Source organism: Eulemur rufifrons, chromosome 30, assembly GCF_041146395.1.
Source record: "Eulemur rufifrons isolate Redbay chromosome 30, OSU_ERuf_1, whole genome shotgun sequence".
Lineage (NCBI taxonomy): Eukaryota > Metazoa > Chordata > Mammalia > Primates > Lemuridae > Eulemur > Eulemur rufifrons.
In genome coordinates, this window is record NC_091012.1 from 87,892,279 (window position 1) to 88,036,457 (window position 144,179).

Below are 144,179 nucleotides of genomic sequence, written 5' to 3' on the forward strand. Positions count from 1 at the left end.
ATAAATAAATGGGACTTGATTAAATTAAAAGTCTTCTGCACAGCATAGGAAATAATCAAAAGAGCAAATAGACAACCTACAGAATGGGAGAAAATATTTACAAGCTATACATCCAATAAAGGGCTAATATCCAGAATCTACAAAGATCTCAAACATTCTGAAAACTGGAGAGAAACGAGCCTGAGGAGACTACACGGAGTCCAGGAGAGTAGAAAAATGAGGGTAAATTTATCCTCAATGACACCACTGAATTTCTGCCTTTAATCAACCCTAGAACCACCAGATGCCTAGACTTATAGGAGTCAATAAATCCTTCTAGTGTTAAAAAAAAAAATCAGCAAGCAAAAAACAACCCCATTAAAAAGTGGGCAAAAGACATGAACAGAAGCTTTTGAAAAGAAGATAGACAAATGGCCAAGAAACATATGAAAAAATGCTCAACATCACTAATCATTAGGGAAATGCAAATTAAAATCACAGTGAGATATCAACTTACCCCTGTCAGAATGGCTATTACTAAAAAGTCCAAAAACAATAGATGCTGGCATGGATGCAGAGAGAAAGGAATGCTTATACACTGTTGGTGGGACTGCAAATTAGTACAACCTCTGTGGAAAACAGTATGGAAATTCCTCTAAGAACTAAAAGTAGACCTACCATTCAATCCAGCAATCCCAGTACTGGGTATTTACCCAAAGGAAAAAAAGACTTTTCATCAAAAAGACACCTGCACTCGAATGATTATTGAAGCACAATTCACAATCACAAAGATGTGGAATCAACCTAAGTGTCCATCAATTCACGAGTGGATGAAGAAAATGTGGGATATAACATGGAGTACTACTCAGCCACAACAAGAAACAAATTAATGCCTTTTGCAGCAATTTGGTTGGACCTGGAGACCATTCTCCTAAGTGAAAGTATCTCAAGAATGGAAAAACAAATACCACATGTACTCTCTAATAATTTGGAACTAATTGATGGGCACACATGGGCACCGAGAGAAGCAAAAGTCATTGGAAATCAAGCAGGGGGGAGGGGGAGGAGGAGAGGGGTAAAAACCTACCTAACAGGTAAAATGAACACTACTTAGGTGATGAGCACACTAATAGCAAGACCCTGTCTCTAAATTAATTGATTAATTAACTAATAAGCAAGCCCAAACATGTTTATAATTCACATATAAATGTAAATTAATCATAAGTGTCTATTAAAAGAGACTCAGATTGGGTAGAAAAACAGAATCTAGGAGTATGTTGTTTACAAAAGACACACCTAAAACATAATCACACAAAAAAGCTTAATAGAGGGGTAGAAAAAGATAACTGAGGCAAAGACATGGCAATATCAGTATCAGACAAAAGAGAATTTATGGTGAAAATTATTAATATATATAATAGGGAAATGACTTAATGATAATCTTTTATCAACCAAGAAAATATAATCATGAACCTGTATGTACCTCATATCAGCTTAACATATAAGATAATAGTTGACCAAATTACAAGGAGAAATTGACAAATCCTCATTAATAGTGGGGCATTTTAACGCTGATAAAACAAGCACATTAATAAGTAGTAAACATTTAGAAAATTTGAATAATTATGGAAATTTTTATATCCTCTATAGAGTACTGATTATTTTGGGTTGATCTTCTTCTATTAAGCAACCTTGTTTAACTCTCTTATTGTTTTTTATTAGTTCATTTATAGATTATCTTTTTTTTATCTGGAAAATTATATAATCTACAAAAAACTACTATTTTCTCTCTTTCAATCCTCATTCTTTTTGTTTCTATTTCTTATTACAATGACTATTACTTCCATGCAATACAATGTCAAAGAGTAGTGGGCTAAGTGAGCATCCTTGGATGTATTTCCACCTTTAAGAACACTAACAAAGTATTATCATTAGGTATAATAACTTGAAATAGATTATTTGTGGCAGGAGAGAGATCCTTCATCAGATTAGAGAAGATCCTTTCTATTCCTAGTTAACTAAGAGTTTTAAAATCTTAAATGGGTGTTGAATTTTATTAAATATCTTTTCTGAATTATGTTTTTTATATATATATGTTCTTTAAAATTTGTCCAGCATAGGGACAGTTAACAACTTTGATGTATGGGACATACAGGTAAACCTCTCCTAACAGCTATAGAACATTGAGTCAACTTTGCATTTCTGGGATAAAAGCTTACATGGCCATGCTATAATTTTTTTTTACACAATGTTAATTGAGTTTACTATTTTTAAATAGTTCTTCATTTATGTTCATAAGATTGACCTATAATTTTCTTGTACAGTCCTTGTTCATGTTTGGTATTAAGTTTGTACTAGCCTCATAAAATATGTAAGACATCCAGATAATAATGGTGGATTAATAAAACCTATTTATCTTCTCTTCTTTACAGACTCAACAAAAATACTGTAAAGGAATCAAACAGAAATAAATCTACAAGGACAAAGAGAATAGGATTAGAGAGGGGTAACATAGGGGTCTTCAACTAAATCATTATTTTTAAGATCTAAAGCATGGCTCACGCCTGTAATCCTAGCACTCTGGGAGGCCGAGGCGGGTGGATCGTTTGAGCTTGGGAGTTCGAGACCAGCCTGAGCAAGAGCAAGACCCGGTCTCTATTAAAAAAACAGAAAGAAATTAGCTGGACAACTAAAAATATATACAGAAAAAATTAGCCAGGCATGGTGTCGCATGCCTGTAGTCCTAGCTACTCGGGAGGCTGAGACAGGAGGATTGCTTGAGCCCACGAGTTTGAGGTTGCTGTTGAGCTAGGCTGACGCCATGGCACTCCAGCCTGGGCAACAGAGTGAGACTCTGTCTCAAAAAAAAAAAAATTCTAAAGCAAACATAGTAAAATGTTTAGATATGACTAAGCTGGGTTGTGGGTATGTGGTGTTAATTACATTTTACTTGGTAATTTCCAGTTATGACTTAATATTTCCTAATGTTAAAAGTACATGAAAAATAAAGAGGTTAGTTTGAGAAAGTGGTAGGTGTTCTAAAAGTGTCGTTCCAACTTTAATCTGGGTATGAATAACCTGGGCATTATTATTAAAATCAGATTTTGAAACTTTAGGTCTGGTGTGGGACCTGAGATTCTTCATTTCTGTTTTTACTGATATATAATAGTTGTATATATTTTTGGGATACATATGTACAATGTATAATGATCAAATCAGGGTAAGTGGGATATCCGTCACCTCACACATTTATCTTTTCTTTGTGTTGGGAACATTCCAATTTTTCTAAATGTGATACATACACACAATGGATTATTCTGCCATAAAAAGAATGAAATCCTGTCATTTGCTGCAACATGGATGGAACTGGAGGTCATTATGTCAAATGAAATAAGCCAGGACTAGCAAGACAAATATTGCACATTCTCAGTCATATGTGGGAGCTAAAAAAGTTGATTTCATGGAGGTAGAGAGTAGAATGATGGTTACCAGAGGCTGGGAAGGGAAGGAGGGGGGGAATGAAAAGAGGCTGGGTAATGAGTACAAAAATACAGTTAGATAGAGGGAATAAGATCTAGTGTTTGATAGTACACTAGGGCAACTGCAGTTAACAATAATTTATTGTATAGTTCAAAATAGCTACAAGAGATTCTGTATTTCTAAGAACCTCCCAGGTGATCCCAATGCCATTGGTTCGTGTATCACACTTTGAATAGCAAGGTTTTAAGGGAAATAACACAAGAAAATGTGATAAAGAGTGGCAGGGACAGAAGATGGCTCTTTAGATAAGGTGCCCTTGGAAAGCTTCTCTAAGCAGGTGACATTGGAATTGAGACCTGAATGACAAGAAAAAGTCATTAAAAAATCTACATGGAAGATGTTCCAGGTAGAGGGGAAAGCAAGCACAAAAGTCTTAAGGTGAGAATAAGTTCTGGAATTTTTTTAGAAACAGAAAGAAGACCATTGTGGCCTTCTTAAATTGCTCAAGTGTTTCTTCCACATCTCCATCGCATTAGTTCTGTGGTCTCTGTCTAATCAAAACCTATCTCAGTCTCAGTTTCCTCATTAACTTGGGATTATTAATAAATAATACCTATTCTCTAGGGTTGATATGAGTATTAAATAAGCTAAAGTATGAAAAAGCATATTGTAAATTACAAAATACTATATCCATTTAGGCATAATTATTGCTTATATAAAGTGCTATCATGTGATCTGTGGCTATAGCATCTACTTATAGCAGCTTTTATTGTGTGTACCTCTCTCTCTTTAATGTATGTCAGAAATTTATGTGTCAAGTTGCTGCAGGCCAAGTTGGCCTGTCTGTTGATGCTGTTCCCCAGCAGTGTGCAACTCTTACTATGCTTCATGTTCTATTTCTGGGAGCCCTGGAAATTTTCCTTTGGCTTATTTGACAAATGTTTGTTTCACTTCAGCTCATCATAGAGTAGCTATTTGGGTATTTCAATGTTACTCACATTTTTTCTTTTCTTCTTTTTTTCTTTTTTTAGAGATGGGGTCTCACTCTTTTGCCTAGGCTGCAGTGCAGTAACATGATCATTGCTCACTGCAGCCTGGAACTCCTGGGCTCAAGTGATCCTTCTGCCTCAGCCTCCTGAATAGCTGGGACTACAGGCAAGTGCCACCATACCTGGCTAATTTTTAAAAATTCTTTGTAGACATGGGGTCTTGCTATGTTGCTCAGTCTGATCTGGAACTCCTGGCCTCATCTGATCCTCCAATGTTGGCTTCCCAAAGCACTAGGATTACAGGCATGAGCCACCATGCCCGGTCATAATTCACATTTTTAAATCAGAGGAGTTGGCTTACAATAAGTACTACTTTGATAAAAAAATATATCGACTCCATTTAAAGACTTCACAGCTACTATTCCATATCAATAATGCCTGTTGGTGATTCTAATAAAACTTCTCAAGAATTCTGAGAAATCATCTGTTGGGTCAGATGTAGGTGTTTCAGAATTCTGAGGTCTTTTCTGATTTAAAATTTTATGATTCTATATGGCCTCTAGAGACTTTCATTAAATTTTATGTTTAAGTGTAGACAACATCTCCTAGTGGATGGAGCAGTAGAATAGGAGCCAGAATACCACAGCTCTATTTCTGGTTCTGGTCCTCTTTATCTGCTATGAACAGCTAAAACCTATAGAAAACTGTTACTAAGATTCAGAAAGCTATTATTAAGATTCAGCAAGACAATGTGTTTCTGGAAGTATAAACATTTAAGATATTCCATCACCTTGTATCTATCTGACAATTGCTCACAAAATATGTTATCATATGGGTTCTTACATTTTTTAAAATTAGAGCATCATTAGACAATGCCTTACCTGGGTAGTAAGATTCAGTGGCAATATTCAGACCTAACAGAAATCATTGGTAGGGTCTAGGGTTTCTCTAATGTAGACTGATGCTGTCTAACACAAAATAGATGGTGAATAAATATTTATTGATGATGACATAGTCATTAATAAAAGACGCCATTACTAATCTACTGTCAACAAGACAATAATAAGCTAGAAACATCCAATTAGTCACCAAGTCCCATCAATTCTATCTCCTTAATATCCTTGCAATTGATTTACTGTCACTGCTACTGTCAGGTTCAGGCCTTTATTTTATGACTGAACTATTTTATTAACTTCATGACTTCAATCTGAACTCCCTCCAATCCAACCTTCTCACTTAAGCCAGAGTGCCTTAATGGACATATAAATTTGATCATGTTACTCTCCTGATTAAAACCCTTCACTGGCTACGGGATAAAGCATTAACTTCATAGAATGAAATAGAATGAAACCCAGAGCCCTTCACCATCAGGGTTCTGCTCACCCAGACTCATCTAGTACTACTTTGCCATACACTCCATTGTGAACTAAAATAAAATCTTAACCCCCTCAGCTGACTGAATGGACTCCCTCTGGGTCAAGGGGACTCCAAAAATACCCTAAAGCTGAGTTGCTTGCCATGAGAAGGGAGGCCAGACATACTTCATCTTGCCCCCTCCATTCTTGGAGATATCTTTTATAACTCATTAACAGGCCTAAGGCTATATAAGACAAAGCTTAAATCATACCCACAGGTCATCAATTTACTTAACAGATCATGAGTCTGGGTATATGTCCGGTGACTTGTCTCTGATTAACAGACTTCCTTATCTTAACTTAAAACATTCCAAGCCTTTAGACAGTTTCCTTTCTTTAATCAATCACAAATTAAAGAATCTTTAAACCCACCTATAACTTGTAATCCTCTGCTTCGAGATGTCCTGTCTTTTTGTTCCAAACCAATGTATGCCTTTCCATGTATTAATTTACCACTTTATATGTAATTCCTATCTCCCTGAAATGTATAAAACCAGACTGTTTCTGTTGACACCATAGACTCCCGAGCCTGAAAATGTTTTCTTATGCCTTCTTGCTTTTAACATGTCATCTTCTTTACATGAAATTTTCATCAACCTTTTCAATAAATTCTATTTTTCTTTAAATAACTAGCTCAAGCATCCCCTTCCCTGGAAACCTGTGGTGTAATATGAATCTCAGAACAAAATAAAGCTAACTGCGTGGGTTATGCATATCCTTTGTCTTTCTTCAATCAGACTTACCAGTTCACAGTGCCTCTTCATTAGATGTTCATAATTATTCACCTGTCTTGTGTGAAAGGTTTGAGAATGCAGCAACGAATATAAAATTGCAACTGCATTATTGTCTCTGGGGTTTCAGGTAACATTTACACTTGCAAATGCAGTTTCCCAGATAACTATAAACATTTCGAAATTATTTTATTTTATGATAGTGTGACAAAAGAATATAAACCTGTCTTAAACATGGACTTCTCTATATACATTTCACTTTACCACCCCTCAGTCAATCTAGCGGGTTTTTAAATAAGTAAGAATGCTGCAGAAACCAAAGTGAAGAGCTAGAAAGAGAGAGGCAAATTAGCAGAGTAAAGTCTGTGGTGTATGTATGAGCAACTGTCCCAGGAGCAACAGACCAAAGCAAAACTGCCCCTGGGTTTGCGCAAGAGAAAACAATCGGCCAAGTAAAAGAGCTTACAAGACAGAGAGGCAGTGAATCTCACAGATGAAGCCTCCTCCCAGGGGAAATTAATGTCTGTAGTTTAATCTACCCTAAGTGTTAGTGCACAGGAGAGTGAAGATAAGAATATGCATAGGGAAAATGGAAAGAGTGGAGAGTAGCACTGAGTAGGAGGTGGTAAGGGAGTGGAATGATGGACAAGATAGGGCTGCCAAATTTAGCAGATACAGTATTTGGTACATACTTATACTAAAAAATGATTCGTTGTTTATCTGAAATTCAAACTTAACTGGGCATCTTGTATTTTATCTGGCAACCCTAGGAAAAGAGAGAAAGACAATGTTACTCCAATATTCCTGGCTCTGTAAGAAAGAAAATCAAAGCCTGGCCCTAGAAGAAAACAGGTATCTACGCCGAAACCTTCGAATCTTCAAATACAAGCTATTTCCGGTCTCGGGCCCTGGAAAAACGAGGGGGAGGGGAGAGAAGATTAAGGCCGCCGAGTTCGGTCCGCCAGCGTCCCACAATCCTCTTCTCTTGGTTCCGCTTTCCTCGCTCAAGATGGCGCTGCTCGCGATGCATTCTTGGCGTTGGGCAGCCGCGGCGGCTGCTTTCGAAAAGCGCCGGCCCTCCGCGATTCTGGTCAGGCCGCTAGTCTCTGTCAGCCGCTCAGGTCAGCAATGGAAGTTATATCAGCTCGGCGCCTCGGGAACCGCTCGAATCTATCAGGTGAAATGTTTACATGGAAAAGTAGGGTGAAGGACAAGGGGGCCTATAGGGAAAAGATTGCCCTCGTGACCTCGGGTCAGCGAGAGCACCAAGAAGAAAGATTGTCAGGGCTAACTCCGAGCAGCAGTAAATGAAGGAAATTAGGGTTAGTGAGTTGAGGAAGGGGCGAATAAAAACATTTGGGGACAGCCAAGGGGAACGGGGCGGGAGGTTCCGGGCAGAGGGCACCTGGAGCCCTGGAGTCTCTCGTAGGATTTACAGTTTTTCTCTGTCGTTAACGTATGGGGCATTCCCAGCCTGCTTACCTTCCTAAATGCAGGGAAGACTGGGCTACTTTTCTGAGTTAGTAGTGGAATTTGGGACAGTTTGCCTATGGTTCAGATTTTACTCAGTCGGAATTAGCAATTTGGAGGGCACTGTAAGATGACAGCAAGCTATCTATAAACAAGTGGTATGAATTAACTCCCTTGCTGACCGGCGTGCTCTTTGATAGGCCAAAACCATAATTATCTTTCCAAAACATAGACTGCCCTACATTCATATATAAACATGATTGTCCTTTCATTTGAAAATACAGTGGTGTTCTGTGTGCACAGGTCACATTGGAAGCCATAGGGCTGCTTATCTTGTGGTTATAGTACTTGATATTTGAGTCCATTATTACCTCACTCAAGAACAGTTTTTAAAATAATTATCTGTACTTGCTATACTTCAGTATATATTTCTATTTCCTATATGTTGACAAAAAAGTTTCATTGCAACAACTTTTTCATCAGTATTGCTCTAAAGTATTGTCAGCCTTGTGATGAGAAATAACCTCTTAAATTTTGATTCTTTGTCAACAAATATTTAACATCTACTTTGTACATAGCACTGTGCTAGATAATGGGGTACCAAAAGAAACAGTTATGCCTTCAAGGATTGCATAGTTTAAGGAGAGTGGATCTGTGCATTATGAGAATAACTGAATAACAGAATAGTAGGTTAAATATCAAATGAATGGTATGAATAAAGGCTATAGGTATCCAGAGAAAATAGTGTTAATTAAAGACCAGACTATAAAAAGGGTCTCATGCTGGTGATAGAACTGGGGAGAACATTCCCAACAGGGAGAATAGGGAATGGCACTAAGTATGTGGAAGGCTGATGGAATTAGATTCATCATTCATTCAGTAATTATTGAACATCTTTACAGAAGTGAATAAAACAAAATATAATCCCCTTAAAGAACTTAAAATCTAGTAGGGGAAAATAGATAATAGGCAGTTAAAATACAGTAGAACTGTGCAATGATGGGGAAGGTACAAGGTACTGAGAGTATATACATGAGGGACATTAAATCTAATCTTAAGGTGGGGAAGATTGCCTTGAATAACTGATATCTAAGCCAAGACCTGGAAAATTAGAAGTTAGTTAAAGAGGGAAACATGTGCAAAGGCCCACAGGTAAGAGAGAGCATAGACCTTTTGTACATCTGCATATAGTTTAGTCTGTAGTAAGAAGTTAAAGATAGGAAGTAGCAGAAGATTAGCCTTAGAGAAGCAAATATAGATTGTTTTATTAAGGTTTTTAAACAGTTTTATAGTTGAAAGTTTGTTAACACATGATCTCTTTGTTCTACAGTCTCCAATAATGCAAATGAAGTTAAGATAAAATTTTTAGGACTTTCTCAGGCTGAAAGAATGATGGAGAAGGGGGGAAGAAGTCATTAGGAATTTCAGAGGAAGCAATGGCTTTCTCTCTTTTCATGAACATTGTGCCCCACAACTATCCCCCAAACTCCATTTCTGAAGTGTTAAAAACAAGGGAAAGATGTTACCTTTGTTTACTACTTCTTAAAGGCTTGGAACTCTTGTCATCTTTTTGTAAAATATGGATTTGACAGGGAGATGAAGTGATGATTATGAAGGTTTCAAAGTAGAAACTGCTGTAACCTGAGGTACCTGCAAATGAATTAGTGACTTGTGATTGAGATTACAAAATAAATATTGAATGCATACTTTTAAGGCAATCATTAGTTTAGAGCATTATGTTTTAGAACTGAAAGGAACCTTACAGAAGTGTTATGAAATCATGTTAGTGGGTTAGATTAACCCTTTTTTAGATGAAATTCAGTGCATTTTACACATTAAGGGATGTATTGTATGAACTTTTGTTTTATGTATATATACACACTCCAACATGTATGTGATTACTGGGATTCATTGTAAAATGTATTTTGCACCGAGGATCATGCCCTGCAGCTGTGCTGTACAATGTAGTAGCCACTAGCTTCATGTGGTTAAATTAAATTAAAATTTTAATTCCTCAGTTGCATTAGCCACATTTTCAGGGCTCAGTAACCACATGTGGCTAGTGGCTATTATACTGTACAGCATAGATATGGAACATTTCTTCCATCATTGTAGAAAGTTTTACTGGATAGTGTTGCTTTAGAGAATATCATATCCAGCACTTCTAATTATGTAGATGAGAAAAGTAAGTCCCAATATGGATAAATGATATCCTTCAAGGCCATTCATTCATTTATTGCCTTCTGTATGTCAGGTACTTATATAAGAGTAAATAAGACCCTGATAGACACTAGGCACACAATAAATGTTCATCAAATTCTAAAGATACTTATCTAATATTTAATAAAGGGAAACAAAAATTATTCTTAAAATTGGAAGATTTCATATGATAAGATTTAAATTGTATGTTTTTTTTTTTTTTTGAGACAGAGTCTCACTCTGTTGCCCAGGCTAGAGTGCCGTGGCATCAGCCTAGCTCACAGCAACCTCAAACTCCCAGGCTCAAGCGATCCTTCTGCCTCAGCCTCCCAAGTAGCTGGGACTACAGGCGTGTGCCACCGTGCCCGGCTAATTTTTTTCTATATATATTTTTAGTTGTCCAGATAATTTCTTTCTATTTTTAGTAGAGACAGGGTCTCGCTCTTTCTCAGGTGGGTCTCGCTCTTGCTCAGGCTGGTCTCAAACTCCTGACCTTGAGCGATCCTCCTGCCTCGGCCTCCCAGAGTGCTAGGATTACAGGCGTGAGCCACCATGCCTGGCCTAAATTGTATGATTTATTATACCATTGCCTCTCTACTACATTAGTTAATATTAAAAGGATTTATGATTATTGAATGATAGAATTTTGGGTTTATTTCATTAATACTTAAATGGTAGAAACTGAGGCATTACATAGTTTCTCCTAGACACCTTTTATCCAAGTTTAACCAGCCCTTGACTTTTGATTCTGACACTGATCATACACTTTCTTCATTTGGCTTTTTTAACATCTTTATTGAGATATAATTCATATACCATATGAATATACCATATTCAGCCATTTAAAGTGTACAATGGATTTTAGTATATTCAATGATATATACCACCATGCCACAATCAATTTCACATTTTCATCACCTCAAAAAGAAAGCCTCTTCCCTTTGACTGTCACCCTCCTGTACCCCTTCTCCGTCCCCTAATCAACTACCAATCTATGTCAATCTCTATATATTTGTCTATTCTGGACATTTAATCTGAATGGAATTATATAATATGTGGTCTTTTGTGACTGGCTTCTTTCATTTAGCATTGTGTTTTCAAGGCAAATTTGTGTTATGGCATGTACAAGTAATTTATTCCTTTTTATGGTCAAATAAGGGTCTATGGTATGGATATACAAGATTTTCTTTATGCATTCAAAAACTGATGGACATTTGTGTTGTTTCTATCTTTTGCTATTATGAATAATGCTGCTATAGGCCGGGCGCGGTGGCTCACGCCTGTAATCCTAGCACTCTGGGAGGCCGAGGCGGGTGGATTGCTCAAGGTCAGGAGTTCGAGACCAGCCTGAGCGAGACCCCGTCTCTACTAAAAATAGAAAGACATTATATGGACAACTAAAAATCTATATAGAAAAAATTAGCCGGGCATGGTGGCGCATGCCTGTAGTCCCAGCTACTCGGGAGGCTGAGGCAGTAGGATCGCTTAAGCCGAGGAGTCTGAGGTTGCTGTGAGCTAAGCTGACGCCACGGCACTCACTCTAGCCTTGGCAACAAAGTGAGACGCTGTCTCAACAAAAAAAAAAAAAAAAAAAAAAAATGAATAATGCTGCTATAAATATTCATGTGCAAGTTTTCATTTTTCTTGGGTGTATACCTAGGAATAGAATTGCTGGATCATACGGTAACTCTGTGTTTAATTGTTAAGGAACGGCCAGACTGGTTTTCAAAGTGGCTACACATTTTACATTACCACCAGAAGTAAATGAGGGTTCCAGTTTCTCCATATCCTTACTAACACTTGTTATCTGACTTTGATTCTAGCCATGCTAGTGGGTATGAAGTGGCATCTGGTTGTGATTTTGATTTGTATTTCCTTGATTACTAAAGATATTGAACATCTTACCATGTGCCTTTTGGCCATTGGTATATCTTCTTTGCGGAAAGATTCTTTGCCCATTTTTTAATGGGGTTGTTTTCTTTTTTAATTATTGAGTTGTAACAGTTCTTTATATATTCTGAGTACAAGTCCCTTATCACATGATTTGCAAATATTATTTAAATCTCTCATGTGGGTTATCCTTTTAGTTTCTTGATAGTATCCTTTGAAACACAAAAGGTTTTCATTTTGATGAAGTCAAATTTATCTATTTTTTCTTTTGTTGCTCATACTTTTGGTATTATATCTAAGAATTTACTGCAAAATCTGAGATCATGAAGATTTACTCATATGCTTTCTTTTAATAATTTTATAACTTCATTGTAGTGCGATACAGAAACATTACTCATGTATAGTTCTAGTTCCTTTTCCCCCTTTGTTGTTTTACTTTTTTATATATAGTGCATCTGTGTTACAATTCCAACAATACTTGTTCATAGTTATTACTTTATATAATTTTATGCATTATAAAGAAACTGAGAGAATAAAGGAAGGCAAGTATATATTTATAGTTTTTATTATGTTAACCTTATCATTTCTGGTCTGTTCACTTGTTCTAATGGATTTGAGTTACTTTGTGGAGTCGTTTCCTTATCCCAATATGGCTATGCTCCTACCCATCTCCTTTGTGATGTCATTGACAAATATATTATACCCATATGTCATAGGTGCAATAATACATTACATACATATATAATATAGGTATAATTGTTTTATGCAATTACCTTTTAAGTCAGTTCAAAGAAAAAAGGAAAAGATTATGCATTTATACTGTCTTTTGTAATTACCTATTATAATTACATTTTCTGATGCTCTGCATTTTTTTTGTGTGGATTTGAATTATAGACTGGGATCACCTGCTTTCAGTCTAAAGTATTGCTTATGAAGTGGTTCTGCCAGCATTAAATTCTTCCAGTTTTTGTTTGGGAATGTCTTTATTTCGCTTTCATTTTTGAACAATATCTTTTCTGGATATTGGATTCTTGCTTGATGGTTTTTTTCTTTGAGCATTTTGAATATGTTACCTCACTGCCTTCTGGCCCCTGTTGTTTCTGCTAAGAAATCAGCTGTTAATCTTGGGGTTCTCTAGTTAGTAAAGAGTTGTTTTTCTCTTGCTGCTTTCAAAATTTTCCCCTTACCTTTGGCTTTCAGTATTTTTACTCTAATGTGTCTGTCTCTTCACATTTTTCCTACTTGGAGTTTGTTGATCTTTCTGAATGTGTAGGTTATTGTTTTTTAAAACACACTTTGGAAGTTTTTGGCCATTATTTCATTGAATTGTTTTTCTTCCCCTTTATCTTCTCCTTCGGGTACACTGTTATGCATAAGTTGGTAAGCTTAATAATGTCCTACCTTTTTTTTTTTTTTTGAGACGCTGTTCATTTTTCTTTACTCATTTTTCCTCTCTGTTCCACAGATTAATCTCTGTTGATCTATCTTCAAGTTCACTAATTCTTCCTTCTGTCAGTTTAAATCTACTGTTGAGCCCCTCTAATGAATTCTTCATTTCAGTTATTATACTTTTCAACTCTCATAATTGGATTTCTTTTTTCCCATAGTTTCTGTTTATTGGCATTTTCCATTTATTGTGACGTTGTTACCACACCTTCCTTTACTCCTTTAACATGGTTTCCTTTAGTCTTTGAACATATTTATAATGACTACTGTGAAGGGTTTTTCTCTTCAATCCAACATTTGGTCCAAACCACAGGCAGTTCCTCACGTCTGATTTTTTTCCCCAGCATATAAGTCATGTTTTCCTGTTTCTTAGTATGTCTGACATTTTTTTGAAACTGTATATTTTATTTTATTTATTTATTTTTTGAAACCGTATATTTTAGATAATATATTGTAACAACTCTGAGTACTAGTCCCCTCCCTCCAGGGACTTACGATTTGCTTATTTTTTTAGAGACTGGGTGGATTATTTTGGTGATGTCACTGCCCTGTTCCCCACCCCCAGACCCCCATAGTGTTAAGCATCTGACATTGCTTCTCAGGGGGGCATAACCTTGGATATGCCTGCAGTCGCCTTGGGATGATAATGGTTTTGCCAGAGTTCTCTTTGTTTCTTTCCCAGTTATGTTCCTGCTAATTCCTGCTACTGTTGTTTCCAGCATGCCCTGGGACATAAATTATCCGCACAGACTAAAACAATTAAATTCGGGTTCCTTTGAAGGAGTGGTTGCTAAGGTCAGTGTTTGAGTTTTTTTCTGATCCTAGGCAAGCTCTTCCCAGCTGTCCCCCCTCCTTGTTTTCTGGTTCTCTGGGTCAAACCAGCTAACTGACAGTTTAGCCTCTATGTCCAATGATTCCACCAATTTCTTCCCCATTGCCTTTCACCACAACCTCCACTGTTTTTGAGTGCAACCTTAGGCTTGAACTTTTTCACACCCAGTTGCAAATGAAGTCATTTCTTTTGGGAAGAGTTTAGGGGCTGTGTGCCACCTTCTCCCCTCAGGCAAAATCTTCGAGCCACGGCTCTGGAGTTGGAGGTGGGGACAATGGTGCATTTTTGAGTGATATTCTCACTTTGGGAGCTGAGTGCTAGGTGGAGTTGGGGGAAGTATCAGTCGCCTCAGGTCTTTTTGGCTTCCCTCTCCTGGTTTGGAACCAAGGTCTTACGAGCCAGGGCCAGGGTGACTGGGGCCTCAGTAGTCTCAAGCAGCATCACACCCAAGGTAGATCCTTTATCCTATTAAGGGAAAAAAAGCCAAACTCTGTAAAATAATTTTAAAGAGATTTACTCTGAGCCAAATTTGAGGATCGTGACCCGGATAACGCTCAGGAAGTCTTTTGAGCAAGTGGACTCAACTGTGGTTGGGTTACAATTTGTCTTTTTTTTGAGACAGAGTCTCACTCTGTTGTCTGGGCTAGAGTGCTGTGGCATCAGCCCAGCTCACAGCAACCTCAAACTCCTGGGCTCAAGCGATCCTTCTGTCTCAGCCACCCGAGTAGCTGAGACTACAGGCATGTGCCACCATGCCCAGCTAATTTCTTTTTATTTTTTTTTAGTAGAGACGGGATCTCGCTCTTGCTCAGGCTGGTTTCGAACTCCTGACCTCAAACGATCCACCTGCCACAGCCTCCCAGAATGCTAGGATTACAGGCATGAGCCACCATGCCCGGCCTTACAGTTTGGTTTTATACATTTCAGGGAGACAGGGGTTACAGGTAAAGTCATAAATCAATATGTGGGAGGCATACATTGGTTTGGCCCGAAAAGGTGGGCCATCTTGAAGGGGCGGGGCTTATAGGTTATAGGTGCGTTTAAAGATTCTTTGACTTGTAATTGGTTAAAAACATAAAGCTTTGTCTAAAGGTTTGGAATGTTTTAACATAAGGAGCTGTTTAGCAGAGATAAGCCACCGGACATATATTTGTTGTGTAAATTGAGGACCTGTAGGTTTGTCTTGCTTGGCCCTTAGGCCTGTTAATGGGTTACAAAGGATGTCCCCAAGAAGGGAGAGGGGCATGATGAGGCATGATGATGCATATCAGACCTCCCTCCTCCTGTCAGGCAATTTAGTTTTAGGATATTCCTTTGGCCAAGTGGAGGTCCATTCAGTCAGCCGGTGGGGGGTGAGCCTTAAGATTTTATTTTAGTTCACAGTCCCTCCCATGCAGGTGTGTGGAAGAAGAGAGCCTCTACCTCTTGGCCACACTCACCTATAACTTACCTTCAGCAATAGGTCACTGGGGACAGAATGAGAATAAATGTTATTTTATTTGCTATATGTCCCCAGGACCATTTCTAGGGACTTTAAATGGTTGTCCTGTTATAATTTTTACCAGTTTTGCTGGATAGTAGGTTCAAGGAGCCAGATGTAGAACTCTCTTCATTTGTTTTTGACTGGCTCATGCCCTTTGGTTTATTACATGCAGCAAAGCAGTCTGTTCGTTTTCTTGGTTTATAGGAGATATGCCCAGTATGGTTTGGCACACATTTTATTTTAGCATGATTACCTTGTATTTTCCATTTAGTAGTTCTTTTGGATAGCCTGTTTTGTTTTAGTTTGTTGGCTCTGACCTCAAAGACAAAGGATGGGAGCTTTAATTTCTTCTAGTATTAAGTTCCCCCTTCCTACTCTCCCACCGTTGACAGGCTGCTAGTAGTTAACAAAGTAGATAAAAGTTAAAAAGCTTTACTTCTGGCCTTCGTATTAACCAAAGTGGGAAACAATAACACCACCAGGGAACTAATCCTTTTACTTTACTTTTTAGAGAACTCTAGTTCACATTTAAGTTTCACAATGAGATGCATATGGAGAAACTATAGTAATTACTGAGCAGACCCTAAATGTACTAAAAGAATGAAAAACAGAACTTGTTTTCAGGATAAAATAAGGATGCCTTTAAGTGAATTATTTAGCATGGAACTAAAAAGGGTGAAGAGTGATTCGGTGACATTTAAAGTACCTGAAGGATAAGTATTTAAATAAAATTAAAAGTTATTTTTCTAACAGTTCAGTGATACCTGGACTTACCTGGAATATTAGGATATACTGCAAAGACATGGACTTCATTTGCAGGAAGAGGGATTTAATGTGCATATGTGAAAGAATGTCTTAGACTAATAGTCTATTTTAGTACATTTGGGCTGCTATAACAAAATACGATAAACTGGGTAACTTAGAAACAACAGAAATTTACTTCTCACTGATCAAGATGCTGGCAGATTTAGTGTCTGGTGAGGGCTCGCTCTCTGGTTCATAGATAATGCCTTTTACCTGTGTCCTCACATGGTGGAAGAGTTAAGACAGCCCTCTGGAACCTCTTTAATAAGGGCACTAATCCTATTTCACCTCTTAATACCATTACATTGGTGATTGGGCTTCTTTTGTTTTTTAGACAGGATCTTGCACTCTTGCCCAGGCTAGAGTGCAGTGGCACAGTCAGAGATCACTGTAACCTCAAACTACTGTGCTCAAGTGATCCTCTTGCCTCAGCCTTGCAGAGTGCTGAAATTAACAGGCCTGAGCCACTGTGCCTGGCCAGTGATTAGGTTTTGACGTAGGAATTTTGAGGGGACACAAACGTTCAGACCATAGCATAGTCCTTTTATTAGGAAACCAAGAAAGACTTTTTAATGAACTTCTAAGAGGCAGAATAAATAACCAGTAATCATAATTTAAATAGGTATCTTCTTAAAGATAGAACTGACTTAAATTTATATCATTCAGGGTCACAACTCGCTTTAAATATGGGTTAATGTAGCAGAAAGAACATTGATAAACCAGTAGTCATAAGTGCTGGATTCTTGTCATGGCTCTGGTGTTAGGATACATTAGGACAAATCACTAAACAATGATTTACAGTCGTTAGGAAAATATAAGCTATTAGAAGGTAGCCAGCTTGGTTTTGAGAAGAGCAAGACATACCAAACCAATCCAGTTCTTCATATGAGAGAGTGATAGTCTATCTTGATTTCGGTAAGGTTTTTTTTTTTTTTGAGACAGAGTTTCACTCTGTTGCCCAGGCTAGAGTGAGTGCTGTGGCATCAGCCTAGCTCACAGCAACCTCAGACTCCTGAGCTCAAGCGATCCTCCTGTCTCAGCCTCCCGAGTAGCTGGAACTACAGGCATGCACCACCATGCCCGGCTAATTTTTTCTATATATATTTTTAGCTGTCCATATAATTTCTTTCTATTTTTAGTAGAGATGGGGTCTCGCTCTTGCTCAGGCTGGTCTCGAACTCCTGAGCTCAAACGATCCGCCCACCTCGGCCTCCCAGAGTGCTAGGATTATAGGCGTGAGCCACCATGCCCGGCCTCGGTAAGGCTTTTAATTGTTGTCTCGTGTATCGTTCTTACCCAATAAGCTAGGAAGGAATGATATGGAATACTATTAAGGGGTCTTGAAGTAGTAGTAAGTCTTACTGTAAAGAAAATATAGGTAATTTAGAGGATTTTGATTTGTAAATGTTAAAGAGGCTGAAACAACTAGTGTACAAATGGCATAACATGATATGGTGAATACTGGACCAGGACTCCTGACCACCTACCTGAGCTCTATTTCTGCTCTTTATTATCTTGGACAGATCACTTGTTTCTTTGGACCTCAGATTCTGTAAACTAAAAACATTTGACAACCTTTTGTTTCCTCACTGTAATCTGTTGGAATGGGCCCTTTGTATGTGGTGCCTCTACTTTGTGAGCTTAGTTTATTGCTAGGAGTAATATTCAAGAGCAACATAGCTAAGTTTAAGTTCACATGAATTTTTGATGGGACAAATTTGTATTGTTCTTGTAGTACGTGTAGATCTAAGAGTAGGAGTAGAAAAGTTGAGATTGATGATGAGTTTAGCATTTGCTAGTGTTGAGATGGAAGTAGAGTGGAGGAAAAAGTAAGCTAGGTTCTGAAATCATCTAGGAAGGTAAAAACTAGATCCTAAGGGGTGGTGAGGAATAGCAGCAATGATATAAAAGTTGTAAATAGAGACGAAGCTTACGTGGGCTATAAATGTAAGGAATGGAAATATAAAGGTCTTAGTTGAAAGTGGCACTAGGGATTGAAAAGAGGAATTCAGAGGATTCCTCATTCAGAGATAGTTGAATAAATAACATTCTCTAAGCCATTGACACACTGGTTCTAATTGGCTGTTGAGATTAGTAGGAGGAGGAAGAAAAGTTCGTAATAGTGCTTCTAAACTTCTTTTAGAATGCTAGGCCTTTTGAGAATTTGATAAAAGCCATGGACCATCTCCCTAGGAAAAATACACATACACACATGCTTCATTTTGCATGCAATGTCAGGAGGATCAGAAACATAATCACCCCAGTTAAAAATCCTTGATAAATATAATATTTGCTGGCTGATGGGTCTGTAATGGAGTTCCTGAGTAGGCAGTGGCAAGATAAAGGGCACTTGTCGTTGGGCAGTGGGGGTAGAAATAGAATGGAAATTTACATTAGAATTTTGATTGAATGATAAATACAGAATTATATTGTTACTCATTATTATCTTAAAGTTTTTGCTTTTTTGAAGAGAAGTATGTTCTTTCCCATATTGTAAAATAAGATATATAATAGAGGTGTAATTGCCTGTTCTATATATGATTCTTATACTCTACATTTCCCCCTTTTTAATTGTATAAAACCAAATCTTATAAAAACATTAGAAAAATATCTACAATCCTACCTCTTAAATAATTTTTTCTTTTTCCTTTCAAACTCTGTTCTTATATGTACATAATTTTTACACTGTTGAGATAATTTAAAATTGTTTCTTTTTACTTGTAAGCATTTTTTCTTGGTGTTGAGTCTTTACCAAAATTAGGTCTTGTAATTACTTAAGATTTTAGTAAATTTAATAGTATATATTTAGTTGCCTGCAAAAGGTGATATTTTTGTTGTTTTGGTTTTCTCCTTCCTTTCCTAAAACCTGTCACCCCTAAAGTCCTCATCTATGCTCTCTTGACCCCCTTTTAGGATTTGTCAGTAGTAAGTAAATATACTTTTCAAGTTTTTATTATGTTATTTGGTCTTCACAGTAACACTTTGAGGTAGGTGAACATTTCATATTAATGGCAATGGCCTATTTTGTCCCTTTCAGTCCCTCAACTTCTGCCCTAGTTTTAGGTTACTTTATGCATGACTTTTCTCCGTGCCTTCACGGAGAAAGTTCCAGTCCATCCCACACAACACATCTAGATTATTCTTCCTAAAGTATAACTTTTGTCATTTCATTTCCCTGATTATGAACTTCAATGTGTTCTACACCATAGCCTGATGTTCAAGGCCCTAAAAATTTCCACCTAACTAGCTTGCTAGCCGTATTGTTAACTATTTTTCTACAAATACCCTGCCCCTCCAATCATCCTGAATTGCCCCCCGTTCTTGGACCTTGTGCCTCTTTGTTTCTGTTCCATTATTTATACTATATATCTGAAATGCCATCTTTCTAACTCCTGTTTTTCAAATTTTAGCTCAAGGGTCAGTCTATTCCATGGAACTGTTACCGGCTGCCCCCCAAATCCCTCGGTTCTTTTCATGATTGAAGAATGGAAGTGAGCAACAAAGAACCTGTTGCAGACAGAGAAAGAGAGAGTTTCTTGAAGTGAAAGTGCACTTTCCAGGGATAAGAACGGGCACACATCTGTGTGGATCATGCCCCCCGTGTTTCTGTGTCCTCCCTTTTTCTTCCATCTGACCTCTCCTCCTTTGTGACATTGTCTCTTCCCCTTTTTCTTGACCAGTGGGGATGTCATCTCCTCCCTGCCATAGGGCTGTGGAGGTTTTCACCTTATATGGTTAGGCCCACATGTGTCATGGCACCCAAAGACCACTGGGCAGGAGGCAAACCACAGTGTCATATAATGTGTCCTGTGTTGTTTCTGTTACATTTCTTGTGACACTTGCAAGTTATTTTTATTTTGTTATTGTTACAGTATGCTCTCTTAACTCAGCGTCCTGTTTGTTCACACTGCTTGCTCCATACTTCTCTGCTCATGTCTTACTTTCCTACCTATGCTAACATCCCCCCTCAAGGATTTGGAACCCTGAATTCTTTCAGGGCGTTGACTCATTGTCTATAACTATTTCCTGCTGGATGGAGGTGAAGTTGGGTCTGGATCCCATAATCCTTGCTGCCTGTGAGAGGAATTAAGGTCAGAGTGTCTGTTGGTAGAAGTGTTGTCTGGCTAAATCTAAAGCATTTAGGGACTCATCACTTGTGGGAATTGGCTGAAAACCCTGCATAACCAGAAGTTTTGTCTGGAATTACTGTAGTCTGGAAGAGACAAACTTAACAAGAAGATTAAAAACACAGGGGCCTAAGATTAGGACCATCAGTACTATAGTTGCAGCTGATATAATTGGTGTTAACCAAGATCCCAGCCATCCCCTGAGGGTCCCAAAGATTAATCAATACTTTAAGAGAGTCTTGTTTTAACCAAATTTTTTCAATTGTGGCCAACTTGATCAAATACAAATTTTTTTCATAAATTCTCTTTCAAAAACCTTATCACAAATTACACAGACCATCTACGACATGCGTGAACTTTCTGTTTTGTCCTAAATTTTCCTTTCTTAAATAACCAGTCAGTTTGTTTTAGGGCCAAAATTTACTATATAAGATTCTTTGTCACTCAGAATTATTCCCTTTGGTTTTACTTTCCTTATCAAAAATACATCTTTATTTATATCTTTGATTTTCTTCACATCTCTCTCTCCTACTTACTGGTTCCTTCTAAGTTTTCATAAAGATTAGGTTCCTTGGCTGATAAAGGGGAGTGCCTTGTTCAGGTTGGAATTCTTGCTTCATAGCAAATTCTTTTATGGCCTTTTGGAATTGGGCTACTTCTTTTACATACTGTGTAAGCTTGTTTGTTTCAGAGTCCAAAAGTGAATCAGGATGAAGGAAAGGCCTTCCATACAGCATTTCATAGGGGCATAGTTGGAGGACCTCCTTAGGGGAGACCCTCAACCTGAGAAGGGTGATAGGGAGAATTTTGGGCTACGGTAGGGAAGTTTTCCTGGCACAGTTTCCCCAGGGTACATTTTAGAGCTTGATTAGCCCTTTCCACTTTATTGGAAGACTTGGGCTGTTAGGCTGTGTGAAGCTGATAGTAGATTTCCATGGCTCTACTTACCTCCTTAGTGGACCTGTGAGGTAAAGGGTGGCCCATTGTCACTTTGTAAGGAGTGAGGCAGTACAAACCTGGGGATGATGTCCTCGAGTAAGTGTTTTGCCACCTCAGAGGCCTTTTTGATTTTAGTAGGGAAGGTCTCTAGCCATCCAGTAAAGGTGTCTCTGATAACTAACAAGTATTTGTAGCCTTTATGAGGACTCAATTTGGGTAAAGTCTGTCTGCCAATCTTCCCTGGGATAGATCCCCCTTCTCTGAACTGGCTTAACAAGCTTGGGGGGTGGAGAGCCTTGGGGATTATTTTGAAGGTACAGTGGGCAGGCAGAACAAACCTGCTTAATGGTTTTGGACAGCTTCTTCCCTGAAAAGAGTCTCTTACAAAATAGGGAAAGTCTATATCTGCCCATATGGCAGGTATCATAAAGTCCCATAATGACTTTCTATTGCTTGGCATATTTGAAGGGTAGCAGCTGGGTTTTCTAGTAATAACACTTGGTATTTGAGAATTCTAGAATCAGTCCACCAACGGGGGCCCCCTGAAGTTTAATAGTTCCTTTAACTGATGATTAGTATAAGTCATCAGGGGGTTTCCCCAGGTGAACCTGGAGCTTTCTTCCAGTAGGAGAGCTTAAGTGGCCAGGGCCCTGAGGCAGCTGGGCCAGCCCTGAGCCACTGCATCTAACTTCTTGGACAAATATGCCACTAGGTGTTTGGTAGGACCTAGGGCCTGGGTGAGTATTCTGAGGGCTATTCCTTTTTTTTTTGTTTGTTTTGTTTTTGTTTTTGTTTTTTAGAGGGTAAAATCTTATGGGCTTTTGGTTTTTTTTTTCCCATTTGATTCTTTTTTTTTTTTTTATTTCATCTTATTGTTATGGGGGATACAGAATTGCAGGTTACATACGTTGCCCATGTACCGCCTTTCCCCCCAAGTCAGAGCTCCAGGCGTGTCCGTTCCCCAGGTAGTGTGTGTTGCACCCATCATGTAGGTATATGTCCCTCCCCCCCACCCCCCCCTTCCCGAGTCAGCACCTTCAAGTGTTACCATTCCCCAAACGGTGTGCAATGCACTCATTGTGTAGGCATACCCCCATCCCCTCCCCCACCCCCCACCTCAGTCTGATATCCGATTGGTGTCGTTCCTAGATGTGTATTTAGGTGATGTTCAGGGAAACCAATTTTCTGGTGAGTACATGTGATGCTTGTTTTTCCATTCTTGGGATACCTGAGGGCTATTTCTGATCTTTCTGTTATAGCCAGTTGGAATGGCTCAGCCTACAGTATCCCATGATTCCCAGGAAAATCTGGAGTTGTTTCTTGGTGCGTGGCAAGGGGATTTTCTCAATGGCAAGCACTCAATCCTGGGAAAGCCCCTCTTCCCAGGGGTTAGTACCAGCCCTAGATATTGGACTTTTTGGCTGGCTAACTGAACTTTGACTCAGGAGATCCCATATCTGCAATTTAGAGGAAATGGGAGAGAGGGGTCCTGCATAGGAGGTCAACACAGAGTAGGTGGTTGAGTAGTTTTCTACTCAACACAGAGTAGTTTTCTATAAGAAAACTAACAGTCCTACCTGTCACGTACAGAGTTGCTCTAGGCTCCAACCCCCTGATGTCAGTTGTCCTTGGGGAGGCTGATCGGAGGGGAGGGGCCCTTCAGTCCAAGAACATCAGAGGGGAGGGCTCTGATCCTGGTCCCCTTCAGGGCTCGGGGGAGTCCCTTTTCCAATGTGTGAGCTCTCCAGAGGCTGGATAAGGTGTCCTTGGGTGGCATTTCTTTTTTTTTTCCTTTCTATTTCTCAGTAGGTAGGATTTCTTTCTTTGAGCCATGAAGTCTCCTTCCAGTTGAGTTGGGGCATTTGGCCTTTCAATGCTCTGTCTCTCCCAACGGGGACATGCTCTGATGGGATTTCCCTTTGGATAATCTGGAGAGGGGCTGGAAAGCCTGGACCAAAGCCAAAATCTTTTGGGCCTGTTTCCTGTCTCTGTGTTTCTCCCTGTCCTGCTCTTCTCCCAATCTCTCATATTCCTGATTGTTAAACACCTCATATGCCTTCTCTATGAGCTGGTTGGTTGGGGTTTGGGGTCCCATAGCTAATTTTTGAAGCTTCCTTCAAATGTCAGGGGCTGACTGGTTAATAAAATGCCTTCCCAGGAATACCTGCCTCTCTGGAGATTGAGGGTCTGTATTAGTAAACTTCCTGACTCCTTCCACCATTCATGGAAGAGGACAGGGTTTTCTGTGGCCTCCTGGGTTATTCCCCTTACTTTGTCATAGTTCACTGGCTGAACTATACACTTCTTTATCCCTTCCTTTATATACTGAAGTATGTAGTTCCATTTCCTTAAGTCTGTATGTCCTGTCTTGATAGTGCCACTGGGGGTCCTCAGAGGGAACTGTCATTGTCCCAGCAGCATATTGGCCAGACTGGGAAGCTGCCAATCCATTAGTATATGCCTGGGCAGCATTCCAAATGTGGTGTTTTTCCTCTGCTGTACAGCAGGTTGATAAGATTATATGAATGTCTGCCTAGGTAAGGTCAGGTTTTGGAACTCATCTAGAAAATGGGAAGAGTCCTTCAAGAAGTTCCCCAGTTTCTGCTTGTAAGTGGTTAGGTTTGTCATAGAGAAGGGGATATGTACCCTATGGTTCCCATATCCACACTGGCCACCTCCCTCAAAGGGTACAATCCCAAGGGAGGGTGGAAAGAGGCCCCTTCTCCGAGTATATCCACCTAGGCTTGGCAAATCGGGTGGGGAGTATCAGGGTGCTTGCTGCGCACCATCCAGGGAGAGCCTGCACGAGGGGGAAGAGATCCTTCCTGTACTCTACCCGCTGCTGATGTTATGTGCTGTGGTGGAGCAGCCGCCAGCAGCGAGTCATCTAGGATGTTGGGCTCCTGTGAAGGGGCTGGAGAGGGCCTGGTGATCACCGCCAGAAGGGATGGGTCTAATGAACAATTCTTACATAGACCCACGTTATCTCTTAGTGCCATAAAGGCCTGTACATAAGGCACCTCAGGTCACTTTCCTAATCTGCGGCAAAACAGGTCAAGTTGTAGGATAGTGTTAAAGTTAAGGGAGCTGTTTGCAGGCCACTCCTCCCCACCTTCCAGCTTACACTGTGGTCAGGCCGTATTACACAGAAAGATTAACCATTTCTTCTTTAGGGACTAAGGGTCAAATTGATCCCAATGTTGAAGAATACACCCAAGAGGTATTGTCCTGGGAATACTGTGCCGACTTCCCATCTGAAACATAGAAGAGTGCACAGAATTATTGGGGCATCCCCTTACCTGTCCTATTGCCCTGGGAGGAAGTATCCCTCCTAGCACAGGCACCATCCTGGCCTGTCGTGGGCCTTCAGAGACATAGACTAGGCATGCTTAGTGTATAGATTAAGGTCCTCCTTAATCTCCATGGGTGATCCCCTTTGATTATTCCCCCTTTCCCTGGATGCCTTGGCAAGACCCATTATTTGGTTGTGTATTTAGCCTTTCCTCCTGCAGCGCCACTTCCAAAATAGCCAAGGAACTTAAAAGTTGTAAGGAGGAAGAATGGCCTTTATCAAAAAGTCCCAAAACAACAAATGCTGGCGTGGATGTGAAGAGATAGGAACACTCTTACACTGCTGGTGGAACTGCAAATTATTACAACCCCTGTGGAAAGTAATTTGGAGATACCTCGAAGCGCTAAAACTAGGAATACCATTTGATCCAGCCATCACACTACTAGGCATCTACCCAAAGGAAAAAAAGACATTCTATAATAAAGACATCTGCACTCAAATGTTTATGGCAGCACAATTAACAATTGCAAAGATATGGAAATGACCCAAGTGCCCATCAATACATGAATGGATTAATAAAATGTGGTATATATATATACCATGGAATACTACTCAACTACAAAAAACAATGTTGATTTAGCACCTCTTATATTATCCTGGATAGAGCTTGGGCCCATCCTTTGAAGTGAGGTATCACAAGAATGGAAAAACAAGCACCACACGTACTCGCTATCAAATTGGTACTAACTTGTCAACACTAAGGTGCTCCCATGGTAGTAATATTCACTGGGTGCTGGTCAGTTGTTGGGCGTGGGTGGGGAGGTGGGTAAACTGACAACTAATGGAGACAGAGCACGCTCTATGGGGGAAGGGCATGCTTATAGCCCTGGCTTGGGCGAGGCAAAGGCATTACATGTAACCAAAATGTTTGTGCCCCGTAATATTGTGAAATAAAATAAATAAATAAATAAAACATAGGAGGTAACATGATTGTTAAAAATAAAATAAAAATAAGGGTTTCTTAAAAAAAAAACAGGTTGCAAGGAGGGTGGTCTCGCTAAACTCTCCCACACCTTTCCTCTGCAACGTCTCAACTTTTACTACCCAGTAGAACCAAGGAAATTTCCAGACATCCTCTCTCCAGGGAGGATGTATAATGCCCTCACACATTCCCAAGTGCTTAACCAAGCAAGACACAAAGCACACATCAGATATCTCAGGGTCCTGCGTAGAGTCCAGCAAATCTGAAGGCTGGATCTCTTCCATGAAAAAACAGGAAAGACTCTCAGGAAAAGGGCGAAAGCACGATACTCCACCAGCTACAAAAGCTCCAGAAATCTGAATCAATGTGAGAGTGGAAAGTCAGAGGCAATGTCTTACCTTAAGTCTGGAAATCCAAGTCACAGCACCAAATATGTTACCAGCTGCACCTCGAATCCTTCGGTTCTTCTTGTGATTGAAGAATGAAAGCAAGCAAGCCACAAAGAATGTATTGCCAACAGAGTTTACTGAAGTGAAAGTGCACTCTCAAGGGTTAAGAATGGGCACACATCTGAACGGATCACATCTGAACGGATCACATCTGAACGGATCACATCTGAACGGATCACGGCCCCCAGATTTCTCTGTCATCCCTTTTTCTTAAGCCTGACCTCTCCTCCCTCCTTACGTTTGTCTCTTCCCCTTTTTCTTGACCAGTGGGGATGTTGTGTCCTCCCTGCCATTGGGCGGGGTAGTTTTTCCACTTTATATGATTAGGCCCGGATGTGTCATGGTGCCCAAAGCCCACTGGGTGGGGAGGTGGAGGTGGAGGGCGAACTGCAATGTCATATAATGTGCCCTTTGTTTGTTTCTGTTATGTTTCTTGTGACACTTTTGGTTACCTTTATCTTGTTATTGTTATAGTATGTTCTCTTACTAAGTGTCCTGTTTGTTCACATTGCCTGTTCCATATCATGTCTTTCTTTCCTACCTATGCTAACAAAACCATTCCTCATAAGCTCACAAGATACTGACCTCTTCCTCCTCTGAATTCCTACAGCACCTTTTCCTACAAGTAGTTATCAAGTGTGTCTTGTGGCGGAGATAAGATTTTATGCATCTAAAAGGCAAATACGTTCTATTCATTTTTTTTAATCTTCCATGGAACTGGGCACATATCTTACATTGTAGTAGGCACTCAGAAAATATTTGTGGAATGGATAATTAAACCCTATAACCAAACCAAAACAAAGTCTAACGTAAGAATAAATAATAATATTTGTTTGCTTCAGTGCTATGCATTTGAAATCGAAGCCTCACTTTCTTGAGGGCAACGTCATAAATTTGTCCATTGCATTTTGTCATTAGGTATATGGTACTATGGTGCGGTAGCATCAAAGAATGTCAGTTTTTAGTTCAATAACCAAAGCACACATGCATTTTTATCCTAAAATTTTTGAGTTACTTTATTTATGGGCATCTTTTATTAAGGAAAAATGATTTACAGGATAGAGTTCTTTGAGAAATAAGATATAAAAATTTACCTTCTGTAGAAATTTTAATAGCATGCTGTACTTTGGCATGTTCCTTAGTCCTCTGATTACATTTTCTTTATGTTATCCAGAGGGGAAAGAGATTAGTTAAAGTACATGAATATTTCCCAAGTATGAACTCTTTCTTCAACTACTCTATAGTGACTGAACAACTCTGTGTGTGCGTGTGTGTGTGTGTGTGTGTGTGTGTGTATTTGCTATGTTTGTCATAACAAAGTACCACAGATTGGGTGGCTTCAACAACAGAGATTTATTTTTTCATAGTTCTGGGGCCTAAGAAGTCCAAATTCAAGGTGTTGGCAGGGTTTAATGTCTTCTCAGGCATCTTTCCTTGGCTTGTAGATGATCGTCTTCTTCTGTCTTCACATGGTCTTTTCCTCTGTGTTTGTGACTGTGTCCTAATCTCTTCTTATAAGTACATCAGTCACATTGGATTAGGGCCCTCCCTAGTGACCTCATTTAACCTTAATTATCTTAAAGGTCCTGTCTCCAAATACAGTCACATTCTGAAGTACTGGAGGTTAGGACTTCAACATATGAATTTGGGGAGGTACACAATTTAGCCAACAGAGAGAGAGAGAGAGAGAGAGAGAGAGAGAATATATGCAAATGCATAGAAAATTGGAAGTATATACTCCAAACTGATAACTGTGGTTACCTCTGGAAATAGGATGGGTTGAGAGGCTAAAGGACAATAAAAAGGAACTTTTACTTGCCATTATAGATACTTAGGCACAGTTGGATATACTGTACTTGTTTTTACAATGAGAAAAATTTCGTATTTGAGCTTTTCAATTGGCGAACTGACCTTTTTGAATAGGTTGTATTAACATGTTCATTTATTTGAAGTCTAATTTGTTTCATCTACTAGTAATGCATTTTAACATCCCCACATATCATTCAATGATTATTTCGTGTAATGTAAAAAAAAGTCTTTAACATATTTAAGAAGCCTTCTTGAAAGTATTTGCTGCTTTTAGATTTAACCAATTTCGGGTTGTTACTTATTGGGGAATTGAGGAGATTCTTTGGAGATTGAGTCCCAGTGTTTCCCGTTCACTGTAGTGGTTTCTTCTACTATGTAACATAGGCTTTCTGCACATTTGATTTTGCCTAATAAAGAGCTATGTATAGTTATGTTTCTTTTTCAGAATCAAGTTCTTATATTTTAAAAAATTCCCCAACCAGTACAAACCCATTCCTAAAAGATTAGAAAAGCAAAGAAAAAAAAGGGAAGCTATCCTAACACTTTGGTATAACTTACAATAATACTAGCTAATGTTTTTATAGTGTTTTTAGTTTGCAAAATGCTTTAGAATTTTAATTCTTCCCTCTACTTATTATTCAGTGGTTTTCACCAGGATCAGAAAAAAAGGTTCCTAATTGACTCAGAGCTTCACTGTCCAATACAGTAGACATTAACCACATGTGGCTATTTAAATTTCAATTTAAATAATTTAAACAAAATTAAAGATTTAGTGGTTTAGCCACACTACACATAAGGTTCAATAGCCACGTGTGGCTAAGTGGCTATTATATTTGACCACACAGATATAGAATATTTCCATCATCACAGAAAGTTCTATGGGACATGGCCAGCCTAGAAAGTAATTTTAAGTAGGGGAAGATGTTATCAAATTTGTTTTAAAAATATGATTCTGGGTACAGTTTGAAGGATAGATTAGAAATAGGTAGGGATTGGCCTGGCGCAGTGGCTCACGCCTGTAATCCTAGCACTCTGGGAGGCCGAGGCAGAAGGATCGCTCAAGGTCAGGAGTTTGAGACCAGCCTGAGCAAGAGTGAGACCCCATCTCTACTAAAAATAGAAAGAAATGATCTGGACAGCTAAGATATATATAGAAAAAAATTAGCCGGGCATGGTGGCACATGCCTGTAGTCCCAGCTACTTGGGAGGCTGAGGCAGAAGGATCGCTTGAACCCAGGGGTTTGAGGTTGCTGTGAGCTAGGCTGACGCCAGGGCAACAGAGTGAGACTCTGTCTCAAAAAAAAAAAAAAAAAAAGAAAGAAAGAAAGAAAGAATTTATTAAAAATTAAAAAAAGAAAAAAGAAATAGGCAGGGATTGGAAATTGAAACATCAGTTAGGAGGATATTGACATAATATAAGAGAAGTGATAAGGTCCTGTACTACCTGTCACGAGGTAGGATTTTTATCATGAAAAGAGGACAAGGTTTTGAAGCAGGAGAATATCATCTTGTCTTAGTTACTTTATCTCAGTCTCAATGTTTTTAGACAGTAAAATGGGCATTTGAGTAAGATTTACTTTACCCATCTCCCACAGTTCTGGGGAGGATAAAGTAAAATGATATATGTATAAGTACTTTATGAATTTTACAGTGCTTTAAATTTTGCTGTTGCTATTTTGGCTTATCATGGTTCTGTAATAAAATGCAGCCTTTGGTATTGGATTTTGTGGAGACTGGCTATACAGCACATATGGTCAGGCTACCATTAGGCTACATCATTGTTTCTGTTTTGAATGCTTCTTAAGCTGTATAATTATACCACAGGTAATTAGTGATGGAATTGAAACTACAACCCTGGTCTTTTCACTCATCTTTTACTCCTTCATCTTGGTAGCTTTCCTTTTCACAACTCACACTGATTAATTTTACTTTCTATTTAATTGACCTTTTGTGCATCTGTGATATTGTGGTGTACATATTTGGTCTTCGACCCCAAAATTTTTAGAATCTCTAAAGTGATGTCTCTGTATGCTAATGAGTTGACAAATGGCTACCTCCCTGCCCCCTGTAGCTTCAGGATGAGGGCTGGTCACCAGAAAGACCTAGACAGGATTAGAGGGTTGGGACTTACAGCCCCACCCTCCAACTTCTGGGGAGAGGAGTGGGGCTGAAGGTTAAGTTGATCACCATCAATCATGCCTATGTAATGAGGCCTCCATAAAACCCCCCAAAGACAGGGTTTGGAGATGTGGAGTCTTACGGGAAGGTGAACAAGAAATCATCCATGTGTGGGGGAGGGTGGCACACCCCAGCTCCTCAGACACAGAAGCTCTTGTACTTGGGACCTTTCCAGACCTTGCCCTATATGTGTCTCTTCATCTGGCTGTTTATTTTTATCCTTTAAAATATCCTTTGTAATAAACTGGTAAGCTTAAATGTTTCCCTGAGTTCTGTGAGCCACTATAGCAAATTAATCAAACCCAAAGAGGGGGTTGTGGGAACCCCAACATGAAGCTGGTCAGTCAGAAGTTCTGCAGGCCCAGACTTGCAACTGGTGTCTGAAGGTCAGTGGGAATGGCTGAAGGGGTGGCAGTCTTGTAGACTGAGCCCTCAACCTGTGGGATCTCACACTACTTCCAGATAGTGTTGGAATTGAATTTGAGGATACCCAGCTGGTGTCAGCTGCAGAATTGATTGCTTGCTTGCTGGTGAGGAGAAATCCCCACATATTTTAGGGTCACAGAAATCTTCTGTGTTGATTGTTGTTGGGAGTGAGAGAATAGGAAAAAGCACTCTGAGTTTGTATGATTTTCTACTCACAGCATCTGTAATCTATTGCTTTGATAAATAGCTAGAATAAATCTATTTAAATAAACCTATTGTAAAGCTATTTTTGAAACAAATTCTTATATATTATTAGCTTGGAATATTGTCATACATATAAAGTTAGTAAAATCATACTATACTCTGTTTCTAGAGTTTAATTACCACCTAATACAGCTCTACATTTACAAAAAGACTATGCCACCAGTCTTTTAACAAACATTTATTGGGCACCTGCCATTTAGCAGACATTGTACTAGGCACTGGGGCTACAGCCATGAAGGAGACATAGCCTTGCCCTTCAGAAAGTCACAAATTAGAGGACAAGACAGATCAGTAAATGAACAATTTAAATCAGGTGTGATAAGTGCTTTCATAGAGCTATGTGCCAGATTTTATGTGATCCCAGAGGTGGGGAACTATCTTCAGTCTGGAGAGGTCAGGGAAGATTTTCCAGATGAAGAAGTGATAAATGAGTATTGAAGACTTGTAGGTAGCTGTTGGCCTGGTGGATGAATGGGGAAAGGGTATTTTAGAGCAAGAAATACTAAATAATTTATCTTCTTTGGGAAAGTTGTAGTTTGCAGGGTGGATTGGAAGTGGACAAAAATGGAGGTTGGGAAACATATGAGTTGGATGGAATATAAAGGGTTTATAGTAATATTGGAGAGAAGGGATGGTGGCTTCAACTAAGGCTATGATAGTGATTATTATAGAGATATTTAGGAGGTAAAGTTGATATTTAGGAGGTTAACTATTTTTAAATGTGCGCTTCTGTGACATTAAGTACATTCACATTGTGCAAACATCTTCACAGTCTGTGTCCAGAACTTTTCATCATCTTGGACTGATACTTTGTATCCATTAACCACTAACTCCCTATTCCCCCCTTTCCCCAACCACTAGCAACAACAATTATGTTTTCTGTCTTGATGAAGTTGACAATTATGGTACCTCATATAAATGGAATTGCACAGTACTTGTCTTTTTGTGAGTAGTGTATTCCACTTAGTTAATGTCTTCAAGATTCATCCATGTTGTAACATGTGTCAGAATTTCCTTCCTTTTTTAAGGCTGAAGAATAGTCCATTGTATGCATATATACATTTTGTTATTCATTTGTCAATGGACATTTGGATTGCTTCCACATTTTAGCTATTGTGAATAATGCTACTATGAACATGGTATACAAATATCTGTCTGAGTCCCTGCTTTCATTTCTTTTGAGTATATACCCAAAAGTAGAATGACTAGATCATATTGTAATCCTACTTTTAATTTTTTGAGGAACTACCATAGTGTTTTCCACAGCCACTGCCCTCTTTTATATTCTTACCAGCAATATACAAGGGTTCAACTTTTCCATGTCTTTGCCAATTCTTTTTATTTTCTGAGAATAGCCTTCCTAACCAGTACGAAGTGGTGTTTCATTGTGTATTTTTTTTTTATGCTCAAGGCATTTGATTTTTCTTTTTTTTTCTCATTATGGTTTTGATATGCATTTCTCTAATGATGTTGAGCATCTGTTCATATGCTTATTGACCATTTGTATGTCTTTGGAGAAATACATATTCAAATCTTTTGCCTATTTTTGAGGGTTTTTTTTGGTTGTAGGAGTTCTTTATATATTCTGGATATTAATTCCTTACAGATATATGATTTGCATATATTTTCTCCCATTCCTTGGGTTGTCATTTCACTTTGTGGATTGCTTCCTTTGATGTGCAGAATATTGTAAGTTTGAGGTAGTCTTGTTGGTTTATTTTTGCTTTTGCTGCTTGTGCTTTTGTATCATATCCAAGAAATCAGTGCCAAATCCAGTGTCATGAAGCTTTTCCCTATGTTTTCTTCTAGAATTTTTATAGTTTTAGGTCTTAGATTTAGTCTTTAATCCATTTTGAGTTTATTGTTGTACATGGTGTAAGGTAAGAGTCCAAATTCATTCTTTTACATATGGATGTCCATTTTTCCTAGCACAATTTGTTGAAGAGACTGTTCTTTCCCCATTGAATGGTCTTGACACTCTTGTCAAAGATTATTTTCACCATATGCACAAGGTTTATTTCTGGGACATCTGTTTCATTGTTTATATGTTTTTATGCCACTACCACATTGTTTTGATTATTGTAGCTTTGTAAGATGTTTTGAAATTAAGAAGTGTGAGGCTTTCACCTTTGTTCCTTTTCAAGATTGTCTTGGCTATTTGAGGTCCTTTTAGATTCTATATAAAATTTATGATTTTTTTCCTATTTCTGCAAAAAAAAATGCCATTGGCATTTTGGTAGGGATTGGATAGATCTCTATGGGTTATATGGACAGTTTAACAATATAAAATCTTCCAACCCATGAGAATAGTATGTTTTTCCATTTATTTGTATCTTCAGTTATTTTCAGCAATGTTGTATAATTTTCAGCATACAAGTCTTTCTCCTTGGTTAAGTTTATTCCTCAGTATTTTATTCTTTCTGATGCTATTGTACATGGATTATTTTCTTTACATAATCATTGTTGGTGTATAGAAATACAATTGACTTTTGCATATTGATTTTGTATCCTGCAACATTACTGAATTCATTTGTTTTCACGTTTTTTTTTTTTTTGAGAAATCTTTAGGGTTTTCTGCATATAAGATCATGCCATCTGTAGACAGAGATAATTTTACTTTTTCCTGTCCAGTTTGGATGCCTTTTTTCCTTGCCTAATTGTTCTCATTAGGACATCCAATACTATATTGAATAGAAGTGGCAAGAGTGGGCATCCTTACCTTATTTCTGATCTATAAGGAAAAGCTTTCAGTCTTTCACTGCTGTGTATGATATTAGCTATGGGCTTTTGATATATCACCTTTATTATGTTGAAGTAGTTTTTTTCTATTCTTAGTCTTTTGAACATTTTTATCATGAAAGGGTGTTGGATTTTGTCAAATGCTTTTTCTGCATTAATTGAAATGGGCATGTGGTTTTTGTCCTTCATTCCATGAATGTGATGTGTTTTACTGATTGATTTTCATCTGTTGAACCATCCTTGCTTCTAGGAATAAATCCAAGATTATTGGATTTATAACTAAACTTGATTATTTACTCTTCTCTGAATCTACTTAGTTTATTTGTAATATTTAAATTCACCTGTATCTGAGCCATCACCATATTAGTGTTTTTTAAAAATCCTTCACTTTAACTTTATAGTAATACTTTAATAATTTAGGTTGGCACATAAAAAACTCTGTGAATAGAAAGTAATAATTTTTTTAGAGCTAATATGGTTTCCAGGTTATTAGTCATAGGACCTCCTGTCGTAATGTATTTAAATTCATTACAAGGGCTGAAAACGTGTGTATAATTATGTAACGGAGTTGTCTTTTAATAAGTTTACTTTTATTTTCGATTTTCTAAAACTTGAAATTGCATGAGGACTTCATGTGAGAATTTTACGTAAAAAATAGAATTTTAGTGAATAAAACTGAGATTTCAGTGATAGTCATATGGGAAGGCCAAATATTGTATTCAATCCAAATTTCATTTAAGTAAACTGTGTTTACTTTTGGATGGCATTTCAAATGGCTTGTTAACTAATGTTTTAATTGCCAGCAAAGGCAGTTGCTTTTTTTAAGTACGTGAAGTGATTACACATGAGTCATAGATGTATCAGATTTGGCATTAGAAAAGACTTTAGGAGTAAGCTATTCCATTTTACTAATTTTACAAGTGAAAAACTGAAAAATCACATGGCTGATAGCATAACAAGATAATGAATGAAACAGGATTAGAATCAAGCTTCTAACTTTTAGTAGAATGTCGCACTGTGTCATTTTAGAATTTTTATATTCAGTTCACTTTAGACTTTTATTATGTATGTTAACCCTTGCTCAGTTTTTCCTGGGATTCTTACCTAAGAACTGAGAAATGAAAATCCAGAGAGAAATTCAGGAATAGATGGAGCTGTCATTCTCTTCTTTCCTGGGGTTTTCTGTCCTCAGGACATTTAAAACCAACTGAAAAGTTGAGCCAGTTTTGAAAGAGAATTGCTAGTAACAGAAATAACAAGTTACCTCAGATTTACTATTTGTTCTTTTAGCTGTTTATTTGACAAATACAGGCTGGGTGCAGTGTCTCATGCCTGTAATCCCAGCACTTTGAGAGGCCAGGAGTTCAAGACCAGCCTGGGCAACATAGCAAGACCCTGTCTTTAGAAAAAATAATAAAATATTAGCCGGGTGTGGTGGTGCGGCACCTGTAGTCCCAGCTTCTTGGGAGGCTGAGGCAGGAGGATTGCTTGAGCCTAGCAGTTCAAGGCTGCATTGAGCTATGATTGCAGCGCTGCACTCCAGCCTGGGTGACAGAGTGAGACCCTGTCTCTTAAAAAAGAAATTTTGACAAATATTCATAGAAAGACTATACTGTGAGCCAGAAAGTATAGGCTGTGGGATCACAGAGAGAAAAAGACTTGGTCTTTCCCCTCATGGATAAAATGGATGGGGAGATAGGGATTCAGATATTAAATGATGACAAAAAAATCACAATGCAAAATTGAAAAGGTGACATGTACTATACTGAGAGGTGCATACTGTCATGACACTCACTAGTAAGGAGATTTGACTTTATTAAGAAAGTTAGGGATAGTGATGCCTGAGCTAACATCTGGAGGATGAATAAGAGTTAACTAGGCAAAGAAGAAAACGAAGAGAATTTTAGGCAGAGGGAAACATATGTACAAAAACTCTGATGATTGGGAGTATAGGAACGCACAGTAAGGTGCTATAAGATAAGGCTGGAGAGGTAGGAGGAGGCTTAATTATGCAGGGCTTTCTGGGTCATGTTAGGAAGCCCATAATCTTAGTAATCATAGCAACCTATTCTTAGATACTTATGAAGTATTCAAGTGTTTCAGGAAGGAATATTGCCTAGGGCTGGGAGTGGGGGGAGAATGTATTCTTAAAAGGCTCCTCAAGTGATTCTTATAGATGGTATCTGGGCAGATTTATACATACAAGCTTTTAACACATTGACTGCCACACTAGAAAAAAAATTTTTCCTTGGGACTATGGTGTTTTATTACAAAAATAGAATAAAAACTTTGAAAACAAAACAATCCTTTCTAATTTAATGAAAAATGATATTTATTGACTCCTATTAATTTAATCCACGTTTTTAGCATTTGTCAATATTAATTATAACAATAAGAACATCAAGCAAGATTTTCACAAACCAACTGCAGGGTTTTGCTCAGGTTTTGCTTCATGAGGCTCCAGGCTCAAAACTAGCATGAGTTAAATACAACTCACATGACAGTTAATGTGTTAATCTATAAGTTTATAATCTATAGGCTAGTACAAAAGTTCTACATACTTTAATGCATTGTGAAGATGCCTCTTAGTTTGTAGAAAATATAATATGGGGGGGAATCTCACCGTGTACATATACATATTAGCAATAAATTTATATAGAATTTTTAAGATCCATATGACCAAATCTACAAAAGTTTACCAAAGTACATAAAAGAAATTTTTAATAAATGGAGAAAATACTATATTATTTAATATTATATTAATATTGGTGCTCCCCAGATTAATTAATAGATTTAATGGAATCCAATCAATCTCTACAGGATTTTTTGAGGAGACCTTGACAAAATTATTTTAATAGTGTCTCTAGAAGAATAAACTGGTGAGAGAAGCCAAGAAAATTTTGTAGAAGAGTACTGCAGGTGTGTTTGGAAGGAGAAACTTATTCTATCCAGGTATTAGACTATATTACAAAGTAAACAATGTGAAGCTGGGTGTGGTGGTACACACCTGTAGTCCCTGCTACTTGGAAGACTGAGGTGGGAGGATTCCCTTGAACCCAGAAGTTCGAGTCTAGCCTGGGCAACATAGTGAGACCTTGTCTCTAATAAAGTAAAAATAAAATAAACAGTGTGGTACTGGCATATGAATAGATAGATTACTGAGACCAAATATCAAATGTTGAAACAGACCCAAATATAAATTTAATGTTTGACAGATTCTTCAAATTTCAAATCAGTAGGGGAATAAAGAAGAGTTAGATCTTTACTTAATACCATATATCAAAATAAACTGTGAATGGATTAATGATTAAATATGATAAAATTAAATCTTAATGAAAAGAAATGATATGACCATTTATCTGCTCCCAGAGTAAGAAAGGATTTTCTAAGCATAAGAATAAAGGGACATGATGTAAAAGTACATGTCTTTGTCAAAGATGACATAAAAAGATAAACGTTCATCACATATAAGGCCAATAAAGAGTTGATTACCTTGTACCCCATAATATCCTGAATTAAAAAAAAAGAAAAAAAAAGAAATTATAAATTGAAATTTAAAAAAAGGTTAAAACCGTGAGATATGGAAAATGTTATAGGGAGACAAATTTTGGCTTGTTATAAAGAAATATATATTAGTAAGTTATAAATTTTTAAAATTATAAAAAAAAAGAATTTGTACAAAGGAATTTTTTTTAGAATGACCAAAAACCCAGTTGAAAGATAGATGAAGAGGTGAACAGGCCATTCATAGAAAAAGAAATACTGGATGAATAGTCAATAATTATATGAAAAAATACCCAACTTCATTTTAAAAATCAAAGAAATGTGAGTTAAAAACAGCAGCAAAATGTTTTTCAATCTGTTTGTCAATAGTAAACACATTATACACACTCTTACCCCAGTGTTGCTGTAGTGAAATGACACTTATTCACTGCTACTGGTATTGCAAGTAGGCACAGCGTTTCTGGAGGGCAATTTGTCAGAATGGATCAAAAACCTTAAAAAAAATACATTCCCTTTGACCCACCAATTCTTCTTCTAAGAATTTCTCCTAAGGACACAATCAGGAGAGTGTATAAAAGTTTATAAATTAATGCAAGGATATTCTTTATTATGTTATTTGTAATGGTAAAAGTTGAAAACAACTTTTATATCTAACAAACACTAGGAGTGGTTAAAGTAATTATGGTTTTGCCATCAGTTCACTGATGCCAGAATGGATGTTTTATAAAAATATTTAATGATGGGGAAAATGCATATGATGTAATATTCAGTGTGAAAAGCAAGATACAAAGTTCAATAGGCCAAATAATTGTAATTTTTTGAAAAAAAAAGACAAGAAAAAAGATTAAAAGAACGTACACCCAAATGTGAAAACATCGTTTATCTCTGGGTGGCAGGATAATGGGTGACTATTGTTTTCTACATTCGTCTCTGTATTATCCAAATTTTCTACAATGAACCCCACGTTCATTTTTGTGGTGCTCTAATATATTACAGTAAATACATAGTTTAAGAACCCAATTTTTGTTTCTCCTTTGTTATAGCCTTTAAGTTTCTCAAGGAAGCAGCTGTCAGAACCTGAGCTGCTTTCTGGCTGGGAGGCTTGGCTTAGAATTAAAAGATGCTAACATGCTGGCAAGGGGTGACTTTAGCTTATTTCTCCTGTGCTCTGCTCTACATCCTGAAGACATGAGGGTTAAAGTGGTTTTTTTAACCTTGTGAGATTATGGTCTGGTGATATAGCTTCTACTTCATTCCCCAACTCTGATAGCTCATGGGTAAAGTTAAGAAGAATATGGAGATTTGGTGGTAAAGGAGAGAAGGATGAGAGAAGCACTTTGGTCTTGGTTTCTGTTCTCTTCTAATTTTATTTTTGACTCTCGCTGCCTTTTCTTATCTTTTCCACATTCTGCTTTTAAAGAAGGTATCAGAACAAGGCCAGAAATGTGATCTCATGGAAGCAAGAAGTTTCTCCCACCTTCATTGCCAGTCTTATCTTAACCTTTTATCCTAGTTATCTATAGAAGTGAGAGAGACTTTCCAGGCAGAAAGGAATTAAATTAAATCAATGTTTATATGTGCATTTCCTCTGTGAGACATTACGAAATTTGGTATGGTAGATATAAAGAAATAAGACATGCTACCTGCCTTCATTGAGTATATAGCCTAATTAGATACAATTTAGTACAAATTTAAACCTAAATTAAAATACAAAAGATTGAAAGAACAGTTCAGAACCATAGTAGAAGAGATTACACAATTAATTGATCAGTGACTTACATAAACAGGTACTCTCAGGAGGCAGAGTTACTTTAGGCTTGGAGAAGAGAGTGATGTGGAAAATATTTGGGAAAGAGGTATAATTTTTTAAATTTTTAATTATGGGTACATAATAGTTGTATATCTTTATAGGGTACATATTATGTTTTGCTACAGGCACACAATGTGAATTAATCAAATCGGGGTAATTGGAGTATTCATCACTTTAGGTATTTAACATTTCTTAGTGTTGGGAACATTCCAATTCCACTCTTTTAGTTATTTTAAAGTATACCCTAACTTATTGTTGATTATAGTCACTTTGTTGTGCTATCAAATATTGTTCATTCTATCGAAAACTATATTTTTGCACCCATTAACCATCCCCACTTTATCCCTTCTTCCCCTCTACCCTTCCCAGCCTCTGGTAACTGTCATTCTATTCTGTGTCTCCATATCAATTGTTTTTAATATTTAACAAGGAGGTAGAATTTTGAGTGAGGTGTGGAGGGATGAATTGCATTTAGATAAAGAGGAAGAGAGAAGACATTCTGGGCAAGAGGACTGATGTCAGAAAAAATACAATGTTTGAAGGATAGTGAATATATCAGTTTGAGAGTTTGACATAGAGCTGGTTGAGTCAGATCAGCAAAGAACTTGAATACAATTCCAAGGGTGTTGCAGTTAGTGGGGAGCTATTAGAGGATTTTGAGCAGGAGGACCAAGGGTTTTAAGGGTTATTTTAGGAAGAATTAATCTTGAGCGGTGGATAGACAAGTGGTTCGCAAATGTGAACCTGGGCTTAGGTGCTGGTCTAGTTGCATCACAAACACTTTCGGGTCTTTAAAAATAGTTTCAGATCCCTGTACCACATCCCTAAAGATTCTTATTCAGCAAGTCTGGGATAGTGTCCAGGAGTCTGTATTTTTTTAAAAGCTCCCGGAGGATTTCAATGTGTACCCAGGCTTGGGAACTACTATTGTAGAGGAAGGAATTTGGTGACCAGTTAAAAAGCTGTACTATATGTCAAATTACTTGCTAATAGCTGCAAAGTGATATAAAAGGTATTCCTTATTTCCCTCCAGTATTAATATCTGGTTTGGAAAATCCTATAAAGAGCTTTTATTAAGGTTTAATTAAAAATAAAAAATTTAAAGCAGCCAAAACCCACAAATACAGATTTGAACAACATATTAATAATTATCAAGTTTGATTTTGTGTGTGTATATCTATTTATTTGTGTGTGTACATGTATATATGTATACACATTGTGTATATGTACCTAACAACTGCAGAATACATACTTTATTTTCTTCTGTTGGACTGTGTGTGTGTGTGTGTGTGTGTATGGGTTCCAACTTCACATCCTTGTCAATACCTTGTTAATGTCTGTCTTTTTTTCTTTTAGCCATACTAGTAGATGTGAAGTGATGTTTTGTTGTGGTTTTGATTTGCATTTTACTAATGACTAATAATGTTGAACATCTTTTCATGGGCTTTTCTGGAGAAGTGTTTATTGGATCTTTTCTAATTTTTAATTGGGTTGTCTTTTTATTGTTGTGTTATAAGTGTTCTTTATATATTTTAGATTCAAGTTCCTTACCAGAGATATCAATATCATTTGCAAGTGTTTTCTCTTGTTCTGTGTGTTGACTTTTCACTTTTTTTTTTTTTTTTGGCTTTTTTAGAATTTCAGCTTATTATGGGGGTACAAAAGTTCAGGTTATGTATATTGCCCATGCCCCCCCCCCAGTCAGAGCTTCAAGCATGTCCATTCCCCAGACAGTGCACATCGCACTCATTATGTAGGTATGCACCCATCCCCTCCCCCACCCCTCATATCTGTCCGACACCCAATTGGTGTTATTCCCAAATGTGCACTTAGGTGATGATCAGGGAAACCAATTTAATGGTGAGTACATATGGTGCTTATTTCTCCATTCTTGGGATACTTCACTTAATAGAATGGGTTCCAACTCTCTCCAGGAAAACAAAAAAGATTCTATATGACTGTTATTTCTTATAGCTGAGTAGTACTCCATGGTATACATATACCACATTTTACTAATCCACTCATGTATTGATGGGCATTTGGGTTGTTTCCACATCTTTGCAATTGTGAATTGTGCTGCTATAAACATTCAGGTGCAGGTGTCTTTTTTATAGAATGACAGTATTTTTTGAAGCACAATATATTATTTTAAATCCTGATTAAGTCCAATGTATCTTTTTTTTTTTTACTTTTATTGCTAATGCTTTTGGTATCTTCTCTAAGAAGATTTTGCTTAACCAAAGGTCATGAAAAAATTCTCCTGAGAGAAATAACTCTTCAAGAGTTTTGTATTTCATATTCTTACAATTTGGCATGCAATCCATTTTGAAGGGGGTTTGCACATGGGTATCCAGTTGTTGCAGGATAATTTGTTGAAAAGATTATTCTTTCTCCCATTTCATTTTCTTAGCACCCTTGTCAAAAATAAGTTGACCAAAAATGCAATTGTTTCTCTGTGGACTCTCAGTTCTATTCTATTGATCTATATTGCTATCTTTGTGCAAGTACCACCCTGTCTTAATTACTACAGTTTTGTAGTAAGTTTTGAAATCAAGAAGTGTACTTTACTTTTCTTTTTCAGTGACATGTATTAGCTATATGTTGGATCATCTTTGCCTATCTTTAATTATATCACTTTCTCGCGAATCCTTTTTTGTCTTTCTTTTTGATTTTTAATGTTTTCTTCCTTTTCACCTTTTTTTCTTAAGACATCATTTGTTGAATTTATTTGCTCTTATTTCTTCTAATTTGAGCTTCATTCCTCAAAAGTTTGTCTCTTTTCCAATTGAGTTCTTTCAGCTTATTTCTGAGTTTATCTAATTTTGATTTGTTTGTTTCATATTTTATATAATTTTCTTAATTGATTTTTAGTTTATTTTGAAATAGTTTATATACTTTTGATTTACTTTAAAAGCATGCTTTTCTGTTTTGCTTTTCTTGTCTATAGGGCTGTCATTCTCATTGTTTTGTATTTTGTATACTAACTTTATGTGGGATTTGACCTCGATACTTTTCTGTTGCTCATTTTTATGTAAAATGTCTTTTCTTGAACTTTTAGACAGAGACTTGGTTCAAATACCTTTTCTAACTTCCCAGAGCTCCCCTTTGTGTTGTTTTCAGTTTGTTTTCCTTGATATCCTATCTCTCTTTCCTTCCTTTACTTTTTTTTAGACCTTTTTTTCTGTTATCCTTGTCATGCCTTATTTTAATTCCATTTCTAGCAGTTTCTCATTAGTGTCCTGAAATGGAGCCTTCACTAGTCAATTTTGAGAGTTCATGGAGCTAGACTGTTCCAAGTCCTTCAGACCTTATTATCTCGGACCCCTTGCTTTCATCCACTGTTGGGATGGACAGAAGCTCTTCCAGTTTCATCTACTGTTCCTAATTTGACCACTGTGTTTTCCACTGAGTACTTACTGGCTATTTGGGTACTCTCCTTGTCTCAGGTCCGCATATGCCTTCTGCTTATTACCACAGAATTAGATACTATGTAGATCATGTGGGTGTTTGTGGTTTCTCTCCATGTGCTTGCATTTTGAGATTCAAGAGGATTTCTTATATCCTAATTTTGTTGTAAATGTTGTTCATAGATTCTGTTGTCAGTTTTATCTAGTTGTGCTGTCTGTTGTTAATGTGAGAATTTGGAAAAATGAAAAAATTATACTTCTACTGCCGTGCCATGTCCCCCATCATATGCTTTTTAAATGCCTTTATTGATATATGTGTGCAGAAGAATGTAAATATGATAAGTATATGACTTGACAATATTTTACAAACTGAACAGACTTATGTAAAATTGTAACCAGAGTGTCATCATATTTTAAAGTCAATTTAGTTGGATATAAAACTGTAGGTTCAACATTCTTTTCTTTCAGTGCTTTGAAAATCCTGCTCCATTTTCTTTTTGCATCCAATGTATCTGTTGAAAAGTCCAATGTCTATCTGATTCTTTTTACTTCACATTAATTTGTTCTTTTTAGATTCTTTTAGAATATATTATTTTACTCTGATGTTTTTAAATTTCTGTGTGAATATGTCCAGGTGATAGTTTTTTCTTATTCCTTTGGCACTCTATGGGCTATTCCAATATGAAATCTTTCTTCTTTAATTTTCGCACACTTAATCTCTTATTTTTGTTAATATTTCTTTTTCTCTTTTAATTTTTTCTCTTCCTCAGCCTCATATTAGCTAGATGCTATGCTTTTGTGTTCCTTTATTTAAATATTATTCATTTTCATACCTAATATTTCCATTTTCAAAGCCCTTATTCTCCCATGTATCTCCTTCCCCAGCCTCTTCCTAGGCGTTTTACTCTGTCTGCTGCTTGCCTGTCTTGCCTATTATCCCTTGCCCCAGGCATATGCCTTTATATGCTTTCAACAAAGGACCCAGTGGAAGGCCATTCCAGTCCCAAGAGAGTTCTGATGGGCACAAAACAAGGTAAGCCCCTGAGCCAATCCTTCAGAGAGCTACCAGACAAGTCAAAATGTACAACTACAGTTCTTTGAGAATAAGGTCCACATTTCCCCCTGTGGTACCAGCAAGCCATACCAAGAATGCAGGACTGCCATATCCATGGAGGAATGAAGGGATGGCATGTTAGTGAGCACAAATGTCCTAATGCTCTCTTCTGAAATTTAGCAACTTCTTTTTTCATTATGCATTCCCTTGATTGTTGTTAGTTTTTCATTAGATTCCAGAGTTCTGAAAAAATTGATTCAGATCTGACCATTTTTGCCAGCTTAATTGCTTTAGTGGAGGGCTGAATTTTTGGAGTTCCATACTCTGTCATTTTTGGTGACATATTTTTTTTTTTTTTTTTTGAGACAGAGTCTCACTTTGTTGCCCAGGCTAGAGTGAGTGCCATGGCGTCAGCCTAGCTCACAGCAACCTCAAACTCCTGGGCTCAAGCGATCCTCCTGCCTCAGCCTCCCGAGTAGCTGGGACTACAGGCATGCGCCACCATGCCCGGCTAATTTTTTCTATATATATATATATTTTTAGTTGTCCATATAATTTCTTTCTATTTTTGGTAGAGACGGGGTCTCGCTCTTGCTCAGGCTGGTCTCGAACTCCTGACCTTGAGCGATCCACCTGCCTCGGCCTCCCAGAGTGCTAGGATTACAGGCGTGAGCCACCGCGCCCGGCCTGGTGACATATTTTTAACATCACTATTTTATTGATGCTTCTACCAAAAACCAAACAAAATCATGTGTGCCTTGTTAACAATAAAAATCAACTTAGACATTTCAAGGTTATCAATCAGCAAGATGACAGTTAATAAATTCACTAGGTTCAGTGACATTGTTAATATTGTTAGTATTGATAGTGTTAGGAATGGATAGTTCCATTCCACCACTTACTGGCTGTGTGAACTTGAGCAAGTCAGTCTCTCTGAGTCTCATTTTCTAATCTGTAAAATGGGAATAATAATAATAATAATAATAGTAACAGTACCTACTGTGTAGGGTTGCAGTGAGAATGAAGTGAGATAATGTACTATTGGACATTAGGCCAGCCAAATAGTAAGTGTTCAGTGAATGGTAGCTGCTGTTCTTACTAACATAATTATAGAATAGCTGTTACTAATCCACATTGCTGTATAATGTAAAAATACCTTAGCAAAACAAGATCAAAATGAAAACATGAAAAGTCGTAAAATACTAACTACCCTGGCCTTCAGTGAATCTGGTATACTGTTATAGACTAAGCATCTACAGTAATGAACTATAATTGAAGGGTTTTTTGGGGTGGATGATAGTAGGAAGGCAGTCAAGATATTATTTTACCATAGCATTTGTCTTGATGTAACTTTTATGCCTGCATCTGTCAGTTTTGGATTATTAACGTCTAAAGCATAAGGATCAAGTATTTAAAATTTTTGTTGTGTACAGTGTGTGAGGTAAAACCCTTTTTGTATTGCAGCAGTTCAGTGCAGTTTAAAAAGTTTGGTAAGAATTTAGAGCAGAGTTTGTTTACTGTTGAAACATTCTGGAGTGACTTGAAGGCTCTGGGTGCAGCTTTTTAAAAAAAGATGACTCTTAAAATACTTCCAGGAGAGCTGTCAGTTTTCTTCCTGGCATTATGTGAAAACAAGTATTCTAGCTATTGTATGAATTTTTGAAGTATAGTTGAAAAGAAGAGTAGATATTTTTGGAAAAAAAACTGATAGGTTTTTAGGGCTGAAATAGACCCGAGGAAAAATGAGAGGGAGCAAAATTCAGACTTTTTTTAATGTGTAAGTTTTGATAGGGGAGGATGGGTTTGCAGTGTCTTTTGAAAAAGTCCCCTTTTTCCATTTGAGGAGCTAATTCAGTTGTTTTGGGCAATAATAGTGTTATCAGAAATAAACAGTTGCATTCTATATCATGTCTGTTCAATTAGACCATGAGGAGATAATGGGATAATGGTTAGAAACCTTTCAGGCTTGAGTACCATTAGCAGTACTAAACTAACAATTAAAAAATAGGCAGAAGAAAAAGAAATCAATGAACATATAAAAAGAGAAAAACAAAAAAAGGGGAAGCAAGGAGATAAAGAGAAAACACCCACGTTGAGGAGAGTGGCAGGTTGCTATCAGAAATTGCCCAAAATGCCTGTGTTTACCTACCTCTATAGCAGAAATTAACTTTCAGCCTGCTAGAAGGATACTAGATACAGATAAGCTGAAAGGAATTTAAAATTTACAAAAACAAATATCTTCTTTAAAATACCTTTTCCATCTAGTGTTAAGCAGGAACTCATTAAGTATCATTTGTAAGTCCCAGAGTTGAGTTTGTGTTTACATCAATATTCTCTTTGTCTACAGCTCTGTTATAAGCAGATTATGTCTAGTATGTCCTACCAAAGGACCACCTGTTATCAGACTTTACTGGAATGCTTATAAAAGCAACCAATGTGTTTGGGATATGACCTGCATAGTGAGCCTTCTAGAATAATCCAAGTAAATGAAAATGCTATTTTGTATGAGTAGGGTAATTTTCCAGGTAATTTAGTCATCAGTGGCAATTTGACACATACATAAAAAGCAACAAACATAAACTAGCATTATAGAAAAATATAATGAAACAAAGTGGCAGGTCTATTACTAATTCATGTTGTCCAAGTATGGAACTGAGAGTTAAGAAATGTGCTTGAGGGTTCTCTTCCGAGCCCACATTAGTGAACATAAAGAGTAAGACTATTAAATTACCAAAAGTTGAAACTGTAGAGTAGTAGAAAATAAGTCCAATTCTACTTTCTTGACTTCTTTTACATTATCTCAGCATTCCAGCTGCAGTGTGAAATGTGTGATAGCGTCTCCATTCTATGCACAAACACAATAGGACTAGGAATCTTAGAAGTACTGAGAGATTCATACCAATTTTCTAAAGTTTTTAGGTTCTAATAAACCAGGCCAATGAAATAATTCACTATTAAATATGTCTAAAATGTTTCCTTGGTAAATTCACTCTTAATATGATAAAGCTCTCTTTATGCATTTGTCTCCTAATTTTATGATTTAAAAGGAGTTGGTTCTGAAGTTTTTTCTTAACTTTTAATATTCAGTCATTGGTTTTTATTGCCCTGAATTTGGCAAATGCTTTGTAATTCTTTGTTACTCTATTAATAAGCAGCGTGAAATCTCACACTACTTAATTAAAACTTATGAAGCAATGCCTAAGTTTCATGATGACAACAATGTTATGACAAATGAGCTTCTTATGTGAATGGGAACAAGGAAACTTATTTCACAGAAGTTGCCTGAACAGACATAAAAAGCTCTATGAAGAGTTTTTATGCTGTCTGCTAAATAGGCCTTGCTGCTGGTATTATGTCCCCAGAGATGTGAAATTTTGGTAGATAAAAGGAAAACTGTTTGAGGAAGAAGGAAGTTCTGTGCATGTTTTTTGTGATGGTGGTTGTGGAGATTTTTTGGTGGGGATGCTTTCTTTTGCCATGTCATTCTCAAAATCCTTGGAGGTTGAAGGGATTTTAGAAATTATCTAGAGGCAGGGGTCAGCAGTCTATGGCCCTTGGGCCAAATGCAGCATGCCACCTGTTTTTGCAAGGCTTCTGTGCTGAGGACTTATTAAAATCCTTTTTAATGTCTGAGAAAATAAAAGGAATAATATTTTGTGATAGATGACAATTATATGAAATTAAAATTTCATTGTCCATAAATAAAGTGTTATTGGAACACTGCCAGTCTCATTATTTACATGTAATCTATGGCTGTTTTCATGCAACAATGACAGAGTTGAGTAGTTGTGACAGAAACTATGTGCCTGCAAACTCAAAAATATTTACTTTCTGAAAAAAGGAACTGAACGAAACGATGCCATTTACCATAGTATCAAAAAGAATAAAATACTTAGGAATGAATTTAACTGAGGAGGTGAAAGATATGTATACTTAAAACTGTAAAACATTGATGAAAGAAATTGAAGAAGACAAATAAATGGAAAGATATCCCATCTTCATGGGTTGGAAGAATTAATATTATCAAAATTTCCGAACTTCCCAAAACAATAGCAGATTCGACACAATCTCTATCAAAATTCCAGTGGCATTTTTCACAGCAATAGAAAATATGACAATAAAATTTATTCAAATCACAAAAGACCCCAAATAGCCAAAGCAATCTGGACAAAGAGGAATAAGCTCAGAGGCATCACACTTCCTAATTTCAAATTATATTACAAAACTGTAGTAATTAAAACAGTATGGTGATAACATAAAACCAATGGAACAGATGATAACATAGACCAATGGAACAGAATGTAGAGCCCAGAAACAAACCCACACATATACTGTCAACTAATCGTCCACATGGGCACCAAGAATACAAAATGTGGAAAGGATAGTCTGTCTCTTCAATAAATCATGTTGGGAAAACTGGATATCCACATGCAAAAGAATGAAACTAGACCCTTATACCATACATAAAAATCAACTTGAAATGGATAAAAGACTTAAACATAAGACCTGAAGCCATAAAAGTAGAAGAAAACATAGGGGAACGGCTCCTTGACATTAGCCTTGGCAATGATTTTTTGGATGTGACACCAAAAGTTCAGGCAACAAAAGCAAAAATAAGGAAGTGGAACTATATCAAACTAAAAAGCAGAAGGCACAGCTGAGGAAACAGTTGACAAAATGATAAGGCAACCTATTGATTGGGAGTAAATATTTGCAAGCCATATATCTTTTATGGGGCCCTAAGGCAATCACAGCAACAACAAAAATAAATAAATGGGACCTGATTAAATTAAAAAGCTTCTGCACAGCCAAAGAAACAGTCATGAGAGTAAACAGACAACCTACAGAGTGGGAAAAAATTTTCGCATACTACACATCAGATAAAGGACTGATAACAAGAATCTATTTAGAACTCAGGAAAATCAGTAAGAAAAAATCGAACAACCCTATCAAGAAGTGGGCAAAGGACATGAATAGAAATTTTTCAAAAGAAGATATAAAAATGGCTAACAAACATATGAAAAGATGTTCAACATCTCTAATCATCAGGGAAATGCAAATCAAAACCACAGTGAGATATCACTTAACTCCAATGTGAATGGCCTTTATCAAAAAGTCCCAAAACAATACATGTTGGTGTGGATGCGGAGAGACAGGGACACTCATACACTGCTGGTGGGACTGTAAACTAGTGCAACCCCTGTGGAAAGCAATATGGAGATACCTTAAACAGATTCAAGTAGACCTACCATTCGATCCAGCAATCCCATTATTGGGCATCTTCCCAGAAGAACAAAAGTCATTCTATAAAAAAAGACACCTGTACCCGAATGTTTATAGCAGCACAATTCACAATTGCAAAGATGTGGAAACAACCCAAAATGCCCATCAACTCATGAATGGATTAGCAAAGTGTGGTATATGTATACCATGGAATATTACTCAGCTATAAGAAATAACGGTGATATGGCATCTTTTTGGTTCTCCTGGAGAGAGTTGGAACCCATTGTATTAAGTGAAGTATCCCAAGAATGGAAAAATAAGCACCACATGTACTCACCATGAAATTGGTTTCACTGATCAATGCCTAAGTGCACATTTGGGAATAACACCGATCGGGTATCAGACAGAGGTGGGGGCTGGGGGGGAAGGGATGGGTGTATACCTACATGATGAGTGCGATGCGCACTGTCTAGGGAATGGACATGCTTGAAGTTCTGACTCGGGGGGATGGGTGCATACCTACGTGATGAGTGCGATGTGCACTGTCTAGGGAATGGACACATTTGAAGCTCAGACTCAGGGGTTGGGGGGGCACGGGCAATATATATAACCTGAACTTTTGTACCCCCATAATAAGCTGAAATAAAAAAAAAACTCTACAAAAAAAATATATCCAAAATATATAAGGAACTAACACAGCTCAATAGCAAAAAACCCAAATAACCTGATTTTAAAATAAGCAAAGGACTAGAATACACATTTTTTCAAAGAAGACATAGAAATGGCTGACAGGTATCCGAAAAGGTGCTTAACATCACTAATTATCAGGGAAATGCAAATGAAAACCATAATGAAATACCACCTCATACCTGTTATGATGGCTTTTATGAAAAATATGAGAGATAACAGGTGTTGGTGAGGGTGTGGTGAAAAGGGAACCCTTGTACACTGTTGGTGGGAATCTAGATTGGTGTAGCCATTATGGAAAACAGTATGGAGGTTCCTCAAAAAATTAAAAATAAAACTATCATATGATCCAGTAATCCTTCTACTGATTATATACCCAAAGGAAATGAAATCAGCATGTCAAAGAGATATCTGCATCCCCATGTTCATTGCAGCATTATTCACAATAGCTAAGATGGGAAATAACTAAAGTATCTGTAGATGGATGAATGAATAAAGAAATGGTGGTGTATATATAAACAGTAGAATATTATTCATCCTTAAAAAAAGAAGGAAATCCTGCCATTTATGACACCATGAATGAACCTTGAGGACATTATACTAAGTGAAATAAGCCAGGCATAGACCAATGTAGCATAATCTCACTCATGTGTAAGTCATCTAGGTTGAATACATAGAAGCAGAGTGGAATATCAGTTACCAGGGATGGGAAAGTGGGGCAAATGGGAAGACATTGGTCAAAAGGTACAAAGTTGCAGTTATGTAGAATAAATAAGTCTAGAGATCTAATGTACGGTGTGATGACTATAGTTAATAATAATATATTGTATGCTGGAAAATTGCTAAGGAGATTTCAGGTGCTCTCACCATACACAAAAATAACTGTGAGGAAATGGATATGTTAATTTATTTGACTGAAGTAATCATTTCACTATGTGTATATATATACTAAAACATGTCCACCTTAATATATACAATAAAAAACAAGTACAGTCATGTGTTGCTTAACAATTGGGATACTTTCTGAGAAGTATGTCTTAACAATGGGGATACATTCTGAGAAAAACATCATTAGGCAGATTCCCCATTGTGCAACATCATAGAGTGTACTTACACAAGCCTATATATGGTATAGCCTACACACCTAGGCTATGTAGTATATATAGCCTATTGCTCCTAGGCAGCAAACCTGTACAGCATGTTACTGTACTGAGTATTGTAGGCAATTGTAACACAATGGTAAGTATTTGTGTATTTAAACATTTCTAAACATAGAAAAGGTACAGTAAAAATACAGTATTATAATCTTATGGAACCACCATCATGTATGTATGTAGTCCTTTGTTGAGAGAAATGTTATGCAGAGCATGACTGTAAATATAAAATATAATATATATTGTGATAAGTACTATTAGCAAAAATAATGTAGCATACTTGGGATAGAGAATGTAGGGTAATTGCTATTCTTATATATTATACTTTTATGTAATCTTCTTAAAGTTACCTTTACCTTTGTTAATAAGTATTCTTCTAAAAGAGAAAAAAAAATATTTACTATCTGATCTTTTACAGAAAAAAAAGTTTGCCAACCCCTGTTCTAGAGTCATCAAATTTTATAATGACAGAATTCAACCTGATGATTTTGTGGTCTAATAAATGACGACTCAGGTGAATTGAGCTATCTAAAATCCTTATGCTATGCTGCCATTTATCCATTCATTCAACAAGCATTTATTGAATACTTAACACAGCAAAGAAAATCCTTTATTCCCCCAACTTTCAGCTGAGAACTGTAATTACAAAATCTAGGAAGACAGCCTACCATTTCTTTCCTGCTTTTCCTCCCTTTTCCTCTCACTTTCCCTATACCCCCACCCCTGGTTTCTAGGCAGGTGGGAAGAAAACCAAGTTTTATGTCAGACTTACACTTTTAAAGAAGGTTAAATGTAGTTTAAAATCACAGCAGTTTCTCTTTAAGAATGTATTGAGAGCTTAATTTTATTAATAAATATTTTAAGTTTTGATCACAGATGATTAATGATCAGATGATAACAATATTCACACATGACTGATACTGTTAAGCATTACATGCATCAGGGATAGATAGTTGTAAACTTAGTTTTGTTTCTGAAGCTTCAGGAATGCAGAATATATAATTGACTCCAAAATTCCTGATGGGTTGACAATTTATAAATTGGTTTTTAATCTCTTTTTATTATTAGGTAATTCTTCAAGTGTCATAAACACTGAGCATAAATTGAATTATGAACGTTAACTATTATAAAAAAGGATGCAATCATTAGTAACCACTAAAAAAAATTTATTAATAGATTATTTTTGGTAAAGGTTGAATTTTTACCTTAAATGAAGAATGCAATTGTAACATGAATAGGTTTCCAAGTTTATTAACTTCTTCACGTGAGTCTTGGTTTCATTTACATGGAAGTAGCTCTGTCTGCTAGATCGATGGTTTTAGTGTTGATATTCATTTTATAAATACTTATCAAATGTCTACACAGAACAAAGCATTATGCCCATGCAACTGTTTTTTGAGGATTAATATGTTTAATGATTAGTGGATGAATAGTGTTGATCTAAATGAGAGCATACATTATTATGTTTGGAGGTCATGGACTTTTTAATTTTCAGGTTCTTTCAGAGCTTCTTGTTTTTTTAGGTGAAATAAACACAACCCTCTAGTGTAAACATTTTAACTTACCTGCCTCCTAAAATGGACTGGCAGACTGTCATTTTCAGTATACTGGATTTACTTGGTATCTGTGCATATAAGTTATGTATATTATCTTCAGTAGTACATGGTTTATTGTTATGTATGTCTTTGGAGGGATGGTGTTATAAATAAATTCAGATGCTAGATTTATTGAAGAAATAAATTATAATCAATTAAGTTTTTAAAAATTTAGTTAATAACAGCAGCCTTTTCATTTCATTGTATAAAAATCATAGAATTTCAGAGTTGGAATAGATCTTAGAGGGCATCTAATCTAACCCTCTAATTTTCAAATCAAGTTTCACAGAATTAATCATTTTTCTCCTATAGCCCTCCTCAATTTGTAAGTGGTAGATGTTTTGCTATAAACCCTTCCCTCAGGGTTCTCAAAGTAGGGTAGTATCTAATTTATAAATGAATTATGTTTCAGAAATATTTTTAAGTCTGTTGTTTGAAACTCAGAGCATTTTTCCATAGGGACAATATTATATTTAATAAATAGTGCTAGGGTTTCAAGGCGAGTCCTCAAAAGGTGTTAATCCATTATGTAACTGAAATTTTTATCTTTGCAATGAGAGGTGTTTTAAATAATCAGTGCTGGTTATCTCTGGGCAACAGGGAGGTGGTGACATTGTAGAAGAGTATGTCAAGGGCTCTCTTTTTTATCTGTAATGTCTTAGGTTTGGTAGTGCTTATACATGTGTTCATTATATTGTTTTCTGAAATTTATATGCCTGAAATATTTGATAATTTTAACAATGCTGTTTTATTGCTAGAAGTTCAGTTTGAATATGAACATTTAAAATTTTTTACCTTAAATACTGATGCTTAAGGATAAAATGGTTTGATTAGAGAGGGATAAAGAGGTAGCTGGAAATTCTGAAGGGGACTTATGTGTACTTTCAAGGGCTTGGATTTGATGGTAGTTGTCATTATTTTGCACAATATCACTTCAGAATGTATGTTTTTGCTGTTAAGTGTATCACCAATATCAATCTTTTATCTAGTGGCCATGTAATAGGCATGGTTTTGAGAGAGAAGAAAGAAAAGAAAGTGGATAGTCCTTTACTCGAGATAACTGGGCAAGATGTGAAAGGCAAAGAAGATTACATTGCATGTGCATGTGCAAACGTGAGCAAGATCTTGTTTGATTTGCAGTTACTTGAATTAGGAGTTTCTGAAAAACATGAAAATGGAGTAAAGCTCGTAGAAGGTCTGAATATATGGAGAAAGGCAGGAGGGAAAACAGCGGAGTTAAGTACCAGAAGGGTATCATTTACAGTACATGGCTTGGTTACTATGGCGAAAAGATTGGAGGGTACATGGTACAGTATAGGAGCTTGGGTTCAGCAAGAAAGTGTGCAAACAGCTGTTGGTATTTTTGAAATTGTCATAGTTCAAGGAATGCCTTATATGTTTATAAATATACATAAGCAGAAATCAACTATTGTTTATTACATTCTAGAAAACAAATGAACTAATTTTCTCAGTAGTTTGGTTACGTTTTTGTGTATAGAGGTTGGCTTTTGGTTGATTTGGTTTTTGGCAATTTTACAGTGTACAACATTGATTTTTATATTTAGACATTAGTCCAACTGTACATTTACAACTTACTTACAGCTTAGGGAAGGCCTAAGTATTTCTTTCTTGTCTATTGGGAGAGACTTGACCTAAGAAGCAAATTTTTCCTCACTAAATGATGGTGCATTTCAGAAAGATGTGTGTCCATTTTACAGATGTGTGTGTGGTATTACCATGAAGAGGTTCTTATTCTGCCTTCTTTCAGCTCCATTTTTGGAGCATTATGAGAAAAAATACTGCCCCAGGGAAACTTTGTTTAGAGTCTATTAGCTAGTTACATAGAAATGTTTGTCAAAACTGATCTTGTGACCAGTATAAATTTGGCATTCACATTAAGACGAAAGAGAGAACAGACACAAGGCAGGGCATAATAAAATGCAGTGAAGGGAGTTAGAAAAAAAGAGGAGTATTTGGAAAGAGCATAAAAACCATTTAAGAAAGAAATGGGGTTGAAGACTTTGGGGGCTTTAAGAAACAAAGACTATTAAAAAATGGAAAAAAGAAAAGAAACAGAAACCTAGAGAGAAAGGGGCTGAAAAGAAAATATAATTTGACATTGTGGGGGGTGGCAAACCACTTTATTGAGGGAATTGGGGGCAGGGAGCACAAAAGTGCATAGGACAATGAGATCCAGTGTCTTCAGCCAGATCGGGACCTCACCTCCGAGGCTGTGCAGTCACAGAAACCAAATTTGACATTTTAAATGAGTAATATAATTTGCTTTATACCTGAACCCCAAATTTTATGTTTTGAAATCTTTTGGGGCATGTGTTAAAAGCATAACCATCTCTCTAACACTAGCTATGGTTTTAATTTTATATATGTTTATGAACAAAGGAAATAACCTTTGAATATTAACTGTCTACTCTGAAACTCCTCCCCTCCTTTCCTTCTCTTCAGCAGATCCCAGAGTCATTAAGAAATACTGCATGGCAGAGAGTGAGAAAATGCAATTCAAGACAATTATTAGATGCTGCCAAGGTAAGATTAAGCAAACACTTTTATATAGAGCTAGGAAAAACGTACAAGCCCTTGGAGCATTTCCCAATTTATACTACATATTTTACATTTCCCAAATAATTTCTCTTTTCATGTTTTTCTGAATACTGGCAAGATGAATAAGAAGGTATGTTTCTGCTAGAAATGCAGAGAGAAGTCTTGATATTTTTCTACCCCTGGAGAAATCTATCTGAATCTCTTGAGATCAGTGCCAACTAGAGTAACATTTTCAGAAAGCTTTTATAAATGTAATGGCAGCATGTTGACACTTAAATTTATCCTGCTAATTTATATCTGATATATGAAATGCTATAAGTTTTTCAAGTGAGTGAAGTTTCTTTACCTTAGAAGATATTCAGATAGCAGAATACCAAGGGGGATTCTAAGCTTATTAGAGCCCATGAGGTAAGCGATGCTGAGTTTATATGTTGATGAGGGTTATTTTTTGTTGCTAATATAAATGAAAGACATCTTTAAAAATTCCTAGTGCTTTAAAATGAGACATGTAAATCTCCGTGATAGAAAAAGACTAGAAAATTAGAAGACGGTCTAAATCCTGGATACTTCCTTTATTTATTTTCTTTCTGATTAATAATTATTTGCCATTAAGGCACAAGGCATTGTTCTAATTTATGCAGAGACTGTAGAAATGAATTTTATTTTCCTTCTTAAATTAAAGTTTTAAGGGGAAACTGTACTTAATATTCTCATTGTCCATGCATGACACCACTAAATTTATTATATTTTAGTCTTTTGCTTTGTTGAAGACCTCATTACCTCATGATGTATTCACTAGACCCCTTAATAAAATTTGTTGCTTAGTCTTTTAGAGGAAAAAATGTCACAAAGAGACATTGTCAGACAAACAATTACCTTTTGATGTTTTCCTTTTACAAAATGCTTTAACATTGTTGATCCAAAAATCAATAACCCATTTATGGCAGTTACTTTTTGTGTCTCAAATAGTGAGAGCAAGAAGGCACTTTTGCTTTTTGTAATTCCATTTTCACAGCTTGACCCAGAGTTGATACTGTTATGCTATGTATGATGTTGATACACGTTTGTGTTTGTAAAGAACTGTGTCCTTGTTCGTTAATTATTGATTATTATGGCTACCGACTGAAAAAATGTCTTTAAATCCATGTACTTCATTAAGTATTTTTAATTGTGAAAACACTTTCAATATTAGCAAGCCTAAATTTTGAGCCTAATCTTTACTATCTTGTTGAATATTATATTTTCTCAAGTGATTTTATATTTTTCTAAGCAGTAATCTTAAAGCTTTTTAAAAATTTTATAATAGGTAAGATGTTTGCATATTTTAAAGGCTAGTTAGATTTATAGATAGCTTTATTTTATAAGTGAATCCAATAAGCATTGAAACCTACCTTGCTCATGTGTAAGACACTGTGGTATGTGCCATGGGAGATACAAAGACAAAAGATGCTGTCCCTAATCTTAAAAACTTTACCTTGTAATAGGAAAGACAAAGCATGTATGCAAATGACTACAGGATAAGACAGACTATGAAGTATTAAAAATACTTTGTTTCTGAATGTATAATTTGAGCTAGACTAATAAGAAGACTCAGTTGTGTAAAATCAACTGTATTAACTATAAAACAAAAATGTACACACAAGGAAAGCAAGTGAGATATAAATTAACTGTATAATATACTTTCTTGCCAATAATAGAATAACAGATTATCAGCACTATAGTAGTGAATGACATCAAGAAAGCCCGTATAAGTCAAGTAGAAGTATAGTACAGTGTTTAAACATTAGTAATGTTTAATTAATGTTTAAACATTAATTTTAAAAGATATTTAGAGAAAGTGACTTCTGTATGAGTATTTGTTATATCTTAATAATCCTTGTATAAATTTAGCTATAAGCTAATTCTGATGGTGTTTAGCCAAGCTAAATGCTATGTTTCTGAATTTGTTTTGAGGACATTCATTAGATTAGACTATCTAAGCCAGATTTTTAAACATCTTAAATTTTGTAATAGCTAATGAACTGTTTGGTATCATCTTCAACTAGACTCTCCAGGCATGGCCACTGATAGAAAAGAGGACATGTTGGCATGGTCACGCAGGAGGAGGGCTCCATACAGACCCAAAAGAAGGGGTAAGAGCCAATAACAAGTAACTGGAAATTCTTGTTGATGATTGTGCTTGCATGAAAGATACATGTATTTAAGATGATCATATTATAGAATATTTTGATTGACTCATCTAGCTGCATGTTCTTTAATGCAAAACCATATGAATTTACCATGGTTACATAGATGATATTTTGTCAGGCTTAAAACAAACAAAAATTCATGATTGACTAAACCAGAAGATATTTATCAACCCAAATGCTTTAGTTCTTTAAAGTAGCATTGATTGAGGTTATTTATCATGTAATCTAGCCTTATCAATAAGTAGGTAAATTAGATGTAGCACTTGCAAGTAATTTGTGTGTGTACTCAAAGGTTAATGTTCCCCCTTCTCTACACTTAGATAGAAGGATACTAGAATATCCCCTAGCTTCATGGTAAATTCTGTATATACCTGATCCATCTAATTATCCATATTCTTTATCATTATCATTATTATTATCATTGTGCAGGGATGCTAAGCAGTAGGGCCACTGAAATAAAAAGATTTAATTGCACTACACTTTTTCTAAGTGAGTGAAAATGTCATTGAAGTACTGATATACATACAGTTCTCTGTCCGGCCCTTTCTCTCTGAGCTTGCCTTTATTTTCTTCCTCTGACCTAATCAGTATATAAATATGGTGTCTCTGGGTAGAAATTATATTTTCATGATTGGTAGTCAAGTGAACAAATTTTTATGTAAAAGTACTCTTTAAATTGTAGAGAGATAAATAACTATTAGTTATTTTATTGGTAGGAAGTGATTGGCAAGAAAAACTTTTCAATGCTTTTTCCCGTCTCTTTCCTAGATTCCCAGTGTAGCTCTTTTCTTTCATAGAACTCAAAACACTTCACATTCATGTTTCTGTCCCATTTTTATGTTACTGTCCTTCATGATTATCTTTAGAAACAGCAAAGTATCATCATAAAGTAGAATTTTAAAAATTAAGCAAATGATGAGATTTCTTTATCTATGCATTATTAGTCTTTGATGTGCTATTTGACAGTTTTCAGGATCATTTGTCATCAAGGCCTTTTAAGGATAGTTGCTAATAATGCTCTAAACACAACCAAAAATATGTTGACTAATAAAGGAGGAGCAGTCAATTCTCTTAGGCTCAAGCAATATAAACTTGAAGATAGTTTCTTTTCTTCTCTAACAAAATAGAACAAAGCAAAGCTCATCATAATGCTTTATATTTGGTCTTTACTTCTTTATTCTTTTTCCCCTGTCATCTTTATATTACGTTAGCCTTGTTAGCTAAATAGAATCATAGAATAATAGAGCTTGGAGACTGTATCAGAAAAAAAGAGAGCATGAAGTTGTAGTTAAGAGCCTGAGCTCTGGTGCCAGACTGCCTATATTTGAATTGTGGCTCCATCACTTCCTAGTGGAATGAACTTGAACAAGTTACTTAATCTTTTTGCGCTTCAGTTTCTTTATCTGTAAAATGAGGGTGATAATAATACTGAAGGGAATTTAAATTACTTACTTCTGTACACCATGTTAAAGCTCTTAAATAGTGCCTAGCACATAAAAAATGCTCAATAAATATTAGCTACTATTGTTAAAATGTGAGATTGTAAGGCCTGTCTTCTGCTGTAATTTATTCATTTAAGAAGTATGTACTGAATACCTGCTTTCTGCTAAACTCTGTGCTAAGTACTGAAGATAAAATAGTGAACAAGACCAAGTCCCTGCTGTCTAGAAACTTAGTTTAAATGACAGAATATCTAAACTGCCACAAAGAAGTTCTATCACTCTGACAAATAATAGATATTACCTTATAACCAGCCGAACTCTCTATTGCTTTACTATTTATTTAGTTAGTTAGTTAGAGGCAGGGTCTCACTATATTGCCCAAGCTGGTCTTGAACTCCTAAGACTCAAGCAATTCTCCCTCCTCAGCCTCCCAGGTAGCTGGGACTATAGGTACGTGCCACCACACCAGGCTTTGTTTTACTTTTTATTCATTTGCACTTGTATGTTCTTAACAACTATTAATTTAGCATTAATAATATTGCTCTGAATGTATTTAAAATATCTGTTTATCCAGTGTGGCTATCATAAAGGGTTTGTGAAAAAGGAATGGCAATTTCAGTATTTGAAAACTTCTGTTTTAAAAAGATGAACTAAGGAATTATTTTTTTTATAATAGAATCTTCAGATTTTTGTAGGGATTTTGGAGCTTTACTCCCATATTTACATTTTTATTTATATGCTGCTTTTGAAGAAGCATCTGTTACTAAATTTAGTTAGTCCTGTGCTCCTAACAAGAACATGAATAATGCAGAACTTATTGAAAGGACTACTTCCCAGACTTTGCTTGACATACTCTTTTTTTTAATGTTAAAACACATTCTCATTGATTGGATACAGATAGAGCTAGTAGTTTTAGAAGAGAAATTAGTATTTACTAGAGCAGTCAGTGAGCTTTGTGTAAATCTTGATGTGATCAGAAGTGAAACAATTTAGAGTGTTAAAAATTGGAGGATTGGGGAGATAGTGAGATAATGAGTCTCTAGGCTTGTTAAAATGAGTGGACACTCAGACCAGTGGACAAGAATACCTGGATGACATGGGGTAGCTGTTTTCTAGCACTGATTTCATTTGATCTTCATTTGATTTTCTCAACTTGTCTTCCTTTTGGGATAGAAAATTCACTGACTGGCCAACGTGAATATCAGTCTCGTTGGTAGTTTTTTTTAAATTGTAAATTATTAAATGTACTGTTGGGTATAAATCCATCTCATGTGTAGCATAATCCATTTAAGAAAAGGGCCTAATCACCACTGTAATAAGCTTGTCATTGAAGTTTCAGACCAACAGAGCTTAGAAAACAAACCCTGACATATAGCGAAAGTAACAATAATTGCAAAGCCATTCCTGACAATTTTTTTCCTTTCCTGACAATTAATACATATTTTCCTCTCCTATCCAAAACTCACTATACTTATGTCCTCAACAATATGAGAAAAATTTTCTAGTTACCCTCTGGATTTTTCAGTTAGACATCTACTGAACTTCCTTGTCTTCTTTTGACCTAGCTTTTATCAAGACACTGTTATCGGCCGGGCGCGGTGGCTCACGCCTGTAATCCTAGCACTCTGGGAGGCCGAGGTGGGCGGATCGTTTGAGCTCAGGAGTTCGAGACCAGCCTGAGCAAGAGCGAGACCCCATCTCTACTAAAAATAGAAAGAAATTATATGGACAGCTAAAAATATATATAGAAAAAATTAGCCGGGCATGGTGGTGCATGCCTGTAGTCCCAGCTACTTGGGAGGCTGAGACAGGAGGATCGCTTGAGCTCAGGAGTTTGAGGTTGCTGTGAGCTAGGCTGACGCCACGGCACTCACTCTAGCCTGGGAAACAGAGTGAGACTCTGTCTCAAAAAAAAAAAAAAAAAAAGACACTGTTATCCCTAACAGTTTTGAAGTAGTGGTTTCAATTATTCCTTTAATTGCAATTGCTGGGTCAAGGAAACAGTTCTCTTCTCTGGGCAGTTTGCTTATCCTTGAAGTTGTGGGTACTTCCAAATTCTCTGCCAAACTGGTTCTTTAAGGAGAAAACATTTAGTCTATAGCCCATTATTTTTACAAAACTGAGAGCATTCCAAAATTTTTTTGTATATATTTTTTCTTCTTCACCACAAGTTTTGCCCCCAAGTAGTTTCTTTCTTAATCAATCCTTTGATTCTGTGAGTTAGTACATTTCTTGCTATTAGAATTTAGGAAATGTTTACAAGACCAGAATTCTTAGATAAATTAATTCCTCATCAGCTTAGAAAAAGATGATTCTGCTGTCTTTACCAAAAGATCATTTTCTTTTTTCTTACTCTTTCATTTTCTTATCAAAGCCCATTGGGCTTCACTCCCTTGAAAGGAATGAGATTCTGGTAGAAAAATTTGCTGTTGTTTCAGTGCTTAACAACCTTTTCTGGTGAGAAATATAAAGTTACCCACCTGAGGAGCAAAGCGTGTATTCAACTTATTAATATACAGTTATCTTTAATATCTGAAAATTCTACCAAATGAGCTGCTCCAGACGTTTTGATTTTTTTTATTCTTCTTATGCCCTGTCCACATGATTATTAGCAGTAGACATTTACTTATACTGCATTTGGCCACGAAGCACTACTTTTCTCCCTCAGATCATACTGTTGAATTGAGCACTGCTGTATATAATAGTATGATTAATGGCTTTCCAATCGTACCCTATTAAGTGAGTCATGTATTTCCACTTTTATTTATATATTTGTTTTTGGCCAATTGTGTTATGATTGTGTTGTTTCATCTTCCTGTGTACAAGTAGATGTTCCTTTCAATATTTCTTCTTACCTATCCCGCGTCATGAAGCTTATGAACCTATATATTAATACCAAATAAGTAAATACTTAAAAACTATCAAAAGTTGTGGTGATTTAGTAAATTAAGTATTGGGTATACTTCCAGGATATTAATAGGAATTTTTCTTCCCCAGTGCTTTAGGAGGCCGAGGCGGGAGAATTGCTTGAGGCAAGGAGTTCAAGACTAGCCTGGGCAACATAGCAAGACCCTGTCTCTAAAAAAAAAAAAATCCCGGCCGGGCGCGGTGGCTCACGCCTGTAATCCTAGCACTCTGGGAGGCCGAGGTGGGTGGATCGCTCGAGGTCAGGAGTTCGAGACCAGCCTGAGCAAGAGCGAGACCCCGTCTCTACTAAAAATAGAAAGAAATTATATGGACAACTAAAAATCTATATAGAAAAAATTAGCCGGGCATAGTGGTGCATGCCTGTAGTCCCAGCTACTCGGGAGGCTGAGGCAGTAGGATCGCTTAAGCCCAGGAGTTTGAGGTTGCTGTGAGCTAAGCTGACGCCACGGCACTCACTCTAGCCTGGGAAACAAAGTGAGACTCTGTCTCAACAAAAAAAAAAAAAAAAAAAAAAATCCCAGTATGGTAGCATGCTCCTGTAGTCTTAGCTACTTGGGAAGCTGAGGTGGGAGGATCGCCTAAGACTGGGAGTTCAAGGCTGCAGTGAGCTATGATCACACCACTGCACTCCAGCCTGGGTGACAGAGTGAGACTTTGTCTCTTAAAAAGAAAAAAAATTATCCTCATGTCTTTGAGAATAGATACATTAATTAATTAATTTAATAAGTATTTATTGAGCATTGTTTTTGATATCAGTGAAGTTTTTTTTTTTTTCCTGGTACCTGCTTTTTTCCTCTTGGACCACCTTGTTTTCAGTTACTTTACTCTTTAACAGCTCTCTGACATTTCTAAACTTTTTCTTTTAAACTAATTTATAGAGAAAAGTAAATACAATTTTATTACTATTCAAAGATCTTAGTAAGCCAATTTGAATTCCTTCTTTTGTTACCCTTGTGTTTTTTTTTCCCTGAATCTAATTGCTTTTCTTTAATTATGACTATCTAATTTCAATATATAGTTGAGACCTCTCTAAAACTTTTATTCCTCATACTAACACAGTACTGGCTTTACATTGTAATGGTGCTTAAAATGTCAGTTCTGTGTTCTAAGTTTGAAGCTATTTATAATAACTACAGCAAGGAGACCACGTTGTACAATGTTCTGTTAGCAGAGAAGGAAAGTAGATTTGCACTTACTTTTGCAGACCTTTTAATGCTATTTCTAGAGCATTCAATCTTAGCGTCTGTTGTCATAATATAGTCATCACAGTTATGTTTTTAAAATAACTTTTAAATTCTATTTACTGTGAAAATGATAAACAGAAGAGTTAAAGAATTTTATGCTTTCTGTTTATGTATAAAGGAGGCCTAAAGAAAAGCTGTTATGATGTTATCCATTAGTTACTTCAGGAATTTTGACCCTTGAGAAAGAATTTCAATTTCCTTAAATCATTGTTTGATTTTTTTTCCCCCATACACTATCACGTGATTACTCTTTCTACAGTGCTTTTTTAAATAACCCAATTCCTTGTCATCCTCCTTGACCATTTCCTACCCTTTAAGAACATAGTCTTAAAAGGGTATATATGCTCTTTGTATTATCTATGTATACCCTATTGAGTCAGGGAGAAAATGAATAGTTGATGTGAAGATGATGTCTAATTCAGTCTTAAGTTAGCGGTTGGTCTCTTTTCAGTCTTAGATAACCCTTTTGTCTTTCAGGACTACCACTGAGTGTCCAGTATGAATTAACTATGGTGGTTTTGAAAGGTGGTTATATTGTCTTTCAGAGTCTGTGTTGAGGCCACCAATTTTATTTTACTCTTGTGCAGCTGGAATAAGTTGGTTTCAAATTCTTTGAAAATGTGCCTCAGCCTCTGAAATGCCTCTTTGACGTGGCCTCCACTTTTTAAAAAATGTTATTTTTCAAACTTTATCTAAACTAACTGAAGTCATGTACTTTACAGCTTAATGGACTCATAATGCATGATTACGCAACTTCGGAACCCATTTTGCTAAATGAAGTGGTGACATTTTATGCACTATTAAGCCAACTAGAATAATTTTCTTGCTCTTAGCCATAACTTCTCTATGTCCTTATTGAAAAAATTCTGGGGTATGTTGTAGAAGGTTTTGATAGGAGACAGTGTTTCTAAAGATACGTGGAAATAGGACCTTTTTTCCATTATTCCATCAAGAAAATAAGACAGACAAAACTCGTGAAATGGGAAAGTGGTTGAAATGCCCCAGCTGGTGTTATAATGCATTAAATTATTTTGTAATAGTTCGATTGGGAAAGTGAATTTTAAAATTACTGCCTTACTCCCTTTTTAAAAACACCTTACCAGTCACAAGATCACGTGTAGGTGTGTGTATAAAATAAAGCATTAAGAACTATCCTTTTCAGCATTTCATAGTTTTGCTATCTTATGTATTTAAAGCAGCTTAGGAAGGTACTCCTTCTGTTTTCAGTACAATATCAGCAATTTTATTTCTGCTATTCCGTATGCAATAAAACTGCCTAGAAGACTAGAAAAATAGTTTGCTGGGCCCTAGGAGGATTAATCATAATATAAAACTAACCTGTATTATATAATGTACTGTCCTGGGTCTTATATGTTGACAATTTCCCCCACTTTTCTTGCTTTGCAAATCTGCTTGAAATTGTGTAACTTTCCACCTCTTGAATATATTTGAATTACGGAAAACACAAGCAAGCAAAAAGAAGAATATAAAAAATTATCGATGATTCCACCTATTCATAGCTATTAATGCTAACACTTTTGGGGATCTTGCTTTCCACATCCATTAGCATGCACATGTGAACTCATACATACCTCACATTTTTTTCCCACAAAAAATAATTTTTTTACTCTATTTTTTTTCATTTAACATGTTTCTGTGTCACTAGGTATATCTCTGGCTGTATTTTGTTATATGCATACATTCTGATTTATTTATGCTATTCCCCAATGTTGATCATTCAGGCTGTTTCCAATTTTGTTTCTATTAAAACAGCATGGACGTAAACATCCTTATACCTACTAATAAATTTTCATTCCTTTATTCAGTAAATATTCATTGACTACCTACTGTGTGTCAGCCACTATATTTGGTATTGGGTTACAACAGTGAGCACAAAACAGAGTTACTACTCACATGGAATTTAAATTCTAGCAGGAGACCAAATGTTAATCAAATAATTGTACTGCTGTATATATAGTTTATAACTGAAATGGATACTCTGAAGGAAAGGAGTACTGTTGTGTGAGAGAATACAGCAAAGGATCCTGACTGAGGGGTTAGGGAAAGCTTTATTGAGGAAGTGCTGCTTGACCTGGAAGTTAGTTTAAAGAGGTTGGGGGACTGGAGGGGGAGATGTTAGAGAGAGAGAGATTATTCTAGACAGAGTGAATACTATTGTGCAAAGGCCCTATTGCAGGAGGCATTACGGTATATTTGAAGAACTAAAAGAAAACCAGTGTGGCCTGAACACTGAAAGCTTTGGTATAAGACATGGAGTGACAAGTAGTCAGGGGCCAGGCTTAGCAGGGCCTTATAAGCCGTGTTATGGACTTTGGTCTTTGTCCCAAGAATGATAGGATGCTGCTTAAGGGTTTCAAGCTGGAAATGGTATCTGATTGCAGGGTGAACTTATTAAACAGAGAACAGAGTGGATACAGGGAGATCAGTTAGGTTGTTGCAGTGGTTTAAGTGAGAATTGATGATAGCTTGGGTTAGGTTGGTGGTTGGAAATGGAAAGAAATAGACTCAAGAGATTTTTAAGAGGTAAAATTGATTCAACTTGGAGCATATTTCTAAGTTTTTTTTTTTTTAGCATAAATTCCCAGAAGTGGAATTATTGAGACAAAAGGCAGAATTATTTTAAAAGCTTGTAATAGATATCAAATTTCTTTCTAGAAAGATTGTGTCAGTGTATTATACTGCCCGTTAGCAGTATATTAGAGTGCTCATTTCCATACTCCCTCACAAGCAATGAGCATTATCTTTTCGAGTCTTTTTTGTTTTATTACCTTTTCCAGAAATTGAGTTAATATTTTAATTTTTAAGTGGGAATTGTTTTGCCAACTATAATAATATAGTAGCTTTGGAATATATATGTATTGATCTCTTTATTTTGGTTTTAAAAAGTACGATTTTGATTCTTAATATTCTGCCTCTAAAGTTGAAACTAAAACAAAAGGATTTAATGAGAATGTTGCCTCAGGAGCATGGGAAAAAGAAAAATGTGAGATTGATTTAGGTCAGATTAAGCATGACTGTAAAATTGTGTTTTTGTTGAAAATGTTTAATAACCCAGACTCTGTTCGATATAGTTAATACCAAACCCCTACTTTCCTAAACAGAGTGTTGTAGCTCTGCACTACTATGAGTTTGGACTTAGGACTTCAAAATATTTTAAATAAAAATACTGAAAAATAGCCCAAAAGTATATAAAACTTTTTACTACAAAGATGGAAGTATGGAAATGTTTTTAAAGTTTTATGTAATGTTTTGATAGTTTAATAAATAAATGTATAGCGCCTGTCCCTTGTTACCACCAAATACCTTTTAGTAATATGAGGGTGGCTAAAACTGAAAATAAGAAATTTAAGAGAAATGAGTAGCTTTTTAAAAGTAATTGAAATAGTTTCTTTTTCTCCAAAATATTGTGACTTTGAAAGATACTGGCCTTAGATCCAGAATAAAAGTTGTGTTTGTAATGTTTTCATGTATTTCTCAAATATTTATATAACTGCATTATTGAAGTATGGTTACATTTGAAATAGCATATTATTCACTGCTTTGTTTTCTCTCTTTGAACAGTTAAAAGATGTTGATACTCGGAAAATCATAAAAGCAATGCTTTCTTACGTGTGGCCTAAAGACAGGCCAGATCTAAGAGCTAGAGTTGCCATTTCCTTGGGATTTTTGGGTGGTGCAAAGGTAAGAATAAGAGAAACTATACATTGTTGTGTTGTTATAACTAAGAAATACTACAACATTTTCTAGGCATGAATTCTGTACTGCTATAAACCACTTTGGGAGGAACATGGTCAATTTTTAGGACTCTCATTTAGTTTACATAATTATTTTATGCAGTCAGCAGAAATTACATGGCAATGCCCAATTTATCTCTGGATCAGACTTCTGAAAGCCTCAATTTAATGGAATTCACTCCTGAAGCCAGTGTAATATATAAGAACATTGGTTGTAACAAAGCATAAGCAACTTTATAAAAGAAGCTCCTCAGAGCCTCATTGGCTCCTTTTTGGTATATATTATTTCTGATAAGCTTGGTTCTCAGATCTTGGTAAATTGAAAATAACATAAAGGCATTTTAGGCACATTGATGGCCATAAGTGGTAAGCAGCAGCTTAATATCAAGGGAAAAATCAGAAAAACTAAAAAACAAACAAGCAAAAACCACCAGCCACAAAAGCTGGGCATTTTGGTACATTCAGTATAAGGGCCTTCTGCATTTCAGCAGCTTTCTCACTTTGTTATTGTACTATAAAGCAATATAATGATTGCCCTAAGTTTTCAAGAACAAAACCGTATTTTCAATTTGCTCAGATTTTAAAGTCAGGGAAGTATAGGTATAATGTAGTCATGATGAAGTCATTCTCTGGAGTCAGTCTGCCTGGGCTCTGCCACTTACTAATCTTGTAGCCCTGAGCAAGTTGCTTAGTCTCCATGCCTTAGTTTTCTGATTTGTAAATAGCATTTTTATAAGGATTAAACAAATTAACATATAAAAGGCTTAGAACAGTGCCTGGCAGGTAGTAAAATGCAATATAAGTATTAAAATAAAAATAAATAAATTTAGATTTCCAAAAATATAATTAAAAGTGTTTGCTTAAAACAAGTATAAATGAAATTTGGCTATAATTTGGTTACTTCTCTTACATAGAAGGATTAATATTTTGTTTTAGAACCCACTTCTTACCACTTATTTCATCCTTATACCGTATGTTCCCTTTTATTTACTCATTCTTTTCCCTAAAAATATTTATTGAGAACTTATCATACAAAATATTGTTCTTGGCAATGCAGAGTATTCAAATTTGAATAAATCAAAGTTCTTCCCTCAACTTACAGGATAAGGCAAGTTTTATTTTATTGCCATAATACAAGGTAGGTCATAAATGATTTAAAGAAGTACCAGTCAGGTGTTGTGGGGTTTCAGAGAAAAGGTAAGGAACCACTATGATGGGGAGTCAGGAAGGGTTTCAGAGAGGAGATGGCATCTGAGATAGGCCTTGATTGATGAGTAGGGTTATTACAGGCATAGGAGTAGCATGAACGATGGTCTAGATGTGAGAGAGCATATAGTATAGTATGTGTGGAGAAGTGAGTAGTCTGTTTTGAGCCCAGTGAGGGGGAAGTGTTTCAGAGGAATTGGCAATAAGCTTAGAAAGATGGATAGAGCTCTTAATGTGAAGTATCTTAACTGTGAAACAGAAAAATATATTATGTGGTAAGTAGTAACTTCTATTTTGAATAGAAGAGCAATAAGGTTAAAGCTGTGTTTTAGGAAATTAATCTGGCCCTGTTGTAGAAGATGGACTAAAGTGGTAAGAGACCTAAAGCAGGGATACCATTCATTTCCTGCATTCATTCAGCAAATATTTACTGACCAGTTATGAGACTAATGTAATAGTCTAGGTAAGAAGCAATAGCACCCACTAGAGTGGTGGTCGAAATAAAGATGCAAGTGATATTGTAAGATAACAGTCAACAGACTTAGCAATGGATGGGCTATCAGAGTTTTAAAAAAAGGGATAGGATTGAAAGATGATACCAAGGATGAAAGAATGATAATGCTTTTAACAGAAGTAGATAGTAAGTCAAGAAGTCTTGATTGGGAAAATGAAGATCTAGGCTTTAGATATGTTAAGTTTGAGGTGCTAGCAGAGCATCTAGATAGGGCTCAGGAGCCTAGGACTAGAGAGATTAAGAGATGATAGTTGAAACTGTAAATTAATGAGTTCACCAAGGAAAAGAGCAGAAATAGAAGGAAATAGAAGACAAGTGGGGACAGACCTTTGATTAATGTGTTCCTCTAGGGAAGTAAAGTAAACAGTAGAGGAAATTGGGAGGGTGTAATTGAAGAGTTAAGAGTAAAACCAAAATAATTCACAATAAGACTCCATTTTTGTGTCTCCTTTCTCATCTATGGGCTCTGCTGAGTAATCTCCCAATGAATCTCACCGTTCCTGGGGTGAGATTCAAGACCCTGAACAACCGATCAAGAATCTATACTTTATTCTGTTTGTTTAAGCTGAACAGAGAAAACAAGTATTATGAATCGAATTTTGGTAGCTAATGTTGTAATTTTTTTAACTCTCATGTTCATTTTTCACCCAGTACTGGTTGCTGAATTGTCTCTTACATACAAATTACTTAAGGATAAAGGTGATAAAGGTGATTCTGAGCTCTTATGCAAGGCATAATTAGCAAATTGGCCTTTATTCCTTTATTAGTTGAATGCAAGTACCTTGCTGACAAGGTAAAGGCAGATTGTTTTCTGGACTTTCTTTCAAATTGAAGAAAACCGGTCAGAGCATGACTAATTAAGCTAGCCAAAGGGAAGAGTCTTAAGTAATGACATTTGTGTTAGAATTTATTTTTAGAGTGAGTTCCAATCCTTCAAAATACAGATTTCTGTTGCTTCTTGACAGGTAAATATCATGGTATGAAATCTAGATTTAAGCTAACTTCCTTAAGGACTGACATATTTTTAGAAGGTTAATATTTGGTTCTTCAGTCAACAAATAATGACTGCCCATAGAATAGAAAGTGGTGCATTAAACTGATGTAAATGAATTGCAAGTAAACAGAAATGAATATAGAAAATCCTCAGAAAGTATGTTTGATTTCTTTTTAATCAGGAAAAGGAAGAAATTGCCAGATGTTATGATGAATGCCTGCTACTACTTCCAAAGCATATAGAAAACAATTTTCTTTTACTAGACAGGAACTAGACCATAGAATAATTTTAGGCATGTAGAGCATAGTAGTAGCATTTAAGCATTCCAAACAACATTTTTCTAGCTTTGTGGACTTCCTTGTTTAAAAGTGATCACTCTTCCAACTTTTAAAAACGGATCATTGTTTATTTTTGAGCAGTATCACAAGTATGCTTTGTAAGTGGTGTGCAAAGGTGAACTGTTATCCCCTTTCATTCCTTGGCTTCCTATTTTTCTTCAAACCTTATTAAATGCTTTGTTGTGTAAACATTTTGGACCAATCTAGGCCCCTTTATACTCTGCTCTTTCCTACTCTTCCACATATTCTGGGAATTTTAGTGCAGGGTTCAGGAACCTTCTTAGCTCTAAGTGCCACCCAACCATCTATATGACTGTGGTGGTATCATGACTAGCCTGAGGTATAGGTGAGAAAGAGGAAAAAAAGAAAGAAATGTCAAGTGAGAAGAAGAAAAAGGGAGGAGGATTTCATGCTTAATGTTTAATATGCTTAGGATTATATATGAGATATTTTAGGGGTTTTGCTACCAAGAGAGAGAGAGACGTAATACAATTTGTCTTCATTCCTTAAGTCCCTATAAATTATGTGCAATGTCTTTACTGAACATCTGTGCATATATCATAGGAATATTTCATCATCATTAATCTGAGGACTTTGAGATTAGAAGATCTAAGGTTTTTAAAAAAATTCAACCTATTATCATTTTACATATAATCATGCCAGGATTTAAGGACAATATAAAAAATATTTATTGAAATCATCTGATTTTATAAAATAGGTGTTACCTTTACTGTTAAAAATAGTTTATTCATATTTTCTAACCACTACTATCTTAGAAGTCACTTAGTTGACAAAGAAATTGGGATCAAAGGAAATTAAAGTATCAATTTCAAAAAGACACTCTCAGTAATCTGTTTGAAATCACAATAAGCTATCTTTAAAATTATAAAATAATTTTAAGGGAGAGCATGATTTATAAAAGCAAATCAATACCCCCTTTTCCAGAAATGCATGTATTATATAAAGTAAGGGATAATATATGTATTGAGTACGTATTTATTGAGTAACTACTGGGTACAAGGTACTGTGCTAGGCAGCTAGAAATACAAAAGTAATGAATAAAACATGTGCCTTTCCCTTCTTGGAGTTGCAGTGTACCAAAGGAGAAAAATATATAAATAATGATTTTATATATATATATATATCATGTCATAAAAGACATGATAGAAACATCCAAAGGGAGACACAAGTGGAACTCTATGAGAGTGCCAATGGTTAGGCACTTAGGGAAGGCTTCATGGAGGAGCTAGCATTTTCCAATAACTAATTTGACATTTGAAACTTCAAAAAAATTATGCACTTCTTGCTTGACTTTGATATTTTGAAATTTTTCTGAAAAACACTTTAAAATGAAACAATGCTACCCAAAGCCTTTAATTAAGTTGAGAAGTATGATTTATACCCTAGAGTACTTTTTTAAATTAAAAGACTATATTTTAGAGAAGTTTTAGGTTTACGGAAAAATTGTGCAGTAAGTGCAGAGTGTTCTTACATACATTTCTTTCCTCCCAGTGCAGTTTCTTATATTATTAATATCTCATGCTAGTGTGGTACATTTGCTAAAACTGATGAACTAGTTATTTTAAAAAGGTATATTATGATTAATTAAGTCCATAGTTTACATTAGGATTCACTCTTTGTGTTGTACAGTTATGTGGTTTTTGGAAAATGTATAATGCCATTTATCTACCATTATAGTATCATATACAATAATTTCCTTGGCCTAAAAACCCCATGTTATCCACCTATTCCCTCCTTCCTTCGTCCCAAATTCCCGACAACCATTGATCATGTGACTGTCTCTCTAGTTTTGCCTTTTCCAGAATGTCATACAGTTGGAATCATAGTATATAGCCTTTTTAGACTGGCTTTCTTCACTTAGCAATATGCATTTCAGGTTCTTTCATGTTTTTTGTGACTTGACTTTCTATCACTGATTATATTACATTGTATGGATGTACCATACAATATTACATTGTATGGATGTACCATACAATATTACATTGTATGGATGTACCAAACCTTCACCTTTTGAAGGACATCTGGGTTGCTTCCAGATCTTGGCAATTATGAATAAAGGTGTAATAAACATTTGTATACAGGTTTTTATGTGGACATAAGTTTTCAACCCATTTGGGTAAATAACAAGGAGTTTAATTACTGGATTGTATGGTAAGACTATGTTTAGTTTTGCTAAACTGTCTTTTATGTTGCTTGTACCATTCTGCATTCCCACCAGCAATGAATGAGAGTTCCTGTTGCTCTTCATCATCACCAGCATTCAATGTTATCAATGTTTTAGATGTTAACCATTCTGATAGGTATGTAGTGCCATCTCATTTTTGTTCCAATTTGTAAGTGCCTCATGGCATATGATGTTGAGTATCTTATCATATGCTTATTTGACATCTATATATCTTCTTTGGTGAGATGTCTGTTCGGATCTTTGGCCCATTTTTAAATTGAGTTGTTTGTTTTCTTATTCTGGAGATTTAAGAGTTCCTTGTATGTTTTAGATACCAGTCTTTTATCAGATAAGTCTTTTGTAAATGTTTTCTCCCAGTCTGTGGCTTGTCTTCTCATTGTCTTGACAGCGTCTTTTGCAGATCAAAAGGTTTTAATATTAATAAAATCCTACTTACTAATATTTCATGGATCATGCTTCTGGTGCCACATCTCAGGAGTCATTGCCAAACCTAAGGTTACCTAGATTTTTATCCTGTCTTATCTTCTAGAAGATTTATAGTTTTGCATTCTATATTGAGGTCTATGATCTATTTGGAGTTAATTTTTTTTTGAGACAGAATCTCACTCTCTTGCCCTGGCTAGAGTGCCGTGGCATCAGCCTCACTCACAGCAACCTCAAACTCCTGGACTCAAGCAATCCTACTGCCTCAGCCTCCCGAGTAGCTGAGACTACAGGCATGCGCCACCATGCCTGGGCTGATTTTTTTTTCTGTATATTTTTAGTTGTCCAGCTAATTTCTTTCTATTTTTTTAGTAGAGATAGGGTCTCGTTCTTGCTCAGGCTGGTCTCGAACTCCTGAGCTCAAAGGATCTGCCCGCCTCGGCCTCCCAGAGTGCTAGGATTATAGGCATGAGCCACCATGCCTTGGCCTTGGAGTTAATTTTTATGAAAGATTTTTCTGAATGATGTAAGGTCAGTGTCTAGATTCTTTTTTTTTTTTCATGTCCAATTGCTCTAATACCATTTATTGAGAAGACTATCCTTTCCCCATTGGATTGCCTTTGTTCCTTTTGTCAAAGATCAGTTGAATATATTTGTGAGAGTCTGTTTTTGTGCTCTCTATTCTGTTTCCATTGATCTATTTGTCTACTCTTTCGCCAATACCACACTGGATTACTGTAGCTTTTATAGAAAGTCTTATGGTCAGGTAGTTCAGCCATCCAATGTTGTTTTCTTCTTTGGTATTGTGTTGGCTATTTTGAGTTTTTTGCCTTTCTATATAAACTTTAGAATCAGTTTGTCCATATCCACAAAATTACTTGCCAGGATTTTGATTGGGATTATATTGAATCTGTACTTCAAGCTGGGAAAAACTGACATCTCAACAGTATTGATTCCTATCCATGACCATGAAGTAACTTCTCTCCATTTATTTAGCTTCTTTGATTTTTTTGTGTTTTGTAGTTTTCCTCATATAGCTCTTGTATGCATTTGTTAGATTTATAACTATTTCATTTTTTGGTACTAATTTAAATGGTGTTGTGTATTTTATTTTAAATTGTATTTTGTTCATTGGTGGTATATAGGAAGGTAGTTGGCTTTTGTAAATTAACCTTGTATCCTGCAACCTTGCTATAATTACTTATTAGTTTCAGTAGTTTTTTTTTTTTTTTCGTTTTTTTCCCGATTTTCTACATAAACAATCATATCACCTGCAAAGACAGTTTTATTTCTTCCTTTCTAAAATGTATACTTTTATTTTCTTTTCTTATCTTATTGAATTAGCTATGACTTCCAGTACAATGTTGAATAGGTATGGTAAAAGAGGATACACTTGGCCTATTCACAGTCTCAGGAGGGGGGAAACATCTTGTTTCTCACCATTAAGTATGTTGTTAACTTTAGAGTTTTTTGTACATTTTTTAATCAAGTTGAGTAAGTTTCCCCTGTTCCTAGTTTGCTGAGAGTTCTTACCGTGATTGGTGTTAGATTTTGTTAAATGGTTTTTATCTATTGATATCATGATTTTTATTCTTTAGCCTATTGATGTGATGGATTACATTAATTGATTTTCAAATGTTGAACCAGCTTTCCATACCTAGAATAAATTCTGCTTGATCATGTTATATAATTATTTTTATACATTGTTGGATTTGATTTGCTAATATTTTGTTGAGGATTTTTTTTATCTGTGTTCAGGAGAGCGAGTGGTTTGTAGTTTTTCTTTCATGCAATTGTCTGGTTTTGGTATTAGAGTGATGCGGGCCTCATAGAATGAGTTAGGAAGTATTCCCCCTACCTCTGTTTTCTGGAAGAAATTATAGAAAATTTGCATCATTTCTTCTTTAAGTATTTGGTAAAATTCACCAGTGAAATCACTTAGGCCTGGTGCTTTCTGTTTTGGAAGGTTATTAGTTATTGATTCAACTTCTTTAAAGATATAGACATATTCAATTTATTCCTCCTTTTATAGAAAGGACTCTTTTAAGGAATGTCTCCATTTCATCTAAGTTATACAATGTGCAGGCTTGGAGTTGCTCATGACATCCCTTTATTACCCTTTTAATGTTCACGGAATCAGTAGTGATGGCCCCTCTTTCATTTCTGATATTAAAAATTTATGTATTCTCTTTTTTGTTTTGTTTGCCTGACTAGAGGCTTATCAATTTTATTACTCCTTATTATTAACTTCCGCTGTTGATTTGCTGTTTTCAGTTTCATTGATTTCTGTTCTAATTTTATTCTTCTGCTTATTTTGGATTTAATTTGCTCTTCTATTTCTAGTTTACTAAGGTGGACGCTTAGATTACTGATTTTAGATATTTCCTCTTTTCTAATATATGCATTCAATGCTATAAATTTTCCTCTAAGCACTGCTTTCACTGCATCTCACAAATTTTGATAAGTTGTATTTTCATTTCTATTTAGTTCAAAATATTTTAAAATTTCTTTGGAGACTTCTTTGACCCATGTGTTATTTAAAAGTGTGTTGTTTAATCTTTAGGATATTCTAGCCACCTTTATATTATGTTTTCTAATTTAATTCCATTCTTGTTGAAGAGCATATTTTGTACCATGTATATCCTCTTAAATTTGTTAAGGTGTGTTTTGTGGCCCAGAATGAGGTTTATCTTGGTGAATGATTTGTATGAGTTTGAGAACAATGTGCATTCTGCTATTATTGGATAGAGTATCCTGTAGGTGCCATTTAGAATCAAGTGATTGATGGTGCTGTTTATTTCAACTGTGTGCTTACTGATTTTCTGCCAAATACATCTGTCAATTACTGATGAAGAGATGTTGAAGTCTCCAACTGTAATAGAGGATTTATCTATATATATATATATATTTTGCCTGTTCTATCAGTTTTTGCTTCACACATTTTTGGGATTTTGTTGGTAGGTACATACACATGAAAGATTGTTATATCTTTTAGGAGACTTGACCTCTCTATCATTATGTAATGCTCCCTTTTTAATCCCTGTTAATTTTCCTTGATCTGAAGTCTGCTTTGTCTGACATTAATATAATTACTCTAGCTTTACCTTGATTAGTGGTAGCATGGTATATATTTCTCCTATATTTACTTTTAATCCATCATGTCTTTATATTTAAAGTGGGGTCTGTAGTTAGATCATGTTTTTTAATCCACTCTGACAATCTTCCTTTTAATTGGTCTATACTATTCACATTTAAAATGATCAACTGATACTATTGGATTAATATTGACCATATGTGTAACTGTTTTCCATTCATTGCCCATGCTCTTTGTTTTTTGTTTTTGTTTCAGTTTTCTTTTAATTTTTTTCTTCCTTCTCTGGCTTCAATTAAACATTTTATATGATTTTGTTTTTTCTAGTCTTAACGTTCCAATTAAACTTTTCAATTTTTTTAGTGGTTGACATAGAATTTGCAATGTATATTTATAACCAATCTAAGTTCACTTTCATGTAACATTATACTGCTTCATGGGTAGTGTGCATAACAGTATTCCCAATTTATTCCTCTCATCACTTATACATTGCTGTCATTCATTCAACCTATTCATAATCTCTAATTACCCAATACATTGTTGCTATTATTAATATGAAGAAACTGTTATCTATTAACAGATCAATTGAGAATAAAAAATAAATGATTTTATTTTACATTAATTTACTCGTTCTCTAATATGCTTCCTTTACTCATGAAATCTGAGCTTTTGTTCTGTATCATTTTCCTTCTCTCTGAAGAACTTTGTTTTAAATAATGTTCTTAGAAGACACATGTATTGGCAACAGATTCCCTCAAGTTTTGCTTTTTTTGGAAAGTGTTTATTTTTCATCACTTTTAAAGGACAATTGCACTGGGAACAAACAGAATTCTAGATTGGTAGGTATTTTTTTCCCTTTCAACAGTTTAAATATTTCAGTCCACTCTCTATTTGCTTACATAGTTTCTGAAGAAAAGTCCAGTGTTATTTTTTTTCTTTCAAAATATTAAAGGAATATAAATGTTTTCGTTACATAGATACACTAGGTAATGCTGAAGTCAGGGCTTTCAGTGTGCCGGTCACCAGGACAGTGTTCATTGTATCTGATAGGTAAATTTTTATCCCTCACCCTCTTCCCAACCTCCCCCCTTCTTAGTTTCCAATGTCCTTTGTGTCTTTTTCTGCCCATGTGTACCCATCACTTAGCTCCCACTTATTAGTGAGAACATGTGCTGTTTGTTTTTCCATTCCTGAGATACTTAGGATTATGGTCTCCAGTTCCATCCAAGTTGCTGTGAAAGACATTATTTTATTCCTTTTATGGCTGAATAGTACTCTGGGGTGTGTGTGTGTGTGTGTGTGTGTGTGTGTACATATATACACACCACATTTTCTTTATCCTTTCATGAATTAACAGGCACTTAGGTTGATTCCATATCTTTATATCTTTGCAATTTTGGATTGTGCTACAATAAACATTGAAGTGCAGGTATCTTTTGCATAAAATGATTTATTTTCCTTTGGGTAGATACCCAGTAGTGGGATTGCTGGATTGAATGGGAGGTCTACTCTTAGCTCTTTGAGGAATCTACATACTGTTTTCCATAGGGGTTGTACTAGTTTGCAGTCCCACTGACAGTGTATAAGAGTTCCTTTTTCTCTGCTTCTATGCTAGCATCTGTTGTTTTTTGACTTTTTAATGGTGGCTATTCTGACAGGGATAAGGTGGCATCTCATTGTGGTTTTAATTTTTTTTCAAACATTAAGGGGGTATAAATGATTTTGTTACACAGATACCTTGTAACATTTAACTTGGGGCTTTTGCCCATCACCATAATCATGTTGTACCCAATAGTTTTTACCCTTCATCCCCTCTCCTATCCCCCTTCTTGTTTTGTATTGTTTTTTACATCTCTTTGTGCCCATGTGTGCCCATCCTTTAGTTCCTAATTATTAGTGAGTACATGTGGTTTTTGTTTTTCTATTCCTGAGATAACTTCACTTAGGATAATAGTCTCCAGTGTCATCTAAGTTGCTGCAAAAGACATTATTTCATTCCTTTTTATGGCTGAGTAGTATTCCATGGTATATATACACACACACGCGCGCGCACACACACACACACACACACACACACATCATGTTTTCTTTATCCAGTCATAAATTGTTGGGAACTTAGGTTGATTCCATATCTTTGCAATTGTGAATTGTGCTGCAATAAACATTCGAGTGCAGGTGTCTTTTTGATAAAATGACTTCTTTTCCTTTTGATAGATACCAAGTGGTGGGATTGCTGGATTGAACGGTAGGCCTACATTTATTTCTTTGAGTAATCTCCATACTGTTTTCCATAAAGGCTATACTAATTTGCAGTCTCACCAACAGTGTATAAATGTTCCATTCTCTTTACATCCACACCAGTATCTGTTGTTTTTTGACTTTTAATAACGGCCATTCTGATAAGAGTGAGGTGGTATCTCATTATGGTTTTAATTTGAATTTCCCTGATGATTAGTGATATTGAGCATTTTTTCATATGTTTTTTTGGCCATTTGTCTATCTTCTTTTGAAAAATTTCTGTTGATATCTTTTGTCCACTTTTTGATAAGATTGTTTTTTTTTTTCTTGCTGAATTGTTTGAGCAATTTTATTTTTATCTTTGGTCCTTTATAGGTGTTTTTTCCTCTGGATTCTTTGTTATTTTTTTAAATAATTTTTTTTCCTGCCCAGATGTTAGTATGTACTTGATTCCTCTGGCCTCTTTTAAGATTCTTTCTATTTTATTTTATTTTATTTTTTTTTTTTTGTAGTTTGAATGTGATATGCCAAAGTGTATTTTTTTTTTAGGATTTATTGTGTTCAGTGTCCTCTGAGCTTCCTGGATCTATGGTTTGGTGTTTTAATTAATTTTAGAACATTCTCAGCCATTATTATTTCAAAATATTTCTTCTGTTTCTTTTTCTCATTTCCTTCTGGTATTCTCAGTACACATATGTTACACTTTTTATAATTTTCCCATAGTTCTTACATATTCTTTTCCATTTTTAAATTCTTTTTATTCTATGCTTTTCATTTTGTGAGGTTTCCATTGACATAAATTGTCAAGCTTACTGATTCTTTTCTACTGATGAGCTCATCAAAGACATTCTTCATTTCTCTTATGGTATTTTTGATCTCTTATATAACCTTATAACCTTTTGATTCTTTCTTAGAGTTTTCCCTGTCTCTGCTTACATTACCCTTCTGTTCTTGCACACTATCCACTTTTTTATTAGAGCCTTTAGCACATTAAATTTCTGGTCTGATGATTCTAAAATCTCTGCTTTGTCTGAGTCTGGTTCTGATGCTTAGTTTGTCTATTTAGACTGTTTTTTGCCTTTTAGCATACCTTGTAATTTTTTTTGAAAGCTGGATGCAATGTTTGGGGTAAAAGGTACTGAGATAAATGGGCCTTTAACGTGATTTATGTTATAAAGGCTAGGAGTTGGCTATCTCTAATGTTTGTTGTAGCTGTAGGTGTCAGAGGCTAGAATTTCCTCTAGTATCTTTGTCTCCCCTGTTGTGTTTGAGTTTCCCTAAAGACTCTTTTTTAAATATGTTCTGAATCTTACAGTCCTTTCAGTTGTAATCTTGTTATTATAGAGGAGCCTTATTAATGTGATGGTAAGTGGGGTGGGGAGAGTCCTTCTATAATCCTATGATTAGGTCTCAGACTTTTGGTGAAGCCTTTGCCCCTAGGCTATGACACTCACAAGTGCTTCTTAGCTTTCCCCTCTCTGCTTAGATGAAACAGGAAGGCTGGAGGAGGTGGAATTGGGTATTTCCCTTTCGCCATGATGGTCATACTCTGATAAATTCCAAGTCGTTTAGGCTTTGGTAATATAGTTTCCCTTGAAGGAAACCCTTTGTTAATGAAAACAGAATACTCTGGTCATATTTCAAAATGGTTACTTTTCTTCTTTCCCTGCTCAAAATATGAGGGAATTTTTCTTATATATTTACCCTAAGAACTTGGTAAGGATATTGGAGGTTAAACTCATGAAAGTTTGTACCCCCAGGAGTCTTAATCTTTAGGTGTAGTCCTTGGTTATTCTCCAGCAATTAGTCAATTACCCTTTACGTGTTCCTACCTACCATTTACTGATTCCAGCCACAGCTTCTTCTCCCAGTAAGCCGTGATTCCATATATTTATGTTTCTCCAGTTTTCAGGGCAGGAGCTTGCTCTGTGACCTCAATTCTCTGTTGGATCCAAGAAGAGTTGTTGGTTTTCAGTTCAGCTTTTTTCTTATTCTGAGCATGGGAGTCACGATTTCCAAGCTCTTTACAAGTTGGACAGGAAATTGGAAGTCCGACCCTATAATATATTTTAACTCATTACCAATTAATCTAGATACCTGCTAATTTTATTAATAGGTCAAACATTTTAGGGTACAAGGCCATATTAACAAAAATTAATGACAGGACGTTGGTACTTAGAGACAGGAGTCTTTCTACCTCCTCATTTGGTGGCAAATTAATAAACTCCTCTTTCTTCCTCCTCAAACCACTTGTCCTCGTTCTTCTGATTCGGCCTCTGGAACAAGTGCTGAACTTTTGGTAACAGAATTTGCCATCCCTGGGTGGGCCCATTGATGCCCTGGTAGAATAGCACCCCATGACTGCTGGAAGAGGCAGGGAGCAGCCCCAAGTCAAAGCCATGGGTCTTCACAGGTAGGAGTAACTTCTTTTCAAAGTGAGAGAGCAAGGGATGGCCCCAGCAGCTGCCAGAGCCTGTTTTAGCTCTGGGGAACCCCTGTCTCTGTCTCCCCTAAGTAGATGCAGCTCCTCATAACCTGAACTGAGGTGAGGAGAAGGAAATGGATTTGGAAATGTCTGGACAGCCTCTGCCATTTGTTGAGTAAGTTCCCCAGGGTATACCCTGAGACCTCGATACCACCCATTTTGGTGGTGGTGGTGGGATTAGTGTTCAGACCTCCTTGTTGGCTTTGTTTTGAGGCACCTTTTGGTGGTGGAAGTCATGAGGTTGAGTGGAACTATGGAACCTGGTTTGAATTTGGAGCTCATTTGTGGTTTCCAGGGAACGGGGGGACTAGGCCACCATTTGGGGAGGGTTTCCCAGGGAACAGAGGGATTAGAACACCCATTTGGAGAGGGGTTTGAATCTTCCAGCCCTGTGGGGCATTTGTTGGAGGCCCAGGGAATAGGGGAATTAGCCCACCCATTTGGGGAGGGTTTTGAACCTTCCAGTTGCAATGATGTTTGTCTCTTTTGGATTCCCATGGCCATTTGTGGTGGCATTTATCCCTTTTGGATTTTCATTTGTGAACCTTCCAGCCCTGTGGTAGGGCATTTGAGGCACTGGTTGAGGGTGCCATTTGGGGTGGCGTTTGTCCCCTTTGGATTCCCATTTGTTTGATAGGCCCTGGCATTTTTGTATCCTCTGTATTGTCTGTTATTTGTGCATTTTGTTGCAACATAAGGAAGTTCCATCTCAAAGTCCCCTGGGAAAAACTTTGGCTGAATGGTTAACTTATAGCTATGAACTCATGTGTAAAGAGAATGGTGTTATTGGAATCTAATGTACATGATAGAGTGTGAGGAGAAGTGGCTGTTAAATGAAAAAAATCTCATTTGATTGCGAAGCCATGGCATTTCAGATTGTTTTGGGAATTCCCTATATTGTTTGTGTGTGTTTGTGAGTTTTTGTACCATGGTACTGCTTATTTGGAGTGTGAAGAAAAGTGGTGGTTGGTACTGCTTGAATGGAGTGTTACAAAAAGTGGTGGTTGATTGGGTTGATTCTGAGCTGTTGGTTCTTTTCCCAGGAATTTGTTGTTTGGACCCTAATTTTGATTTAGAGGTACATTCTAAAGGGTCTTCTCCATTGCCTCTTAAATCCTTTAAAAATAAAGACAGACAAGGAAAATGACCACCTTTGGGCACCCCAGTTGGTTTATGGCACCTCTACTTGCAAGTATTTGTATAAGGTTCAAAGGCATGCTAGGTTTTCTAGGATGGCCAATTCTTGTGCACCAGTTTTTACTAAAAGGCAAATTATATCAAGGAAAATTCAGAGCTCAAATGGTTGACCTGCTACTACAGAATTGAAATGTTAAGTCTCAAGGTCTCTGCTTGAGATAACCTCATTGTTTATGGTATACAAAATGATCTGTGTTTGTAAGAGTTTTGATAAATGAGGTCCTCCCGCCCCACCAGAACTATACAGCTGGCTGGAGTGAGGAGCCACAGCCCAGGGGCAGGCCTGGCAGGAGGGAGGACTGGTGCATACAGCTTGTTGCCAAGTGGCGCTCAGCAAGGGGGAAGGAACGCCTGCCGCCACCACCATCCTGGCACCATGGGAGGGGCTGGGGAGGACACTGCCTGAACTTACTCTTCAGTCCCACACCCTGTAAATTATGACTTGGGGTTCAGAATGGTTTCTCCTGGCAGCAGACTCAGTTTGGGCCAGAGGGAACCCATGGCTATAGCAGGGCAATTTTCAGCCATATCAGATAGAGGGCTTGAATATGCGAGAACAGCTTCTGGCAGGGTCCTTTGAAACAGTCAAAAGGAAAGTGTGAAAAAGCCGCCCCAGACTGACTTTTTGTAAAAAAGAAGGACCTTGAAAGGAACGTTGCCCAAAATTGCAAAGGACTCCAGGTGGCAGGAAGCCTCCAGGAAAGCAAATAGTTTTTTTTTTTTTTTAAGTCCAGGACTCAGACAGCAAAGGAGGGTCACTGGAACCCCCTGCCTCCACATATATCCCCACAGGAGCCCTGGGCAAAATTGACAGTGGGGAATTGATTGGCACTAGCCATGTGGACAGAAGCGGTCCAGGGGGGGTCCCTCCCCCCAGCTGCCACCCCAATCCCTGACACCAGCCTTGCCTGGTGCTGTGTCAGCCAGGCAGGGGGTGGTGGGGGAGGGGGCCAGGGGGTAGTGAGGCAGCTGTAGACAAGCAGAGGCTGAGAAACTCGTCACAGTGGGCCCAGGAGGCGGACCTGGGCGAGCAGTGGGATCACCTGGGTTGTTTCAGAAGTGGCAGAAGCTTACCTCCATGAGGGGTACCACCAAGCTCCTGCTGGATGAATACCAGGGCCTGATGAAGTATACAGGAGACTTGCCATTGCGCTTTGAAGTTCAGGCCTCAGCAAGCCTGCACATCATTCAGTCCAGGGAAAGAGGCTGAGCAGATAGAGAATGGCATGCTGGTGATGGATGTCGTGGACAGATAGCTACAGAGACGGCTTAGCAGCTCTTCCTCCTACAGCAAGGATGTCAGCAGGCCACCCATTGTTGACAGGACCCAGGAGCACACTCTGCTGAGTGCTGGACATTTCACAAGAGTGATAATGGACCCTCCTTTGTAGTAGAGGTAACCCAACAAGTAAGCAAAGCCCTACACCTAGAATAGAAATTATATAAATCCTGGAATTGGTACAAAAAAACCATCTAAAATGAGATAGGGTGTTGCTGATTGCCCTCCTTTGGATAAGAGTAGCCCTTTAGAAGCAGGTTTAAGTTAAGCCCCTAAAAAATAATTTATGAGAGACCCTTCCTAGTACTCTGAAGTAAGTATGGTAATATAACTGTAAGTAAAAGAGAATAGAGTAAAACAATATGTCAAATGAGTGGGTCAGGGGCTATCCACTATACATGAGTTTGCCTCTTTCAGGTCCCTGCCCCAGTTGGAAGCGGAGAAGTGGAAGGGACTCTGTGGAGTACCTCTAACAACTCACACCTCGTTAAAATTATCAGAAGTGAAAACTTGGGCCAGTACTGGCAAAGTAAAGAGGTGTAGCCCCCAGTGGAGGAGCCAGCCTTTAGGCAATCTAAAGTATCTGAGAAAAAGAAAAAAAAATGAAAATGTTGATATTTTCACTAAAAAAAAATGAATCAGGTTTACACATCATGTAACTTCTACTGGTTACATTAAGGTTGTTCATTAAATATTAGTCTGATGTACTTTTCCCCTCCAAATTTTTTATCTCCTAGAGGTCTTAGATAAAAGGACTTATAGGTTAGATTAGTAGAGTTGACACTGTATAAATCAACTGCTTGTCCATGTTCTTTAATTTGCTTTCAGTTCTGAGGGCTTCAGCTGTAAAGTAAAACAAGTTTATTTTATGAATATTTTGACTTCTTGATCTTCAATTTGCCTATACCGTGTTTTAGGTGTCTGTTATTTGACAGTGACATACAGTTCCTTTCTATTTATACATCTCAGCTCTGTTATGTTTATAGTCTCCTGATCAAACTATTATGTTAAATAAAAACAATGAACAAATTTCTTACAAATATTATGTAACAGTCTTGCATATGGAGTCTTCAGTGTATCTTTTATTCATGTAGGTTAGTCACACCTCTTGCTTCACTTTCTCAGAATCCATATTCGACTATGTTGCAAGAATTGGATTAAACAGGCTGTTTTCTGTTCAGGTTACTCTCTAATACTCAAAGTAAACTTTATATACAAACCAGAAGCATTTATTTTATATGATGAAAATCTTATATATCATTTGTTTTATTACCCAGGACTAATTTTCATGAATTAATACTTATAAAGTATAAAAGAATTTCCATTTGATAAACTCATGTAATTGTTTTGTTGTTGTTGCTTGTTTTTTTTCCCTTTAAAAGAATAGAGACTTCATTTCTGTGAAGGTCCTACCACTACCTTGAGGGTCTTAAAAATGGTCTAAGTACCTTGTCCAGTTTTCTTTGCTCCTTCTTTTGCTTTGCTAATCAGGTCTCCCTTTAGTGTTCTTGGTCTTTATTTTCTTTATCTCCTTCTGATTCTTTTGTGCCTATAGAGACAATTAAACAAAGAAACAAATTTCTCTTCTACTTGTTCAGCTATATTGGACCCTTCATGTCAGCACTGCTTACAGAGCCCCTAGTTAACAGAAGCCACTCTGAAAGAGATTATTTATTGAGGGGTTTGGATATTTAAAAATCTGAAAGAATTGGGTTCCTCAGATGACCAGTGATAATTAAATCTGGAATTTGAGACTCTCGGCGAGCTGATCATATTGACCAGTAGTTTTGGCATCATGTAGACATGGCATACCTTTGACTGTCCTTTATGCTGATTTTACTTTTCCCTTAACTCTATTCTTTAGTGTCCCAAATTATATATTTTTGTGCTAAAAATTGAATGAACTCAATTTCTTAATGATATACCAGCCTCTGAAAATTCAAGAGTTTAGCAGATTATATGTGTGAGTTAAGCTTTTGACCTTGGGGTCTGGAAAGGGTAAAAGTTTTACAAGGATAAATCCCTTTATATCTCTGGTACTTAATGTGTACATTGCAGTCACAGATTAAATATACCTTTTGTCACAGGATTATAATCTAATAAAAATAACCATTTTCTTAATTTTTAGAAAGTAACAGGTATATGAAACTTCATATTGAATCAGTTTTGATTGAAATACTCTGTCATCCAGCCTTATTTTTAGACATCTCCTATCCCTAGGGAACCAGGTCTGTTGTGACCTGAAACACTAACTTTATTTTTTTTAATTAATTTTAATGTATAAGCAGTGAAATGTGCTCTTTATATTACACATTTCTATGATTTTTAACATACGTATATATTCATGTGATTATCACCACAGTCAAGATACAAAAAGGTGCCATCACCCCCCAAATCACCCTTGTGTTACACCTTTGTAGTCATATCCTCTCTAGACCCCTAACTTCTGGGAAACATTGATTTGTCCTCAATCACTACAATTTTGTCATTTTGAGCATACCATGTAAATGGACTTGTGGTATATAATTGAGCTGACTCAGGTCATTGAATATGTCAGTTTCTTTTCATTGCTGAGTAATATTCCATGGTATGGGTATAACAGGGTTTGTTTATCCCTTCACCTGTTCAAGAACATTTGGGCAATTATAACTAGAGCTGTCATAAACATTCAGACACAGGTTTTTGTTTGACATAAGTTTCCATTTCTCTAGGATAAATACATAGATGTGGAATGCTGGACCATGCTAATTATATTTTTAACTCTTTAAGAAACTGCCAAACTGTTTTCTAGAGTAGCTGTTTTTGTATTCTTACCCACAATGTGTAAGAATTCCTGTTGATTTGCTTCTTTGCCAACACTTGGTATTGTCAGGTATATAGTGGTATCTTGTGACTTTAATTTGCATATATCAAACATTTGTGAAGTATTTAAGTGTTTTGTCCTATTTGTTTTTCCTCTTGACTTTAGCAAATTCTTTATATATTCTGGCTGTGAAACCTTTCTCAGATACATGATTTGCAAAAATTTTCTTTTAGTCTGTAGCTTGTTTTTTAAGTCCCTTAATAGCATCTTATGTAGAACAAATGTTTTTAATTTTGATGAATTCCAGTTTAATTTTTTTTCTTTATGGATTATTCTTTTGTTGTCATGTCTAAGAACTATTTTCCTAAGTCAAGGTAATTAAGATTTTCTATGTTTTCATCTAAAAGTTTTATATTTTTATCTTTTACATTTAGACGTGTGCTCCAGTTTTTAAAAAAATTAAATCTGAACTGGCAGAAGTACTCCATTTTGAGTTAATTCTTGAATGAGATTTAAGTGGAGGTTCTTTTTTTTTTCCAACACCAAGGCTATCCTTTCCCTATTGAATTTTCTTTGTTTCCTATAGCTGCTGTAAAAAATTATCACAAACTTAGTAGCTCAAAACAACACAAATTTATTATCGTACATTTCGGAAGTCAGAAGTACAAAATTAGGTTTCATTGGATCAAAATAAAGGTATTAATATTTGGCATGGCTGTGCTCCCTCTGGAGGCTTTTGGGAGAAATCTGTTTCCTTGCCTTTTCCTGCTGCTAGCATTTTCCTGCATTCCTTGGCTCATGGCCTCTTGCTCCATCTTCAAAGGCAACCGGGTGTCCTTCATTCATTTGCTGAGACATCTATTTTTTTCACTTATTTCAAGCATGTTCATAAATGTTCCTTGAAGTGCTTTTATTATGGCTGCTCTGATTTCTTTGTCAGACAGTTCTTTTTTTTTTTTTTTTTTTTTTTTTTTGAGACAGAGTCTCACTCTGTTGCCCAGGCTAGAGTGAGTGCCGTGGCGTTAGCCTAGCTCACAGCAACCTCAAACTCCTGAGCTCAAGCGATCCTCCTGTCTCAGCCTCCCGAGTAGCTGGGACTACAGGCATGCACCACCATGCCCGGCTAATTTTTTTTTTTCTATATATATATTTTTTTAGCTGTCCATATAATTTCTTTCTATTTTTAGTAGAGATGGGGTCTCGCTCTTGCTCAGGCTGGTCTCGAACTTCTGAGCTCAAACGATCCGCCCACCTCGGCCTCCCAGAGTGCTAGGATTACAGGCGTGAGCCACCGCGCCCGGCCTGTCAGACAGTTCTAATATTTGTGTCCCCCCCCCAGTGTTAGTACCGGTTGATTATATTATTCAAATTGATATCTTACTGGTTTTTGAAATGATAATTTTTTATTGAAATCTGGACATTTTGAGTATTATGTTATAGGACTCTGGATCTTATGTAAATCTTCTGTTTAGCAGGCCTCCTTATGATACTGCTTCAGTCGTGCAGGGGTGCTGCCTCATTACTGCAGCTGGGGATGAAAGTCCAGGTTCCCACTTCAGCCTCCATTGACTCCAAGGATGAGGGGTTCCTCATTACTGCTGAGTGGGGTGGGAGTTTGGGCTCCTTGCAAGGATAAAAGACAATAGACTGGGAGAAAATATTTCTAAACCACATATCTGACAGAGTCCTTATATCTAGAATATGTAAAGAAATCTTAAAATTCAACAGCAAAAAAAAATCCAATTAAAAATGTACAAAAGACTTTGAACAGATATTTTACCAAAGAGGAGATACAAATTATAAATAAACACATGAAAAGATGCTCGACATTATTGCCATTAGGAAAATGTAAATTAAAACCACAATAAGATATTACTATACACCTATTAGAACAGTTTCAAAGTAAAAAAAAAATTATAGCACATGTTGGTCAAGATGCAGAGGAACTGGATCACTCATATTTTGCTGGTTATTGTAAAATGATACAACCACTCTGGAAAGGGTGTACCAGTTTCTTAAAAAATTTGACATAGACTTGCCATATGACTTAGCAATTGGACTCTTGGGAATTTATCCAGAGAAATGAAAACTTATGTCCACCTATATGAGAATGCTAATAACATCTTTACTCATAATAGCCCAAAACTGGAAACGAACAAAATGTCCTTTAGAGTGAATGGTTGAATAAATAATCCATGGAATAATAGTCAGCAATAAAAAAGGATGAGCTCTTGACCATGCAACAACTTTGATGAACTTCAAGGGCATTATTCTGAGTGAAACAACAGCCAGTCTCTAAAGATTAGCTAGTAATACTATATGATTCCATTTATAATAATAATATTTTCAAAATGACAAAATAAGCTATAGAGATCAAGAACAAATTATTGGTTGCCAGGGCACAAGGACTAGGATAAGGCAGGATAGAATGAGAGTGAATATAAAGTGGTAGCACAAGGGAGTTCTTTTGTGGTGATGGAATAGTTCTGTATCTTGATTGTGGTGGTTACACAAATTTGTACATACGATAAAATTGCATAGAACCATATAAACAGTCATATACCTCCCCCCCCCCCCACACACACATGGGTACAGGTTTAAAAATGCTGAAAACTGAATCAGTTCTGTAGTCTAGTTAACGTAGTGTGCCAATGTTAACTTTCTGGTTTTGATACTGAACTACAGCTATATAAGATGTTATTAAGGAGAGGGTACATGGGTCTCTGTACTACTTTTGCAACTTTCTGTGAGTCTATAATTATTTCAAAGTTAAAAGTGTTAAAAAAAAATATTCTCATTTGGATGGCTTAAGTCTAGTTCTGCTGAAGGTGGGATATTGGGGGAAACTAGTATTTGCCACCGCTGCCCCAAAATATCACAAGGCCAATGAAACCCACACATGCATATTAATAAGAATATCTACATGTAATATAATCCTATTTCTTTAGTGTATTGTATTTCTTCCCTTTTTTATTACACATGGTATATTTCTTTCCTTTTTAAAATTACTTTTATGGTAAAGCTGACAGCACTCAGTTATTATTAGAGGTAGTGCCATGTTTTAGCACGGTGCTAATTGTCCTTTTTCTGCCAGTAACGACACAGGACAGATGACATTCACATGTTCTGTACACAAGGATGCTGTCAAATTTGACAAACTCAAAAACATTTTCAAGAAAGTAAAATTGCACAACTTTATTGGGGATACATTAGTTTCAATCGTCACTCACTATAGCTGTGGTTACAGTGTGAGTTACGAGAATTGAATTGAATGCTAGTTGTAACTATCATTTTTTCACCTACTCAAGAAAATGTATTGGAATGCAGGTGAGGGAATATGGAGTTATGTGGAAAACCAGGAATCTGCTCAAATTATTTAAATTACTTATGACATATTTTATAACTATAGCTGATTTAAACAGTGCAGTTGAGACCATTTTAGGGTGCAAAAGAAGTAAAATGTGTGTAAACTGCTAATATGGCTATGATATACTAGAAGAAATTCTGACTTCAGGTATCAGATCTGGATTTTGTTTTGTTTTGTTTTTAAGACTAGTCAAGTGCAGTAGTGAGGAGCGGGGGGAAGGTAGTAGAACAAGGAGTTCAATCTGTAACGGACTATGAACAATCAAGTGAGATAACTCACTACCTTCAGACCAGCCAGATCTGGATTTTAGTCTCAGCTCTGCTGCTTACCAGACAAGTAATTAAACCTCAGGGAACCTGAGTTTCCTCAACTGTAGAGATAATACCAATTTTGTAGAATTACTATTTCTTTCCGACCTCACCTTTATGAAAGGTACCTAGCACCATACCTGACTGATACAGCTGCTGTTCACTAAATGTTTGTTTTGTCACAAAAGGTTTGTACATTAAGAAGGTGGTATATCCATGCATATATACATATAAAGTGAATGAGAAATATATCCTAAAAACTATATAATATTGAGGCATAAACTATAACCAAAAGATAAGAGATGGAAAATAGAGAGTGCCAAATTGAATACAAGTTTCAGAGAAGGCATTATGATAGAAATGAGGTTCAAATTTGGCTTTGAAGAGTGGAGAGGTAGATAGGGGGAGGGGAGGCCATTTCAAGCAGAAGCAAGAGCCTGAGGTTATAAGGGAATCAGAATTGAGACATTTATGCTATTTGGGACCTGCCATATATTCTGTTGGGTTATATTTTGAAACATTAATGTTTAGGCAATTTACCTCATAATATTACATTCTTAAAAGCATCCCAGTATCTGCTGTGTATTTTAATGATATTGTTGAATGTTAGAACACCTGCCTGGTTGCTAAGACTCTATATACCTTACCTTGAAATCTTGATTGGTAAGAGTTACATAGCTTCTTCTATCAGTTGTAGCTAAACTTAGACTTGTTGGCAGTAAATTCTTATGTTTAACAAAAATGGATGGCTTAATAATGGAACACTAATAAGAGCTGAGATTTCAGTGTTTTTGTTAAGCCTTATAGAATTGTTTTCCATGCTATTAATGTGTATCAGTTTAATTTCTTTAAGGAAAACTCTGACATCTGACCAACTTCCTGTTCCTAAATGATGGTTGATGTTTTTGATATTATCACTATAGAAAATGTAAAATGTGAATGATTAAATGTATTTAAAATTTTCTTTTGATATATTCTCATGGAAAAATAGGTTCATTATTGAAAGCTTAGTTTGGGCTCTTTTTGGTATGTTATTAGGCAAAGAATCTTTTTGTGGTACAAATAGATGTGTTTTTTTCTCCAATGGTGAATCAGCCACAGATTATTGTAATTTATCTGCATTTACAGTCCTTTTTGCTATATAATTTCAGTTTTACCATTATTTTGGTGAAAAAATCATCTTAAAACTATTTATTGAATACCTACTGTATACAAAACATTATGCTCAGCATGGGTGGAACAAAAAGAGTAATATGTTACAGACTCTCAAGGCTCTAGTAGGAAAAGAAAATGCATACACAAACAACGATAAGACAGTTTGTCATAAGCTCCATGAGCTCTGTAGGATTTCTGATAATGGAGAGGGCATTTTTAAAACTCTTTTTTTTTTTTTTTTGTTGAGACAGAGTCTCACTTTGTTGCCCAGGCTAGAGTGAGTGCCGTGGCGTCAGCTTAGCTCACAGCAACCTCAGACTCCTCGGCTTAAGCGATCCTACTGCCTCAGCCTCCCGAGTAGCTGGGACTACAGGCATGCGCCACTATGCCCGGCTAATTTTTTTTTTTTCTATATAGATTTTTAGTTGTCCATATAATGTCTTTCTATTTTTAGTAGAGACGGGGTCTCGCTCAGGCTGGTCTCGAACTCCTGACCTTGAGCAATCCACCCGCCTCGGCCTCCCAGAGTGCTAGGATTACAGGCGTGAGCCACCGCGCCCGGCCGAGAGGGCATTTTTGAGTGGCTGATCAGGGATGATTTCATGGAAGTGGGAGCATTTGACTAACTGACATAGCTTATAAATGAATATTAACATAGCCATGTGATATAGAAATTCTGAAATGATAGCTCTCCAATGCCAAAGATTTTATCTTTATAAATTGGGAAAATCATTTTAATACCAGTAAATGGTAAATATCTAAATGTTACCATAAATACTAATTTAAGGTAAGTATTTGTACTTTTATAAATAAATATTTTGCATATAATGAGTAATTGATGTTGTTATGTTTTTAGGCCATGAATATTGTGGTCCCCTTCATGTTTAAATATGCTGTAGACAGCCTCAACCAGATGTCGGGAAACATGCTGAACCTGAGTGATGCACCAAATACAGTTGCAACCATGGCAACAGCAGTTCTGATTGGCTGTATGTGTGATTCTTTAATCTGTCTACAGGTGTTGACTTTGTTCAGGAAGGTTTCATATTTGAGCAGATGACCTTTTCACCACAAATACAGCTTAGCATTTTGGATGTTTGTTGTTTTATGTGAGATCTTTTTTGATATGATTTTTCTTAATTTCTTTGTATGATATACTTTTCAAAAATTCCATAACAGTAGCATTTTCTAAGTTCTAGGAAATCATAATATGAAATAAGACATTAAATTCATAACAACCATTCCTAATAGGCTTTTTATAAGATCCCTTTCCATAAGGCCAGTTATTTTATTGCTCCTATTATTAGCTGTTAAATAGGAAATAGCTAAATAACATATATATACATTAATACTTTATTAAAATATATTCAACAGACATGAAACAAATCCAGAACAGAATATGAATGCTGTGTGTCCCCATGCATTAGAAAGGACACTTTATGAGATTTAGGAGACATGAGAGGGGGCACTTGATTTTTTTTTTTTAGGATTTTAATTTTATCATTCATAACTTGGGGGAATTAGATTAGATCAAAAACCTTAATAAATACCATATGTTTTTCCACAATAAGGCAATATGGGCTATTATTTAAGTATTCTAATTGGAAGAAATCTTTTAATATCTGAAATCTAGGGAAAAATAACACTGAATGAGATTCATGGTGGTGGAAAGGTTGGTACTCATTAGGCCAGATGATTTCTGGGTTTCTTTTAGTGTAAATATTCTGTTATATATTCATTCACTGAATTATTCATTGTACAAACATTTTCTGAGCCCTTGCCATTTTTACACTCCTATGATTCCAATATTTTTACATCCCATTTTTTTTAATGTATCATTAGATGGTGTATCAAGAGCTGGAGCTGCCTTTTTTAACGAAGTTCGAAATGCAGTATTTGGCAAGGTAGCCCAAAATTCAATCCGAAGAATAGCCAAAAATGTCTTTCTCCATCTTCACACTCTGGATCTGGGTTTCCACCTGAGCAGACAGACAGGAGCATTATCTAAAGCTATTGACAGAGGAACAAGAGGTATCAGTTTTGTCCTGAGTGCTTTGGTATTTAATCTTCTTCCCATCATGTTTGAGGTGATGCTTGTCAGCGGTGTTTTGGTAAGTAAAACATTTTTCATAATAAGCTTTTATTTTAAATTCTCATTAGTAGCATTGAATATGTGAAGCTATTGTACTGTTGCATGCCCATGGGTTTGAAAGCAAAATTTCATGATGTGAGAAAGATTATGCAGTTTAATTATTTTGCCACAAGCTTCAAGGTACTGTCCAAATTCTTTATCATGTTATTATAGAGAACTGTTCAATTCTGCACATAGATCGTCATTAACTAGTACTTGCAAGGTTTTTTTTTTAGCAGAGATTTCTGTGTGTGGCATTGGACTGATATATGCTCAGAATATCTATGTTTCTGTTCACCATTCATAACACTTTAGGCAATTTCATTATTTATAATGAAAAGTAGATTTTTAAAATTCTTCTTTATGCTTATTATACTATTTTATTATTAGCATTCGATGGTAGTATCAATGTGGCAAGTGCAGTTTGGCTTCCTTCCCTTGTTACCTAAAGTAGATTTTCTAAGGTATTTGATTTTTCACCTATTATTCACATATATAACTTCCCACTATCATATTTTTATTAGAATATTTTGACTGAGATTTGCTGTTGTGTATTATAAACTGTTTGGCAAGAACAATGACTTTTTCTCTTGACATGTTTTTCCAGTATTACAAATGTGGTGCCCAGTTTGCTTTGGTAACCCTCGGAACCCTTGGTGTATACACAGCCTTTACAGTTGCAGTCACACGGTGGAGGTAAGGTATTCCCCAGAGGCCAGCCAAGGTTTAGAAGCTAGTTATGTTTTTATAACATATATTTAATACCTGTACAAATCTTTGCCTTGCAGAACTAGATTTAGAATAGAGATGAATAAAGCGGATAATGATGCAGGTAATGCTGCTATAGACTCACTGCTGAATTATGAAACTGTGAAGGTAATATGTTTAATTATACTTTTCTCTGCCTTTTACACTGCACTAAGATTTGTTCTGCCATTTAATTTAATAGGTGCTGTGAGAGCCTCAGATTAGGATAGGATTTCTAGGTGTGATAGAATAATTGTTTAGAAATTACCCATTTTCCCTTCTCAGTTTTTGTTTGGCACCATCAGAATTTTACCTTCTGAATTAATTTATAAGTGATCATAAATACAGTCATGCATCACATAACAACACTTTGGTTAACAGCAGGCAGCATGTACAATGGTGGTGGTCCCACAAGATAATAATGGATTTGAAAATTTCCTATCACCTAGTGACATCGTAGCCATTGTAACATCGTAGCTATTGTAATGTCATAGTGCAATTCATCATTCACGTGTTTGTAGTGATGCTGGTGTAAATAAACCTACTGCATAAATGCCAGTCATAAAAGTGTAGCACATACAATTGTGTACAGTGCAGAATACTTGATAGTGATAATAAACGACTGTGTAACTGGTTTATATATTTACTGTGCTATACTTTTTTTGTTATTTTAGAGCATACTCCTACTTATTAAAAAAAAGTTAACTGTAAAACAGCCTCAGGCAGGTCCTTCAGGGAGGTATTCCATAAGAAGGCATTGTTATCATAAGACATGACAGCTTCATGCCTGTTACTGAAGCTGAAGACCTTTCCTGTGGGACAAGGTGTGGAGGTGAATGATAGTGATATTGATGAACCTGACACTGTGTAGGCCTAGGCTAACCTGTGCATTTGTGTTTTAGTTTTTAACAAAAAGGTTTAAAAAATAAAAGTAAATAAAAAATTTTAAAAAGAGAAAAAGCTTATAGAATAAGGATATAAAAGAAAATAATTTGTACAGCTATATAATGTATGTTTTAAGCTGTGTTATTACAAAAGAGTCAAAAAGTTTAAAAAATTGGAAGTTTATAAAGTAAAAAAGTTATAGTAAGCTAAGATTAATTTATTGTTAAAGAAGGAAAATATTTTCTATAAATTTAGCATAGCCTACATGTACAGTGTTTATAAAGTCTGTAGTAGTGTACAGTAATGTCCTAGGCCTTGACATTTACTCATCATTCACTCACTGACTCACCCAGAGCAACTTCTAGTCCTACAAGCTCCACTCATGGTAAGTGCCCCTGCAAGTGTACCATTTTCTATCTTTTATACCATATTTTTACTTTACTTTTTCTATGTTTAGATACACAAATACTTACCATTGTGTTACAGTTACCTACAATATTCATTACAGTGACATGTTATATACAGGTTGGTAGCCTAGGAGCAATAGGCTATACCATATAGCCTCCGTGTATAGTAGGCTGTACCATCTAGGTTTGTGTAAGTACACCATGATGTTTGTGCAACGAAATCACCTAAATGATGCATTTCTTAGGATGTGTCTATGTAGTTAAGTGATACATGATTGTATACAGATAGCATCTTGTCAGAATGAACATTAGCTAATTAAACTGGCATATAAATTCTTGCCTATCTCTCAGAGTGCTTAGCATAGTGCATCTCATTGATTCTTTCCTTTATTTGTTCATTTTTCCATTTAACAAATAATTACTGAATGCCTCTTATATATAAACCACTACGATAAGTGCTTTGATAGGGGAGGGTGATAAAAAACATAATTACTGTGTAATCCCTGCACTCCCAGAATTTTATAATCTGCTGGGAGAGTTTACGTATGCAGGTGACTAGACAAGAAGGCATAATGTGCTAAAGGCAGGGGAACTGTCAATTCAGAGTCCCAGGGGAAGGCTTTGTGAAGGAAGTATCATTGAAGACTTTTTAAAAATCTGGGTTTGAGTTAGCTAAGCATTCAGTAAATGTTTGTTGGATGAATTTTGTGTACTTTTCAAATACAATCTATTGTGGAAAACTGCAAGTGTATCATAGTCTGATATATTGAAAGTTAATTTTTAAAATATAGTTTGCAGTACAAAGTTGTATCCATACATGAAGTCTGATGAAAAGTGTACTAATCACTTAAGAGAATAAATTCCAATAATACTTGTGATAGTTATCATTTTTATATATTTTGTAGTATTTTAATAATGAAAAATATGAAGCAGAGAGATATGATGGATTTTTGAAGACATATGAGACTGCTTCATTGAAAAGTACCTCTACTCTGGCTATGCTGAACTTTGGTCAAAGTGCTATTTTCAGTGTCGGTTTAACGGCTATAATGGTGCTCGCCAGTCAGGGAATTGTGACAGGTAATGGATCTGTGGTTATCACATTTATAGGCTGTTTATCCTAATTTTTATTAATAAAGATTAATGAAAGGAATGTGTATATTAATCTTAATTATAAAGGATGTTCAATAAAATGCTTTAATGTCCTTGGAGTACTTTCTTTTTTGTATCAGAATGTGTTCTCTTGATTGTTTGATAATGGTTTTTACTTCTATTTGTTTAGCACTGGCTGTCTCATTGAGTAGGATTACAGTTTATACATTTTATGGGTCTACAACCTGATTCTTTAAGGAACAACTTTTTATTTTTAAGGAACAACTTTTTATTTTAGCGTCTGGTATTTCTAATTTCTCTTGTAGACCTGGAAAGCATTGTAATTAATTTTGTGTTTAGTCCAAAGGACTAAGAAGCAGTCTTGTTTTTTAGAATTACCAGTAACCTTTTAATTTTTCTACTATTTTTTTCATTTGCAAAACACTTCAAAAGCAAATAATGTCTGTGCCTGTAAACCTCCCCACTCAGTTAAGATTTATTCACTGTGACCTGAATATGTGATATATCATTCTTAGTCATGACACCTATTTGCTCCACTTTTTTTTGAGACAGAGTCTTGCTCTGTCACCTGGGCTATAGTGCTGTGGCTTCAGCCTAGCTTACAGCAACCTCAAACTCCTGGGCTCAAGCAATTCTCCTGCCTCAGCCTCCTGAGTAGCTGGAATTACAGGTGCATGCCACCACACCCATCTAATTTTTTTATTTTTAGTAGTGACAGGGTCTTGCTCTTGCTCAGGCTGGTCTCGAACTCCTGACCTCAAGCAGTCCTCCTGCCTCGGCCTCCCAGAGCGCTAGGATTACAGGCTTGAGCCACTGCACTGGCATCATTTGCTCCAATTTTTAACGTATGCTCTTTTTTAAAATTTCTATTTTACACTACAAGGAAACTGTTGCTAGTGTCTTAGGAAAGAAAGGAGAGATTTTTAGCCTTTCATTTCTATCCTCACTTAAGCCATTCTTTTTTGTGTACAACATATATAGTATACTGATGGGCTTTTCCATTCCATATAACATATACCAAGTTCCCTGTTTTACCTAAATCATGAATTAGAATACTTTGAGCTTGAGTATACCTAAGGCTTGTTGTTGATTATGTATATTTTGAACTGTATTCCGTAATAGGCTATAAACTCCTCTTAAACTGGAAAAATTTATAACATTCATTTAAAATATACTTTTTTCCCCCTCTTTCAAATGCATGTTAAGGTACCCTTACCGTTGGAGATCTAGTAATGGTGAATGGACTGCTTTTTCAGCTTTCATTACCCCTTAACTTTCTGGGAACTGTATATAGAGAGACTAGACAAGCACTCATAGATATGAACACCCTATTCACTCTACTCAAGGTAGACACCCGAATTAAAGTAAGTAATCTATATAGTACCTTTTCAAAAATATTTGAGCATCATCCTATTTATAGGATTATTCTAGGGACATATTCTTATATCACCATGTTAGCAAACCAGTTTCTTTCTTGCAGGAATTGGGGCTATCATGTGTATTAATAGGTTGCTATAGCTTTCACATCTGTGTTTAAAAACCTTACAGTGTTAGCAAAGAATATTATATCTAGAAACTAAATTTTGTTAAATTGAATTATTTGTACTTAAACTGAGTTTACTTTTGCTAATAATGATACAGAATGTATGATTGTCTCTCCTTATATCCTCAACCCCTTTACTCCCTTGCCCGTAATCTCCATAATCTCCCCTAAAAAAACATTTGCCCAGAAACTAAAACATTCAGGAATTTTTACCTTAGAAGTGAGGAGTGAAAAAACAAATCTTTAAAAGCATGCTTGGAAATGGTTTAAGTCGATTTATAAACTTTCTCCTTCCCCATTATTTTCCTTTTTCTCTCTGTGAATTAGAAAGTTGTCTGTATAGCTGTACTCTAGATAGTGTGTAAAGTGGCTTTTTTTTCTCTTCCCTGCTAGGACAAAGTGATGGCACCTTCCCTTCAGATCACACCACAGACAGCTACGGTGGCCTTTGATAATGTGCATTTTGAGTACATTGAGGGGCAGAAAGTCCTTAGTGGAATATCTTTTGAAGTCCCTGCAGGAAAGAAAGTGGCCATTGTAGGAGGTAGTGGGTCAGGGTGAGTAATTCAGTTATTTATAAAATTCTGTATTATTGATTGATGATTCCCAATGTAATATTTTTTTCGTAATAAAATGATTGTTGTGGTTTAAAATGGGGGTTCTCTAATGCCAGTAGGAGCTAAATAACCTTTCCTTATCTCCAATTTCAGGAAAAGCACGATAGTGAGGCTATTGTTTCGCTTCTATGAGCCTCAAAAAGGTAGCATTTACCTTGCTGGTCAAAATATACAAGATGTGAGCCTGGAAAGCCTTCGGAGGGCAGTGGGAGTGGTACCTCAGGTATTTAAAAACAGAAAAAAATCACTTTTTGGTATTGGATTGGTGGATCTCTAACTAGAATAATTTGAATCCATGGAGTCAACATATGCTAATGAAGTAGGTAGTATCAGACCCTATAGGGAAATTTTATTACCAAAAAGAGTTTTTTAAAAAATGGAAAGGAAAAAAACTTGAATGGAAAATATGTATGATGGGAAGATGTCAAAGCCTAGAATGATAGCATAATAGAATGAAAAGAGCACAGACCTGGATTCTAACCATTATTAATTCTATGGCCTTGGGCCTCAGTTTCCTCATCTGTAAAATAAGCATACCATTTATCTTATAGGGTAGGATTATTATTATGGATTAGAAATAATATATGTAAAGCACCAAGTGCAATGTCCATTACATAATTGTTCAGTAAATGAAAACTACTGTTATAATTTGGAACAGTTTTCTTTTCTTTTTTTTTTTTTTTTTGAGACAGAGTCTCACTCTGTTTCCCAGGCTAGAGTGAGTGCCGTGGCATCAGCCTAGCTCACAGCAACCTCAAACTCCTGAGCTCAAAGGATCCTCCTGTCTCAGCCTCCCGAGTAGCTGGGACTACAGGCATGCGCCACCATGCCCGGCTAACTTTTTTCTATATATATATTTTTAGTTGTCCATATAATTTCTTTCTATTTTTAGTAGAGATGGGGTCTCACTCTTGCTCAGGCTGGTCTCGAACTCCTGAGCTCAAACGATCCGCCCACCTCGGCCTCCCAGAGTGCTAGGATTACAGGCGTGAGCCACCGCGCCCGGCCTGGAACAGTTTTCAACACAGGGAATTTATAATAGTTACAAAGTAATTTGGCTGCCAACCTCAAATTTGTATGCTGTGTTCACTACTGTGCCCTCAGTACCACGCACAATGCCTGACCCATAGTAAGCACTTAATAAACATTTGCTGAGTGACTTTAGAGGGAAAATAAATTCGAAATAAGATCTGAGAAGATACATAGTAGATAGCCTTATAGAATGTGAGCTTTTTTATGTTGAAATCTTATAGGGAGACCTGGGAATTAGTTACCACTAGTATTTATTAAAAGTTGACTTCTGGAACCAGAATCAAATCCCTGGCAGAATAGATCAAAATACAGGGGAGGGGAGGGGAAAAACTGTTAGAAAGTGATTGGATGGGAATACGTAGGTTATAAAAGGTCCCCAAGTGATCCAACTCATGGCACTCTTCTCTGTCCTGTCTTTCACTGAGAATCCCAAATATTAGCTGGCAAATTCCAGTTCTTTTGCACACACCCCAGTTCTGATTTTGGAGAGGGCTATGTGGGGCCTAGAAACCTGCACTTTTGAAAATACGTCTTGGTGATTCTGATATAGACAGTTCATAGACTTTATGTTGAGAAACACTGACCTAAACTGTATATCAAGTGAACTGGATTCTGGGCTGTGACTACTTACGGCTCAGTGTCCTCATCCATGTAACTAGATTCCTGCCATTCTTTTGGGCAATGTAACAATTATCCTCATTCTTTTTTTTTTTGAGACAGAGTCTCACTCTGTTGCCCAGGCTAGAGTGAGTGCCGTGGCGTCAGCCTAGCTCACAGCAACCTCAAACTCCTGAGCTCAAGCGATCCTCCTGTCTCAGCCTCCCGAGTAGCTGGGACTACAGGCATGCACCACCATGCCCGGCTAATTTTTTCTATATATATTTTTAGCTGTCCATATAATTTCTTTCTATTTTTAGTAGAGATGGGGTCTCGCTCTTGCTCAGGCTGGTCTCGAACTCCTGAGCTCAAACAATCTGCCCACCTCGGCCTTCCAGAGTGCTAGGATTACAGGCGTGAGCCACCACGCCCGGCCCCTCATTCTTTTGAGAAATAAAACATTACCAAAGGAAAAATATACATGATCAGTAAACAAAAGAGAAGATGCTCATCCTTATATTGGAGGCCCTAGCAATATAAATTAAATCAACAATAGGATACCATTTTTCACTTAACAGATTGGCAAGGATTTTGAAATTCACAATATCCAACTTGGGCAAGGCTGTGTAAAACAGTCTGTTGTTTTGCTGGTGAAAGTATACAGCTTTCCTGACAAGCAAATTGGCAGTTTGTATCAGGTGCCTGAAAAATATCATACCCTTTATTCCGATAATTCTGCCTGTAGGAAATTTTAGTTAAGAAATGAACAGAGATGTCAACAAGTCTTTATATGCCAAGATATTCATTACAGCATTATTTATAATAGCAAAATTTGGAAACAATATAAATGTCTAACAATAAATAGATTAAATTATCATCATAGGATCAAATGTCATGCAGCCATTTATAAATGTTTTTAAAGAATATTGAGTATTATGAAAAATACACAAAGTTTATTGAAAAAGAGGATACCCATAAAATATAATATCCTAATTTTATAATACTAAATAAATGCATTTAAGTAGAAAAAAGATAGGAGAAAATATACCAAAATGTTAATAGTGGTTATTGCTGGAGGATAATATTATAGATTATTTAATTTTTAAAATATATAAATATTATATATATTTAAGGTATACATGTTATGAGATACATATAAATAGTAAAATGGTTACTATAGTGAAGCAAATTAACATATCTGTCATTTCACAGTTACCCATTTTTGTGACAAGAATAGCTAAAGTCTATTTAGTGAAAATCATGAAAAAGTCCAGTATTTAATTTTTATTTTACTTTATTTTTGCTAACTTTTTTCTGAATATAGAATATTTAAAAATAAGTAGTTTGTATTTATAGAATGAGCTTATTGAGTTTAAGTACTATCTCAATATGAGAAATTTTTTATATTAATAGTAGGTATTTAAATGATTTAAATATTATTTGAAATAATATCTGAAATTCTGGGTCTGATTATGATGTTAAACAAGATTTTAATTAATTGGATATCCTGGTTAATGTGAACTAATGGAGTCATTTTATTTCACCTTACTTACAACCGTTTAGAGACTGAAAGAAAAATGAGTGATGCTCACTTTAAGTAGACTAGCTTTAGTGTGCCATGTCAGACTAAGTTGAAATATCCAATGAATACTTACAGTGTACTGTCTCTGTGTGTGTGTTTGTGTGTATATATCATGTATTTTTTATTTTCTGTGTTTTAAGTATAATGTCAAAGCTTCTTAGAAACATAGGAAAACATATACAAACCTTGTTAGTAATTAGGGAAATGCTAATTTAACAAAAAGTACATTTCTTTCCTAAAAGTAGCAACGACTAAAAATTATCAATATCCAGGGTTGCTGAGATGAGGAACTAGCACCCTCATATATTAATACTATTGGTTACAGTGTACTCGCACATTATTGGTTGCTGATAGAGCATTTTTGGAAGACAGTTGGGCAACACTATCAAAAGATAAATTTATGCTCACCTTTTAACTCATCAATTTACTTCTAGGAATCCTTGCAGAAATGTATGGGTGTGCAAAGTCATATATATAATGTTTTATCCCAACATTGTAGCATTAACAGCAAAAATGTGGAAGTCACATTAATGTCTATCAATAGGGGAATGGATAAATAAATTATGGCATATCCATAGTATGGAATATATAGCTGTTAAAAAGAATGAGGTATGTTTCTGTTACTGACATAGACAATCTCCAGGATATGTTAAGTACAAAAGCAATTTGCAAAATAATATGTATAGAATGGCCCCGCTTGTATTGGGGGAAAGAAGCATATGTTTAGACATATAAACACATAGAAAAAAGTCTGGAATGATGCATAACAAATTACTTATGGTGATTAGTTCTAGGAAGGGAAATGGAATTGCAGAGATGAGCAGTGATGGAAGGGGCTGTCATGTTTTACTCTTTATGCCTTTGTGTCTTTACTATTTGAATTTTTTATGATGAAATACATATACATGTGTGTATGTGTGTGTATGTGTGTGTGTGTGTGTGTATACACACACACACACATATATATATATATATACATATTTGCCTCAGGATGCTGTCCTCTTCCATAATACTATTTACTACAACCTCTTATATGGGAACATCAGTGCTTCACCTGAGGAAGTACATGCAGTGGCAAAATTAGCTGGACTTCATGATGCAATTCTTCGAATGCCACATGGATATGACACCCAAGTCGGCGAACGAGGACTCAAGCTTTCAGGTGATCAAAGATTTTAGACCTTCTCCTCACTTCTATACTCCTTTCAAACTCTAATTTGTAAAAACCATTTTTAAGAAAATGTAACAACAGAGTTCAAACCTAGTGTTCATCTAGTCGCATTTGATGGGGTTCCTAATCTCCTACCCCTTACTGTCAACAATGCAACATCATAGAAGTAACTGTTCTCAAGTCATACAAGTCTCTTTTTTTAGCTGCAGACACTGTAGGTGCTTGATATTAAGTTATCAATATATGCTCAAATCAATGTTAACTTATTATCCATGATCTTCATATTAAACGAAAGCCAAGATCATTCTTCACCTGGGAAAGTGGTAATAGTGGGGAGAAGTAACTTGATAGTGAATAGTGTATTTGTCATCATAACTTCCTAGATCATTAGGGAATGTCTCCAATACTTTAGACCTCTTTACACTTGATCCTGTTACCTGCTATACTTTCCTTATAGCCAACTTCAGTTTCATGTCCTTGTTGATTCAGTGGTCAAGGAAATTTGGGGGCTTATACATTTCTATTTAAGTGTTTAATTATGAGATTGCTAGGTTTAAGAATGAATTACCCTAAAATGACTTTGGATTTTTTTGGAGGCTCTATAAAAATATTTCTTTGCCCCAAACTATTTGGATTTCAGAAGTATAATGATAGCTAGTTTAGTATGGGGAGAAATTGTATAGATTAGGGGTAGGGGTAAGGCAAAAATAGAGTGAAGAATACTCTGTGTGAATTTTAAGGATCCCCTTCATTCCTCTTCATCACAAACTGGCTTCATTTATTCACATTTATTAGATACATACTGTGTAAAAGCTACTATGCCAAATGATTTGATAATTAAAAAGATGAAAGATAAACAGGCCTCCTCTCAAGTAATTTGCAGCCTATTAGAAAGTTTTGGTCTAGGTTTAGAAAATCCTAAGCAAAGATTATTTTCCAGTTTAGTTGATTTGTGGTAGTTATTTGGTCATTATCTGGTAATATAAGATGCCTGTGTCACTCCAGTCCACCTTTACACTTTATTGCTCTTAGTTGGTGGTAGTTTCCAATTAACTCATCTCCCAATTATGTGTTCATTTGGCTAATTCTGATGATCTCCAGTTTATTATGTAATATAGACTAGCCCTCTCAATATATGACATTGCCTCAGCCAGCTATGTCATATTCCATTTTCTAATCTTTTTTCTCCTCTCTGCATGCCTGTGGGGGTAGGAATGGATAAAGATATTTTATTCTTACTTAATACACATTTACCTAACAGCTAAACCTCTGAAAATGAGCGACTTATTATTTAGAATCCATGCTAATAATTATGTTAGAGAATAAACAGACGTTTCTTTTCCAAGTTTCAAAATACTATTGCACAGAATTAAAACTGAGTTGGTTTCCACTTGAAATTTGAGAGGCATGTAAAAACTAATCCTTCTTTTGAGTATCTACTTCTTTGGGGAGCTTTCTGCTACTGTGTTGATAGGTGAGTGGGAAGATAGTTCTTATGATACTTTGATAAGAGAGTTTTGATCTTCGGAGATAGGGAAGGATATGGCTAGCTTGAATATGAACTTACTAATATTAGACATAGGGAGCCCCCTTTACAGGTTGAAGATAATAATTGTGGAACAAGTACAAATAAAATAATGCTTAATATAACAGATAATCAACAGGTAGAGCTTGTTTCCTGAAGAGGTTACTGAAGCTGAAAAATACAAGTTTTTTTCAGAAATTGGTAAAATTAATGTATAACAGACAAGAAAAGAAGCCAAAAGGGGCATATTCAAAGTACCATTTCCTATACTACCAACTATACTTCTATGTAAGATTAATGAACTTAGACTTACAGAAATCCTAGTGATGAAAGAAAGATTTCTTTATATTTCACTAAATATTTTCACTGTTTAAGAAATATTTCCTAAATATTTATTCTTGTATTTAGGAATAAATGTGGGCATGTACATTATGATAGGAAGAGCATTGGACTGAGACAGGTCTAGTTCAGATTTTGCTGGAACTTGCTCTGTGACCTTGAGTAAATCACTTAACCTTTCTGGGCCTATGTTTCCTTTCTACTTTAAAAATCTGAGCTGGGTGTGATGGCACATGCCTGTAGTCCTAGCTACTTAGGAGGCTGAGATAGGAGGATCGCTTGAGCCCAGGAATTCAAGGCTACAGTGAGCTATGATCATGCCACTGCACTCTAGCCTGGGTGACAGAGGGGGACCTTATCTCTTAAAAAAAATCTGTTATGCTAGAGACCTATAACAAATAACTAATGGGAAATAAGAGGTATCTAGTATATACCCTTAACTTTGAAGAATTCTGTGAAAATAATAGCTTTCTGTCAAAAAAACCAAAAAATCCTTGAGAATACTAGGTGAATGGTATTTTTTTATGTTAAGATATAAATTTAGATATTCATAGTTTCATATCTTCAGGTTTTCAGGGTTCAGATATTGAATTTGTTTTTGGCATTGTCAATGCCTTTACATTGAAATTTTTCTGTCTGAGATTGCTGTTTATTGAAAATTATCTGTAATATAAAGTAACATATGTAATGAGCATACTTCTGGTCAGAAGAATAATTGTGGAATCAAAGTTGTTACCTCCCTGTCTTGTTCTCATTCTTTCGCCTGCCTCGAAGTCAAAATTCAGTATTGCATGTATGTTCCAGGGAATTTAATTTGTCAAAGGATATCATATATGAACTTAGACTCTACAACTCGGTAAAATGAACAGTGATCAGGAGTATAGGTAAATGTTGAAGGTTTTAGTTGGTGGTTATAATCAATGGAAACTCTAGAAACAAAATATGTCTACACTATGCTTACTTAAACTAAAATTTTTCTTTACCAGGAGGAGAAAAACAAAGAGTAGCAATTGCAAGAGCCATTTTGAAGGACCCCCCAGTCATACTCTATGATGAAGCTACTTCATCATTAGATTCAATTACTGAAGAGGTAAATGATAATGAAAATATAAAGCTCTTTAATGTTTAACTTTTTCCTTGAAAGTTTTAGTAAAATGGTATTTTGCTCTTTAGCACCTCCTATTGAAGTTCATTGAAGCAAAATGCCTAGCCCTTTTTCCCCATAGGCCAAGTGATGATGGTTAAGAATGCCAGGTTGCATTGAACTAGATATCATAATGTTAAGTCCATTTGCAAATATGGTTCCTTTTGGAACTATGTGATACCTTATGCTGTTATTGTATTACCCTTGTATCTTGCAAAGGAATTGCCTAATGTGCTGACAGAGGAAGGAGGTTTTTTTTATTCTCTCTCCTGTTGCCACTTAACACTCACTAAAACAAGTCATGTAAGTGATTGTGACACTTGTGACACAGTACACACCAGAAAGCCTTTCACTTATCATGGAGCAACTCACAGAGGTGCAAATCAGGCATACAATCTGCAGTACTGGTATCAGTTTGTATGCATTCCACAGGAAGTGTGAGACACCAAACTGTTGTGACACTGACTTCATGACACTAACCCAGCAACTACATTAGACTTCATAACAATATCTTTATATTACATATAAAAGTCTCAACAACAATGACAATTTTATAAACAAATCCCCTTAATCTAGAACTGAAGATAGTCAGATTTTGTCAATGCCTTCAGTCACCTACCTTTTAATTTAATACATTGTATAAACCTGGTATTGAAGAATAGGCCTAATTTGGCTTTAAAGGGTATATGACATAATATTTGCATATGGAGTTAAGTCTCAGGACACATTATTTGATCAACATATTTAAAACAATTTAATTTTGAAGTAAATTGATTAGCACGAGGATTTCTTATATTTAAAGTGAACTTTATGCAGGACCAGCCCGAGTCATAGGAAAAGTAGGAACATGCTTACAAGAACTTTGTACCTAAAATGTGTCATATTACCACAAATTAAAAGTCCTACTAACAGTTATCATTTGAGTCACATAGCTTTATTATGTCAGAGCATAAGCCATTAAGAGCCAGCATAGAACCCCCAAGGGAAGGAATTACCAGAAAATTTGGTCAATTTTAATGGGCCTTTTTAAAAGGTCCAAAGTCCTCAGTAGGATGTCAGAGTTTAAGTTCTTAAGGGTAAAGAAAGGGAGTCCCCATAAACATCATGGTTTTTCTTAGGATTGGCCCTGTACTTGATTATCAGTCTGCTCTAGTAAAATATAAGGTCTTCTACTCTTGGCAATCTTATACCTTTAATAAATAAAATGTTTAGAAATATCTGTAGGAAGCCATTGGTTGTATTCCCATCCCCCACGCTGCTATTTCCATCTAGCTAGCTGTACTTAGACCCAGGTTTCCAAGTATAGCTGAATATATATACAACTCTCTTATGCTTTACAGGTGTAAACAAAATGTATTTTTCAGGATGCATTAAGAAATCAATGCTTTTGAAAAAGAGATTTCCTCATGTTAAAAATAGCCATTGTATTTGTCCTCTGAGTTTGAACTAAGGGAAAGCAAATGTTCCTGTATCCTTCTCCCTCTTTGGATTATTTTGAATTTCTCTGAGTGCTATCGCTTGAGTCTCTCGTCATTTTAGTTTTGTTCTCACTCATAAACATCATATCTGGCTATGCTCCTGGTATCACTGGAATTGTTTATTTGTTTTAAAGTACAAAAAATATCTACCTTCTCCTAGACTTTGTAATTTAGAGTGAATGTTACCACCTATCTTAAAGAATTTTTTCCCATGATCGTGTGGTCATATTTGACTCTTTTTCTTGATTTTGTCCTCCTCTTTTTAATAATTATCATATTAAGTCAAATATTTGATACTGATACAAAGTTTACATAATAAAAGATTAATTGACATTTTAATTTACATTTACCTAATGAGTAGTTCTTTTTTTTTTTTCTCCTGTTTTTCTTGTCAAACTTGTAGACTATTCTTAGTGCTATGAGGGATGTGGTCAAACACAGAACTTCTATTTTCATTGCACACAGATTGTCAACAGTGGTTGATGCAGATGAAATCATTGTCTTGGACCAGGTAAGAGATTTAATTTTAAAGTTTAGTATTTCAGGAGCATTGGAAATTGTTATAGATACAAGAAACCTAAATACCGTTTCTAATAAAATATACAGAATTTGTGTTCTGTAGATGAGATTGAATCCTGATAAACATTCTGGTTTTAGCCCCTTTTGATTAGAAATAATGCATATCACTTCCAAGAAGGAATAAACTGTATTAATTCACTTTCTATTAAAGTACTACAAGGAAAAGTTTGATCATGAAAGCATTAAATCTTCATGATAGAAGCAGGTTTTCAAGGAGATATATATATAATTTTTCTGCATTCATTTTTGCTCTGAATAGAATCTTTGCTCAATGTCTTTGCTATATTATTTATTTTCATTTTTGTAATACCTCCACACACCCTTTGATGTCTAAAGGAAAATTACCATAAAATAAAGCAGTCATTTTCAAACAAGGCCATTTTTATTTTGTTTTTCCTTATGGAGAAAGTAAGAAAAAAGACAGCCCACTTCATCTCTTCTAAGGGAACTACTGTATGAGTGTACTGTCTAAATGTTCTGAACAAACCAGACCACTACTGTGATTGATAGATTTGAAAATTGTAATAATTTTCCTTTTCTCCTCTCTATAAGGACCTCTTCTCCCCACCCCCTAGTACTTGATTATTTCTAATATTCTTCAGTTTTCCACCTTGCATTTAGCCTTTTCTCTGATTATCTTCCCTTCTAATAAGTACATCTTCGATTCTTTATCATTTTGAAAGCCTGCATACTGAAAGTTCAGAGAGAAGCAGCATTCTCAAGTACCGGCTATATATTTAGTTATTGAGAGAGACTTTTTCACTCCACTAAAATTTCTTGTAGGGTATTCAGTGCTGTGGTGTAATACTGTTTCCTTTCTAAGTTACATGTACACTTGTGACTCTAGGCCTTTCTGTTGGTTTTTTCATAAATGTTTACATTCATTAGAAAATAAACTGATTTTTCCAGTATGATTGTACCAGAATGTCTTAAATGGGAAATTTTGTAAATATACCTTATTATATCATTGATATTCATGAATCAGAAGTAAAATCTGCTTTGTGCTTTTTATTAAGCTTTTCAATTCTATGCAGTCATATAGTTAGAGCTTGAAAACAAGTATAAAATGTCAAAATACTTTAGCAGGCACATACTTACCTGCCTCATGCCATGATGTCCATAGTATCTATACAGTTATATCACATCATTGCCACCTGGGTTTTGGATTATAATTGGAACTAAATTATTAATGATCGTAGCACCTGTATCTAAACTAAAATCTCTTTATGTTTATAATTTGATGGTTCTGTAGTCACTTGATTGTGAAGATCACAGATTTTCATTGCCTAGTGAAACTAACGTGACCTTTTGTTACGTTGAAGGCTAATTCATACTGCTGAGTAGTTGTGGTTTTCCTTGAAAGAGGCAGTTTTAGTCTTTTGAAACGTTATTGGGGTCTAAGCATCCTACACCTTCAACAATGCATTCCTTCACAATTTCTACATCACTGAATGGCTTCCCTTTTTACCCGAGTATATAAACTACTTTATAAGTTGTCTCAGTGGCATTATTTCCAGGTCTTTTTGCTGCTTGAAAGAATTGTGTTTGATTGTACTTTTCACCTTTTAATTTCTGCAGTACAACCTTTTGCGCCTCTCCCTCTAATTTGAAATATTTGTGGTCCTTATGAGTGTTATAATGTTGATGAGCATTCAGTTTCTTTAATGTTGATATTGCAGTATCACAAAGCAACCAAATCATCTTATCTTTAGCAGAAACAAGATAATATTGCAATTCTCAATCCTCATTAAAAAATCTATTTTCTTCCTTCAGCATTCTCTTGGTCTTCTTCAACATGATGGATTGTTAAGCAGACAGAATTAAAAAATACTGTCAAGCTGTGCAGCTATTCACAAATTCCACTTCAAACAGAAACATAGTGCACCGTTGTCAAAAGCTGATGACAGACTGGTGTACCCGACCCCCATAAACTCTTGCCAATCAGCCTCGTGCGGTAGTGGCGCCAGTCAGGTGGGGGCAGTTAGAACTAAATCATAAGCACAGCAGCCGTCAATTTAGCCCTTATGGCTTACTAATGTTCTAATTGTGCCCATCAACCTGGGAGGATTATTTAGTTGAAACTTATTTTATTCTTTGGTATCGTAAATACATTAATTTAAAAAATATAAAAGATGAACAAAAGTGTATTAATCAAAATAAAAGGATTTGTTCTATAAAATTTAGATTCAGTCAAAAGGCTGCGCTTGAGGACCTAGAATGCCACAGGTTCCCCACCCTGGTCTATGAGGTCTAAGGTCTGACTAATGTTAGTTCTATGGAGGACAAAAAAGAGGAAAGGAAATTATCAAATGAATAATATAATACCAAAAAAGTGTCCAGAACTTCAGAGCAAGAGTTTCCAGATTGAAAGGGCCTACCAAGTACCCACCACAATGAATGGAAAGGAAAAGAAAAAACTACACCAAGGCTCATTATCATAAAATTTCAGAATTAAGGATATAAAAAAGAACCTAAAAGCTCTGAGAGCAATATCTCCAGGGAGCAGGGGGAAATGAACTAAACGATTACCTAATATAGTTGATTATGAAAAAAATTGTATTAAGAAGGATTTTATAATTCTCCAATAAACTTTGGAGAGATTTCCAGTATTGACATAGAAAAACAAGCAAATGAAAAAACAAGACAGTTACTAAGTCAAACTATATAAGAAAATATGTATAAAATCCTAGTATATACTTGGCTCAGCAGGAAATACTTACCTAGTCATAATAAGGTAAACACTGAACCAAAATATGTGATATAACTGATGTTATTAGGAAAGTGAAGAATGGAGCAGTGGGAATGTGGGTAGTATAAGTGCTGAGTCTCCATCTTCCACAATATGAAGTCAGTAGATGATGCCAGAAATTAATAAATCAAGAAATAGGCAGGGCGTGGTGGCTCACGCCTGTAATCCTAGCACTCTGAGAGGCCGAGGTGGGTGGATCGTTTGAGCTCAGGAGTTCTAGACCAGCCTGAGCAAGAGCGAGACGCCATCTCTACTAAAAATAGAAAGAAATTATATGGGCAACTAAAAATATATATGGAAAAAATTAGCCAGGCATGGTGGTGCATGCCTGTAGTCTCAGCTACTCAGGAGGCTGAGGCAAGAGGATTGCTTGAGCCCAGGAGTTTGAGGTTGCTGTAAGCTCGGCTGATGCCATGGCACTCTAACCTGGGCAACAGAATGAGACTCTGTCTCAAAAAAAAATTAATAAATCAAGAAATAGCAGTATAACCTTACATGTAAATGCTCAGACTTGGGCATGGACAAATTTTAGTTATTTTGCTTGAGGGTATATTGTAAAAGTCCTATCACCAGGAGTACCAGTAAAAGTGACAAAATTCCTTTTTTCTCCCAGCATGTTTAACAATAGCTGTCAAGAGACAAATTAATTGTAGATCAGAGTTTGGAATCTATACCAAATCTGTGCAGTGTTAAGTTTAATAACCATTGTTAACAAAAATAGCTACTGGAAGAAGTAAACTTCTCGTTTTCATGAAATCTTTTTTATTTCATGAAATCTTTTTTATTTCAAAGTACACATAAGGATTTCAGGATATTATTTTTAAATCCCTGTATAAATAACAGTGCTTTTGATTTGAATATTTGCAGATTACAGAAAATATCACCTTTGTATACCTTTAACTTTCCCTTTCTGCCCTCCAGAATTAAAAATAAAACATTAAAATTTCATTTCCTTTAAGTAAAATGGTGTTTATTAGAAATTTCATAGTTTTTTGTTTGTTCACTGGGACTGGGTAGATCAACAGTGAAGAAAACATTCCTACCTAAGTTTTTCCCACTTATACTATGGATGAGGACTTGGGAGAGGTATTTTAATGAATGCAAATCCTTCAGAATTCTTAGTTAGAAAGTATTATGTATTTTCAGTTATTATGCTAGTTCAATGACCTTTGTGTATGTTTGTTTTTTAGGGTAAGGTAGCTGAACGTGGTACCCACCATGGCTTGCTTGCTAACCTTGGCAGTATCTATTCAGAAATGTGGCATACTCAGAGTAGCCGTTTGCAGAACCATGATAACCCCAAATGGGTTGCAAAGAAAGAAAATGTGTCCAGAGAGGAAGAAAGGAAGAAACTACAAGAAGAAATTATCAACAGTGTGAAAGGCTGTGGAAACTGTTCCTGCTAAGTCACATGAGACGTTTTTCTTTTTTTGTTGTTTTGTTTGTTTTGGACTATACATTTGCACTGAAGCATAATTGTTTATTAAAAAAATCATACATTCCCATTTTCTACAGTCCTTCTTTTAGATGAGATTTTCTTAAGAATGGATTTGAGTTTTACATCTTTCATAAGCTATTTAATGTGGTATCTGTATTTTCCCCAAATTATTTTCTTGTTATTGCCCTGGTTGTGCTCAATGCATAATTTTTGTTAGCATTACCCTTTTTGAGGCCTAATGTTCCTTTGATATCCATAACCAGATAAATCAGATTGGTTTTCAAATTTTTGTAGTTGGTAAAACCTCCTTTATCTCAACAATTTAGAGGGAAAATGTTTCCTAAAGAAAAAGAGCATAGTGTAGGTTCATTGTTTCTTTTCCCTCCTCCCTCCAAGTGAAATACTTTATTGATGTTAAAATGAATTTATAAACACATTTAAAGTTAGAACATGTCAGAAATAGACATACATTTATAATTCAGTGTCTTACTTGATAGATACATATACTTAGAATTTTTGAAGTATTTGCAACTGTGTACTTTTTAGAGGAAAAATCTTAACTGTCATGTTGGTATGCAGAATATTCTTCATCATTAAGCAGCACCATAACTATCATCTAGTGACTGGAATTTTATGTTTCCACCAAAATGAGGCATTGTTTTTGTTTTGGACCAAAATTTATACATTTTCTTTATTTTCTTTTATTTTTTATGTTATGTTATGTTAGAGACAGGGTCTCACTCTGTTGCCCAGGCTGGAACCTCGAACTCCTGGGCTCAAGTGATCCTCCTGCCACAGCCTCCCAAGTATCTGGGACTGCAGGTGTGTGCCCCTACACCCAGCTAATTTTTAAAATTTTTTTTGTAGAGATGAGGTCTATGTTGCCCAGGCTGGTCTCAAACTCCTGGCCTCAAGTGATCCTCCCACTGTGGCCTCCCAAAGTGCTGGAATTATAGGCATGAGCTGTCGTGTCTGGCCACATTTTTCTTCAAAGACTTACAAACCCTGATGTAATTTGAGAGTTTCTATACTGGGAGGGATCTAAAAAGCTTAGGAAGTTAATGTCTTTTTCTATTTCTATCTTAAATTCACTGCTTTTGCTATCTAAAGTTATACAAAGAAACAAGTAAATGGGATGTTGTACATGCACATGCTCACACGTGTATAAATCAATGTCCACTTAAAAAAGCATTAAAGACCTTTGGGTAATTAGGAGGTTATTACATATATATATACCCTTTTAGATGATCAGGACTCTTAATCTGTGTTGACGCTTCAGAATCGCTTTGTTACAAGGTCTTACCTTCCTTTTTAGTAATTTGATGAGTTTCTTTAAGCCTGACATAACAACGAAGAACCCAAACAATATAATCAAGTTTTAGCTGGGAAAATAAAACAGGGGGAAAAAAGTTTTACCTGCTAGAAATAACTAAAATGTTGGTGTATGTTCACTTAGAAAGTTCCTCTCTTTTTCAGTATGAATTTGCTTTAATTTGGTAGTAATCATTTGGTTTGAAAATTTGTGCATCTCATAAATGGCCACATAATCATATATATTGAGGTTTTGTTTCTCAGAAAAGGTCCTAGAGTACTTATTTTACTGGTTTATGGTTTTAAGTTATTTTAGATGATAATTTGATATGGAAGAGATTTTTTTTTCTGTTTTGTATTGTTCACATTGATGGATGGATATCTAAACTTATCTAACTTGGATGTCCACTTTTGTTATATAAAGGCAATTTGATAATTAACATGAAGCCAGTATTTCATGGTCTTTGATACCAGAGTAAGCAATGTAGGATCTTGCTTTTAAAGTAGAAGTTAACACTGAGATGCATAATCAACTGCAAAATGGGTTAGGCTTTTGTTTTGTTTTGTTTTGTTTTGTTTTTGACATTTCTTACTCTGAAGAAATTGTTCTTCTGAGGGAAAAAAAAGCACTTCCTTTGAATAAATCAGCTGCATTACTGGAAATGTGGTTAAATGTCTAATCAGAAATTTTGCTTCTCTGTTAATTCCTTCTGTATTTCCAATGATGCTGATGGAAAAGATTTAGCTTAGTTGCATAAACAAGCAGGTAAGATTGAAGTAACTGTCAGTAGTAATTCATTTTGAAGTGTGAATAGTAGTGTTCAAAGTAAGTTATTTTGTAATATGCGGAGCCTTTAGTCCTAGAAGAGTAGGAATGTTTTCAGGGTGTGAATAATTTCCCCAGTAAGATATCTAAAACTATTTTCTTTTCATATGATTGCAGGTGATCCCTAGGCCATTGTGGTCATTAACTATTATTTTCAGCTAATAAAAACTTAAATTGCCTGAAAAACAGTTATTGTATGGGCCATAACTGAGTCTTAAAGATATTTCTCTTAACCACATCATATTAAGGTGGTTCTATACAGGGAAATATAGACAAATTAAGATGAAAGAAAAGAAGCCTCCTATGATGATTCAGAGGAAATGCCAAGAAAAAGGGCATTTAATTATAATATACTAATTTTACATTACAATATTACATACTCATACAAAAGGATAAAGTTTATAAATTTCCAAATCAGTGTTATAACATAATGTTTTTTAATGTATTAGGATGAATAAGCTACAGTTTTAGAATATAGGCTCTGAAAATCGAACAAGGTGATAGGGTTTTGTTTCTTACATTCCTTTATTTTAAAGATTGAAAATTTTACTTTATTCCTAAGGGAATCCCAGTTTACAAAAATTAAATTGAAACCAAGGTAATTTGGGATTATAAAAACTGGGCCAGATGCCTTACTGAAGGTTCTTAACATAGAAATATCTTGGTGAGCAGATGGGCTCATTTGGAAATTTTTTAACAGCTCAAGTCTGAGGGTCACTTGTGAGAATCAGAAAGAGGCCTTAGCATTTGGACATGAACAAGCTCAAGATATGCATTTATTTTTCCTCTACAGGGATTTACACCTTTTATATATCTTAAGAAAAAATTTTGTCTTTCCCTTAGATGTTGACAACGCTCAGTTTGTGAAGATGATTGTTTTAAAAATATATTTTGCTTTAAAGGCAAGGTATTTAAAGATTCTATGATTCCCTGTTTCTGGATCACTTTGTCCATACTGCCATCTTATTCTTATCCTTCCTACTTGCTGAATTTGTCAGTGAGTAGCAACTTTTGGCAGTGTATGTTCACAATTCTCTTACCTGGCAGCTTTATTACAGGATATTCTATTATAGATTAGTAGTTGAAAGCATTTAATTATGTTTACAATTGCAATTTTCTTAAATTATAGAAAGGTTCCTTCTTTCCCTTCTTTCAGTATATAGATTTTGAATGTAGATTGTATAGTAAATGACAGTATTTAGTCAGTTAAACTGGTTAGTTAAAACAACCCAGCCAGGGGAGGCCCTTTACCACAGTTTTATTGTTTATAGCAATCTGTGTAGATAATCGTTATTAAATAAATGTGTCTTTGTAATTAGAAATGGGTATCCCATTGAAGCAACTCTTTTCTTCAGTGCCCAGGGAGAACTAATATTTTGTAATTCATGCACTCAGAATAAGTACTGATAATTAATGGTTACTCTGGGAGTATGGCCTTATAGCCATATGCAGAAGGTGAAAACTTGGAATTGTTTCAGAGAGAAAGTAATTGTTAGCAGAGCTCATAATGTGGGTAAAATGGTAGCAAATTATAGTGCTTTCAGTTAGCATTAAGCTGTCATATTTTTGATGACCAATCATTGAAAGGCAAGTTTCTATTGCCCCCAGTTTCTCAGTTCTAACGATTAAGAAGGGTGGAGAAATGTCTTTACTGCACACTGTGCAATAAACTGGCATTTTGGTTAGCTAGAAAGAGTTGGAAATGAAGTGCGTGTTCTAATTAAAAACAGGTTGGAACATTTTTGGTTAAAAAACGTCAGTGGATTGTTTTCATTTTTTTGTGTTCTTACACAGCTACAGTTGAGTGTTTTTCACTGATGACTTTCTATTCCATTTCTATTTCATAAAATTACAAGATTTTAAACTTGGAAGCAGTTTAGGGGTCATTTAATACAATTCCCTCATTCTACAAATGAGAAAACTGAACTTGAGGAGAAGTACTGAGCTTGCTAGAGATCAAGTTGGGATGAAAACCCTGGCTTCTGACACCCAGTCCATTCCTCCTGTTGTACCACATTTCCACTCAGAAGTTATATTAAAAAATCAATTGAAGGGCGGGACTTCCAGAATGGCAAAGTAAGGAGCTCAGTAGACCCTTTCCCTGGCAAAACAACACTTTAGCTGGTAAAAATTGTTTTTTAAAAAGCAATCATTTAAAGCCTCTGATAATTGTCCTAAGGGCATATAGGAAATGGAAATGGAGAAATATTCATTCAAGACAGTCTCTTAAATCTTGATAAGCACAGCAAGAGTTGTGGCCTTTGAGAAACAACCTGTGCCATACTCCCCCACCCCCACCCAGTGTTACCTGAGTGTTCCACCCTGGATGCTCTATTCTGGGCAGGTATGGTGAAGATAATAGGGGTAAGTAGGGGCTCCCTGTTCCCTCAGCTCCCAGTCTGGGCCTACAGTTTGACCCTTTCTGCCTTTCTTATCCACCGCCAACCCTGTGTTGCAGAAACTCTATTCCAGGCAGGCACAGCCAAAAAGACTGGAGATCCCTTCTGCCACCCAGCCTTCCCCCCACCCACCCCCTTATAATGGAAGCTTTTTATTCCTTACACAGGCCGAAAATAATGGAACCCTGATTTTTTCAACCCCATTCATTCATAGGTTGGAGGTTTCACTCAAAGAGAGGGAAACTGGTAAATACTAAGGTCTTACGCTCCACTCCATTGCCCATGAGTAGAGTGGTGATTTCCCTTCAGGAAAATGAGCCCCACCCCCAGCTCCAGTTCAATGATGAAGAGGTTCTGCCCAAGGGGAAAGAAAGGCATGCAATAAAGATAAAGAACTCTGCAGCTCTTTCTGTGGGAACTGACTTCATTTGGAACAGAGCAAGGAGAACTCCATCCCTACCAGTATTGTCAAAAACAATGGTCATCTTGGTGGAGATCAATTAGGAGGAGCTGGCACAAGCAAAGCAACCAGAAGTTTAATAGAAAATGAAAGAGGGAGCCAATCAAAACCCTTCTGGGGGCACAGTCAACTCGGGGGGTCAAACAGGCTGTGTGCATGTGCTGGACTGCACCCACTCAAGACACTCAGAGCAGAACATGGGGCAGACCTGAAAGCATTTTCCAATACATGCAGACCCATCAACACTGGGTAAAAGCTTCACTGACACAAGAGCTTAAAGGCAACCTTTGGCCAAACACTGACTGAACAGTAAGCTTCTCTGACCTAGGGGTGACTCCTAAGAGCACCGCCTTAAAAATAAAATCACACTTATCCCAGGCAATCTGGAAGGCTGTGTGTATGTCCAAAGTTGTGCCCTCTTAGAATGATCAGAGAGGGAACCTCCAAGCTAGGAATCCTTAGTGAATATGGGTCAAATGTAAATTCTAAACTATTGATAGCAGCCTCCAAGCACACACACACCAATGGTAAAGAGTAAAAATCTTACTGGACAGTGAATGCCTTGTGCTAACCCAGGGGCAACCCCTAGATAGCTGAACTAAAAGGTAGAACATCAGGCTGTACACTGCAGGGGAAATAACAAAGCAAACAACAAATGCCCCAGGGGAGGAGAATCAGAATCCAGAATTGCTGTAAGATGCTAACTAAAATGTCCAGTTTACAACAAAATAATTACAGGACATACAAAGAAACAGGAAAGTGTGACCCATACACAGGAAAAAAAAATCAGACAATAAACACTGCCTTAGAAGGATCCCAGAGGATGGATGTAGCAGACAAAAGATTTATCAACAGAGAGAGTGTGTGTGTGTCTCCAAATGTAAATTCTGAAGTTGAAAAGTACAATAACTGAAATAAGAAATTCACAGGAACTCAATAGTATATTTGAGCTGGCAGAAGAAAGAATCTATGAACTTGAAGCTAGATGTCAATAGAGAGTATGTAGTTCTGAAGAACAGGGGTAAAAAACGATGAAGAAAACCTCAGAAATGCGAGACACCATTAAGTGTACCAACATATGCATAATGAGAGTACCAGGAAGAAAAGGACAAAAAAATTCAAAGAAATGGAAAAAAAAAATCTCAATTTGATGAAAAACATTAATCTACACATCAAAGGAGCTCAACAAATGCCCAGTAAGATAAACAATGAGATCCACACCCAGACACATCATAATCACATGTCACAAGCTAAAGATAGGAAGGAGAAAATCTTCAAAGCAGTAAAAAAAATGGCTCATTCATATACAAGGAAACCCCTATATGGCTAACAGGTGAAGTTTCATCAGGCAATAGTGAGGACCAGAAGACAGAGTGATGACATTCAGATTTCTGAAATTTACAAAAACTATCAGCCAAGAATATTCAGAAAGACTAGCATTCAAACATGAAGGTGAAATAAAGATGTTCCCAGACAAATAAAAAGAAAATTCATTGGCAATTGACCTGCATTACAACAAGAAATACAAAGGAAATTTTTCAGGCAAAAAGCAAGTGACACCAGACAGTAATTCAAATTCACATGAAAAAACAAGAAGCACCAGTAATGGTAATCATGTAAGTACTTACAAAAGTCAGTATAATAGAATGTTTCTTTCTTCTCCTGACTGCATGAAACAACTACATAAAACAATATGTATATTATTCTTTTGTTCGGGGTGGAAACAAAGCTTTCTTGGAGTAAGAAATGACACCAGATGATATCTCGAGTCTATAGTCAGAAATGGAGAGAGCCAGAAATGGTATATAAGAAGGTTAATATGACAAACTATGCATACATATGTGCTCTTCTCTCACCTTTTTTAAAAGACATAAGATCATATAAAGTAATAATTATAATAATGTATTGTTGGGTTTATAACATGTAGATATAATACATATAACAATAATAGTATGAAAAATGAGGGAGAGGAAAGGAGTAGGGTTTCTATGTTTCTCTGGAACTAATTAGTATAAATCTGAAGTAAATTCTGGTAAGTTAAAATGTATATTGTAAGCCCTAGTACAACCACTAAGAAAAGTAACTCTAAAAAATATGCTTAAAACATCATTAAAGGGATTAAAATGTTACACTAGAAAATATCCACATAACACATAAGAATGCAATAAAAGAGGAATAGAGGGGGGAAAAAGACATGAAGCATATAGAAAAATAAAACAAAATAGAAGACATATATAGATGTATACCCAACCATATCAATAATATTAAATAAAAATTAACAGTCAAAAGGCAGAGATTGTCGGATTTAAAAAATCAGGGTCCAACTAGATACTATCTATAGGAGATGCACTTTATATTCAAAGATACAAATAGGTTGAAAGTGAAAGGATGGGGAAAATGATACACTGTACAAACACTAACCACAAAAGAGTTGGAATGACTGTACTAATATGAGACAAAACTTTAAATCAAGTAAAAGTTACTAGAAATGAGGACATATTATAATGATTGAAAGATCCATCAGGAAGATATAACAATTTTAAACATATTCACCTAAGAGCATTGAAATAGATAAAGCAGAAACTAACAGAATCGAAGAGAGAAATAGACAATTCAACAATAACAGTGGGAGATTTCAAGCCCCCTGTTTCAATAATGGATAGAACAACTAGGCAGAATATCAATAAGGAAATAAAGGGTGGGGAACCTGCAGCCTCAAGGCCACATGTGGCCCTCCAGATCCCCAAGTGTCGCCCCTCAGCCAAATTCAAACTTCACAGAACAAATCCCTTTATTAAAGATTATAATAATCCTTTATTAAAAAGATTTGTTCTGTAAAATTTGGATTCAGTCAAAAGGCCACTCAAGGATCCAGAAGGCCACATTCAGAAGGCTTGATAAATTTAAAATGATTGAAATCATACAAAAAATGTTCTCTGACCACAGTAAGAATAAAATTAGAAATCAGTAATAGAAGGAAACTTGGAGACTTCAGAAATATATGGAAATTAAACAGCATGCTTTAAATAAAGGTCAAAGAAGAAATTACAAGGGAAATTAGAAAATGCTCTGAGATGAATGAAAATGAAAACACAAGAAAAACATGGAATGCAGCCAAAGCTGTTGGTAGAGGGACGTTCACAATTGTAAATGCCTATATTTTAAAAGAATAAATATCTCAAATCAATAACCTAAACTTCCATCTTAAGAAACTAGAAAAAGAGCTATACCTAAAGCAAGCCAAAGGAAATAAATAATAAATATTAGAGCATAAACTAATGAAATAGAGAATAGAAAATCAGTAACAAAATGAACAATACCATGAGGGTTTTTTTTTTTTGAAACATAACAAAATTGTCAAGTCTTTTAACTAGACTAACCAGTAACAAAATAGTGAAGGCTCAAATTACTAAAATCAAGAATGAAAAGGGGGACATCACTACCAATCTTAACAGAAGTAAAAAAGATTGTAAAGGAATACTATTAACTGTAAGCCAACAACTTAGAAAACTTAGATGAAATGGGAAAATTCATAGAAAGCCATGAACAACCAAAACTGACTCAAGAAGAAATAGCCAATCCAAATAGATCTATAACAAATAAAGAGATTAAATTACTAATTTAATCACACAAAGAAAAACCCAGGCCTAGATGGCTTTCCCACTGAATTCTACCAAATATTTTAAAAAGCATTAATACCAATACTTCACAAACTTTTCCAAAAATAGAAGAGGAGGGAACTTCCCAATTCTTTCTATGAGACCAGTATTATCCTGGTACCACAACCAAAGACATCACAAGAAAACTACAGAGCAATATCTCTTATGTATATAGATGCAGAAATCCTCAGCAAAATACAAGCAAACTGAATCCAACAACATTTTAAAAGGATTGTACAGCATGACCAAATGTTATTTGTCCCAGAAATGCAAGGCTAATTTAACATCCAAAAATCAATCAAGGTAATATACTATATTAATAGAATAAAGGACAAAAACCATACAATCATTTCAATAGATGCAAAAAAAGCATTTGACAAAATGCAACATACTCTCAAGATAAAATGGTTAATAAATTAGGCATAGGCCGGGCGCGGTGGCTCACGCCTGTAATCCTAGCACTCTGGGAGGCCGAGGCGGGTGGATCGCTCGAGGTCAGGAGTTCGAGACCAGCCTGAGCAAGAGCGAGACCCTGTCTCTACTAAAAATAGAAAGAAATTATATGGACAACTAAAATATATATATACAAAAAAAAATTAGCCGGGCATGGTGGCGCATGCCTGTAGTCCCAGCTACTCGGGAGGCTGAGGCAGTAGGATCGCTTAAGCCCAGGAGTTTGAGGTTGCTGTGAGCTAGACTGACGCCACGGCACTCACTCTAGCCCGGGCAACAGAGCGAGACTCTGTCTCAAAAAAAAAAAAAAAATAAAAAAAAAAAAAAATAAATTAGGCATAGAAGAAAACTCTCAATCTGATGAAGGTCATTTATGAAAAACCCACAGGTAACATCATACTCATTGGTGAGAGACTGAATGCTGAACTCCTAAGATCAGGAATGAGACAAGAATGTTTGCTCTTACCATTTCTATTCAATATTGTACTGAAGATTCTAGCCAGGGGAATAAAAACAAAGTTAGAGGACTCTCACTTCCCAATTGCCAAACTTACCCCAAAGGTACAGTAATCAAGATGTGTGTGGTACTGGCATAAAGATACAAATATACATCAGTGAAATAGAATTGAGAGTCCATGAATAAACCCTTATATTTCTGATGAGTTGATTTCTGACATGGATGCAAAGATCACTGGATGAGGAAAGAACATTCTCTTCAATGAAGGGTTCTGTGACAATTGTATATCCACATGCAAAAGAATGAAGGTGGACTCCACACCATATAAAAAAGTAAAGTAGATCATAAACCTAAATGTAAGAGCTAAAAATATAAAACCCTTAGAAGAAAACAAAGAAGTAAATCTTCATGACCCTGGCTTAAGCAATGGTTTCTTGGATGTAATACCAACAACAAAAGCATCACAAGAGAAAATAGATAAATTGAATGTCATCAAAATTAACTTTTGTGCTTGAAATGATGCCATCAAGAAAGTGAAAGGACAACCCTTAGAATGGGAAAAATATTTGCAAATCATATATCTGATAGGGGATTGTATCCAGAATATATAAAAATACATAAATATAATTATGACTTGATAGAAAAAAGTCTAATAACCTAATTTAAAAAATAGGAAGAAGATCTGAATAGAAATTCTTCAAAGAAGATATACAAATGGTCACACTCACTAGGTGACTATAATCAAAAAGACATAATAAGAATATTGGCAAGAATGTGGAGAAATTGGAACCCTCATACATTGCTGGTGGGAATGTAAAGTGGTGTAGTTGCTTTGGAAAACAGCCTGACTGCTCCTCAAAAAATTCAACATAGAATTACTATTAATATATGACCCAGAAGTTCCACTGCTAGGTATATACCCAGGAGAACTGAAAACCTGTCTACACAAAAACTTATACATGAGCATTCATAGTAACATCTTCCATAATAGCCAAAAGTGTAAACAGCCCAAGTGTCCACCAGCTGATGAATGGATAAATAAAATCTTATGTATCTATACCATGGGATGTTATTTGACAATGGAAAAGAAAGAAGTATTAATACATGCTATAGCATTGATTAACTTTGTAATCATGCTAAATCAAAGCCACTCCCAAAGGTCCACATATTCTATAATTCTGTTCCAAATCATGCAAATCTATAGAGACAGAAGGTAGATTAGTGGTTGCCTAGGGCTGGGGCTGGGGTGGAAGTGTGTTGTGGGGGAATGAGAAATTGCTACTAGTGGGTACGAAGTAAGCATATTGACTATAGCCTGTGTTATCATGTGATTCATGACATAAAATGTGTTTTGTACATATCCTGAACATTGTAGTATGTTGCCAGTAATTTTCCTTCCAAGAAGTCATGCCATTGAAGTAAGAAATTGGCGTCCTCAAGCAGTTTTTTTTTCCAGTTTTAATTACAGGAGTCTCCAACTGCTATATCCAAAGGTTCGTTTACCATGCTTCAAATATATATGTATATGTATTTTAGACAGAGTCTCACTCTGTTGCCCAGGCTAGAGTGCCGTGGTGTCAGCCTAGCTCACAGCAACCTCAAACTCCTACCTCAGTCTCCTGAGTAGCTGAGACTACAGGCATGTGCCACCACACTCAGCTATTTTTTTCTATTTTTAGTAGAGACGGGGTCTTGCTATTGCTCAGGCTGGTCTCCAACTCCTGAGCTCAAGCCATCGTCCCGCCTCTGCCTCCCAGAGTGCTAGGATTACCGGGTGCTAGGATGACAGGCGGGAGCCCCGCACCTAGCCATACCATACTTAAAATATTTTTAACAGTGTTGATTTAAAAAAAATCTCTACAGATGCTGCTCTTAACAGTAGTTGTGAAAAATAAAGAACAAACCTTTCTTCCAGTAGTAATATTAGATGCCAGGTTGTCTATAAAGAAGAGTTACTGCATAAATTAGAAGCTGCAAGTTTATACATAGAATATAATTGTAGAGACTGTAATTTATAATTTCATAGTTAGGAGTAGGAAGAAAACTGAGATGATTTAGTCCAGGAATCAGCAAACTTTTTCTGTAAAGGACCAGATAGTCAATATGGAGACTTTGTTGGCCTAATGGTCTTTGTCACAACTAGTTGACTTTGCCTTTGTAGTGCAAATGCAGCCACAGGCAATACATAAACAAATGACAATGGCTGTGCTCCAGTAAAACTTCATTTATAAAAGCACCTTCAGATGCTGACCAGATTTTGCCAATCCCTTGTCTATTCCATCTCCTCATTTCTCTGTTTAGGAAATTGAGGCACACAGAGGGGACATGTCTACCTCAGCCAAGTTTTACAAAGTTGATCAATGGCAGGGCTAGGACTAGAACTCAGGTCACTTCTCTTTTTCACTATGCCATGTTTAAGTGGTCAAATTAGAGGTGACTGCTTTATCCCAGTAATCTGATCATATTTTCTCCTAGTCTGAATTTATCATTTTTCAACTACTCAAGTAATTGGAATGCATAATTAACTTTTTTTTTCTTTTTTTTGTTACCTTCTACTGAGTCTTAGAAATTGATGTATATTGAGTTAGTAGTGTCAGAGTACGTAGCATATTTTAGGCTTAGAGGGTACATATTAATATTTAAGAAATGAATATAGTATTCCTCTTTCAGGGAATTTGTAGTACAATAGGGAGTGTGACAGAAATCATGGAGTATCTTTTAAAGCCAGAGCAAAACAAGTCCAGATAACTAGCACATGTATAAAAAAGAAAATGACTTTGTAATTCAAAGATCTGTCTTAGAACACTAGCTCTTCCGCTGGCTGACTGTGTAATGTTGGTCTAGTCCCTTAGCCTGACCTGGCCTCAGTTTTCTCATCTGTAAAATGGATATAATAAGCTCTTTTTCATAGATTCTAGTGAGGCTTAAATGAGATCATGAATGTGAGAGTACTTGCAAGTTGTGATGTATTAATAACTATGCATATGAAAAGACTGATTGTTTCCTAGTCAATGAGGAATAAGAGGCCTAATTTTGTGCTGTCTCTACCCTTCCATATGTTTTTAAGAGCTAAGCAGAGGTATACCCTTACAGATACTTTTCTGAGTTGACACCAATTAATGTAGCTACTAAAGAAAGAAGTGTTCAGTGTGAATTTAATTATGGAATTAATAATGACCAGTGTGCCAGAAACTGAAAAATAGCATGGATAGATGCCATTAATTTATAGGCTAAGAGTAGTAATTGGTTTGGCAAGATTCTTAATTCTTTCAGCCAAAGTTAGGCCATTTGACCCCTCCTAGATATTATAAAAAAGTCTGACTCTTCTTCAATTAAAACATTTCTTCTGAACATGGCAACTACCATCTTCAGGAGTTGAAGGCCATGGGTTATAATTGTTTCTGACTTTAGTGTACCCAAAGGAGGCTTTAAGGAGAAAACATGTTGGGCTTTCAGTAATAAAAGAAATATAATGTATTTCTGCTGTCCTGTCATGTTTGAACCTTGTGAGAGCTTTCAGGTATCATACTAAAGTAGCAGCCCCTACTGCTGTCACCATTAGTCTTAGGCCCTTTAAGAAGTGGAGCCATGCAAGGTATTCCCACGTACCACTTAACTGGCATCAGATTATTAATAATGCAACCTAGACAACTGATTTGTATTTACCTACTATAAATGAACCTATGTAATGCCACTAAATGTTACTTGTGCACTTATGAAGATCTTTGTACTGCGAATATCTAAGAAGCCAGTTTCTCCCTTTTTCCTCTAATTAAATTTAGTCTCTGAAGGTGGTTTTCCTATCTTCATCTAATTCTTTATTCTCAGAACATATTCTGATGTCCTTTCTGTAGAAAACCGATCCAAATACATAATGCTTCTAAATACTTCATAGTCCTGAAAGTTTCTGATTTTTTCCATATTTGTCCTACTTAATTTAGCTTGTAAGTTTTCTGGCCATACATGTTCTTTCCTTCTGTTTATTTTTCTTTTAATGGAACACCTCAAATTCATTTATACAGCAGTAAATAGCACTAGAACAATGAACCATCAACTGACTTCATGGTGGTCAAGAATTCTCAGAAATACATGAAATCCATAAATAATTATTAAATTCCATTTCACCTTCCTATCTACCAACCAGATTCATTAACATATAAAAATTGATTACTTGCCCTTTCATTCTTTTATCTCACTTTAACCCTTTGGTAGAGAGAGAGCAGCAAAATGACTTCAAATCCAGAGGAAGAAGAAAGTTTAAGGATTGATAATCTGGAAGTCAAATTTCTACCTATGGAATAATTAGGAATTAACTAAGTGAACCCTTGGTTGAACCAGTTGGTTTCCCAGCTGACTTCCCTTGTTGGTAGTAAGCCTTTCTTAAGCAGATACAATCATTTTGTTCCATATGTGATAGAATTATTGGGGTTGAATACTCAAAAGAAAATGCAAAGAACAGCATTCTAGATTTTTTGATGACTGTCCTTTCAGAAATGGATATTTCAGTGCAGGATTTTGGTTTCCCTATGGTCTTGCCGTTTCTTATTGTCTGTCTGTGTTTAGGAAAAAGAAAAAATGAAAAGTATAATAATATAATATATTCAAGAGAAACCTTCATATTAATTTCAAATGGCACTGTGCCCTCTTTAAAGTCTCAGAGGTATTCTCTTCATATTTTAAGATCACATAAAATGTATTAATGTTTCTTTTAACCTGTAGTTCAAAATAAAACTTGTTTGTATGGTCTCTGTATTCATTTGTATAGCCATTCTAATGTAATATTTGAAATTATAGTTAATGTTCTAGGACTCATGTCTTAGATTGACATTTGATTAGCATTTGTCTCCTAAAAATACTTGTGCAAATTAAGTTTCATACTAATTTTATTGATCAGCTCTAACCCAAATATAATAGAGATTTCCAATAAACTCTTTCTGATTAAATATGAAAAGTTTTCAGATCCTGGTAACTAGGGTTTGTGTGAAGGATTTCATAGTAATATCACTCACTCAATAAATACCGTGGGGGGAAAATGTGAAAATGTGAGGACAGACACAGAGAGATGACCACCATGTGATGACGGAGGCAGAGATTGGGGTAATGCATCCATAAGCCAAGGAATGCCTGGGGCTACCAGAAGCTGGAAGAGACAAGAAAGGATCCTCCCCTTAGATGCTTTGGAGGGACCATGGCCCTTTCAACACCTTAATTTTGGAATTCTAGCTTCCAGAACTATGATGAAATGGAAGTCCTGAGTGGTTGAGCAACAAGCCCAGAGTCAGCCATCTAATACAAAGCAGAGTTAGGATCCACTGCAAATCTCAGCTAACCAATGGATCTTCAGTTTTGTGGGAGTCAAAAAGCGGTTTTCAACCTCTTTAACCCTGGCTGCATATTTGAAGTACCCAAGGAGAGTGAAGAACCCAGGCCTAATAGGTGATGATTTCCAAGGATGTGATTAAGGGTATGAGCAGAAACCACTTGAGGATTCTGTTTTCAGTCCATTCAGACGGCATCATGCTACAAAGCTAATTAGGTTACATAATGACTAGAGTAAGAGACCATCAATTGAAATGGGTTATCTAATGTCTTCTTTTGGGCTTTATTACATTTAATATTTTGATTCAATCACTAGTCTGTACAATTTATCTGTCCTAAGACAATAAAGCTAAAAACAAAACAAAAACCTTGACCTTCCAGATGTTTACATTTGTTTTCACAACTTCTCTTATTAAGGCTGTGTGGGAACTACTTATTCCTATCTGGCTTCACAGGGTCTTAATACTAGGTCCAAGAATTACAATAAGGACTCATCACACTATGCATTCATGCAGGATAAGAAATTTATAATAAAATTTACATTTTATAATTAGCCTAATTAATCCTAATTGGCCTCTTTTATGTTCAGGTTTGAATATGGCTTTGCTAACCAAGCCTGTGGGATTTGTTTCTGGGAGTCAAGGATGTTTCCCAGCAGTGCTTAGCAAATTAGGAGCCAGAGGAGCAAAATTATGAAAATTATGAAATAAATTATGAAAAAATTAAAACCATTCAAAGTACAGCATATGTGCTTTCATCAATATCCTGAGTTAGAAATAACATATATAATCAATCCTTTCATTCAATAAATATTTTGAACTCTACGCAAATTACATATTGAAGTATAAAAACTGATAAGGAACAGATCCTCAAAAACTTCACATTCCTATTCTTTCCTTTCAGCCTATGCCCTACTTGTGGATTGTCAGCAATGCTTTTAAGAGGATTTTTAGCCTTTGGAAAAACTTTGGAAGCATTAATGAATAATTGCTCTATGTCTTATGGCTCCCCACTGATTAGAAACAATAAACTTATTTCTATTAAAAAGCCATTAGGCTAGCACAAGAAACCTGAAGAAGAGCAATGCAAATCCCAATATATCAACAAAGTAAGACATTAATCAAAGAAAGAAACAATAATGCTGTCTTGTAAAGGAGGAATGTACTTTTATAAAACTTACTATATACTTTCTTATCCACAGAAAAGAAGTTATGCTCATAAAGGTCAACATGTGTCAGTGTCTAAATATCAACGAATGGTAAATGTGAAAGCATTAGGATGAGTTCCATTAAAATTTTTTTAAATGAGCAGGAAATAAAACCAGTACTCAAAATTACAGTTTCTTGCCTAAAGTGCCATTCAATTAATCACATTTTGAGACTTTATTTCTCATATGTCCTGGGAGTTTTCACTAATAAAAACCAATAATATTAAAGGTGGTAGAAAAATGGTGGTAGAAAAATCTCTGTCCCTAGAGATTTTAAAGAATTGGACTGACATTCATCTCTCTTAGGTATTTTGGGTAAATTTACTACAGTAGAGATTTTTATGAGTTGACTTGAATTTACTTTCAATGTTAGAAATTTAAACTAGATGACACATGGTAAAGTCCATTAAAGTTTAACAAGTTTCTCTTAAATGTGAGGACTGATCCATTCCTGGGAGAGGAAATATCACTGCTTCTTCTAAAAACAAACTTCTAAGACCTCAGGGTACTTGAAGTGCATCATCAGTTATCAGAAAGAACATTTTTTGTTTGTTTTTTCAATGACCCTCCCCCCAAAAAACTGCTTATGATGAAAGACATCCCAGTAAGTCAGTTGTATGAATGTCTGTTGTAGGAATGCTTGAATTCTAGGTTTTCTTTTTGTCTTCATGACAGAAGGAAGATCCTTTGCCTTTTTAGAAATATTTCTTTTGCTAGTGTTTACACACTAGATATTGCTTCTGTTAGTTTCAATGCACTGCCATTAGCAATAGAAATTTTTCAGGAACATTTTTCTGTAGATTATTTTTCTGTTCTATAATAGAAACTGGTTTGACAAGTTAGAAGGAGGGAAGGATTGGGAACTCTGTGTGTTGCTTTGGGGAGAAAATGTACAAGCTAGCTTTTCTGTGACTGCTCTGCTCTCATTGATAATTCACTTTTAACTAGAAGCTAGGGATGGCACATCACCAAATTTCAACTGAATCAGAAGCATGCTCTAATGGGAAATAAGAGTAAATAAAGCTAGGGAGGCTGATGAAGAATTGTACTGTTCATCATTCACCTTCCTATCTGAGATTTCTAAGTAATTTCAGAAGATGGCCCAGTCTAATTTTCCTTCATTTTGCCAAATGATAAAACATGTAGAAATTGATGAATCAAGTGACTCCATGTCATACTGGGAAGTAGGAAGTCTAGATTAGAAGTTCTCAGAATAGGGTGGCGGGGCAGTTCCTGAAACCCTTTCAGATGAAGTCAAAATAGTTTTCATAATTATACCAAGATGTTATTTGCATTTTTCACTCTCACAGTGTCACAAGTATACCGTGTTGTTTTTCAGAGGCTACATGATATGTGATGACATTATTGTTCTGACAGTTAATGTGTATGTTCTTGTGTTTTTGAGAATTTTAGATTTAGGGTATAAATGTGGAGGTAGATATATATATATATACATATATATATATATATATATGGAGGTATATACACACACACATATATACACACAACTCTGTTCTCAGTACTTCTACTATTTTCTTACTAGCTATCAATAATTATACCTGCTATAATCTTTTAACCTTGTTACCCACTAAATCAATATTTAAAAATTCTAGAGTTTCCCTCATGCCTGTGTGGAGGCACAAGATGTAAGTACACTTTATTAGTCTTCTTTTGCAGTAATTTTTTTAATTTTTCAAAAACTTCTGTTTATATTTTATCTAAAACATTTTAGAATTTAATATTTTATACTAACAAAGTTTTATTTATATATTTTTTATATTTAGAGATGGATCACTGGCTTACAAAAGGGAGACTAGAACAATTACTTGCCCAACCCACAGCTGCACCAACCATCTCTAAAGATGCTGAAAATCGTTTTCATCCTCAAACTGACATATCAGAATAGAGTTCTTTGACTCAAGGGAGGTAGGAATATGCTCCAAAGAAACTGGGCAAAACTGTAAATTAAATTTTAAAAACTATCCTTCTTTCAGGTTTAGAGATGTTAATAATTTACCCTTTTGTGTCTATTGTGTCTTATGCAACAGAACATTTTCAGATAATACTATCTATGATGCCAGTTAAATTGCAACATTATATTGAGGTTAATCTCTCAGCATTTATAGAAAAAGGAGTTGACTATTTTAAATATACATGAACAAAGCTGTTTAAAGCCAAAAATTGTTTGTTACAGCTTTACAAACTAAAAATAATGCCACCACAGCAACTTACAGGTAAATTGTCATAAATAGGCTGGACAAACACACGGTAACTAAGAGAATAATGAAGCCTTGTACAGTTGACATTGTTGAATGAATGCCTACTGAATGAAAAGTCAGTAAAAGAAATTGTGTCACTGTCATTTTCCAATGATATAATAATTCATGTAATTAAATATTTAGCTGCAAATATGGAGAATGACTTCATATCATCCACAGAATTATACTTTTGCCTTGCAAATATAAAAATCTATAAATGTGGCTGAAGTTGCTGTGAATGCTTAGGAACAAGTGTTGGTGAAGTACACAAAGTGTTGAATAAGTTTTTGAATCTCATAGTTTATCCTGGAACAACTGTGTTGACATTTGCACTGGTGGTGCAAAAGCAATGGTAGGTAAAACTGCTGGTAGCTCCCTTAGTCAAGACAGTGGTGTCAAATTGTACTACTAGTTGTTGCATTCTTCACTGTCATGTACTTACAGTAAAATTTAGAAATTGATGGTTTCATTTAAGAATATCCTTAATAAAGCAGTAAAAGTTATTTTATTAAATCTCAACCTTTGAGTACACATTTAAAAAAGATTCTGTGGGATGAAATGGAAAGTATATGTGCAATATTTCTGCTGCATCCTAAAGTATGATGGTTGTCTCAAGAAAAAAACACTTGTGTAGTTTTTTAAGGGCTGAACTAGTCACTTTTTTTCATGGAACACCAGAAAATCTCACTTGAAAGGAGGACTGACAGAAGAACTATGGCTATTCAGATGTGAGTATTTGACAGACATTTTCTCAAAAATTAATGAAGTGAGCATGTCACTTCAAGGAAAAAAATGGACAGTATTTGTTACCAATGATAAAATTTGAGCTCTCAAGAAAAAAAAATAGAATTTTGAAAAACTTACATCCCCTACTGTGAGCCTGACAGCTTTCCAGTACTTAGTGACTTTTCTGAAGAGATCAGTGGTGATATTAACAAATGTGATAGATTGGATATTTTATAATGGAATGTGTCAACATTTGGAAGACCTGCATAAATCAGTGAATCAATATTTCTCATATAACCAATGCATGATGTTAAAAATCCTGCATGGGTAAAAGATCCATTCAAGCTGCAAGATAGACCAGTGGATTTTGGTGTAACAGAGTCTGAAAAATTCATTGATTTAGTGTCAGATTCCATATTGCAAACTTTATGAAACTATCACTTATCAAATTTGTTGTAAAATCAAAAAAGAATACATACAATTATTGAGAAAAGCTATTAAAATACTCCCCCATTTTCCAACTATACATCCATTTAAGGCTGAATTTTCTTCAGCCAAAACAACATATCACAACAGTTCAGAAGCAGATATGATAATCCAGCTATCTTCTATTAAGCCAGACATTAAAGAGATTTTCAAAACTGTAAAACAGTGCCACTCTTCTTACCAATTTGTTATAAAATATTGTTATTTTCATTAAAATGTTATATTATGCAATATGTTTATTATTTAAAATAAATTAATAAACAGATATATTAAACATTTTCTCAAATTTAATTTCCAATACAGGAAATATTGATAGATATAACCCATATGAACAAAAGCTATTTAGCATCTTCAGTAATTTTTAAGCGTAAAAAAGGGGTCCTTGTACCAAAACATTTGAGAAATATTCTATATGTAGGATGTGGATTCATGACTTGAAGCTCCAAGACTGATTAGAAATGTGGCCTCTTACCAAACAAGGGAGTTGGTTTCTGGGCAGAGGGAGTCACAGTCTCAGCTGTGACTCAGAGTGAGCTATAGGAACTCTGTGAAAATTAAGTTAATCCTTGAAAATAAGTGTGGGAAAACAAATTGTTGTGTGTGTTATCTTTGGACAATTTAACATTATACTCTTACATTTTTACAATGTTTTGCCATTAGCAAAGCATTTTCATATCTATTATCTCCTTTCTTCAAGATTAGAAGTGTTTTTAAAGAGGAAGTCCCACACTGTCATTTTATAGATGAGAAAATTCAGGCTCAAGAAGAGAGATGACTTACTTAAAGTCACACAGTAATGTTAACCATTGCATTCACGGTAACTAGCACAATGTAGACACTCGAATGAATGAATGAATGAATGAATGACAGAGCTTGGAGAAACCAGAACTCCTCATTCTGAGTCCTGTATTTTTCTACCCTTACAAAGCCTCCTCATATTAATGCAGAAAAAGTGTAAATGGGAAAACAAACACCACGTGTACTCACCATTAAATTGGTATTAACTGATCAGCACTTAAGTGCACATATAGTAATAAAATTCATCAGGTGTCGGGCAGGTGGGAGCGGGGAGGAGGGGATGGGTATATACACACCTAATGGGTGCAGTGCGCACCGTCTGGGGGATGGACACACTTGAAGCTCTGACTTGGGTGGGGCAAGGGCAATATACATAACCTAAACATTTGTACCCCCATAATATGCTGAAATAAAAAAATTAAAAAAACAGTAGCAGGAAAGATTTAGATTATTCATAATAAAGACATTTTTGTCAATTTAAGGTTTATCCTAAGCTTTTATCTTAATTGAGATATGAAGTGTGCCTCCACCTCTTTTAAGAACAAGAGAAAAACACAGGAAATTTTATACTTTATCCTCCTGGTAATCATATTGGTCTTTCTTACTTAGAATTATAGATTTTCTTATATATATATTATATATATAATTTCAGAATATTATGGGGTACATTTTGGTTACATATAATGCCTTTGCCTTGCCCAAGGCAGGACTATAAGCATGTCCTTCCCCCATACAGTGTGCTCCACATCCATTAGTTGTGAGTTTACCCACCCCTCCCTCCCCCCTCCCACCTGACTGGCATCCAGTAAATATTACTTCCATGTGAGCACCTTAGTGTTGATCAATTAGTACCAATTTGATGGTGAGTACATGTGGCGCTTGTTTTTCCATTCTTGTGATACCTCACTTCAAAGGATGGGCTCCAGGTCTACCCAGGATAATACAAGTGGTGCTAGATCACCATTGTTTTTTGTGGCTGAGTAGAACACCATGCTATACATATACCACATTTTATTAATCCACTCATCTATTGATGGGCACTTGGGTTGTTTCCACATCTTTGCTATTGTGAATTGTGCTGCTATAAACATTCGAGTGCAGATGTCTTTATTATAGAATGTCTTTTTTTCCTTTGGGTAGATGCCTAGTAGTGGGATTGCTGGATCAAATGGTATTTCTATTTTTAGCTCTTTGAGCTATCTCCAAATTACTTTCCACAGGGATTGTACCAATTTGCAGTTCCACCAGCAGTGTAAGAGTGTCCCTATCTCTTCACATCCATGCCAGCATTTGTTGTTTTGGGACTTTTTGATAAAGGCCATTCTCACTGGAGATAAGTGATATATCTCATTGTGGTTTTGATTTGCATTTCCCTGATGATTAGAAATGTTGAACACTTTTTTATATGTTTGCCAGTCATTATTCTGTCTTCTTTTGAAAAGTTTCTGTTCATGTTCTTTGTCCATTTATTGATGGGGTTGTTTGATTTTTTCTTGTTAATTTTCTTAAGTTCTATATAGATTCTTGTTATCAGCCCTTTATCAGATGTATAAAATGCAAATATTTTCTCCCATTCTGTAGGTTGTCTATTTGCTCTAATGATAGTTCCCTTGGCTGTGCAGAAGCTTTTTAATTTGATCAGGTCCCATTTATTTATTTTTGTTGTGCGGTGATAGCTTTGGAATTACAGATTTTCAAGTAGAGCTACCATTATGTCGAGTTCATCTTCCACCTGTGTTACAACAGTAAAATCCCATTTCCTCAGAAATAACATTTTTTTTTTTTGAGACAGAGTCTCACTCTGTTGCCCAGGCTAGAGTGAGTGCCGTGGCGTCAGCCTAGCTCACAGCAACCTCAAACTCCTGAGCTCAAGCGATCCTCCTGTCTCAGCCTCCCGAGTAGCTGGGACTACAGGCATGCACCACCATGCCCGGCTAATTTTTTCTATATATTTTTAGCTGTCCATATAATTTCTTTCTATTTTTAGTAGAGATGGGGTCTCGCTCTTGCTCAGGCTGGTCTCGAACTCCTGAGCTCGAACGATCCACCCACCTCGGCCTCCCAGAGTGCTAGGATTACAGGCGTGAGCCACCGCGCCCGGCCAGAAATAACATTTTTTCAAATGTACTTTTATAGGTATACATATATATGTGTGTATATATAAGTGGGTATATACACATATACATATCTGTATATATATACACATGTATATATGTGTGTATATATATATACACACACATATACACACAAAAATTGTAACCATCCACACACCACATTCAAGAACTTACAGCCTAAAGAAAGGATGTGTCAGTGTTTAGTAATCCAGATTTACATTCCCAATTCCTCTCTGCCTACAGGTGTCCTGTCCCAGTTATCATAAGAAAGGATGAAATTCTAATTTATGTCATGCCTAGCACATCATAGGAGCTCAACTTGTTGTTTGAATGGTTAATCTTGTAGAAATTTGACTAATAAGGTCATCTGGGTGTGATAATTCCCTATATCAAAATGGGCTCCACTTTATTAGGGAAAGCCACTGCCAAGCTCAGTTTTTGTCCTGCCCTTTGGTGAATTCACAGGTAATATCACACACCCCAGACTTTAAAAAGTCCCTGTTAATGGTGGGACTTATTGGGAATTCAGTCTACAGTCTCTGCCAAGTCTACTGAGACTCAAGAACCCATCTTAGGTAAATTCCAATGCAATGTCTTTTAAATGTTTCCAGGGATTAAGATTTGGGATAAATAAAAATGTCATAAACAAATTATAGTTGACGGTTCCTAACAGAGAAGATTTTACTTAACTTTTTAAAACGTAACATCTTGGGAAGAAGAGGCGTTTAAACTAGTGGAGTTTAGAGTGGGAATTAGGAAACCTACATTCCAGTTCTGGCTCTGCTATTAATTATTTTTCAGGGACCCTGCAAAGATGACTTACTGCATACTCTGGATGATGTCTGTATCCCTGTGCCTCACAGGAATGGTATAAGAGAGTAAGAATGTATGTGAAAACACATTGAGCTCCTTAATATAAAAATTATATGCCATGGCAAGATTGAAGAATAAAGTTATCTTTTATTTTCCAATCCAAAATGCCCCATTTCCACTCCTTCACACACTTTCAGAGCTGTTAAGATAAACAGAGTATAATGTTTAAGATGTGTAACAAGTCATGAATTCCGGCCAAAAAATCAGGTGATCCAATATAAAAACAAATGTGGAATTTTTTCTTACCTCTATTAAGGCACCATCAACCATTCCAGTTAGTTACCTAGACTTGTACTCATTCTGACTTTTTTTCTTCTCTATGCCACATTAGACTATAAGCTCCTGGAGAGCGAGTAGCATTTTGTCCACCTTTGTAACTTCTACAGCATCTAGTAAGGCCCTTGATTATGGCGTTCAGTAAATATGTGTTAAAGGAATAAATTTTCAGTGTAACACTGGTTGTAGAGCTTCTTACCTTTAATTCTTGTAATAGCCTTTTAAGTGGCCTCCCTACTTCCAGTGAACAAATAAGACTCTGAATTATTTTTTCTTTCCTATAATTCTCTTTCCATCTTGTTCTTTCTATTACTTCTTACAAGTTTAAGAGGTCATCAGCCTTTTACTATCATAAATTGAAATAAGAAGCTGTTCTATAATGGTATTTGACCATTGTAGGAAAAAAATTCTCCATGTGCAACTGTAAGATGAAAGATTCAAGGGAAACCTAAGAAGTGCCCAACTTACATTAGTGTGAAGCTTGTCTTATTTTAAACTCTAGCATCTGCTGTTCCTCCACTGATTGCCTGAAGACCTGCTCAGAACATACCTGGAACTCCCAAAGCGACATTTTGCATCAGATATATGAATGAATCACAAAACAACTCCTTCCGTTATTCTTTATCGTGATTACAGTCAGCTCTGTCATCCTAGTCTTTAGAATACCTCAAAAAATATTTTGTCAAAGTTCATTAATTTACCTTTGCTTATTCATTCAAACAGACATTTGCTCCTAAGCTATCTCCAGGTTGTCCTTTCTTCTTCGTTCTCATTGTACCTTCCCATTTTAGGCTCTTACTACCTGAAACCCCTACCCCCATTTATTACTTGCAAATGGAAAATTGTAACTCCCAGAAGCAGTCTGTACCTCTACTTTCTTCTCTCTTCCAGTCCATTCCTTCCCTACTTCCTCACTGTTTCAGAGTAATCTTCCTAAAAGACATGTCTAAGTTCGGGCTTCCTTCTTAATAAAATCCTAACTCCTCAGCCTGGCATTCAAGGCCCTCTACAATTAAGCCCCAATTTTTACCCCAGTATCATCTTCCATTTCAGACTGAGATGCACAAGTCTTACATGTACATTCTTTCATTGCCATCACCCATTTTTTTTTTAACTTTTACCTATGACCCCTTGTTTGAGTTATTACTTCTGAATGGAGTGCTGTAGTCCCCCATACCTGGAAGTTTTATCCATTCTTCAAAGAAGCCTCAGCTAAAATCCTGCATCCTTCAAAAAACTTATATTTCCCATCTCTACCCTCGGTTGAAATTCATCTTTCCTGACTCCATATTCCCCTCACACTTTGGACTTGTGGACATAAGTAATTGTGTCATTCTCTGCTTTACTGTAAGCTTGTACTTAAGATTCCTCCACAACACCATCCAGCACAATACTTTGAACCTAATATAGATGGTATCATTAAGTAAATGTTTATAATAGCAGAATAAAATTTGGGTGAAAAATAAAATTCAGACTACCAGTCTAGCAGTTCTTGCTCATCAATACTGGACTTATATTGGTCAAGATGATTCTATTCCAAGTAAATGGATAATGCTTGCCACCTCAGGTTATTTTGGGAAGATGAAAAGACCTAAAACACACATTCCTAGGGAGTACTACTAAAGTCCTTAGGCATATATGGGTCTCTAAAGAGCCAGTGTTTTGTTTGTTATTATTAAAGTATAGAATCTTCAAAAATGTCTCCTCCTCCATGTTTCCCGGTCCTAACACATGTGATAGTAGGACTTGACTTGTGATATGCTGAGTTGTGCTTTACCCATATCTCCAATTTTTTCCCACAGATAGGGATGAGGCTGCCTATGGACTTTGTTCGAGTTACCTCTTCCTATCTTATCATTCAGTATTCTAATTTCCTGCTTAATAGGAACAGTGCCCAGATTCTACCCATCTCACCTGAGTTATTAATATTATTCTAAAGGTTTACATTCATAGACTCCTTTTCCCTCATTGCTTCCAGAATCAATAGCCCATAAGTAAATAACCATGGCTGAATACTGCTGCAAATTGTCAGATGTGTACATTCAGAAATATCAATTAAGCATTTATGAAATTTCTGACCCTATTGTAGGTGATGGAGGTTACAGTGCTGGATAAGGTAGAGATGATTTTTGGGGGGGAGGGGAGAGGGATGTATCATTTATTAGAGAGGCAGATAGAAAAGTACAAGTAAAAGATGCCAGATGGATTATTTTCTTTTAGTATAAGTATAGAAAGAAGCAATCATTTTGGTCATATTCAAACAAAACTTACTTAGAACCCAAGTGCATGTAATAAACTCCAGTGTGGAACAGCCAGCAGGGAACCTAGGTACAAGTATAACAGTCCTTGTGGGTTCCCCAGCAGTAATAAAAACAAAAAGGTCATTAGGCAGCAGAATAATCAATAATAACTAGATACAATGGGGAGATATACACAAAAATATGGGAAATGTCAATATTGAAATGAGGATAGGCACAGTTCATGAGTGGGGAACAATGGGCATTGGTCAGAGAAGGCTTTCTGAAAGAGACTGTTGCCTGAAGCATTAGTAAGAATCGCTCATGAAGAAGGAAACATTACATACAACCAAAGTGCAAAACATGAAAATGAGAGTGGAAAAGAGCAAGCAGTTGAGTTTATGGTTGGAGTTTAGAAGGAGAAAGAGAGCAGTGTATATGGAGAAGTAGGGACAAATCTTTGGCCACTCTTATAAGCCATGGTACAATATTTGAATTTCATTCTCAGCATCAGAAGCCACTGAAAAAGCTTTTAAAAGAAGGTTATTTTAGAGTGATTACTCTGATTTTAGGAAATGATAATAAGGGATTAAGTCTGCAAACAGACTACTTTTTGAGGCTGATATGATACTTCAGGGGGAATCGTTAGACCATGTTTCTTCATCAATTCTGCCAATCTCTGCCTTTTAACTGAAGAGCTTGATTTATTTACATTTAAAATAGTTACTGATAAGGAAGGACTTACTTCAGCCACTTTGATATTTATTTTCCGTATGTCTTATACATTTTTTATTCCTCCATTTCAACATTACTGCCTTCTTTTGTGTTTAATTGATCTTTTGTATTGTACTATTTTTATTACCTTCTTTTTCCTTTTCTGTATATTTTTAAGCTATTTTCTTAGTGGTTACCCTGGGGATTACAATAAACATCTTAAATTTATAACAATCTGGTTTGAGTTAATACCAACTTTGCTTCAGTCATGTACAAAATCTCTTCTCCTATACAGCTTCTTATGCCCCATTTATGTTGTTATTATCACAAATTATATTTTATACATTGTGTATACCCATCAATATAGGTTTATAATTATTGTTTCATGAATTTTTCTTTTAAATAATATAGGGAAAAAATTCCATTTTAGCTGAAGTATAATGGCCATCCCACACACAAATTTTGGGTAGCATGTCTGTATGTACTCTAGATAGCACCTTGCACATTCAAGGCTCCATTAAATATCACAGTGACCTTGTCTAGAATAAACAGACATCAGATCTAAGTTCTTAAGCACATTTCGTATTGGTCTGAGTAGCTTGTTTTGATTTTCCTGAAGTACTGAAGTTATGTTCCTGACCTTTTCATGTCAAGCACACATAGAAAATTCTAGTATTTGCACAGCTTCCTGGGGTATATCACCAAGGCAGCTCACAGCTTGAATCCACTGGGCTTAAGAAATCTTGTCACCATAGAATCTGACTCATCTTCCCAAGGGCTGATGGAATCAATATCTGGTCTTATTACCTGTTCTTGGCAAAACAGTTGGGAAGATATGCTATATTTCATTCAGACTTCATTCTGGATGGAAAATAAACCAGTGAAGGATTTTTTTTAAAAAAAGGAAAAACAGCATGTCCTGTTGTAGGCACAATTGTAAGATGTCCCCCAAGATTCCCCTCCCCCTGGTGTGCATAATCCCCAAGACTGTGCAGATGATGCATTTTACCCCTGTGATTAGGTTATATCATGTGGCACAGCTGATCTGAAGATAGGGAGATTATCTAGTAGACCTGTCCTAATCACATATGTGCTTTAAAAGTAATTTTCTTCAACTAGGAGTAGAAGAGAAAGTCAGAGAGATGTGCTCCATCTGGCCTGGAAAACAGCAAACACATATGTTGTGAACTGCCAATGGAAAGAGGCAGCCTGTAGGAGCTGAGAGAATTCCCCAGCTAACAGCTAGCAGAAAAATAGGGACCTCTGTCTCACAGCTTCAAGGAAATTAATTTTCCAACAACCTGAATGAGCTTGAAAGTAAATTATTCCCTAGAGTCTCCAGAAAGGAATGCAGCCTGGCCAACACCCTGATTTCAGCCCAGTGAGACCCTGAGCAGAGAAACTCAGCTACACCATTCTTGGACTTCTATAGAACTGTGAGGTAATAAATGGGTGTTGTTTTCATCAGCTAAGTTTGTGGTGATTTGTTACATAGTAGGAAACTAATATAGTCCCTTTCCCTGATGAGTTCAGATCTATAGAGAAAACCCTCTTAGAGATAAACCTGTGAGAACAGGCATTGTAACTCAGAGCAATACTGTGGTTACTTTATGGTAGTATATAATGAGAGATCTTAACCAGGCTTTCTGTTACTAGTATATTATTGCTGTCAGGGTCTCACCTAATGGATGAGAATATTAGTTGTGTCCATCACCAATAAGTTGTGGATAAAATGTCAGATGGGAAACCATCATTGAGTAAATGACCATATAGGGTTGAGGGTGTGGGTACTTGATGGAAGAAGGGAAAGGAAGGAACAGGCATCTCACAAGTAACAGAAAATACATTGATACCTACCACATGGTGACTTGGAGAGTAACAGCCAAACCGTCTGTGAAGTTGTATTGGTCAGTACCTCGGGGCTGAAGCACAAGTATCTAAGGAGGCAGAATAAGGCGTGGGATAGGGCTTAAGAGCCTTGTAAGCAAGTTAACTAGTGTGGACTTAGAAACAAGTTATTTGGAAGCTTGATTTTTTTGTGTCTTGTACTTCTTTATTTTCTTTGTGTTCTTCCTTCATACTTTTTCAAGTCTTTAAAAAATTTCAACCTTTTACAGCTGTGCTAAGGGAAACCAGGCAATGAGGAAATTGTTCACACTTGTGCCAGAGATTTAATGGGAAAATAGTGTTCCTCTGAAGGTCAGACATGGCAGTTTGAGCTGGAAGAGAGGCTTCAGGGAAGTATTTCCTGACAGAGGCCATTTTAGAGAAGTTAAAACTTAGTTAAAATTGAACACCCCTAGTGTGATTGATTATAAAATGGTAGCACAAGGGAGCATCTTTCTGGTGATGGAACAACTTTGTATTCTGATGGTGGTGGTAGTTATTTATACATGATAAAATTTCATTTTAAAAATACTCCCCCTAAAATGAATGCATGTAAAACTTGATGGAATCTGATTAAGGTCTATAGTTTAATAGTATTGTACCAATGTAAATTTCCTGGTTTAGATAATGTACTATGGTTATATAAGATGTTATTATTGGGGAAATCTGGGTGAAGTGTACACAGTAACTCTCTACTATTTTGTAATTTCTTATGTCTTATTTCAAAGTAAAAAATGTTTAGTTGAAAAAAGATCTGAACACCCCTAGATTTCTGAAATTGATTCCTGAAATTGCTAGCTTGATCCAGACTGTGAATTAAATGAAATGTGTTTTTACAAAGTTGTAACAACCAGGTATAAGGAAAAATGCATTTGTATAGGCAACAGGTTTCTTAGGCCAAACTAAGATGACTGCCACAGTGTTTTTTCCAGCCTGGTCCCCCAGCTAGCCAGCCTTCTGGGGAGACATGAGTCAGCACACTTATGTAACCAAGATGTCATTTCCTGTGTGAACCCATATAATCATGCTTTCCCATGGCATGTTGCCACTATTGTTCAGAGCCATATATAAGGGCTTGCCATGTTCTCGGCCATGCTTTTCACCACTGCCATATCCCCTCGACAATAAAGAGCATGTCTCACCTGCCCACTGCCACGCTGCCACTCGCCTTTTCTTCCGATTTCCAAAGACTGTGTCAGAACACGCGCTAGCCACAGAGCTTCCTCTTCACGCCAGGAGACACTCGCGAAACCTCAGCCCTATGACAGAATCACAAAGCACCTGGATATGAGAGGCTCTGCCTCAGGTCAATATCAGGGCTGCAAACACATTCTGAAGAAATACTAACCGTGCCTCTCAATCCTCCAACTCACCCTTCACCTTCCATCCCTAAACCAGCCAAGCCTCCTATGGGAATTTATACACAGAAGTGAGAAGCAGAAAGTATTAAGAAAAGGTCAACAGCATCATTATTGAACTGATTGTAAGACAAAGCCCTCAGGCCTATGATTTACTGTCCTACTGGTACATGTCATGTACCACATGACTTTGCTTATTGTCATTTCTCTTCTAATCATGTATGTGACTTGATAGCATGATGCACTGTCCCAAAGGCCAGTGCATGATGTAGAAACAATGAGAGACCCATATAGCAGAAGCCTCTATCTGCGCTAAGCACCTGTTCATCAAGGTTACTTCCCTCCACTGAGAGAATGCAGGCACCTAACATATTAGGTGTTCCTGTTTTATCATGCAAGCACACTACTTTTTACAGATGTATGCATTTTTCCTCCCTATCTCCTTTTATATCTTCTTTAAAAACTCATCCTCGTTCTTCTTCAAAATCAAGGCTCCAAGAGCCCCAGCAACCATGTCACTCACTCCTGGTTTAAAACCAAAGGAAATGAAAATGCTTTTTAGAGGAGGATAGAGGTGATATATGTAAGAACTTTTGCCTAGGCTAGTATTGGTGTAAGGTAGTTTAAAAAAAAAAAAAAAACAGCTTGAGTTCTATACTTAACCAGATGGAAATGTGCCTGCTGAGAGTTGGACCTAATTCAGAAAAGATTGTTAGCCAATATATGAGCCAATTTAGACCAGCATATGCCAAAAATGGTCAATCAGGTTGTCCCAAGTATGACTCCTCCATAGCAGATGTCACTGTCTCTCTAAAGGCTTTTGAGTGTCATCCCTTAGCATGGAGGTAGGTTTAATACGTGCACACATAGACATAAATAGATCCTGGGCCTTTAGCCACCCTTCATTTTATAGTACTATGGCCTTATCACTCTATCAGCAAAAAGCATAAGCCCTCTCTTAGGGCTTTTAAATGAACACAGATTTTGCAAATCAAACAAAAGCTATGAGCACACACAATTAATTCCAAGCAACTATCCTAATTTTTCTCATCTTTTCACGTTCCTCTATTGTAAAAACAACAGAAATTCAAGACCATGATTGTCTACATTCTCATCACCTAATAAAAGTCAATATTTCAATTTGTCCATGTTACCATCTATTACTTGCCCTTTTGCTTATTCAACTTTGACATTTTTAATTTTCTTTAATATGGATCAGAAATGGAAATTTGCCCTCCTAAAAACAGGCACACTCTGAAAGGTCTCTGCTTTCCCAAACCTGGAAAAATAAAGGGATACCCAAAATGCAATGGTGACCCTTACAGTACTCTATAGTTCAAAAGGCCTCGTCACATCCATTGTCTTATTACATCCTTATGAAAAGCTTGCAAGGCAGACAGGGCTCCAGGAAACTAATAAAAATATAGGTTCTCTTACCATCCCCCCTTCCTGGCTAAACCAGAACAAAAGGTCTTCCTGGGAAGAAGGTCAGTGTGAAGAGTTTCAGAAGCACAGAGGTGGTTGAGGTCACTTCTAAGTGAACTGAATGACATTTGAACTGGATCTTAAAGGATGGGAACATTTGGACCTGTGGAGATGGCAAAGGAGGGAATAGAAGGCATCACAGCCAAGGTTACAAATGAAGAAAGCATATGACATATTCAGAAAACTGCTAGAGTGAAAGATACATGAAGATGAATTGTAGAAAACAAGGCTGGAGAGATAAGCTGGGGCCAGATCATGGAAGGTCTTAAATGTCATATTTAAAAGTTCAAATTGTTTTCAGTAGGCAGTATGTTTTTTAAAAGGAAAAATAAGTCAGAGACATTCCTTGCATTATTTGGGTTCTGTTACCCTCTAATCATGTGACCTTGAGCAAGTTAATATCACTGTGTTCAAGTTTTCTCATCTGCAAAATGGGTATAATAGTACCTACCCCAGAGGATTATTGTGGGAATTAAATGAGATAATGCACGTCAAACCCTTAGGACGGTGCCTGGCACATAGTAGGTGGTCTGTAAATACTAGCTGTTGTTATTATTATCATCATAGCAATTCATCTCTATCATCAGGCTCTGTTTCTGCAACTGTAAAATGAGGAAGTTGGCTTATCCCAATTTAATTTCTAAAGAAAGCCCTTTGACATCTTCAACACTATTTATCATCATCATCTTCTTGCTCCATCCTGTACTATTATTCAAAAACCTCATCTTTGAGCTTGTTAGAATTTTGTCTTTTTATAAAGAGAGAAGTTAGAAAAAGTGATCACCAGGCCTTAAATATTTTATCACATAGTCAAATTAAAAGTCTTTTTTTCTCATTTATTTTTTATTTGTATATATTCATGGGATAAAAGTACAATTTCATTACAATAATATATGGCATTGTGGTGAAGTCAGGGCCTTCAATACATACATGACTGAAGCAACACACATTGTACCCACCAGGCAAACTCCCATCATAGACCCCCTCCCACCAACCCACCTCTACAAGTCTCCATTGTCCATTCCACACTCTCCTTCTATATGTACACATTATTTAGCTCCCACTTATAACTGAGAATATGCAATATTTGTCTTTCTAAGTCTGAGCTGTTTCAGTTAATATAATGGCCTCTGGTTCCATCCATGTTGCTGCAAAAGACATGATTGCATTCTTTTTTTACAGCTGAATAGTATTCCATTATATGTATATACCACATTTTCTTTCTTTCTTTCTTTTTTTTTTTTTTTGGTTAGGATATTAAGGAATTACATTTATGTTTAATACGAAACATTTATGCACATTTTCTTTATCCAATTCTCCATTGATGGACACTTGGGTTGATTCCATGTTTTTGCTATTATGAATAGTGCTGAAATAAACATAGGAGTGCAGGTATATTTTTTAGATATTGATTTCTTTTCCTTTGTATACCCAGAAATGGGATGCTGGGTCATGTGGTAGTTCTATATTTAGTCCTTTGAGAAATCTCCATATTGTTTTCCATAGAGCTTGCATTAATTTACATTCCCACTAACAGTGTATATGAGGTCCCTTTTCTCTGCATCCTCTCCAACATCTGTTATTTTTTTGTCTTTTTACTAGTAGCCATTCTGATTGGTATAAGATGATATCTCATTGTGGTTTTAATTTGCATTTCTCTGATGATTAGTGATGTTGAACATTTTTTCATATGCTTGTTGGCCATTTGTTTGTCTTCCTTT

At 36.0% G+C, this 144,179-nt stretch overlaps 1 protein-coding gene across 6 annotated transcripts; it reads left to right on the plus strand.

Annotated features, from left to right (window-relative positions):
* Window positions 1-7,603: 7,603 nt before the first annotated feature.
* ABCB7 (ATP binding cassette subfamily B member 7) lies at window positions 7,604-111,216 on the plus strand. 6 transcript variants are annotated; one of them, XM_069462798.1, is made up of 16 exons: window positions 7,604-7,771; window positions 54,821-54,901; window positions 56,962-57,048; window positions 66,302-66,421; window positions 90,935-91,067; window positions 91,921-92,189; window positions 92,817-92,905; window positions 92,998-93,085; window positions 95,154-95,328; window positions 96,568-96,725; window positions 97,298-97,461; window positions 97,615-97,744; window positions 101,723-101,894; window positions 104,754-104,857; window positions 106,793-106,900; window positions 110,908-111,216. In XM_069462798.1, exons 1-16 carry the CDS (start codon window positions 7,604-7,606, stop codon window positions 111,121-111,123), a joined length of 2,262 nt encoding a protein of 753 aa, XP_069318899.1. In that variant the 3' UTR covers window positions 111,124-111,216. The 6 variants fall into 6 exon arrangements, with proteins under 6 accessions (XP_069318899.1, XP_069318900.1, XP_069318904.1 ...); XM_069462799.1 differs by having other exon boundaries at window positions 54,824-54,901; XM_069462803.1 differs by having other exon boundaries at window positions 106,855-106,900; window positions 110,908-110,970.
* Window positions 111,217-144,179: the final 32,963 nt, after the last annotated feature.

Coding starts and splice junctions, on each gene's coding strand:
- ABCB7 (XM_069462798.1), top strand. CDS start 7,604: ATGGCGCTGCTCGCGATGCATTCTTGGCGTTGGGCAGCCGCGGCGGCT. Junction 54,902..56,961: donor AATTATTAGATGCTGCCAAG/GTAAGATTAAGC, acceptor ATCTTCAACTAG/ACTCTCCAGGCATGGCCACT. Junction 101,895..104,753: donor ACGAGGACTCAAGCTTTCAG/GTGATCAAAGAT, acceptor TTTCTTTACCAG/GAGGAGAAAAACAAAGAGTA.